The 144,179-nt window shown below is 43.9% G+C and overlaps 5 protein-coding genes across 9 annotated transcripts; 3 read left to right on the plus strand and 2 right to left on the minus strand.

Moving 5' to 3' along the window:
• The first annotated feature begins 4,408 nt into the window (after window positions 1-4,408).
• Window positions 4,409-7,620, plus strand: LOC135875229 (C-C chemokine receptor type 9-like). The gene is made up of 2 exons (XM_065400220.1): window positions 4,409-4,426; window positions 6,409-7,620. The coding sequence occupies exons 1-2, from the start codon at window positions 4,409-4,411 to the stop codon at window positions 7,618-7,620; spliced, it is 1,230 nt and encodes a 409-aa protein (XP_065256292.1).
• A 5,651-nt stretch (window positions 7,621-13,271) lies between these two features.
• On the minus strand, window positions 13,272-103,639 carry FYCO1 (FYVE and coiled-coil domain autophagy adaptor 1). Of its 5 annotated transcripts, none has more exons than XM_065398674.1 (17): window positions 103,536-103,639; window positions 99,008-99,133; window positions 95,534-95,640; window positions 93,252-93,395; window positions 92,512-92,605; window positions 88,544-91,132; window positions 86,868-86,960; window positions 85,962-86,080; window positions 83,489-83,656; window positions 80,349-80,498; window positions 78,800-79,005; window positions 78,273-78,417; window positions 48,519-48,614; window positions 46,352-46,562; window positions 42,545-42,654; window positions 20,788-20,883; window positions 13,272-13,311 (listed from the first exon to the last, which is right to left on the minus strand). In XM_065398674.1, exons 3-17 carry the CDS (start codon window positions 95,551-95,553, stop codon window positions 13,272-13,274), a joined length of 4,281 nt encoding a protein of 1,426 aa, XP_065254746.1. In that variant the 5' UTR covers window positions 95,554-95,640; window positions 99,008-99,133; window positions 103,536-103,639. The 5 variants fall into 5 exon arrangements, with proteins under 5 accessions (XP_065254746.1, XP_065254750.1, XP_065254751.1 ...); XM_065398678.1 differs by lacking the exons at window positions 13,272-13,311; window positions 20,788-20,883 and adding exons at window positions 41,878-42,127; window positions 78,661-78,669; XM_065398679.1 differs by lacking the exons at window positions 13,272-13,311; window positions 20,788-20,883; window positions 93,252-93,395 and adding exons at window positions 41,878-42,127; window positions 78,661-78,669.
• On the plus strand, window positions 25,982-31,072 carry LOC135875201 (C-C chemokine receptor type 9-like). The gene is made up of 3 exons (XM_065400195.1): window positions 25,982-26,063; window positions 29,112-29,172; window positions 29,876-31,072. The coding sequence occupies exons 2-3, from the start codon at window positions 29,155-29,157 to the stop codon at window positions 31,070-31,072; spliced, it is 1,215 nt and encodes a 404-aa protein (XP_065256267.1). The 5' UTR covers window positions 25,982-26,063; window positions 29,112-29,154.
• CXCR6 (C-X-C motif chemokine receptor 6) lies at window positions 63,488-70,530 on the plus strand. Its single transcript, XM_065398680.1, has 2 exons — window positions 63,488-63,532; window positions 69,476-70,530. Exon 2 carries the CDS (start codon window positions 69,499-69,501, stop codon window positions 70,528-70,530), a length of 1,032 nt encoding a protein of 343 aa, XP_065254752.1. The 5' UTR covers window positions 63,488-63,532; window positions 69,476-69,498.
• A 29,309-nt stretch (window positions 103,640-132,948) lies between the features above and the next one.
• On the minus strand, window positions 132,949-133,992 carry XCR1 (X-C motif chemokine receptor 1). The gene has a single exon (XM_065397646.1). The coding sequence runs from the start codon at window positions 133,990-133,992 to the stop codon at window positions 132,949-132,951; it is 1,044 nt and encodes a 347-aa protein (XP_065253718.1).
• Window positions 133,993-144,179: the final 10,187 nt, after the last annotated feature.

Raw genomic sequence — 144,179 nt, forward strand, 5'->3', positions numbered from 1 at the left:
ATGCTCGGGCAATCATCTGGGGTGGAGTGACAGGGTGGCCGGAGGCCCCCCCACTGTGTTCTTGGGCGTCTGGGTGAGGAGGCTATGGAACTTGGGGAGGAGGGCTGTTGGTTACACAGGGGCTGTAGCGGTGGTCTCTGCTCCTGCTGCCTTTCCTGCAGCTCAACCATACGCTGGAGCCATATCAGTTTGATGCTCCAGCAGCCGGAGCATCGACTCTTGCCTTCTGTCTGCAAGCTGATGCCACCTATCATCTTCAGCCCGCCACTTGCTCTGTTCATCCCGCGATTCAGCCCGCCACCTCTCCTCTCGTTCATACTGTGCTTTTCTGTAGTCTGACATTGACTGCCTCCCTGCATTCTGCTGTGCTCTCTCAGCGTGGGAGGACATCTGGAGCTCCATGAACATATCATCCTGCGTCCTCCGTTTTCTCCTTCTAATCTTCACTAGCCTCTGTGAAGGAGAAACATTTGCAGCTGGTGGAGGAGAAGGGAGAGGTGGTTAAAAAAAGACACATTTTAGAGAACAATGGGTACACTCTTTCACGTTAAATTTTGCTGTTCACATTACACAGCACATGTGCTTTCGTTACAAGGACGCATTTTTCCTCTTATATTGAGGGCCTGCCGGTTTGGTGTGAGAGATCACTCACGCAGTGCCAGGCAACAGATTTCGGCTTGCAGGCAGCCATGGTAAGACACAGTCTTTTGGCTTTTTTAACCTTCTTAACATGTGGGAATGGTTTCAAACAGTAGCGCTCTCATTTCCCATACCAAGCACCCGTTGGGTTGGCCATTTAAAATGGGTTTGCAATGTAAAATGTTCCAATTCTCTGGGATGATCACTTCACCCCTCCCCCCCACCGCGTGGCTAACAGTGGGGAATATTTCTGTTCAGCAGAGCAGGAAGGGGCACCTCTGAATGTCCCCTTAATAAAATCGCCCCATTTCAACCAGGTGACCATGAATGATATCACTCTCCTGAGGATAACAAAGAGCGATAAGGAATGGATGTTGTCTGCATGCCAGCAAACACCGGGACCATACGCTGCCATGCTTTGTTATGCAATGATTCCAGACTACGTGCTTCTGGCCTGGCGTGGTAAAGTGTCCTACCATGGCGGACGGGATAAGGCAGCCCTCCCCAGAAACCTTTTGCAAAGGCTTTGGGAGTACATGAAGGAGAGTTTTCTGGAGATGTCCCTGGAGGATTTCCGCTCCATCCCCATACACGTTAACAGACTTTTCCAGTAGCTGTACTGGCCGCGATTGCCAGGGCAAATTAATCATTAATCATTAAACACGCTTGCTTTTAAACCATGTGTAATATTTACAAAGGTACACTCACCAGAGGTCCCCTGTGTGCCCTCAGGGTCTGGGAGCATGCCTTGGGTGAGTTCGGGGGTTACTGGTTCCAGGTCCTGGGTGATAAACATATCCTGGCTGTTGGGGAAACCGGTTTCTCCGCTTCCTTGCTGCTGTAAGCTATCTACATTATCTCCATCCTCATCTTCCTCGTACCCCGAACCCGCTTCCCTGTGTGTTTCTCCAGTGAGGGACTCATAGCACACGGTTGGGGTAGTGGTGGCTGCACCCCCTAGAATGGCATGCAGCTCCGCGTAGAAGTGGCATGTTTGCGGCTCAGCCCCGGACCTTCCGTTTGCTTGTCTGGCTTTGTGGTAGGCTTGCCTTAGCTCCTTAATTTTCACGCGGCACTGCTGTGCGTCCCTGTTATGGCCTCTGTCCTTCATGGCCTTGGAGACCTTTTCTAATATTTTGCCATTTCGTTTACTGCTACGGAGTTCAGCTAGCACTGATTCATCTCCCCATATGGCGAGCAGATCCCGTACCTCCCGTTCGGTCCATGCTGGAGCTCTTTTGCGATCCTGGGACTCCATCACGGTTACCTGTGCTGATGAGCTCTGCGTGGTCACCTGTGCTCTCCACGCTGAGCAAACAGGAAATGAAATTCAAACGTTCGCGGGGCTTTTCCTGTCTACCTGGTCAGTGCATCTGAGTTGAGAGTGCTGTCCAGAGAGGTCACAATGAAGCACTGTGGGATAGCTCCCGGAGGCCAATAACGTCGAATTCCATCCACACTACCCCAATTCCGACCCGCTAAGGCCAATTTTATCGCTAATCCCCTCGTCGGAGGTGGAGTAAAGAAACCGGTTTAAAGGGCCCTTTAAGTCGAAAGAAAGGGCTTCGTCGTGTGAACGTGTCCAGGCTTAATTCGATTTAACGCGGCTAAAGTCGACCTAAACTCGTAGTGTAGACCAGGCCTTAGTCTCTGGGTTTGCTGTAGGAAAATGAGTCAGTATCTTCAACATCTAAAATATCTCTGAACATCTGAAATTAAGCTACGTGAAATAACAATAACTCCACCCCCAGGAGAGCAACGCTGTGGCTAACATGTTACACACACCCAACGCAGGATGCTTTTGTGACACCGTTTTTTGCTCCTCAGATACGCCAGCATAAATCCAGATAACTTCATCGGCTCCAGTGGAATTATCTGAATTTACAATGATGCATCTCAGAACTGTAAAATAGCATCCCGTTTACATGTACTATTTTTATATGACACTCTCTGGTGTTACTATTTACGCCTTAGCATTTTGGTGTAGTATGACTAATTTATTATTTCCATGGCGAGGGGGACTTTCAATCTGCCTCCTTTAACTACTGTAAAATTCCCATCTGTATTGTGACATTAATATAGTTTTAAGCATTTAATTTCCTTCTTTGTTTTTTTAAAAAGAGGAAATCTGAATCTACGGATGTGAGCCTCAACTAAGCATGGGGTTACAAATTCAACTAAATGCACCACAGCATAGATATAATCATAAAAAGTAATCTACTGAAGGTATTTCAATGCATAGAACTCCAGGGAGCTACATAATTCTGCATGTCTCTGTTGCTCTATATGATTAAAATTACTACAGCATATATTTTTCATTACTTTAAATTTTGTTATTTTGTAATCTATTTTTTCACCTGATCTTGTCAAAGCTCATATCCTGTAGTGATATACATACAAAGACTCCATTTTGCAAACCTTACTTGGAAGTTACAAATATTCACAGAAGTAGCCCCCCTCATGATGACAAAAGGTGGCCAGATCAGTTCCAAATTTAGTACTTTTAGAACAAAATTATTTTGAGTTGGGTGAAAAAAAGTATCCAAATAATGCATGAAAGAAGTGTTGTTTTTTGACCCTTGGCTAATGACAAAAAGGCTGAGTGGATTTTCTTCAAACCTTCACTTTTGGGCTGAGGGCAAGCATAAAAGATTTTAGACCTAAAATAATGGTAATTTTGTATGTATACACACACACACACACACAAACACACACTGAATGAGATTGTCATCTCAATAAAAATTGATAGCATAGTTAGTGATAATACAGTGAAGGACTGGATGATGTATTACCACCCACCAGTAATAAGATCAGGAGTGATTTTATGAGTCAGCACAGATGAGAAACACAGTTGGACAGAGCCAATGAGTGTGTGGTCACCTGCTGAGTTGGCTAATAGTATTTAAGGGGAAAATGCTAGGTCTTCTCAGTGTTTGGGATTCACTCCTTGGTGCATAGCTGCACTGGTGCAAATCTCAGCTATAGACAAGGAAAGCCATGATTTGCACTAGCTTAGTTTATCCCTGCTTGAATGTAGGATTGTCAATTGGTGCAAATCACAGGTTTCCTTGGGCCCATTCCTGTCCATCCTTGGGTTTTACATGGTTCCTGGCCATCAATGACTAAAATTGAAATAATCCGAAGGAGAGATCACAGCCTATAGAAAAAGACATTTTCCAGAGGGAACAAAAAAGATTAGATAACCAGTCATTGCAGAAAATGGAGGTGTTTTTAAACTAGAGGCTGTTAATGAAGACAGGTGGATTTCCTTATGACACATAATTTGAGAGAATTTTTTTTCACTCCCAGGAGCTTTTGGAAAGTTATGTTAGTTTCATTTAACAGTTTTTAAGAAAAATGTGAACCCAGGGACTGTACAGCTTATTAAAAACGAAACGGAAGTAATCCTAGCCATTAAAAATGTTTAACCTGCACAGAGCACTTGAAAAGCTGTAGCCAGTATGCATTTAAAAGCAAATGTAAATGCCTTAGCATATTTAGAGAGGTTTGTTTTTGGAAAACTTGCATTATGAAAACAAACCTTACTGACCCACACAGCCCCCTGAATTTCAAAGGGACAACTCATGTGAGGAAGGAGAGTAGGATCTAGCCTGCAGGCTCATATGAGAAGTCTTTCTGTGAATATTTCTGGGTTTTACACTCATCTCAGTCCTGGCTGAAGGTCTGTATTTTATATGTCACTTACCCACCTTATTCCCTCTCAAGTTCATAGTGTTGTTTTCAAGACGGAATAAAGATCTGACTGCAGATGGCATTTACGAGCACGGTGAGTCTAAATCTACTTCTGCCAAATAATCTCTCTCTCTTCCCCCCTTTCAGTTTGTGACCTAGGCTATGACATCATTCCCTAAGGCACTATAACACATTCCCCTGAACATATTCTAGAACTGTGTTGTCCTGTCCAAGCTAGCAATGAACATCTGTTCAGTGATGGATCCTCCCGCCATATCAAACAACTTGGCTCATGCAAACCTGTAGTATGGTTCAGACAAAAGATGCTGGACATGAATTTGCCTGCTGAGCTGAGAGTATAACTGTACTTTGTACTCCTATTGGATCTTCCAACTGAGGATCTTAAATCACTTTACCATGAAACACCTCTGTGAGCTAAGTATTATTGTCTGTAGTTTATAGCTGGGGAGCCAGATCCTCAGCTGATGTAAATGGGCAGCTATGTTAACTTCCACTTGCTGCGGTTCTCGCCTAGGGAATGAGAAGCAGAGAACGTCATTGATTTGCTTAAATTCACACAGCAAGAGCATAGGTTGTACCTATGATTTAACAGCAGGATCATACCTATGCCCCACAGATGGGGAAGCATCAGAAGATTCAGGTGCTCACTCTGGAAATAACCTGTTCTTGCAAGACTTCTAGATGCCCCAATTAGAAATGTTGCATTAAAAGGGCACTATCATTTACTTATTTTATATATATAAAATCAGATATATAATATGTAAGAAAGAGATGGCCTGATTCTGATGACACACCCATTTTACACAGGTCTTACTCCACTGGGCCAGAGTCTGATCTCTGTCACGCTGGTGTAAATCTGCAGTAGCTCCACTGATGCAACACCAGTCCAAGTCAAGTCAGAAAATGGCTGATAGATTCCCAGAGGATTCTTTTTGGAATAAAAGTTCAAATAGAGCAAAAAGGTCACAAGAGTGATGTGTCTGCTATGAAATTTTAGCCTTGTGCCTGTTTTCTATAGACTCTGTTGGCTAGGTTCCTTGTTACTCTCACTTTTCTCTGGGCACAGCAGAGAGAGGGAAGCCAGAACGTTGCCTGTTCTAAGTCCCTGATTATGAGTCTGGTTCTACCCTGACCCCATCCCTGTCTGAGGTAAACTGCACTGGCTGGCTATGGGACCATCTGTATTGCCAACTTGCAAGCCACATCAGCTATAGCCCTTCTTGCACCTCTGCACCGCGGCACAACAGCTATGCTGGGTGGTGCAGAGTTGTGGGGAGACGGCATATTGGCTTTACATCCATAGGGAGCTGCCTGCACTGGGGGAATCCCCATAGGTCAGAGCTGATTTAGAGCTTTCTGACTATCACAAACATCCTGAGTTGAAGGAGAAAACATTTCTTGTGGGTGAAGGAGAGATGTCAGAATCTCACTTCCAAGCAATGAGTTATGGAACTATGACAGTCCAAGACATTCACTGATCCAATACCCACTGACATCAATGGAAAGGCTACTCTTGACTCCCATAGGTGCTGGTTCAAGCCCTAGCTGAGAGTACCCCAAAGGTAACAAAAGGGCACCAGACTTATCTAATTTGTTGTATTAATGGCATTATACCTCCAAATCCTCTGTGGGCCAAATCCACTGCTGGAGTAAATGACCACAATTCTGTTGAAGTCAATGGAGCTGTACCCATTTACACCAGAAGGAAATTGGCTCTATTTTTTCCCCAGAGATAGACCAAGATTGGGCTTCTGTTTCCATGGGGCTTCCTGACGGTCAAATGTTTAGACTTTGGGTGTAGGCACATTTCAATAGTTTAGATACTAAAGATGCCACAGTTTCATAGGTGGCCTTTGCTCTGCACTATCTGCACTCAAATGTATTGGGGTTATCGGGCATTACTCTGATCGACAGCCAATGGAGGGTATGAAATTTCCAATTTCTGGTGGTAGAAAATTTCCCCAGGTTATTGCAAAAATAATTAAAAATTCCACCTTCACTGTTTCTTATTTAATGATTTTGTCAGCATAAAACTAACCTGATGTTCCCCTGCAGGCCACCCAGAACTACTCGGCTAACCTGGATTATTATACGGGTTCTAGTTCTGTGTTGCTTCCGTACGACAACCCGTTTAACCACACAGACATCATTTGTGAAAAAAGTCACGTCCGGCAGTTTGCTCAAACTTTCCTGCCAGCATTTTTCTGGATTGTATTCTGCATCGGCACAGTGGGTTATGCCTTAGCCATCCTCGTCTACTGCAAATACAGATACAGGAAGAGCATCACTGACAGATACCTGCTGCACCTGGCCATTGCTGATCTGCTCCTCATTTTCACTCTCCCTTTCTGGGCAAAAACAGCTTCAGATGGCTGGATCTTTAAGAATGTCATGTGTAAAATTGTCAATAGCATGTACAAGATCAACTTCTACAGTTGTATGTTATTTCTAACATGCATTAGTTTTGACAGGTACATTACAATTGTCCAGGCCATGAAAGCTAAGAACTCTAAGCGAAAAAGGCTTCTGCGCAGTAAACTAGTTTGCTTTGGTGTTTGGCTGATTGCAATAGGCTTATGCATCCCAGAAATAGTATACAGTGAATCTAAGCAAGTTAGTAATACAACTACATGCAAGATGGTATACCCTACCACAGTGACCCGAACCATCAAAGTTACTGTCCTAGCTTTGAAAATCACAATAGGATTCCTCCTTCCTCTCTTCGTCATGGTTACTTGTTATGCTTTTATAATTCATACCCTCCTTCAAGCCAAAAGATCCCAAAAGCACAAATCATTACAGATCATCATCATTATTATCACAGCTTTCCTCCTCTCCCAGTTTTCCTACAACAGCATTTTGCTGGTCAAAACCATCAACGCCTACACCTTGGTCATATCTGACTGCAAAACCTCTGACAACATTGACCTCGGATTCCAGATAACGCAGAGCATCGCCTTCCTTCACAGCTGCCTGAACCCCTTCCTCTATGTGTTTGTTGGGGAGAGACTCCGTAAAGCCTTCTTTAAAATTCTGGAGAACATGACTCATTGCACTGATAAGAGCCGAGAGCAGAGCTCTTCCATATACGATAGCCAAGAAGGGAGCTCAAAATGGTCTGGATTGCTGGGGAAATCAAAAACCAGGAGCTCTCTCACTTTGAGTATGCACCGAAATTCCTCACTCACACCCAATTTCTGCCAAGATCCTTTCGAAGTTAATGGGAGTCTGGCCGGAGCAAGGAGTACTGAATGCAGTGCTCTGTAAGTGATTCTTACCCTATGAAAGAAAAAGAAAGATCCCGCTCAACAAAGTGAATTAGCCTCTTCATGAGGGGGTTGATCCAATGATGCTTCAAAGTATTGAGCACTCTCAACTTCTGCTGAAGTCAGCAGGAGTTGAGGGCGCTCAGTGCCTCCCCCTGGAGAGAGATCAAGCCCTAGACTTGTGAGCAGAGTGCTGCTTGCCCTGCCTTTTTAGCTCAGCTGTGAGAACCACAGTGAGTTCAGGCTTTGGCTAAAGCAGTGGAATCTTGACGTATGATAGACAGTGCACACACTTCTCAAACAGCAAGAAAACCATATTAATATCTGCCAATCGAAAAAATCTGTACCAGCAGAGCAAACTATGTAGATAATTACCCATGAGGCACTGATTAGCTCTTCACCACTGTTCTTCCCATATCCCCCAATGTGGGGAAAAAGTGAAAGACTGCACTTCAAAATACACCTCTACCCCGATATAACGCGACCCGATATAACACGAATTCGGATATAACGTGATAAAGCAGTGCTCCGGGGGGGGGGGTGGGGGGGGGAGAGCTGCGCACTCCGGGGAATCAAAGCAAGTTCGATATAATGCGGTTTCACCTATAATGCGGTAAGATTTTTTGGCTCCCGAGGACAGCGTTATATTGAGGTAGAGGTGTACCCCAACTTTGTTGCATGTCACTTTTTTGTCAGCCCTTTGAATTTTCAAGTCTCCCTAATAGAAATAATGGCTTCTTTACTGTGTGGTATTTGGTGAACCATGTTCCTGGGTTAATTGACACATGAAGCTTTTGAGTGTTCTGAAACCTAATCTGTATTTTCTCATACAGAAAGGTTGCGACCTGGTCATGCTACTTTGCCTATGAATCACTTCTTGAATCTCTTTGTATTGTCATCAGAAGGTTTTTGAAGCAATGATAGAAATAGATCAATTAGATTCCAGGGTATGTGACTTTGCCATAATTTGGACAGAAAGGCTTAGAAAAACTGCCCCATTTGGATCCTGTCCAGCACATTGTATAATAACTGTGCCATATCTGCAAGTCTTAGTCAGCCCAAATTCTTAATTGATTTCACTGGGACTTTTACCTGAAAAAAGACTGGTAAGAACTATGATCTAGATTCTGCTCTCAGTTACAGCAAAAGAAAGCTGGTGTAACTTTGCTGGATTTACACTAGTATAACAGAGCAGAACATTACTCTGAGTAGGATTTTGTGCACAGAATGTTGAGGAGACAGAATAGGAAAGAGAGAGAATAATTTCAAAATCCTGTACGCTCTGAGCTGCTTAAAAATTGGTGTTACAGAAAGAAACATTTCCATGGGTCAAATGCAGCACCATTCACAGGGGGCCCAGTGAGTTGTGCGCACATGAGGGCAGACTTTGACCAATATCATGTATATGCTTGGTGGTGTAGTTTCAGCTCTCTGCATCATGACTGTTGTTTGCTTCTCTCACAGGCTACACCCTGCAGCCAGGCTACATCCTGTGTAGAGTTTTAACACATGCTCGATGTGACGGTGCCCCCCACAGGGGAGGCGCTAGCTTTTTTGCTACCCCAAGCACGGCAGGGAGGTCCCTGGTCCTGCGGATTCGGCAGCATGCCTGCGGGAGGTCCGCCGGTCCCGCGGCTTCGGCATACCTGCCACTGAATTGCCGCCGAATCTGCGGGACCGGCGGACCTCCCGCAGGCATGCCGCTGAAGACAGCCTGACTGCCACCCTTGCAGGGACCGGCAGGCCGCCCCCCGCGGCTTGCCGCCCCAGGCACGCGCTTGGAGCGCTGGTGCCTGGAGCCGCTGCTGGCCCTCCATAAGGCTTTATGGAATATGCTTATGAATGTACATATGACATAATGAGAATATGTTTTATACTACATATGCCATGAAACATATCTCTGTAAAGGTTATGGTCTACTGAATCTATTAATCCTATTTGTATGCATGTATTATTTTTGTACTTGAAGTTAGGAATATTGGCTGTATACTTGCTTGATTTTAACTAGCCTAGTCAGGGCCGCCCAGAGGATTCAGGGGGCTTGGGGTCTTCGGCGGCGGGGGGCTCCCACCACCGAATTGCCGCCAAAGACCCGGCACTTCGGCAGCGGGTCCCGGGGCAGAAGGACCCCCCGCCGCGGGTCTTCGGGGCACTTCGGCGGCGGGTCCCGGAGTGGAAGAAGCTCCGGGGGCCCGGACCCCGCGCGAGTTTTCTGGGGCCCCCGGAGCGAGTAAAGGACCCTGCTCCAGGGGCCCCAAAAAACTCTCGTCGGGGCCCCTGTGGGGCCCGGGGCCTGGGGCAAATTGCCCCACTTGCCCCCCCCCCGGGCGGCCCTGAGCCTACTAGAGCATTATGGTCAGCTTCTTGAGAAAAGCACAAATTCAGTGCCCAATCAAAAACCACTTAAGCCAACAATGAACTTGCCAATCCACATCCGAGCTTTCACAGGAATGTGGCTTGGTTGGTAAAAACTGAGCCATGCATGGACATGTGGCTTGCCCATGTGACTCTAAAACTCCATCTTGGAGCTGGACTTTGCATAGGAGAGAGGAGGGGGGTCTCCATCTACAAGAGAAAGTCTATTTAAACCCCCAGGAGACCCCTCCATTTTGTCTTCAGCTGGCTAAAGAGAAAACCTATCCACCCCCAAGGATACCTGAAAGGAACTGGAACAAAGGACAGTAACTACAGGGGGTGTGAGTGATTGCTGGACCCAGACTAGAAGGAGACTAGTCTGTAAAAGGAAGCTTACTGGGTGAGGTTTTTATCTGTATTCAGTTTCTTAGACATAGACTTCCGTGTTCTATTTTATTTTGCTTGGTAATTCACTTTGTTCTGTCTGTTACTACTTGGAACCACTTAAATCCTACTTTCTGTATTGAATAAAATCACTTTTACTTATTAATTAACCCAGAGTATGTATTAATACCTGGGGGGTGGGAGGGAAACAGCTGTGCATATCTCTCTATCAGTGCTATAGAGGGCGAACAATTTATAAGTTTACCCAGTATAAGCTTTATACCGGGTAAAACCGATTTATTTGGGGTTTGGACCCCATTGGGAGTTGGACCTCTGAGTGTTAAAGACAGGAACACTTCTGTAAGTTGCTTTCAGTTAAGCCTACAGCTGTTAGGGGACGTGGTTCAGACCTGGGTCTGGGTTTGCAGCAGGCTAGCGGATCTGGCTCAAACCAGGCAGGGCACTGAAGTCCTAAGCTGCCAGGGCAGGAAAGCAGGAGAAGAAGTAGTTTTGGCACATCAGGTGGCAACCCCAGGGGGGTTCTGTGATCCAACCCGTCACACTCGATTCATAAGAACATACACAGAATAGACAAAATTAAACAAACACGTGACCTCATTTGGCACAGACTCACCTGTCACAGCCAGGTTTGCTGGCTCACTTGCCTGTTACATCAGTCTGACAAGATTCCTTTGAGGAAGTGGGAAAATCTCTGAGGCACACCCCAGTTGTTTTCCATCCCATGTATGGTCCTTCAGCGATGCATTGCTATCTGTGGCGATGTTGTTCATTCTCACCCACTTGAACACAGACTTGTGCCATGCAAATTGATGTCCCTGCCCCTCCTGCATACCATAGTCATCCTTACTCTAAATTATATAATATTTAATAAGTAAATTCCTGAGTAAAAATAAAAAACATCAAGAAATATTCCAGGACAAAGCCGTCTACATCCCCATAAATGTACAGACTTCAATATTCAAAAAAACTTTATTTCTCTGTGAAAGTTAGTTGAACTTGGTGCAAATCCATTGTGCAATTCTTTGGCAGTTATGACCAAAAGATATTTCTGAAGACGTTACAGTAAATTTCATTGAGCATTATTAAAACTATAGTGCAAGTTCAATTTTAAAACAAAACTGAGCAAAGTCACGTATTGCAGCTTTACAACTTCAGCAGTTTACAAAGCTGTAAACTCTTTTTATGCAATACATGTCAGTAAGTTTTCATGAACCAATTTTCAGTAACACTTATACAAATGTAAAGGAACACTGTCAAGCAATGAAAAAAACAAAAAGACAAAAAAACAATTATATTCTACCCTATGCAGAGTAAACTGTGGTGGGAGAGAATCATCTGAAGAAGTGAGGTTTTTTTACCCACGAAAGCTTATGCCCAAATAAATGTGTTGGTCTTTAAGGTGCCACCGGACTCCTTGTTATTTAAAAAAAAAAAAAAACCACCTGCATTTCTGATGTCGTACAACTGCTACATTTCTTACCTCGTTTGTGTCCCAGCTTTATTGATAACATAACTGACAACCTCAGCACAGCTCTGATAACAGAGTTCTGTTAATAAATGTGTGATTTTGATGCTGGATGGCTGTTTTTCAGTGTTGCCAACAGTTTTTAGTGTTTTTCACTAAGCCCCAGCTGCTGGAGTCATGGTGTTGCAGGAGTATCTCAGTGTTCCTTTTTCAATAAGTAAGTTTCTACCCCTGATGCTTGCAGAGAAAAGTGTGAAAATGTGATACAAATGCACCCTAAAGACTCAAAAGCAAAAAAGGGAAATAAAAAGCCCAACATTTATAATTTAAAAAAAATCTCATGATCGCCTTATAAATCTCTAGATTTTGGGGTGGTGGGGCGGATTCATGTTTTTGAATATTTGAGGTTGCAATACCGTTTTTTGCAGAAGCAGAGCCACTCTGGGCCCTACATGAACAGCGCATTTTTTAAAAAAATCTTTGCAACAGAGTGATAGATTTAAAAAAGAGACAGAGAAAAAGTAAATCCAGAGGCCACCCTTCACCAGATTATTTATAATATATTATAGATCGCAGTTTGGCCTACCACTTGACAGTGTCCCTTTAACTTATGTTTGGCATTTTAAGAAAAAATATCTTAGTGAAATTAGTATTCAGCTAAACAGTAGCAAAATGCTTTTAAAATTACACCTAAAAGTTTAAGGAAAATTGCAGTTAGACTTCAGTTAAACATCCATTATATTGCATAGTGTAGTGTTCCACTTTTAAATATGAAATAAATTCTCATTGCCTCAATAAGAATAAAACATAAGCTCAGCAATAATAATAATAAAATAATACGCTGGTAAGTAATGAAATTGCTAGTGCATAATTTGTTTATTGCTTATGTGCAGGGCCGGCTCCAGGCACCAGCGCACCAAGCACGTGCCTGCGGCGGCAAGCCGCAGGGGGCGGCCTGCCGGTCGCTGTGAGGGCAGCAGTCAGGCTGCCTTCAGCAGCATGCCTGCGGGAGCTCCGCCGGTCCTGTGGTTTTGGTGGCAATTCGGCGGCGGGTACGCCGAAGGCGCGGGACCAGCGGACCTCCCGCAGGCATGCTGCCGAATCCGTGTTACCAGCGGATCCCCCGCAGGCATGCCGCCGAAGGCTGCCTGACTGCCGTGCTTGGGGTGGCAAAATACATAGAGCCGTCCCTGCTTATGTGCTACTCGTTTTAATTTCATTTCTATCTTAATTAGAATCTTTTAAATTTAATCATATTTTCAGCAGCATAGAGCTCAGTTGTGACCGTCTCTGACCTCTCTGTTCCTACAAAGGAAAGGACTCTGCATCTTTCTTTGACACATCTTCCCATGGCACTTTACACGTAGTACTGATATAATAAGAAAGATGAACTGGATTGTCAACTAAATGGAATATCTTGAGATGAGTCAGGGTCCTGGCAGATTAACATAGGGCCTGATCCAAAGCCTGTTGAAATCAATGAGAGGATTAGATTAATGGAGATATCCCATCTCCTAGAACTGGAAGGGACCTTGAAAGGTCATCAAGTCCAGTCCCCTGCCTTCACTAGCAGGACCAAGTACTGATTTTGCCCCAGATCCCTAAGTGGCCCCCTCAAGGATTGAACTCACAACCCTGGGATAACAGGCCAATGCTCAAACCACTGAGCTATCCCTCCCCCCAAGAGGACTTCCATTTAATTCAGTGGGCTTTGGATTGGGGGCATAGCGAGGGCATTTATGGTCTAAAAATACTATGTATTGACCAATTAAAAAGTACATCACCCATAAACAACATCCATCCCCTTTCACTGCCGTTTACAATAACAATAATGACCTCAGCAATAGGGATTACAGACCTCAGTGCTTACAATCAGCATGAACAATCTGTGCCATCACAGCAACAGTGCTATTCCCATCAAACAGAATCCATTAGGGCTGAGGAACGGCACCAGAAAAATACACACACCCATTTGAACCTCAATCCTTCTCCCAAACTGAACTGAACCTTTGATAAAGAGTCCTCCCACCCCCATCCAATGCTCTTTTGTACCCAAATTTATCTCCCCCTTCCAAGTTCTCTATAGTCAACCAGCCAGATCCTTCAGCCTAGACTTGGAAACTCCCACTGTTTTCTGTTCCCACCCCCAGGTTTCTTTTCCCTCCTCTAACTCCTCACAGGGCCCCCTACATCAGCTGCTATTCCCATCAGGGAGCTGTCAGATTCCTGGCAGGCTCTGCTGCGCTTCCACCAGTTGCTGCCTTGAAATCTCTCATGGTCCTAGGCCTCCTTTGGTGAGCGATATTCAGTCCTTTCTGAGATGCCTCTGACCCATGAGGAGATCTGATTGGAAAATGTCCATCTGCCCTCAAATTTTTTCCCCAACTTTCTTTTGATAAACTGAAAACTTTTCAACTGAAACCCAAAAATCTTTTGATTTTTCAGTTTGTTTAAAAAAAAATATCCTCAAATTTTGTGTAGAAAGCAGACACTTTCTATGGAGACGATTTTTGTTAAATCAAAAAACCTATTTTCCACCAAAAAAGGCTTTTTGATTGAAAACTTTTAACCAGCCCTGCCCATAAATGCACAAGATTTGAATACAGGAGCCACCCTGGGCCCAGCAGAGACTGCAAACCACTGGTTTGTACTGGGGAAATAAACATGGGGGAGAGGAGATGGAGAAAGTGCCAAGCATGAGGGCTGGATGGACAATGGAGAATGGTAATAGGAGTCACCGGATTTAGCCAGGAAATGGGGAGGAAATCATTTGTACTTGGAGGGAAGGAGCAGAGGAGCACGTAGGCTGGGGTAGAGGAAGCAGAGATTCGGGGAAGGACAAAGGAAAGTGACCTGACTGGGTTGGTACCAGGAGAGAGAAGGATAGGAGGACAGGGGAGAAGGAGGAGGACCTCACTAGGTTTGGATATGCATCCAGTTTTGGGTGGACTTATCTAGACTGGATCAAACCTGATGAGGTGTGGTGTTTAGATGTTGCTTGTAATTATTAGACCTGGGAGCACTGGCTGTTGGGCGTCTGGAAGGACAGGAAACAGGAAGGAGGGGGAGGAGTTGAGGAGGCTGAGTGAGAGCTACCGAGGGTGCAGCAGCAGCAGCAGCTTGGTAAAGAGGTTTCCACTTTAAAAATAAAGTCCTGTTGAAGTTTGTCAGTACCTTGCTTGGTCACTACAACATGAGGCTCAACAATTGCTACCTTCCACTCAGTCTATAAAAAGGAATCATTCTCGTCATTTGTATCCTTCGAGTTTTTATTTTTGTGTGATTACTGTGGTTTAAAAGAGCCAAAGCAGAAAAAAGAAACATGCCTGTTTCCCTTTCTTTAGTGTCACACACGAGAACTGCTGACTTTTTCTGCCAATTATAAACCAGATTCTGCCATTGTAAGTTGCATTGAGAGAAACCTGATTCTGCAAGAGCTTCCATTGATTTCAGTGGATCTACTTACAGAGTAGACTGATCAAGACTAATTTTGCATCTGTAACAGCATTTTTTGTAACAGGTATTACAAGTCAGACCATTTTTTAAAACCCACTTTAACATTTTAAACCTAAACTGAATATCAAAAAAGTATATTTGTTGCTTATAAGTCTGAAATAAGATAAGAATGATCCCTTAGTGATACCTATCTATAAAGTCTGAAGAATTGCATAGGTGCATTTTCTTATAATTTTGAGTTGACCAGAAAATGTGTTTTTTCCCCATTGAAAATTTTGATTTTCTTTTTCATATTTATCAAATATTTTCAGGGGGGAAAATCCAAACTTTTCAACAACAAGAAAATGGTTTTTTAGTTTTCAGCCAATTAAATTTTGTTTTTTTGACAAAAACATCAAAATTTTTAATTTTGTAAAAAAACCCAAATTTTATTGAACATTTTTTGATGGAAAGATTTTGACCACACCTATAGAACAAGCTGGCTTTTGAGTAGTCTCTGCACAGTATTGAAACATAGAAACCTTCATAGGAACACGTTTCTTGTGTTTAGAAAGTACTGTACATACTTTGTTTTATAACTATTGCATAGCTTTAACAGGTGTTCAAGCAGTGGTAATATAGGTGCTTTCATACACATATGAATAATAGCGTTTCTTAAAAATATAATTAAAAATAACAGCATATTTTCAAAGCTATTGAAAATCACTACCATCATAGATCACAGGTCGTTCAACAGTCAAGAGATAAAATACTCTTTTTGAGATAAAGCTGTACAAATCAAAACAAACAAACAAACAAACAAAACCCCACAACAGCAGATTGTGTTAGTTTATCTCAGGTAAAAGTCAGATCATGATAGCTGGTCAAATCCTGCAATCCTTACTTAAGCAAACATCCATTGGACTTGGAGATGTTTTGCGTGAGATAGGACTGCAGGATTGGATGCAGTAGGGGCATTAACTACAAGAAGACAATCTGGACTCAATTGGCTGAACATAATCTTGCAGTAAATTCTGTTGTTTACCATCTCAGAGTTTAAGAGGATCGAAGGATGGAACAATGTTACAGAATCACGGGAAACTATCATTAACAAAATCTGAAACTCAGGCCACTGAACCAATTTTTAACCCCTTTTTCTTAATAGCCAGTCTAACAACGTCTACAAGCGATGAAAAACTCCATATTTCAATCTCTACACTCAAACTCTACCTAACTAGAGAAGGTGTTAGCAAATATCAGTACATAGATACCACAGTTTCTCACTTTCACCTGCCCTCTGATAGTTTCCTTATGAGAGTTGCATCGGGTCATAGGAATAAGTACTTGGAATTGAAAAATCAAAACAGAACTTGGTTTCAAAGCTCTACCTCTACTGCAGGTTTAGAAGAGATATTTAGACGTATACCTTCCTGGGAGCAACAAGAGGGCATGTTTGTGTACAATAAAATATATTTAAAATGGAAGTTATTCCTGAAATACAGTTGGCATTTCTGAGCCTTTTGCTGGTGGTTGCCACCCTATTGAAAAGGGAGAACATTTGTACAAGTGTTACAATGGAAGCCTAATATCTCAAACTAGTTACTGTCAGGGCTGGTCCACACTAACCCCCCAGTTTGAACTAAGATACGCAACTTCAGCTACGTGAATAACGTAGCTGAAGTCAAAGTACCTTAGTTCGAACTACAAGGTACTTACCGCGGGTCCACACGCGGTAGGCAGGCTCCCCCGTTGACTCCGCGTACTCCTCTCGCGGAGCAGGAGTACCGGCGTCGACGGCGAGCACTTCCGGGATCGATTTATCGCGTCTAGACAAGACGCGATAAATCGATCCCAGAAGATCGATTGCTTACCGCCGAACCCGGAGGTAAGTATAGACGTACCCTCAGACTTCTATCAATCACTGGAGAACTTTAACTCTCCAAGCAGGAAACTGCTGAGATATTCTATTTATCCCTGTCACATGTAATGGAAGATGGACTTGTACTTATAATTGATTTTTAAAAATTCTGGTACTTGGTGTGAGAGCATTTAATGTGCAGGCAGAATGTATTGTTTAAACATGTAGATTTCTTACTTCACAGTTAGTGGGATTAACATCTGGTAACAAGCTTTATGGCCCAAGTCAGGAGTGCACTTAAGCACATGTTGAACTTCTGTGACATTAACCATGTGCTTCAGTGCTTTGCTGAAGGGTGCATAAATTCTTTCATTACTGACACATCCTTATCCCCAGCTGTGTATTAAACAAAAAGAATGACACAAACAAAATGTAAGAAAAGCAAGTTTACTGGCTGCCCCTCAGATACCACAGAATATGCTCCAAGCAGAAAGTCTGGGATATACACCTTAACACGCCTTCACCAAACATGGACACTCCACCTGAGAAGCAGATCACATCAGGGAACAGGCCACCCAAATACCCTGAGCGAATTTGCTTCAATACAGATATAAAATCCACTCCAACCGCACACCCCTAGTTGTCACCCACCACCACATCGTGGAACCCATAGGGGGTAACATCAAATATCTACAACCCATACTGAAGGGGAACTCCATCCTTAAAGAAATCTTTCCTGAACCTCCTCTTTGGGCCTTCAAACAAACCCCTTACATCTCCAAGCTCATCATGAGAGCAGCTCCCCACATACCAGGACACACCAACCCCTGCCAGAACAACAGGTTCAAAACCTGAAGACATATTCCACTGCTACACTGATCAACACCCCCACAACAACACACCTTTCAGGATCCATGGATCCTACTCATGCCTATCACAACATGCGGTATATCTCACTCAGGGCACTAAAATCCCCAACAAAACCTATGTGGGTGAAACCAGACAATCACTAAACTCTTTTATGAACTCAGACAGGAAAATGATAAAAGACAAAACACCCTTTTCACAAAGTGATTACTCCATATCTGATCTATCAGTCCTCAAAGGAAACCTGCACAACACCTTCCAAAGACGAGCGGGGATCTTAAATTTGTAACTTTGCCTGACACTGAAAATCACGATCTTAATAAAGAATCTGGATTTTATGGTTTATTACAACAATTGTAACCCATTTAACCCCTCTTTTTGGTCATTGACTACAGGGGGGTTAATGGGCCACGTCATCTTGAATGGACCCTTAGAATATGCGCTAACCCTTATGCTAAACACTCTGTTTGATCTTGTATTTAGCTGTGATAATCTGAGTACCTTTCCCAGACCTGAAGAAGAGCTCAGTGTAACTTGAAAGCTTGTCTCTCATCAACAGAAGTTGGTCCAGTAAAAGATATTACCTCACCCACCTTATTATTTAAGTTACTTACCATGCTAACGTCATTCATACTGAGAAATGGATTTTTTAGGGAAAAAAGGATGTATAGAGCAAGTGAAAATGAGCAGCCGTTCTACTAAATGTCACATGGTGCTCTGTCCTGGGGATTTTGGGGGTAATTAACCCTAAAGCTCACATTGTCAGTGAACAAGCAAACTACATATGTGCCAACGTTGGGAACCGAAGGCTATATCTACACTACAGACCTCACATTGGCACAGTTGTACCACTACAGCTGCGCTGCTGTAAGGTCTCCTGTGTAGCCGCTCGATGCTGGTGGGAGAGAGCTGTCCTACCGGCATAATTACACCACCCCCAACGAGTGGTGGTAGCTATGTTGGCAGGAGAGCCTCTCCTGCCAACATAGCACTTGTCCACACCGGCGCTTTTGCCAGGGAAACTTATGTCGGTCAGGGGTGTATTTTTTCACACTTTGACACACTGTCAGACTGCCTCACTACAGTGATATATTTCACATCTATATACTTAGATCCTCAGCTCATTGTCTTGTCCACAGTATCTCCACTGGAGTTGGTCTGATATATCACTGTTTAGAATCAAGAGAAATCATCTAAGCAAAGAGCAAACCGTGATCTGTGGTATGTTATACTGTAATGAATTCATTGTTTGCCATCAAAAAGCAACATTTGCACCAGATATCACACCATTCCCATGGTTATTTCCTACTCTAAGTATAGGGATGACTGTGGTATCTCAGAGATTACTGTTAGATAACAAATGGCAAACGCTGAATTTTAATGATAACTACTGAACCCAGGCCAAAGAGAAATGTTTAGCTTTATTCACAACGTTAGTTCTTACCGTAGATGAAACAACTACCAAACTCACTCAGATGACCCTCAATTTTAAGAAGCTGATGACATTTTTAACCCTCCCCCTCAATCAAAACAATAGTTTGCTTGTTTTCAATTACTGCTGCCTTTGCTTGGGCTCTCAACAAAATCCCAGCACAGGCCAAATCACCTTCTTGTAGTCAAAGTATAAACCTTTTTCACAACTGAGCCAAATTTTCAAAAAGGGGCATCTACGGGTGGGGATAAGAATGATGGGTTTTGTGCATATCAATTCTATTAGCTGCTGTGCAAGTGACACACTCTATTGCCATTGTGTGTAAATGTTAGCACTCGAGTCGTGTGTGTGCAGGGGGTTGTGGGCACACAAGTGCAGGCTGGGTTGGGGCTCTTTTGAAGATTTACTCCTATTGTGGCATATACGTATTCATCAGGACAGAAGCCACGGACAGCAGTAGCTATGCCAGATTCATTTTGGGTAGAGGTGGCTGATGGGAAATAAGCCCCTCCCCCAAAGGCTCACCAAATACCGGTGATTAATTGAGCATTTCCCCCTGCCTCTAATGCAATGTCTTCCTCCAGGTACTGAAGCGCTAAAGGCCTCTCTCCAGAATTTCTGTTCACATGGTCAGAGCCCCCCTGAATTCTAGCAATAGTGGGAGGGAAGGTTTCCTGGCCCCAAACGGATGGGCAGGTAGGAGGGAAGCTGATTCTCTCCTTATCATGGCTTAAATTCTCATAGATTATTTCCTGAGCCCCCCATGGTCTCCCCTCTAACATGCTTTAAAAACTCGAGAGCACATGAGGGGTGGGGGGAGCCCTCAGGGCTCCAGGCTTCAGCCGTTGGGCTGGGGGAGGTGGGGAGCCTGGGGCTTCTGCGCTGCGGTGGGGTGGTGGGACTAGGGGCTTCTGCCCTGCGGAGCAGCAGGGCTCCGGGCTTCAGCTGCAGGGAGGGGGATCTCGGGGCTTGAGCCCCGTGGGAGGCGGGGTTCTGGGACTTGGGGTTTAAGCCCCAAGTGGGGGCAATGCAGGGACTCAGGGCTATAGCCCCACAAGGGGCACCGGGGCTCGGAGCTTCTGCCCTATGGGGCGTGCCGGGGCTCAGGACTTCTGCCCCCCGAGGGAAACTGGGGCTCCCACAGGTTTGGAAATGTTTACCGGAGCTCCGCTCTGGACAGCTCTGGCTGAATTTAAGCCCTGCTCCTTATCATCTCTCACAGCTACCATGTAACCCAGGTATATTCCCATTATTCTCCCACTGAGGTCAATGAGAGTTGTGCGCACATAGCCAAGATGCAAATTTGAGGTTTATTCTTTAAACCAGGCAGTAATGAAAGTATTCTGCTTACATCAGTTCTCCTGACTTCAGCAAACATATCTCAGCGTCTTGGGCCACTTGCAATTCTTCGGAGTCATCAAAGGTCAACGAATTACATGTGCTGTTTCTATGGCAAAAGGGAAGAAAACTGTTATTAAATAATCTCTGAAACAGCACAACACAGACAAATAATCACCATAGTACCCTTTGCACACTTGCCTCCTATGGTAGATTATTTTCAGTTACTGAGGGACAAACTTGATCATCTTTACTATTTGCTATACAGCAGCACCTAGAGGCCCAGACCCAGACTGCAGCGCCAGTGTGCTAGTCACTGTACATACATACAGTAAGGGACAGTTCCTACCCCAAAGAGCCTGCAGTGCAAATAGAGAAGATAGACAAAGAGTAGGAGAAAGGAATCATTGCTATCTCTATTTTTACAAATGGGAAACTGAGGCACAGAGAAATTTAAGTGACTTACCAGGAAGTCTGGACACTTCCAGGAATCAAGCTCAAACCTTGTCCCATGTCCAATGCCTTACTTCCAAGACCTGTTTCCCCTGAGTAAGAGTGAGGAAACTCAGAGTGAGAGTAAAATAATGAACTGTGTTGTACAGGTCAGATTCCTCTCTGAATGATGGTAATGTGAACCATCAAGTTCACTCATCAAGAGATGAGTCCATCGAAATCAATCAAGTTACAGTTGGGTGACAGGAGAACCCCTAGACAAGACTGAGCACAACAACAAAGTGGACAAGGGCTGCAAGATATTTAGATATTTAATGGAAGACACGGCATTTACCAGCAGACAGTTAAGTCTATACTGATACCAGCTTCACTCGTCTTGATGTTCCTGTACCACAGCTCTCCTCTCCCTACTACGCACATGGTCATGAAAAGATTCTAATGTCCAGTTTCTTAGCGAACATTTTTACTGTGCTTTGAAGATGTAGGATAAAAACCTGTGCAAGCAAGAAGTGAACTTGTCACCATGACTAAAGACTCTGAGATAGAAAGTCTGCTCCGGTGGGGGTGGGGAGAGGGAGGGAGAAGATTGTGGTGACAACAACCTCCCCACTTCAGGGGGCCAGCACAGTATCAAAAGTGGTTGCCACTGTCCAGAGAGTATGTGAGACCAGGGTAGTTGGGGAATACACAGATTCAGTACATCTCCTTAGCAGTCTTTGTGCATGGGTTTCCTGTGGAGCTGCAGGCAGATTTCAAAGCTGCCCTCCTACCCTGATAGAGGGAAGTGAAATTGATACTGGATCTGTACTGCAAAGTGTTCTATAAATGTGTCATTATTCTGACAATATCACTCAAAATGCTGGTCCATGACAGAATACTTTTACAAGAAATATCTTCATGATAAAACAGCAAAACTTCTGCACCTATTGGAAATTGTGAATGAACCAGGAACAGGAATATATTGAACATCAAATTATCATAGACTCAACCCTCCCACCCCTATATGCTTCTCTCCATTACATGCTACAGTCAGTGGAGTGGAAGACCTCATAGTTTGTGCAAAAAGTGGTGCATGTAAGGGAAGTATTGCCTCTGCATCAATTTCACATATCGGAGTAGCCTGTGAAATACTGGGCTGGGGGCTGTAGAGAGCAGTGCCGGCTTTAGGAAGTGCGGGGCCCGATTCGAACAGTTTCAACGGGGCCCCGGCTGGGATGACTAAAAAAAAAAAAACACGTAAAAAAACACGTGGGGCTTGTACTCACCGGGTGGCGTTCCTAGTCTTCAGCGGTGGGTCCTTCACTCGCTCCGGGTCTTCGGCGGCACTGAAGGACCTGCTGCCGAAGTGCTGCCGAAGACCCGGAGTGAGTGAAGGACCCACCGCCAAAGTGCCGCCGAAGACCCGGAGCGCCGCCGGGTGAGTAAAAATTAAAAAAGAGCCTCTAGCCAGGGAAGGGATTCTCAGCCACCTGTCCCCACCCCGGCAGCCCTGCCACTGGGCGCGGGGCCCTCTTAGGCGCGGGGCCCGATTCGGGGGAATTGGTGGAATTGGCCTAAAGCCGGCCCTGGTAGAGAGGCAGAGGAAAAGGAGTCTGAAAGCAGCCTGTCTGCACCATGTTCCTCATTGAAAGTCATGGAACACACATGGACAGTTCCCATGTAAGTTAATGCTACTCTAAGATGTATTAACTTTGCCTACTTACTCCATTGCCTCCATCAGAGGTGTTACAGGAGCCAACAGTAACGTGCCAACTGAGCCAGTTATGCTGCCATTTTTATGGGAAAGTCCTGTAGATTTTAATATGTAAGAAATTAACAGGGTATTATAGACATTTCTGCAAAAACTTAAAAAATGTAATATTAGTTACATTATAACATGATCTCTCTTTATGGTTTTCTGAACCATGCTACAGAACTGTATAGCAACGATTTCATTCTCTCAAACACTCTATAGGCCAGTTCCAAACAGCTATAGAAAAGTTCATTTTTTATGAAATTCTATAGAACTTTACGATAAGGGGGATGATGGGGTTAAGGCTAGCAGCAGTGCAGAGAAAGCAGCTAAGTGCAACAAACCCCACCACAGGTCATCAGCGGGTATGAATGTGTCAACTTCACCAGTGCACAGACATCCACCACTTTAAAGAAGGAACTCCATTAGCGAGAAGTGGTAGTAGGCTTTTATCTTCACGATGGATTAAACACTAGAGGGGCAACACTGTCAGGAACTCAGGTGGCTCCTTGGGTTGCTAGGTGACCATGCAATGAGCTTAGCTTGGCCCAGGGAGTAATCGTACTTCCTGATTAGACAGAAGAGCCAACAGATCTCTATTAACAGGGCCGGCTCTAGGGTTTTTGCCGCCCAAAGCAAAAACAATTTTGCCCCCCCCCCCCGTTTTTTAATTACCCCACGCCTGGCCCCGCCTCAACTCCGCCCCTTCCCCAAATCCCCAGCCCTGCCTCCTCCCCCCAGGCTCTCAAGCCTAGGAGGGAGTGAGGGAGGGGGAGAAGCGGCGCCCGCGCCGCGGCCACTCGGAGTCTCCCCCTCCCTCCCAGGTTTGAGAGCCTGGGAGGGAGGTGGAGACCCCGAGCGGCCGCGGCGTGCAAAACAGCTGATTCGCGCGCCGCTGCTCCCCCTCCCTCCCGTGGCAGCAGCAGCGGAGGTGAGCTAGGGCGGCCGGGGCACATTTTTAGGGGCGGCATTCTGGCGCTGGCCATGCCGCCCCTAAAAATTTGGCGCCCCAAGCACCAGCTTGTTTTGCTGGTGCCTAGAGCCGGCCCTGTCTATTAAAGTCTGATAGCAGCAGCAGCACAGTGTCTGTTCAATGCGTTCCATGCCTGCAGCTGCACCAGACCTGGTTCTTGTACCAGCCCTTGTTCTAACCAGCGCCTCTCCCTGCTCCTGCCCTAGTCCCTGCCTTCCTCAGAACTCCTGATTCCTGACTCCAAGCACTGGATAGTCTCTTGACTACGACACCTGCTCTGCACTTTGGTTCTGTTCTGGCACCCAACTCCTGTCTCTGACCATTGGCTTGTCCCCTGAACACACCTCCTGATCTGCTCTCGGATTCTGCTCTGACCACTAGGCCAGACTCCTGTTCCGACCACTAGCTTGCAACGCCTACACCTGGGAGTGTAGCAGTTTGAGCAGCCCAGTAGACTGTAGGAGGGGCTTTCGCCCCATAGCCTGGAGCTCTCCTACAGAAGGGCAACAGCAGGAGTCCAATCCGCCTTTTTGGACATTGTTGGGGAACTGCGGGCTCAGGTCACAGAATTCAGTGAGCAGAATGCAGCCCTCCAGGCTCAGTACAGTACCAGGCATTGTCTTCTGTCCCTGCAATTCTCACATCCACTTTCTAAATGACCAAGCTGCTTCTACCCGACAAGTTCAACAGCTATTATGCCAAGTTTCATAGGTTCCTTAACCAATGTCATCTCCAGTTCATGTTACAGCCACATTTGTACCCCACGGATCAGTAGGATTGGTTCTAATTTGCTCACCACAAAGGCCCTGATGTGGGCATCCCCACTCCTGGAGGGGTCCAGCCCTCACTTTGAACACTTGGACTACTTTGTACAGGCAATGGCAGGTGTCTTTGATAGCCCTAATTGAGAACGTACTGCAGAAGCTGCTCTCTAGGCCCTCTGGTCTGTCTCCAAATATGCAGTGGGACGCTGATGTCTGGCTGCAGATCCCCACTGGAATGAGGCTGCCCAGGAACACCACTTCAGGCAGGGGCTCAACAACTCTATCAAAGATGAATTAGCACAGGTGGAACCTCCGCCTCACCTGGGATCCTTAATTGGTCTGTGCATTAGGACTCATGATTGGCTAACGAAGCGAGCCCAAGAAAAATGACACCCACAGGGCAGAATTCTTCTGTCTCCTGGGGCCCCAGTTGTCCTGCCAGACCCTGAACCGATGCAAGTCGAACTGCCTAGCCCCACCTCTCTGCCGATGAAAAGAATCATAGTCGGGCATTGGGGCTATGCTGGTACTGAGGCACATTGCAGCCAAAGACCAGCCCACCTCCGGGTGAGGAAATGCCTGAGCCGAGCCCTAGTAAGGGGCGAGAGTTGGGTCTGCGCTCCACTCCTCTCCTCAGCAAATCACACTGCTGCCTGGCCACCAGAATTTGGCAGCCCCTAGCACACATGTCAAGTGGGCTGGAAGAAAGCAGACATTACAACAGCTTGGACTAGCCTCCCTGCCTGGCCTTTACTCCGTACAGCAGAGCCCCTGTGGAAGGACAAAACAGGGCCTCCCACAGCGGGTGCAGGGTATGCTCCCATGCGCTCCAAGCCAGATGAACTGGCCAGTGTAGAGAGGTCAGGACTATGGCTGCAACTCATTCGTTCTCACCCTTCCCTCGGGCTCAGTTGTTCTCACCAGTGCCTGTGGAGGGGGCAGCCACGGCACTGGACATTTCTGGTTTGTCCTGCATTAGCTGCTGTATGAGCAGACAGATACTAACAGGCAGAGAAACGTTCAGGCATCAGGGATCTAACTACTACCCCAAAGAGGGGGGAGGGGAAAGACTAAAAACATCCTTTGTGCAGCATGAAGAAAACATCTGGGTGTGGCTTACTGGAACTCCAGGTGAGGAGAGGGGTTGGTTTGCCTCATTTATGAGGCTGCAACCGACTCAAGCCACAGATAAATAAAGGCAGCCACAGATTCACCCAACCCAGAGTCCTGGAGCCATATGCCCTCTTAGACCCGCACTGAATGACAAACACTTCCCAGGAGTTGCTGAAGTCCTAGGAGCACACGTTCACCTGGGGCCACCAGTGCAGTGACTGACATACGGACTCAATAAGGAGCTACAGCCACTGGTAAGTGCCCAGTTCTCTCCCATCCTGTCCCTGGCATGAGGGTTAAGAGTTTTCTGTTTATTTTCCACATGCTGCTGCAGTGGAGATGAGACTCTGTGACACACCACCTCTCTTGGCGAGCAGTAAATTCAATTTTTAAGTCATCCTTTTGTAACGACTTTTTACTGTTTTCTTTAAAATATTTACTGTTAAAAGTAATTGTTGGGGTGCCCAAGGCTGCTGCAGTCAGCCCAGCCAAGCTACCCCTGTGCATCCCAAAAGGATTTACAGTGACATTTTGGAAATGGATACTAAGAGCAAACAAGGCAATCGCTAGCTAAATGACTCCCCTGGGATGGCCACATTTTTCTCGCAATTATCCCCGGTGCACATCAGTTTCAGTGGGATTACTACGAATCACCACCAGTGTGACTGAGATTCGAACCTGGCCCTCCGAAAATAATTTTGTCAATTACAGCTCACTTGGGAGATTCCCACTTGCTTAGAAGCTTTTGAACAAACAAAATGCAGCAGAGAGAGGACACATTGTTACATTTTGGATTGGGTAATGACAGATAGTAATTGGAAAGGGTCACATCACACTTCTAGTTGTTTAATTGACAGGATTCTCACTGCTGTATTTTCTTTCAAACTGCAGAATTGCAGACAAGCATCCAAAAGGGGATAAAATTGATTATGATGAAGTAGTTGGCTCTGATTGACTTAACAGCCATTCTGCTGCTTGTCACCTCTCAGTGTCGGGGTTTGCTATAGAAAAATGAGTCAGTATCTTCAACATCTAAAATATCTCTGAACATTTGAAATTAAGCTACGTGAAATAACAATAACTCCCCCGCACATGATAGCAAAGCTGTGGATAACATGTTACACACACCCAAGGCAGGATTTTTTTGTGACACCGTTTTTTGCTCCTCAGTTACGCCAGCATAAATCCAGATAACTCCATCGGCTCCAGTGTAATTATCTGAATTTACAATGATGCATCTCAGAACTGTAAAATAGCATCCCGTTTACATGTACTATTTTTATATGACACTCTCTGGTGTTACTATTTATGCCTTAGCATTTCGGTATAGTATGACTAATTTATGATTTCTGTAGGGGTGGGGACTTTCAATCTGCCTCCTTTTACTACTGTAAAATTCCCATCTGCATTGTGACATTAATATAGTTTTAGGCATTTAATTTCCTTCTTTGTTTTTTAAAAAGAGGAAATCTGAATCTACGGATGTGAGCCTCAACTAAGCATGGGGTCACAAATTCAACTAAATGCCCCACAGCATAGATATAATCATAAAAAGTAATCTACTGAACATATTTCAATGCATAGAACGCCCGGGAGCTACAGAATTCTGCATGTCTCTGTTGCTCTATATGATTAAAATTACTAGAGCATATATTTTTCATGACTTTAAATTCTTTTATTTTGTAATCTATTTTTTCACCTGATCTTGTCAAAGCTATAGTGATATACATGCAAAGACTCCATTTTGTAAACCTTACTTGGAAGTTACAAATATTCACATAAGTAGCACCCCCATGATGACAAAAGGTGGCCAGATTAGTTCCAAAGTTAGTACTTTTATAACAAAATTATTTTGAGTTGGGTGAAAAAAAGTATCCAAATAATGCATGAAAGAAGTGTTGTTTTTTGACCCTTGTCTAATGACAAAAACACTGAGTGGATTTTCTTCAAACCTTCACTTTTGGACTGAGGGCAAGCATAAAAGATTTTAGACCTAAGGATAATGGTAATGTTTAATATATATATATATGTATATACACACACACACACACACACAAATGGAATGAGATTGTTGTCTCAATAAAAATTAATAGCACAGCTAGTGATAATATAGTGAGGGATTGGATGATGGATTACCACCCACCAGTAATGAGATCAGGAGGGATTTTATGAGTCAGCACAGATGAGAAACACAGAGTTTTTTTCTTTATTTTCATGGGTCACGGCCTCTTGGAACAAGCACTATTTAATGTAACTTCGCTGTTGTGGGCATCGGTTTTACGTGTCAGCTCCGGCTACACAATGAAACCTGTTTGTAGTGTGACCTATTTTCAAAGATGCGGGAACAAGTGACACTCTGAACGTCCTGAGTGATTTCCACTGAGATCCAGTGAGTGTGTGGTCACCTGCTTAGTGGCTAATAGTATTTAAGGGGAAAACTCTAGGTCTTCTCAGTGTTTGGGATTCCCTCATTGGTGCATAGCTGCACTAGTGCAAACCTCAACTGTAGTCAAGGAAAGCCATGATTTGCACTAGCTTAGTTTATCCCTGCTTGAATATAGGATTGCCAATTGGTGCAAATCACAGGTTTTCTTGGGCCCATTCCTGTCCACCCTTGGGTTTTACATAGTTCCTGGCCACCAATGACTAAAATTGAAATAATCCCAAGTAGAGATCACAGCCTATAGAAAAAGACATTTCCCAGAGGGAACGAAAAAGATTAGATAACCAGTCATTGCAGAAAATGGAGGTGTTTTTAAACTAGAGGCTGTTAATGAAGACAGGTGGATTTCCTTGTTAGCTGTGAAAGATAATTTGAGAGAATTTTTTTCCACTCCCAGGAGCTTTTGGAAAGTTATGTTAGTTTCATTTAACAGTTTTTTAAGAAAAGTGTGAACCCAGGGACTGTACAGCTTATTAAAAATGAAACAGAAGTAATCCTAGCCATTAAAAATGTTTAACCTGCCCAGAGCACTTGAAAAGCTGCAGCCAGTATGCTGTTAAAAGCAAATGTAAATGCCTGAGCATATTTAGAGAGCTTTGTTTTTGGAAAACTTGCGTTACGAAAACAAAGTTGCAAATTTATAACTGAAAACGGCAGGGTAAAATCCTGCTCATCTTACTCACCCACACAGTCCCCTGGATTTCAAAGGGACAACTCATGTGAGGTAGGAGAGTAGAATCTGGCCCCCAGGCTCATTTGAGAAGGCTTTCTGTGAATATTCCTGGGTTTTACACTCATCTCAGTCCTATCCGAAGGTCTGTATTTTATATGTCACTTACCCACCTTATTCCCTCTCAAGTTCATAGTGTTGTTTTCAAGACAGAATAAAGATCTGACTGCAGATGGCATTTACGAGCACGGTGAGTCTAAATCTACTACTGCCGAATAATCTCTCTCTCTTCCCCCCTTTCGGTTTGTGACCTAGGCTATGACATCATTCCCTAAGGCGCTATAACACATTCCCTGAACATATTCTAGAACTGTGTTGTCCTGTCCAAGCTAGCAATGAACATCTGTTCAGTCATGGATGCTCCCGTCATATCAAACCACTCGGCTCACACAAACTTGTAGTATGGTTCAGCCAAAAGATGCTGGACATGAATTTGCCTGCTAAGCTGAGAGTATAACTGTACTTTGCTCTCCTATTGGATCTTCCAACTGAGGATCTTAAAGCACTTTATCATGAAATACCTCAGGGAGCGAAGTATTATTGTCTGTAGTTTATAGCTGGGGAGCCAGATCCTCAGCTGATGTAAATGGGCAGCTATGTTAATTTCCTCCTGCTGTGGTTCTCGCCTCGGGAATGAGAAGCAGAGAACTTCACTGATTTGCCTAAATTCACACAGCAAGAGCATAGATTGTACCTCTGCACTATCTGCACTCAAATGTATTTGGGTCATTGGACATTACTCTGATCGACAGCCAACGGACGGTATGAAATTTCCAGGCTCTGGTGGTGGAAAATTTCCCCAGGTTATTGCAAAACTAATTAAAAATTCCACCTTCACTGTTTCTTATTTAATGATTTTGTCAGCATAAAACTAACCTGATGTTCCCCTGCAGGCCACCCAGAACTACTCAGCCAACCTGGATTATTATACGGGTTCTAGTTCTGTGTTGCCTCCGTACGACAACCCGTTTAACCACACAGACATCATTTGTGAAAAAAGTCACGTCCGGCAGTTTGCTCAAACTTTCCTGCCAGCATTTTTCTGGATTGTATTCTCCATCGGCACAGTGGGTAATGCCTTAGTCATCCTCGTCTACTGCAAATACAGATACAGGAAGAGCATCACTGACAGATACCTGCTGCACCTGGCCATTGCTGATCTGCTCTTCGTTTTCACTCTCCCTTTCTGGGCAATAGCAGCTTCACATGGCTGGATCTTTAAGAATGTCATGTGTAAAATTTTCAATAGCATGTACAAGATCAACTTCTACAGTTGTATGTTATTTCTAACATGCATTAGTTTTGACAGGTACATTACAATTGTCCAGGCCATGAAAGCTAAGAACTCTAAGCGAAAAAGGCTTCTGCGCAGTAAACTAGTTTGCTTTGGTGTTTGGCTGATTGCAATAGGCTTATGCATCCCAGAAATAGTATACAGTGAATCTAAGCAAGTTAGTAATACAACTACATGCAAGATGGTATACCCTACCACAGTGACCCGAACCATCAAAGTTACTGTCCTAGCTTTGAAAATCACAATAGGATTCCTCCTTCCTCTCTTTGTCATGGTTACTTGTTATGCTTTTATAATTCATACCCTCCTTCAAGCCAAAAGATCCCAAAAGCACAAATCATTAAAGATCATCATCATTATTATCACAGTTTTCCTCCTCTCCCAGTTGCCCTACAACAGCATTTTGCTGGTCAAAACCATCGATGCCTACTCCATGGTCATATCTGACTGCAAAACCTCTGACAACATTGACCTCGGATTCCAGATAACTCAGAGCATCGCCTTCCTTCACAGCTGCTTGAACCCCTTCCTCTATGTGTTTGTTGGGGAAAGATTCCGTAAAGCCCTCTTTACGGAATTCTGCACTGATAAGAGCCGAGAACAGAGCTCTTCCATATATGATAGCCAAGAAGGGAGCTCAAAATGGTCTGCTTTGCTGGGGCTATCAAAAAACAGGAGCTCTCTCACTTTGATTATGCCCCAAAATACCTCACTCTCACCCAACTTCTGCCAAGCTCCTTTCAAAGTTAATGGGAGTCTGGCCGGAGCAAGGAGTACTGAATGCAGTGCTCTGTAAGTGATTCTTACCCTATGAAAGAAAAAGGAAAATCCCTCTCAACAAAGTGAATTAGCATCTTCATGAGGGGCTTGATCCAATGATCCTTCAAAGTATTGAGCACTCTGAACTTCTGCTGAAGTCAGCAGGAGTTGAGGGCGCTCAGTGCCTCCCCCTCGAGCGCCAAGCACCTTCAAAGATCAAGCCCTACACTTTTGGCTGAAAGGCAGTGACACCATTGAAAAGAGCCAGAGAAATAGTATAACGCTGAGTGGAAGCAGAACTGCCGAAGGAGGGGATTTAAAAAAAATCTTGTTACAACTGTAAATATCCAACCCAGCTGTGGCAATGAACAATCTGAACCAGCAAGTGATTTAAGGGAATGATCACATGTGGTCATGGAGCTCAGTTACTGTATCCATGGACATAGCTAAGACATGGTGGCTGCTTCACACTATGCCCCATTCCCATCCATGCCGACTGACTGAAGCCAGGGAAGGAGTCAGGCCAGTACTATTTTCAATGGGAATTGCAGGTGCTCAGTACCTGTCAGGATCAGGCCTTAATTGGTTGATGTTTGTATAATGCTTCATAAATGAAAAATGCTACAGATTGTTACGGTCATGTCACTGGCAGCTTTTCAAAGTCCCTTTTCTGTAACAGGTGAAAGTAGGGTTGCCAACTTTCTACTCACGCAAAACCGAACAACCTTGCCCTGCCCCGCCCTTTCTCCGAGGCCCTTCCCCCACTCACTCCATGCCCCCTCCCTCTGTCGCTTGCTCTCCCCACCCTCCCTCACTCATTTTCACCAGGCTGGCTCAGGGGCGGTTGTGGGGGCTCTGTCTGGGAGTACAGACTCTAGGATGGGGCTGGGGGTGAGGCGTTTAGGATGGGGCTCCAGGCTGGGGCTGAGGGCTTCGAAGGATGGGAGGGGGATCAGGGCTGGGGCAGGGGCATGGGAGGGTGTCAGTGGTGCAGGATCCGGGCAGCACTTACTTTAGGCGATTCCCTGAAGCGGCAACATGTCCCCACTCCGGCTCCTATGCGGCGGCGTGGCCAGGCAGCTCTGCGCATGGCCCTATCTGCAGGCGCCACCTCCGCAGCTCCCATTGGCTGCGGTTCCCAGCCAATGGGAGCTGCGGAGCCGGCATTTGGGGCAGAGGCAGTGCGTAAAGCCCCCTGGCTGCCACTACACGTAGGAGCCACACGGGGGACAAGCTGCTGCTTCCAGGCACTGCAGGGAGCCACAGCAGGCAGGGAACCTGCCTTAGCCCTGCTGCACCGCTGACCGGACATATAACGGCCCGATCAGCAGTGCTGACTGGAGCTGCCAGGGTCCCTTTTCGACTGGGCGTTCCTGGCGAAAACCAGACACCTGGCAACCTGAAGTGAAAGCTGTTTTTAGTGAGAGTTTCAACATTTCTCAAGGTCAGCTCCAGAATCATCTAGGGTCTATTTCTGCACTCACTGACATCATTTTAAATTCAGAGTAACTCTGGCCACTTCACCAGAGCTACTCCAGATTTACACCAGTCCCCACTTTGGCTCCCCCATTGCTTTTTTTGTCAGTCTCTGATTTGTAAGTGTAACTTTAGTGAACGCAGATTTAATTTTGTTCCACTTCCAAAGCTGCTACATTGCCAGAATAATGAACATATGATGGTTTCTTGCCTGTCTTTTTATCGCAAACGTGGGCCTTGTGGAACTGGGTTGATTTAGATTTTTTTTGGTAGGTCTTTGACCTTAGGGTGAAACTATGTGTATGGTTTGTATCGTAATGCTTTGATGTTAGACACTTGCACTATATATACACATAAATAAACATTGCATCGTACAGCACAATTTTTAGAGGGTCATATTTGTAATTTTCTAGCAATATGGCATTTGCCTTTTACCCTCTGGTAAAGCTGGACGTAACAAACAAACGGATGCCTGAATGAACCAAGGATTATAAACTGAGCATAGTAAACTGGTTCAGAAAGTGCATCCAGCCTGAGGCCTGTAAAGCAGAGAGAGGGAAGGAGTGGAACCTAAGGTGCAGGAACATTTTGGAGAGACTTTCCCACTCTGGTCACTGGAGATGGGCCAGTCTCACACATTATGCAATTATAATGTCCTGCACATCTATAGCATCTGCTGCTCAGTGGTGTCAAAAGCACCTCACAGGCATGAATGAATTTAGCCTTTCAGTATTACAATTGCACAAGAAGACTGCGGCAGAGTGAGAAACAACCCAGGTCAGGGTCTCCTGTCTCCCTCTTCTGTGCCAGAAACACAAGACCATCCTTCTGACTGACAAGGTCTGGGCATAAGTGGTGCACAGCTTTGCTGTCTTTTCTCTTCTGCTCCCTAACATGCACTAGACTGTACGTCTCTTGGTGGCCATTTTAGTTTCAGTAAGCACTCGTGGAAGGAGCTCTTTCAGTGTTATCATGGCTCCAGGACGAGTGCAACAGGCACACAGGGCTTTGGAATTAAGGACCATATTCCCAGCTAGCCTCCATCCTGAGCACAATTTTCACACTGACCCATCGGCACATACAAAGCCTAAATTGTTGTGCACAAAGGAGGCAACTAGACATACATTGACCTGATTGGCACATGTGCGGGCAAACGGACATACACAGGCAGTTTTGAGACTGCAAGTTTCAAGAATGCTTTGGAAATATGGTCTTGAAAAGGAAAGATAACACTTTAAAGGAAATGGCAAGCAAAAGTCCTAAAGAAAGAGCTAAGACAGGGCTTATGCATAGAAGACAAAGCCCCAAATTGCAAGCAGAAGTAACAAAACTGCTGTTTATCCAAATGATGTAGGATTTATTAACTTATTGAGAATTTGGCCTTACAAGGTGTGGAGCATTCCTAGGCGATTCTGAGTGCCCTCAGCTATCACCGACTTCAGTGAGCATTGATTGTGCTCAGCACCATGCAGGATGGTGCTTCAACACAAGGTGAAACAGCATGAAAAGAACATGAATAGACCAATTACTTTTAGTATACGAGACAGCAAAGCACGTTATGGAAAACAAATCCTCAGTTCGTGTCTGTTTGAGATGCTCGCTGCACTGGAGCATAGAATAAAACCAATGGACACATTTTTGAACCTCACAGCACTTTCTGAGGCTTTATATATTAAAGTTGTGTTCTATAGAATATAATTATCCTGGTAAAACACTCCATTCATCTAGGTTTTTTTTTTAAACACCCACAAACATTTAGAACAGGTGTTACTTAGATCCCCTTTGGAGACTCACCTACCTCAAGGCAGGGACAGAAATGAGCTATGAACATAGCATTGTTCTTCTGCTAATTAAATTCTAGTTAAAGTTTTACTTCCCCTGCAAGCTGCCTTCTTAATCCTTAGCCCTGAACAGTAAACGAGCAAACCTTACGCACTGACTTGATGTCCAGGACAAATGGCCTTCTCTGACACAGGTTCCAGCTCCAACTCCAGTCAGCAGCTCCTAGGACTCACCTTGTGAGCAGAGTGCTGCTTGCCCTGTCTTTTTAGCTCAGCTGTGAAAACCACAGTGAGTTCAGGCTTTGGCTAAAGCAGTGGAATCTTGACGTACGATAGACAGTGCACACACTTCTCAAACAGCAAGAAAACCACATTAACATCTGCCAATCGAAAAAATCTACACCAGCAGACCAAATTACATAGATAATTACCCATGAGGCACTTATTAGCTCTTCACCACTGTTCTTCACGTATCCCCCAGTGTGGGAAAAAAGTGAAAGACTGAACTTCAAAATACCCCAACCTGTTTGCATGTCACTTTCAGTATTACTTTTTTTTGTCAGCCCTTTGAAGTCTTAAGTCTCCTTAATAGAAATAATGGCTTCTTTGCTGTGTGGTATTTGGTGAACCATGTTCCTGGGTTAATTGACACATAAAGCTTTTGAGTGTTCTGAAACCTAATCTGTATTTTCTCATACAGAAAGGTTGCGACCTGGTCATGCTACTTTGCCTATGAATCACTTCTTGAATCTCTTTGTATTGTCATCAGAAGGTTTTTGAAGCAATGATAGAAATAGATCAATTAGATTCCAGGGTATGTGACTTTGGCATAATTTGGACAGAAAGTCTTGGAAAAACTGACCCGTTTTGGAACCTGTCCAACACATTATATAATAACTGTGCCATATCTGCAAGTCTTAGTCAGCCCAAATTCTGAATTGATTTCACTGGGACTTTTGCCTGAATAAAAACTGGTAAGAATTATGAGCTAGTTTCTGCTCTCAGTTACAGCAAAAGAAAGCTGATGTAACTTTTCTGGATTTACACTAGTGTAACAGAGGAGAACATAACTCTGAGTAGGATTTTGTGCACAGAATTTGAGGAGACAGAATAGGAAAGAGAGAGAATAATTTCAAAAACCTGTGGGAAATGAGCTGCTTAAAAATTGGTGTTACAGAAAGAAACATTTCCATCTGATGGGCCAAATGCAGCACCATTCACAGGGGGCCCAGTGAGTTGTGCACACATGAGGGCAGACTTTGGCCAATATCATGTATACGCTTGGTGGTGTAGTTTCAGCTCTCTGCATCATGACTGTTGTTTGCTTCTCTCACAGGCTTCACCCTGCAGCCAGGCTACTTCCTGTGTAGTTTTAGCACTTGCTCGATTCATAAGAACTTACACAGCACAGACAAAATTAAACAAACACGTGACCTCATTTGGCACAGACTCACCTGTCACAGCCAGGTTTGCTGGCTCACTCACCTGAAACACCACTCTGACAAGATTCCTTTCAGGAAGTGGGAAAATCTCTGAGGAGCGCCCCAGTTGTTTTCCATCCCATGTATGGTCCTTCACTGATGCATTGCTATCTGTGGTGATGTTGTTTCTTCTCACCCACTTGAACAGAGACTTGTGCCATGCAAATTGATGTCCCTCCCCATCCCGCGTACCATAGTTATCCCCTCCATTATTTCATTGTAGGATAAAGCCAACATTTTCAAATGTGGGTGCCTAAAGTTAGGTTCCTACTTCCATATATGGGCACCTTCAGTGGAAGCTCCTGGGTGCTCAGCACTTTTTAAAATAAAGCCACTTAATATCGGTGCATAAATGTGCATTTCAGGGTACATCTACAGAGCCACCAGCAGCGAGCCTCTAAGCCTGGGTCAACAGATTTGGAATCACCCTACAGATAGCTGTGTAGCAGCACTTTGAAGTTGTGGCCTTCAGACTAGGAGTTCCAGACCAAACTGCCATGTTTACATAGCTATTGTTAGCAGAGTGGCATGAGCCCTGCAAGCCCAAGTCTGTTGACCCAGGCTCGGGCCAAATTCTGACCTCGATTACACCTATGTGTTTTCCATTGACTCAGTTCGTCTAGGTGTCGATGAATGATGATTATGGCCCAGGGGCATTTAGTCTTCTCATTGAGATAACAAAGAACAGACCCCCCTAATAACAATTTGTTCACTACAAATTTGACTTCTGGGTCCTTACCGTATATACTCTGAATTAAATGCAACTCATTATGGGTTAAATTCACCTCTGTGCAAAGAACCAGCACAAAGTCTATGCACCATGTAAGCATTTGCAGAGGTGTGAATTTCACCCGGTTACTTTATTGGCATGATACATTCAAGCTTCAAGATTTTTCTTAATTTTTTTCTTCCTTAAAAGCTGATTGCGCAGTATTTCAATTTCTCATCTTCAAGACAAAGCTATATCTGTGAGCTAAAAAACCAAGGATGCTCACTCTAAATGATATAGAATTTTATTTATTGAATTCCTGAGTAAAAATAAAAAGCATCAAGAAATATTCCAGTACAAAGCCGTCTACATCCCCATAAATGTACAGACTTCAATATTCAAAAAAGCTTTATTCCTCTGTGAAAGTTAAGTTGAACTTGGTGCAAATCCATTGTGCAATTCTTTGGCAGTTATGACCAAAAGATATTTCTGAAGAAGTTACAGTAAATTTCATTGAGAATTATTAAAACTATAGTGCAAGTTCAATTTTAAAACAAAATCAAGCAAAGTCACGTATTGCAGCTTTACAACTTCAGCATTTTACAAAGCTGTAAACTCTTTTTATGCAATACATGTCAGTAAGTTTTCATGAACCACTTATAGAAATGTAAAGGAACACTGTCAAGCAATGAAAAAACAAAAAGAGAAAAAACAAGTAAATTCTACCCTATGCAGAGAAAACTCTGGTGGGAGAGAATCATTAGCCATATCCTCCGACTCCTAGAAAAAACACACCTGACTGCACATTACTGTTACTGCTACTTAAATATGTGTAAATCCTTGAGCCCAGTAATGGGCATTGTGTTGTTGGGTAAGTGGCTTCTGCTGTGCTATAATTGTGTAACAAAATTACCACTCACTTTTAATTTAATTTAATTACAGATTAAAATGTCTTTTGTCTTATTTCCATTGCTGCTGATCATCAGATCTTAAAAGACTAATTTCAGCAAAGCACATGAGCATGTGCTTCTCTTTAAGTACACGAGCCATCCCAAGAACTACAAAGTTAAGCATGTGCGTAAGTACTTTGTTGAATTGTGGCTTATGACACTTGACTGATGGCTGTTCTTGTACCATCCTTCTGGACTATTTGTTTTCTGTTTGCTGTATAGTCCATTAGGGGCTGCTTTGCCTCCATTTATTAATGTATGAATGGAAAACCAGGTAGGTTAACAGGTTGTCACTATCCTCTTTGCACAGCACCTTGGCCTGATATGTAGCAACACTCCAGTCTTTTGGATTGCATGGTTGGATTCCTGTTCAGTTTAAACCGCACCATAAACATTAATTAGGAATATTTCATCGAACTTTAACAGTATAAATCTCCTGTTTCTAAATACATTATTTGTAAAACCCTCGTATTGGCTTGAAAATAGCGTTGTTGTTTTTTTGCCTCTGCAGCGCTCCAGAGATCAGAGGGGCTCCAAAGCCACCCTACTGGAGCACTGGGGATTGCCCATGTGGCTGTTGTGGAGCTGCCACCCCCTCCTAGCCACATCTCCATTTGATGTGCGGGGTGTGGCCAGAGCACAGGGCATACTCAGCTGCTCCCCGGTCAGCATAACAGCCCATTAGGGTGAAGCTCTGGGATATTGGCTTTTTTCAACTTTTTCAATTGGAAAACGTTTAAAAAAAACAAAACAAAACCCTGCATTTCTGATGTCGTACAACTGCTAAATTTCTTACCTCGTTTGTGTTAACAGCTTTATTGACAACCTCAGCACAGCTCTGATAAGAGAGTTCTGTTAATAAATGTGTGCTTTTGATGCTGGATTGCTGTTTTTCAGTGTTGCCAACACTTACAGTTTTTAGTGTTTTTCACTAAGTCCCAGCTGCTGGAGTCCTGGTGTTGCAGGAGTATCTCAGTGTTCCTTTTTCAATAAGTAAGTTTCTACCCCTGATGCTTGCAGAGAAAAGTTTGAAAATATGATGCAAATGCAACCTAAAGACTCAAAAGCAAAAAAGGTAAATAAAAAGTCCAACATTTATTATTTAAAAAAATCTCATGATTGGCGTATAAATCTCTAGATTTTGGGGTGGCGGGGCAGATTCATGTTTTTGAATATTTGAGGTTGCAATACTTTTTTTTGCAGAAGCAGAGCTACTCTGGGCCCTACATGAACAGTTCATTTAAAAAAAAATCTTTGCAACAGAGTGATAAATTTAAAAAAGAGACAGAGAAAAAGTAAATCCAGAGGCCACCCTTCACCAGATTATTTATAATATATTATAGATCACAGCTTGGCCTAACACTTGACAGTGTCCCTTTAACTTAAGTTTGGCATTTTAAGAAAAATATCTTAGTGAAATTAGTATTCTAGCTAAACAGTAGCAAAATGCTTTTAAAATCACACCTAAAAGTTTAAGGAAAATTGCAGTAGACTTCAGGAAACAGCCATTATATTGCATAGTGTATGGTACATAGTATTCCACTTTTAAACATTAAATAAACTCTCATTGCCTAAATAAGAATAAAACATAACCTCAGCACTAAAATAATATGCTGGTAAATAATGAAATTGCCAGTGCATAATTTGTTTATTGCTTATGTGCTACTCACTTTAATCTCATTTCCATCTTGATTAGAATCTTTTAAATTTAATTGTATTTGCAGCAGTATAGAGCTCAGTTGTGATGGTCTCTGACCTCTCTGTTCCTACAAAGAAAAGGACCCTGCATCTTTCTTTGACACATCTTCCCACGACAGTTTACATGTAGTACTGATATAATAAGAAAGACGAACTGGATTGTCAACTCAATGGAATGTCTCAAGATGAGTCAAAATCCTGCCAGGTTAACATAGGGCTCAATCCAAAGCCTGTTGAACTCAATGAGAGGATTTACATTTATTTCAGTGGGCTTTGGATTGGGGGCATAGCGAGGGCATTTATGGTCTAAAAATACCCTATACTGACCAATTAAAAAGTGCATCACCCATAAACAACATCCATCCCCTTTCATTGCCGTTTACAATAGCAACAATGACCTCAGCAATAGGGATTACTGGCCTTCAGCTGTACCTTGGGACACGGATTCCTCTCCTTTCAGATGATCATTAATCCCCAGGAAATGTCCTGTGCTTTTATCATTATTGGTTAAGTGACCAGAACCTCAGTGCTTACAATCAGCATGAACAATCTGTGCCTTCACAGCAATAGTGCTATCCCCATCAGATAGAATCCATTAGGGCTGAGGTACGGGACCAGAAAAATATACACACCCTTTGAACCTCAATCCTTCTCCCAAACTGAACTGAACCTTTGATAAAGAGCCCTCACACCTCCATCCAATGCTCTTTTGTACCCAAATTTGTCTCCTCCTTCTCTCCCTTCCAAGTCCTCTACAGTCAACCAGCCAGATCCTTCAGCCTAGACTTGGAAACTCCCACTGTTTTCTGTTCCCACCCCCAGGTTTCTTTTCCCTCCTCTAACTCCTCACAGGGCCCCCTACATCAGCTGCTATTCCCATCAGGGAGCTGTCAGATTCCTGGCAGGTTCTGCTGGGCTTTCCCCAATTGCTGCATTGAAATCTCTCATGGTCCCATGCTCCCATGCTCCTTCGGTGAGGGATATCCAGTCCATTCTGAGATATCTCTGACCCATGAGGAGATCTGGTTGGAAAATGTCCATCCCCCGCTTAGAAAAAAAAAGTTCAACTTTCTGTTGATAAACTGAGAACTTTCCAACTGAGACCCCAAAATCTTTTGTTTTTCTAGTTTTTATTTAACCCCCCCCCTCAAAAACACAAATAACCCCTCAAATTTTGTGCAGAAAGCAGACACTTTCTATGGAGATTTTTGTTTAAAATAAAATAAAAAAATTCCTACTAAAACCAGTTTTGATTGAAAATTTTTAACCAGCCTGGCCCATGAGTGCACAAGATTTGAATACAGGAGCCACTTTGGGCCCAGCAGAGACTGCAAACCACTGGTTTATTCTGGGGAGATAAATATGGGGGAGAGGCTATGGAGAAAGTGAAGCATGAGGGCTGGATGGACAATGGAGAATGGTAATAGGAGTCACCAGATTTAGCCAGGAAATGGGGAGGAAATCATTTGTACTTGGAGGGAAGGAGCAGAGGAAGAGGTAGACTGGGGTAGAGGAAGCAGGAATAAGGGGAAGGACAAAGGAAAGTGACCTGGCTGAACTGGTAAGCAGGAGAGAGAAGGATAGGAGGACAGGGGAGAAGGAGGAGGACCTCACTAGGTTTGGATATGCATCCAGTTTTGGGTGGACTTATCGAGACTGGATCAAATCTGATGAGGCTCAACAATTGCTACCTTTCACTCAGTCTATAAAAAGGAATCATTCTCATCATTTGTATCCTTCGAGTTTTTATTTTTGTGCGATTACTGTGGCTTAAAAGAAGCCAAAGCAGAAAAAAGAAACATGCCTGTTTCCCTTTCTTTAGTGTCACACATTAGAACTGCTGATTTTTTCTGCCAATTATACACCAGATTCTGCCACTGTAAGTTACTTAGAGAGCTACCTGACCAGGGGCGGCTCTAGCTTTTTTGCCGCCACAGGCACGGCAGGCAGGCTGCCTTCGGCGGCTTGCCTGCGGGAGGTCTGCCAGTCCCGCGGCTTTGGTGTACCCGCCGCTGAATTGCCGCCGAATCCACAGGACCGGCAGACATCTCGCAGGCATGCCGCCGAAGGCTCCCTGACTGCCGCCCTCGCAGGGACCGGCAGGGCGCCCCCCACGGCTTGCCGCCCCAGGCACGCGCTTGGAGCGCTGGTGCATGGAGCCGCCGCTGTACCTGACTCTGCAAGAACTCCCATTGATTTCAGTGGCTCTACTTACAGAGAAGAGCGATCAAGACTGGAAGAAATAATCCTTAATTTTACAACTGTTGCAGCATTTTTTTTTTTGTAATTGACATTAAATGTCAGAGTGTTTTTTAAAACCCAGTTAGACATTTTAAACCAAAACTAAATATCTAAAAAGTATATTGCTTATAAGTCTGAAAAAGATAATAATGATCCTTTAATGATACGTATCTGTAATGTCTAGAGTTTTGCATAGTTGCATTTTTTTTTTATAGTTTTTTATAATTATGAGCTGGTCAGAAAATGTTTTTTCCCCAACTGAAAATTTCAATTTTTTATTTTTATTTTTATCAAAATTTCCCAAGAAAAAAATATAAGCTTTTCAACAAAATAATATTTTTCAGTTTTCAGCCAACTATTTTTTGTTTTCTTTGACAAAAACATCAAAAATTTTAATTTGGTCAAAAACCAAATTTTCATTGAAAACAGGTTGAAGACATTTTTTTTGACCAGTTCTACAAAACAACATGGCTTTTGAGCAATCTCTACACAGTACCGAGCCATTAGTGTTCCTGTGAAGGGTTTCTTTCTTTTGTGTAAACACACTGTAAGTGCTTTGTTTTGTAACTACTGCATAGCTTAAGGAGGTGTTCAAACAATGATATTTTTAGTGCTTACATACATATAAATAATAGTGTTTCTTAAAAATATAATTAAAAAAGGACACCATATATTCAAGGCTATGGAAAATCACTTCCATCATAGATCACAGGTTGTTCAACAGTCAAGTGATAAAATACTTTTTTCGAGATAAACCTGTACAAAACAAACAGAAGATTATGTTAGTCTAACTCAAGTAAAAGTAAGATCATAATAGCTGGTCAAACCCTGCAATCCTTACTCAGGCAAATCATCCATTGGACTTCAAGAAGTTTTGCGTGAGTTAGGACTGAAGGATTGGATCCAGTAGGAGCATTAACTACAAGAAGACAATCCTGACTCTGAACTGGCTGTAAATAATCATGTGGTAAGTTTCTGTTATTTACCGTCTCAGAGATCAAGAGCATCAAAGGATGGAACAATGTTACAGAATCACGGGAAACGATCTTTAATAAAATCTGAAACTCAGGCCACTGAACCAATTTTTGACCTCTTTTTCTTAATAGCCAGTCTATTAAAGTCTACAAGTGATGAAACACTCCTTATTTCAATCTCTACCCTGACTCTACCTACCTAGAGAAGGTGTTGTCAAATATCAGTATGTAGATACCACAGTTTCTCGCTTTCACCTGTCCTCTGATAGTTTCCTTATGAGAGTTGCAGCGGGTCATAGGAATGAGGACCTGGAATTGAAAAATCAAAACAGAACTTGGTTTCAAAGCTCTACCGCTACTCTAGGTTTGGAAGAGATATTTGGACTTACACCTTCCTAGGGGGCAACAAGAGGGCCTCCTTATGTGTATGTATTTCTCTTGGTTTGCATTATCTGTTCTTGTGAGTGAATGTCAGGTCACATTTAAACTGTCTCCCTGTGACAACCTTCTTCTGACATCTACATGTGGAGTAGATCTACAATGCACACCAATGATGGTGGTGGTTTGAAAGGTACATGTAGTAGCTACACACTGTGGTGAAAAGCAGGCAGTGTCCATGCTGAAGTGTACATACAGCAGTGAAAGGATCTGGCAGTGGGGAGGCAGCAGGACATCTCACTGCTAAAAAATAGTGAGTGTGCAGTGTAGACGTACCCTTGGTTATAAGCTTTCATTGAATATTGAATATTTATAAAACATTTCGAAGATACATAAGTGCTACTCGTTAATATTTCTATAATTAAAAACAAAGCATATAAAAAGAACAGTCAAGCCACATAAACAGCTTTGGCCTGATTCTCCTCTCCCATACAACAGGTTTACACCAGTATAGTCCCTTGACTTCCATGCTCCCAATCTGCACTGGTCAGAGAGGAGAAACAGGCCCATGACATCTGTGGAAAAGGGTTAGACATTTGTTCCCGTTAAGCAAGACACAGCTAGGCCTGATCTGACCTGACCTCCCTCTACTCAATTCAAAGCTCCCATGTGTGGATTTGTGAAACCAACATTGCGGGGGTACTAAATTAGTTCCAATGGTGTCTAGATTAATTTGGCCTTTTAAATTACTGCATGTTTAATGCAGCATCAACTGAATGTTTTATTCATATTTTATCCAAAAAAATGCCCATTGTTTTTGCTCCGTGGAACATACTGAATTAAAAAAACAAAGCCAAAAATTCCCCATCAAAATATATTTAAAATGGAAGGTTTTCCTAAGAAAAGTTGGCATTTCTGAGCCTTTTGCTGGCAGTTGCCACGCTATTGAAAAGGGAGAACATTTCTGTAGGTGATACCATGGGAATCCTAATACAGTATCTCAAACTAGTTACTGTCATACTTCAATCAATCATCAGGAGAACTTTAACTTTCCAAGCAGGAAACTGCTGAGATATTCCATTTATCCCTCTCACCATGTAATGGAAGATGGACTTGTATGTATAACTGATTTGAAAAAATTCTGGTAACTTGGTGTGAGAACATTTCATGTACAAGCAGAATGGATTGTTTAAACCTGTAGATTTCTTACTTCAGAGTTGGTGGGATTAACATCTGGTAACAAGCTTTATGGGCCAATTCAGAAATGCACTTAAGCACATGCTTAACTTCAGTGGAACTTCAATGACATTAAGCACGTGCTTCAGAATTTAGCTGAACGGTGCCTACACTTTTTCACTACTGACGTATCCTTATTCCCAGCTGTATATTAAACAAGAAGAATGATCCAAATAAACTTAAGAGAAAAACAGGCTTCACTGGCTGGCTCAGGGAACTGGTAATAATGTTTTCACCCCTCAGCTCACTACAGCCCCTTTCAGCTGAACAATAGCTCTCTAGGTTAGTTCTGTTATGACTCATGCTAGCAATTCCCAGCGGCTGTCAGTTTGATGGTCTTCATGAAATGGGTTGTGGGTCTCAGATCATTTCCTAATGGCCAGTTCTCCACATCACAAAAGCCGTTGTTAAAACTACCACCCTCTTTCAGCCATCTTAGGCATGGTCTATACCAGTGGTTCTCAAAGCCGGTCCCCCACTTGTTCAGTGAAAGCCCCTGGCGGGCCAGGCTGGTTTGTTTACCTGCCGCGTCCACAGGTTCGGCCGATCGTGGCTCCCAGTAGCTGCGGTTCGCCGCTCCAGGCCAATGGGGGCTGCAGGAAGAGCGGCCAGCACATCCCTCGGCCCGCGCGAACTGCGGCCAGTGGGAGCCGCGATTGGCCGAACCTGCGGACGCGGCAGGTAAACAAACCGGCCCAGTCCACCAGGGGCTTTTCCTGAACAAGCGGCGGACTGGCTTTGAGAACCACTGGTCTATACTACCAACGTATGTCAGTATAATTGTCGCTCAGGGGTGTGGAAAATCCGCACCTCAGAGCGACGCAGTTATACTAACCGAACTTGTGATGTAGACAGCACTAGGTCGATGGGAGGGTTTCTCATGTCAACATAGCTACCGCCTTTAGGGGAGGTGGAGTACCTATGCCGACGCGAGAAGCTTGCCTATTGGCCTAGCTAGCGTCTTCACTAAGCGCTACAGCGGCACAGCTGCCCCGGTGCTGCACAGCTGGAAGTGTAGACAAGCCCTTAGTGGAGAAGCCAGGGACTGGAAGAGCAAGGAGACCAGCTATCTTTCCTATCACCCTCCACAGCAGGGTTGAGGCATACCGGCAGTTTATAAAGTAACAATTTTTTTCTCCTCACTCTTTCTTCTCTTCATGTTTGTGCTCTGTTTATCTGGCGAGGGAGGGTATACAAGTGATGTAAGAAATACAAAATATGGCTTTGGCCATGCAACTTGTGCTAGTGACCCTTTTGAAGGCCATGGGACAATTATTGGACTTGTCTTAGCTAGGAAAAAAAGTGTATTTTTAATCTGTGTTAAAGTCCTCAAGAAAAGTCAGTTATAGTTTTAGGCCATGTCTACACTACAGCCTGTGTCGGCAAAACATATGTCGCTCAGGGGCATGAATAAACCACCCCCCTGTTTGACATAAATCACATCGATATAAGTGGTCATGTGCACAGTGCCACATCGTCAGGAGAGCTTCTCCTGCTGACGTAGCTTATGTTGCTCGTGGAGGTGAAGGGAGCTCTCTCCCATCAGCATAGAATGTCTTCACCAGATGTGCTGCAGTGCTGTACATATAGACATGACCTTAATCAGTGTTAGCTGGTCATGGGGAACCTTAGGTCTTCCCAGCAACATGGGTTAAAACTATAACTGCTTTGTTTTCACTACAATTTTAACACAGGTTTAGTTAACATAAGTTAGCTTAACAAGGGTTAACACCACCCCTTTTTTCCTATAAAAGACACATGCAGTGTGAATCAGGAATGTACTGTGGGGCTTTCTGCACTGATCCTGCAAAATGTTGAGCACTTTGGGTCGTATCCAGCAATGCACTGAAGCACACGCTTAATCTTAAATCTGTGAGTAGCCCCATTGACTACTTCATCTTTCAACGGACGGCATGTGTTTAAGAGTCCTGCCGGATTGAGCCTTATGCTATTTACAAATAATATTTGTCTTTTGCATTAAATGTAAGGAAAAAAACTAAACACTACACAGATTTTGCAGGTTGGAGCTGAAGGAGCCGATTGGTTAGCTTAGTGACAGTGATTTAACTTTAAATACAAACATCAGAAGCTAAAGTGCCAGTCAGTGCAATGTCACCCTATTTCCCCAGGCAACGCTAAATAATTAAAGGTGTACTTCTTCCCACCGCAACAGGGCAATGGACTTTGGACAAGGAACAGTTTTCCTGATGAGACATTTTGACACTTTCATATTTGTTACTACAGCGATGCAACTTCCAGTGACATTTGTTGGGGCCATGGTAAGTAAGCTTGCTGGTTCCTCCAGACAAACTCATTCACCTCATGTGGTGAAATGCAATTCCTGAGGTAGGTCAGTGAGGAAAAAAATCCCATCCTGAAATAACTGCCTTACTTTGCACTGATCCAGCATTGCTTCTTCTGATTCTTGGTAGACAACGCTGAATGCTATGCTCTTTGGGTCTGATGAAAACACCCAGCTGATTGTAAGGCCAGTCTCTGTCACGGTGATAGGGATGGTGCTGTAGGTGCTGGACTTAATGAACAGCTCCCTGTTGTCTTCCCCAAAATTTAAAATCTCTTCAACTGTAAGGGGTAATTTTATCCTGAAAGACAAACATAACCATTGGAGAGGATCAAATTAGATTGTGAAGACATCTGAACAGTGGGCATTGATATTTTATTTTCCTTTGTCTGACCTACTTCCTGCAGACTCCTCGGTGACTTTGGGGCATGTCTAGAAGATGCAGCTATACAACTTTGGATGAAAGCAAGGACCAGATGATCACAGCCTAGTGCTTTCTATTGCTGCTGGCATTCAGCGACTTCACTCATTCATTTATTCCAGTGTAGTTAAAAAGAAGTAATATTGAGTGTGGTGCAGATACGTGACTTCAGTCTCACTTTACACTGTTGTTTCTCTTGATCAGCAAGTATACGACTTAATGTTTGTAATAAAAGATGTCATGAAAAAGACTGCTGCCCTCTGCTGTCTCCTTTATATGTAAGCCAATGTCACTTACCATACTAACATCATTCATACCGAGAAATGGATGTTTAGGGAGATTTACAGAGCAAGTGACTATGAGCAGCCGTTCTACTAAATGTCACATTGTGCTCTGTCCTGGGGCTTTTGGGGTAATTAACCCTGAAGCTCACATCGTCAGTGAACAAGCAAACTACATAAGTACCAACTTTGGAACCTAAGATTAAAACTGAATTCTCTTCAGGACCTTGGGAGGTTTAGCCCTTTAACATTTTGTCAGACTGCCTCTCTATAGTGATATATTTCACATCTATATAATTAGATCCTCAGCTCATGGTCTTCAATGAAGCCTCACCAATTAACCAGCTGAGGAGGATCAAGTCCACAGTATTTCCATTGGAGTTGGTCTGATATATCATTATTTAGAATCAAGAGAAATCATCTAAGCAAAGAGCTAACCGTGATCTCTGGTATTATGATACACTGTAATAAATTCATTGTCCACCATCAAAAATCAGCACTTGCCAGCAGATACCACACAATTCCCATAGTTATTTCCAACTCTCAGTATGGGGATCACTGTGGTATCTTAGCCATCCGTTGGCAAATGCTGAGTTTTAATGATAACTACTGTTCCCAAACCAAGGAGAAATGTTTAGCTTTATTCATAATGTTAGTTCTTACCTAAGGTGAAACAACTACTAAAATTAAGGGTCGTCTGACAGAGTTTAAGTAGCTAATGACATTTCTTTCCCCCACCCCTCAATCTGTTGTTTGGGTGTGTATTTTGTTACAGCTGCCGTTGCTTGGGCTCTCAGAAAGACCACAACAAAATCCCAGCACAGACCAAATCACCTTCTTGTAGTCAAAGTATAAACCTTTCTCACAGCTGAGCCAAATTTTCAAAAAGGGGCATCTACGGGTGGGGATAAGAATGATGGGTTTTGTGCATATCAATTCTATTAGCTGCTGTGCAAGTGACACACTCTATTGCCATTGTGTGTAAATGTTAGCACTCGAGTCATGTGTGTGCAGGGGATTGTGGGCACACAAGTGCAGGCTGGGTTGGGGCTTTTTTGAAGATTTACTCCTATTGTGGCATATACGTATTCATCAGGACAGAAGCCATAGACAGCAGTAGATATGCCAGAATCATTTTGGGTAGAGGTGGCTGATGGGAAATAAGCCGCTCCCCCAAAGGCTCACCAAACACAGAAGATTAATTGAGCATTGAGAAATGTCTTCCTCCAGGTATCGAAGTGCTAAAAGCCTCTCTCCAATTTCTGTTTACAGGTCTCAGTCCCCCCTGAACTCTAGCAGTAGTAGGAGGGAAGATTTTCCTGGCCCCAAACGGATGGGCAGGCAGGAGGGCAAGCTGATTCTCTCCTTATCTCCCCCACACCCACTATTTAACCGAGGTATATCCCCATGATGCTGTTCTTAGGGCCAAGTCCTGCCCTCAGATGCATACGGACTGCTCCCCCTGAGGTCAATGAGAGTTGACCAAGATGATATCCAACATGCCGATTTGGCAGTTATTCTTTAAACCGGACAGTAATGAAGCTGTTCTGCTTACATCAGTTCTCCTGACTTCAGCAAACATATCTCAGCATCTTGGGCCACTTGCAATTCTTCTGAGTCATCCAAGGTCGAAGAATTATATGTGCTGTTTCTGTGGCAAGAAGGAAAAAAACTTATTAAATATTTTCTGAAACAGCACAATGCAGAGAAAAGTAATCACCGTAGTACCCCTTGCACGCATGCCTCCAGCAGTGGGCTCATTTCATTTACTGTGGGCCAAACTTGATTATCTTAACTACTTTAACACAGCACCACCTAGAGGCCTTGATCAAGACTGCAGCCCCATTGTGCTAGCCACTGTACATACATACAGTAAGGGACAGTTCCTGCCCCAAAGAGTAAATAGAGAAGATAGCAATTATGCCTTTCTCCTACCCTTTGCCTAGCTCCATTTTTAGGAATGGGAAACTGAGGCACAGACAGATTGACGTGACTTGCCAGGAAGTCTGGACAGATCCAGGAATCAAGCTCAAACCTTGTCCCAAAACTATCCCTTACTTCCAAGGCCTGCTTCCCCTCAGTAAGAGTGAGAAAATCCACAGTGAGGGGTAAAATGATGAACTATATTGAACAGGCCAGATTCTTCTCTCACTTATGGTAATGTGCACCTAGATATGATTTCACTGAAATCAATCAAGTTACAGTTGGGTGACAGAATCCAGCCCATTGTCTGCACACCCTTAAACAAGACTGAGCACAACAACAAAGCGGACAAGGTCTCCAAGATACTTAGATATTTAGTGGAAGACACGGTTTTTACCAGTATACACATTAGGGTGAGCGGGTGTCCGGTTTTCGACAGGAACACCCAGCTGAAAAGGGACCCTGGCGGCTCCAGTCAGCGCCACCAACCGGGCTGTTAAAAGTTCAATCGGCGGTGCTGCGGATCTAAGGCAGGCTAGTCCCTACCTGTCCTGGCACCACGCTGTGCCCCGGAAGCGACCAGCAGGTCCGGCTCCTAGGCGGGGGGCCCACGGGGCTCTGCGCGCTGCTCCTGCCCCAAGCATCGGCTCCACACTCCCATTGGCCAGTTTCTGGCCAGTGGGAACTGGGGAGGTGGTACCTGCGGGTCAGGTGCAGAGCCTCCTGTCTCCTCTGCCCCACACCCAGCCTGGAGACCCTCTCCTGCACCCCAAGCCCCTCATCCCCAACCCAGAGCCTGCACCCTCAGCCGGAGCCCTCATCCCCTCCCGCATCCCAACTCCCTGCCCCATCCCAGAACCCCCTCCCACACCCTGAAACCCTCATTTCTGGCCCCACCCCGGAGCCCACACCCCCAGATAAGAGCCCTCACCTGCTCCTGCACCCCAACCCCCTGCCCCAGCCCAATGAAAGTGAGTGAGGGTGGGGGAGAGCGAACCATCGAGGGTGGGGGAATGTAGTGAACGGGGGCGGGGCCTCGGGGAAGGCGCAGGACTAGGGTGTTCGGTTTTGAGCGATTAGAAAGTTGGCAACCCTAATATACATAAGTCGATGTGTACTGTGCTTTGAAGGTGCAGGGTTAAATCCTGCTGAGGCCAGAAGTCAGCTTGTTTCCATGAATAAAGCACCTGAGATACAAAGTCTGCAGAAGGGTGAGAACATTGTGGTGACGACAAACTCCCCAATTCAGGGGGCCAGCACAGCCTCAAAAGTGGTTGCCATTGTCCAGAGAGTAGGTGAGTCCAGGGCCGTTGGGGAATACACAGATTCAGTGGATCCCTTCAGCAGCCTTTGTGCATGGGTTTCCTGCAGAGCTGCTGGCAGATTTCAAAGCCGCTCTCTAACCCTGAACCCTTGACGGAGGGCAGACAGCAGCAATGTGGTCTGATTTCCCTCTCCAGCACATGGGTCTAGCCTGGCACAGTGAGGTAAATTTATACTTGATCTAGCCCACAAAGTGTTCTATAAATGGTTCATTATTCTGATGATGTCACTCAAAATGCTGCTCCACCTTGGAATACATTTACAGGACGTATCTTCATGATAAGAAGTTAAATCTTCTGCACCTATTGGAAATAATGGGTGGACCAGGAACAGGAATATATTGAACATCAAATTATCATAGAATCAACCCCCCATATGCGTCTCTCCATTACATGCTACAGTGAGTGGAGTGGAAGACCTCATAGTTTGTTGAAAAAGTGGTGCAGTAAGGGAAGTATTGCCCCCATCAGAGGTGTTACAGGAGCCAACAGTAACGTGCCAACGGAGCCAGTTATGCTGCCATTTTTATGGGACAGTCCTGTAGATTTTAATATGTAGGAAACTAACAGGGTTCGATAGAAATTCCTTCAAAAACCTAAAAATGTAATAGAGCATGATCTCTCTTTATGGTTTTCTGAACCATCCTACAGAACTGTATAGCAAGGATTTCATTCTCTAATACATTCTATAGAGCAGTTCCAAACAGCTATAGAAAAGTTCATTTTCTATGAAATTCTATAGAACTTTACGATAAGGGGGATGATGGGGTTAAGGCTACCAGCAGTGCAGAAAAAGCAGCTAAGTGCAACAAACCCCACCACAGATCATCAGCGGGTATGAATGTGTCACCTTCACCAATGCACAGACATCCACCAATTTAAAGAAGGAACTCCATTAGCGGGAAGTGGTAGTAGGCTTTTAGCTTAACTACGGATTAAAAATTAGAGGGGCAACACTGTCAGGAACTCAGGTGATTCCTTGCACGGTCGCCTAGCAACCCAATGAGTTTAGTTGGGCCCAATGAACCATCACTAAGTGACTGTGCTCCCTGATTGGATAGAAGAGCCAACAGATCCCTATTTAAGCCTGATAGCAACAGCAGCACAGTGTCTGCTCAATGCGTTCCATGCCTGCAGCTGTGCCAGACCTGCTTCTTGTACCAGCCCTTGTTCTAACCAGTGCCTCTCCCTGCTCCTGCCCTAGTCCCTGCCTTCCTCAGATCTCCTGATTCCTGGATCTGATCACTGGCTTGTCCCCTGACCACACCTCTGGTTCTGCTTTCTGATTCTGCTCCAATCACTAGCCCAGACTCCTGTTCCAACCAGTAGGTCACACCGACACCCCAGTGTGTTACAAACAACAAGCATTATACAAGCAAGTTACATTAACTCATAATGGCTTGTCATCTGTAGAATTATGATTCATCTTTCCTGTAGTTCCTTGGCCTACTGCTGCCCCCTCCAAAGCTGTGGCTAAGTAAATTAGAGATGGAAAAGATCTATTAGGTCGGCTAGTCCAGCTCTCAGCCAATGTAACACTTTTCCCTACAATATATTCTATAATACTTTGCCCAGTCTAGTTTTAATGAGATCAAGGAATGTGGCTTCCACCACCTCCTTCTGGGCTATCTTCCATTTTACTCAGCCTAAGTTTTCCTTTGCTCAGGCTCCTCCCGTTACTTCTAGTTATACAGCGTAGACATCCTTAAACAATTTGCCACAGCAAAAATCATTCTTCTGGCTTTGCTATAAGTGGCTCAGACTCTGCTGTCAGGATTTGTGCCATGGGATTAAAGTTCCCTAATGAATCCATTAATCCCACACTCTTTACTGGCCCCTTGGAATACAAATTAAACCACGGGGGCAACATGTGACGGCATGTTCCATCCCCTGACCAAACACACACTTTTTACTATTCCGTTGAGGTCCTTGCTATTTGTGGCTGCTGGCCTTGTACATTGTCTCACTTGGCCCTCTCCTCAACTTGCTATGCAATTTAACTGGTAAGTGCAACTAATTCTGCCCACCCACTGAGCATCAAATCAGTGCCAGGTACACTATGCCATGTTTACTCATTTTCTGACAGCTTACACCTGACTTGACACCTTTCACACTATATTTGTCACTCATTGGTCAACTTCTCACCTCAGTTACTGTGATGCTACTCCACTGAAGTCAATGGTCCAAATTCATCGCTGGTAGCACTCCATTGAGAACACCAGAGTTATACCAGTGAAGAATGTGGCCTATAGAGGTCAGTGGTGTTCCATTAATTTACAGAACATAATTCTGTATATTTATCTAACCTCACTAGGTGGCAGTCCATCGCTCATTGAGCAAGGTTGTTCCTACCGTTTTCATGATGCACATAACTCGTTCTCAGCCATATAAGAGTGTTCAGATTGTTTTGCTTTTCTTTCTTTTAAAAGCAGAATGGATCAAGTGACATGACTAATAAGAATAAAAAACTAAAGAATGGAAAATATTTTTCACAACCGCCCCTGAAATTAAACTAGAAATATTATGATAGCATTTTAGTGCCCCAGTTGAACAAAATAGGAAACAACTGAGTTTTTGCTAACTTCAGAAGCCAAAGTTGAATAAAACTTGCTTGTCTAACTCCCCCCCCCCATCATTTTCCATTTTCACAAACATCTGAGCTTCCATCTGGAAGAAGCAGCTATGAAATACTCCCAGTCGAACTCACAGAATTTCTTGTTGAATTTCTTGTCCAAAGAGAATTTACCTGACATGATTATTATTAGTAAGGCCCTACTTGAATAGTGGTATGATCTTCAAATAATTGCGGCTGAGTTGTGGACAAGACATAGAAAATCATGGGAAAGTAATAATGGACCTTTATTAATAGCGTTAATTTGGAAAAGCCAGAGTAGACCTATTTGTTTAAGAAAAATTTGCTAGCAGAGGTGGCGAAGCCATCCCAAAAGTGGGGGAGTGCAGGGTACCCTGCTCCCTCCATGGCCCCTCCCTTGCCTCTTCTCTTCCCCCTGAGGTCCTGCCCCTGGCCAAGCCAAAAGCCAGAGCCAGGCCAGGGAGCCGCAGACCCTCCACCTTACCAGAGAGTGGGAGGGCCATGGCCCCCCCATTCTGGCATCCCTGGCTGGAACAATATAAACACTCAAGTATTATGTTAATTTTTTTGATAACCAGACATTATGCAGCAACTATATTACACTCATTTAAAAAAAAAAAAACCTGACTGGTACAATATAAAATTCAGAAGACTAAAAGTCTTAACACAATAGGGTGACCAGACAGCAAATGTGAAAAATCAGGACAGGGGGTGGGGGGTAATAGGAGCCTATATAAGAAAAAGACCCAAAAATCAGGACTGTCCCTATAAAATCGGGACATCTGGTCACCCTATAACACAACTGCTGTAGAAATCAAGTCCAGTCACTTAAGCTTTTTACATTTTATAGGCTTTGAATGTTAGTGCAGTACTAATTGCATACTCAAAATATATGCAAAATTGTGGACTGTGCAAAGTAAGCTAATTAAAATAAAAATTTCAGTGGAAGCCTAATATTGCGGGATCCACCATTTCTGCAATATCACGAATGAAGGAGGGCCTCAATTATTAGTTATTATTTGTATGTGGCAGTGCCTGGGAGCTCAAGTCTTGGACCAGGACACCATTGTGCTAGGTGCTGTACAGACACAGAACAAAAAATGGTTCCTGCCCCAAAGAGTTTACAATCAAAGTATAAGACAAGAGGCAACGAGTGGATACAGACAGATGGGGAAGCACAAAGAAACAAAGACACAATCCTAGTCAGCTTGATAGGCAGTAGTCTCAGCATATCAGCTGCGAAAACATTGCCAAGTTTTTTGTAGGCACCATGGCAAAGGAAAGTTTTAAGGAGGGATTTGAAGGAGGAACAAAGCCCGTTCAAGCTTCATTTCCAACCAAATACTGTGTACTGGAGGTTCAGAGAAGCAGTGAAGAGTTTCAAATAAGCAACTTTGGGGTTCTAGTCTGAACTCAGGCTCTGAACTGTGTTTTGAAGGTGCAGGGTTAAATCCTGCCAAGGCCAGAAGTCAGTTTGTTCCCATGAATAAAGCCCCTGAGACAGAACATTTGCTGTGGGGGGGCAGATTGTGTTGATGACAAACCCCCCGCTTCAGGGGGACAGCACAGCCTAAAAAGCATTTGTCACTGGCCAGAGAATGGTGAGGCCAGGGTAGTTGGGGAATACACAGATTCAGAACATCTCCTCAGCAGCCCTTGTGCGTGGGTTTCCTACGGAGATGCTGGCAGATTTCAAAGCTGCCCTCTAACCCTGAAACCCTGATGGAGGGCAGACAGTAGCAACGTCACTAGACTATAGCAGATAACATTGAGCAGTCAGCAATTTCCATGCTGTTTTTGCTGAGATGCTTCTTAGAGTAGATGATCAAAGGTGATTTGTGGAAATGTGATTCACGAGTCAAAGGAGAAAACAGATTACAATCATGATTTAGCTAGACAGTGACTGAAACTGTGCAGAGTGGTGAATTGCCCTTTGTTTTTGATAGAACAGTAGATGTTTTGATATTGTTAATAGTGTGTTTTCCACTAAGCAATCCCAGAGGCATGGTACCTCATACATGAAATAGGGCCAACAGCGGTGTGGGGAAATATTTCCTCCCAGGGGAAGCACACCCCCACACACGCGATCTCAGGGAGAGAGATCTTTGGCTATTAGATAGCAAGCAGGTTTCAGACCTGGTTTGAATAGGGTTAATTGGCCTATTCATGTAGCTAAGTTGATAAATTAGCTTGAACGATCTTTCCGCGGATATCCCATTAAGCAGTTATTGTTTAAAAAAATTTGTTTTCTGCTTTTTTTGCTGTACCTTCAAATATATACACCGTTTTATCTAATCTGAACGAGATCTGACTGTTACACTTGGTATTAATGAAAAGAGTATTTGAGCTTCAAAATGCAACTATTTGTACCAGAAACCTGACTCTAAGATTTATGTGTATTCAATAATCTATTGTTGCCCCTTTTTGTCTGAGTGTTAGTCAATATTTGGGGCCTTGTAAAACTGTTTCCATTAGGAGGAGAAATTGATGAAACAATTTGTGAAGAAGGTGAGAGATACCTGTATTATTTTTATGAATATTACGGGACTCTGTTAGATGGTTAGGGTGTTGCTTGCCAAAGGTTAATGAGGGGTTCAAACAGTCTTAAGTGGTTTTTCCATATTTGCAGACTCAAAGTCGAGTGGTTTAGATAGCCTGATTACTGGTGCTCAACTGACAGTACAGCGGTCAAAGCCTTTGAACTCTGGTCTCTAGAAGAGCATAGCAATCTCTCAGTTTCGGAGAGGGGAAGAAAATCTTAAAGAACTTGAGAACTGTTAAAAGAGCATCCCCAGCAGCCAAGAAAGAGGGGCAGGGTCTGTACATAAGTAGATGGAAACCTGAAGCAGGGGGGTACGTGGGATAAGTGGGACCTACCTACCTCGAGGGAAATGCTAAGCTTTAGGAAAGAAGTTACTCACCTTGTGCAGTAATGATGGTTCTTTTAGATATCTGTCCCTATGAGTGCTCCACTGTAAGTATCCTTATTGGTGCTCCACTGTAAGTCTGTGCGCGCCTCCGTTCTGTCGATCAGAGAATTTCAATAGTAGACCATCCCACCTGCACATGCACGGCTCCCCTCCAGCCAGGAGCCCAGACGGCAGGCGCAGGCATTCCCGCCTCAGTTCCTTCTCTACGGCAGAGTCAATAGTGGAACTCTGAAACAGAGGGGAGGTGGGTGGGTCATGGAGCATACATAGGGACACACATCTTGAAGAACCATCATTACTGCACAAGGTGAGTAACTTCTTTGAGTAGTGTCCCTGTGAGTGCTTCACTGTAGGTGACTCCCGAGCAGCTCCCACTGCTGGAGGCTGGAACTTCAGAGTCGTGTCTGATATAGATGACAGTACTGAGGCCTCGAATTGGGCGTCTGAAGCCGAATCCCCCAGTATGACATAGTGATCTGCAAAGTTATGTGCAGATGCCCACCTAGGTTGGAAAAGGCAATCGACAAGGAAACTGACCTCGTGGAATGCATGTGTATTGAGGATGGGGAGGTTACCCCCCACAATTGATAGCAGAGTTTAATACAGCCAGAGGCCCACTGGGAGAGTCACTGAGCTGAGATCGCTGCACCCTTCGATCTATCCACAATGGAGAGGAAGTGTCTTGGAGATTTTCTAAAGAACTCTGTCCTGTCCGAATAAAAGTCTCTTCTCACATCTAGCATATGGAGGATGACCTCTCAATTATCCATATGAAGTTTTGGATAAAATGTTGGGAGCTGAATAAGTTGATTCATGTGAAATGTAGAAGTCACTTTTGGAGTGAACTCTGGATGTGGTCTGAGTGTGACCTTGCCAGGGAAGAACACAGTAAATGGGGAATGTGCCATCAAGGCAGCTATATCCCCTATCCTTCTGGCAGAGGTAATGGCAATGAGGAATGCCATCTTCATGGAAAAGCAAATTAACAAACAAGTGGCCAAGGTTTCAAATAGTGGTCTAGTTAGGCCCTTTAACAGTAGGTTGAGTTGCGTAGTGGAAGCCCTGGGTTGTGGGAAGAGGTTTTCTTTAAGGAGCCTCTTCATAGTTGGGTGGGAGAAGATTGAATAGCCTTCCACCTGCTGGTGGAAGGTTGTGATTGATGCCAAGTGAACCTTCAGCGAGCTAACAGAGATACCCAACTTCTTTAAGGATAACAGGTAGTCAAGGACCACCAGTAGGTTGGCTGAATCGGGGTGACACCCATGGGCTGGCACCATATCTGGAATCTCTTCCATTTCTGTAGTTATGTGTGACGAGTAGCATCCTTTCTACTGTGCAATAGTACTTCTTGTACCTTCTCAGAACAAGATGCTGCTATGTGCTGGAACACATGAAGAAGCCAGGCTTTGAGATGCAGAACCTGGAGACTCGGGTGGAGGTGTGACCCTCATTCTGTGACAGGAGGTAGGGCGTGATTGGCAGGGTCATCGGTGGACATAAAGCCATCTGTGACTGGGTACCACATCTGTCTGGGCCAGGTGGGGGCACGTCTGTCTGGGTCAGGTGGGGGCAATCAGAATGGTGCTTGCTTTTTCTCTTTTTATCTTCAGCAGGACCTTCAGCAATAGAGGGAACAGGGAAAGGCGTAAGGAAAGCCCTTGTCCCAAGGAAGGAGGAGAACGTCTCCCTTGGAGTGACGTACAATCCCTGCTCTGGAGCAGTACCACAGACATTTCTTTTTCTGGTAAGTAACAAATAAGTCTATTGCCTGTGTCCTCCATTGCCAGAATATGCCATGTAGAGTCGTCAGCTCTATTTCCCATTCGTGGTTGAACGGGAATTTGCGGCTGAGACTGTCGGCTATGGTGTTGTGTACTCCTGGTAGGTAGACTGCTGATATTAGGACATTGTGGGAGATGCACCAGTTCCATAATTTCCATGCTTCTGTGCACAGGAAATGAGACTTGGCGCCTCCCTGCCAGTTTATATAGTACATGCAGGCCACGTTGTCCATCATGACCTTCGTATGTGTGTCTTTGATCAGCAGGAGGAAGTGAGCGCATGCATTTCGTACTGGTCAGAGCTCAAGCAGGTTGATGTGGAGGCATGTCTCTGATGGAGACTATTTGCCCTGCACTGTGCAACCATTGAGATGAGCTCCCCAACCCATGAGGGCTGTGTCAGTGGTCAGGGGAAGGGATGGGGAAGACTAAGCAAATGGGATCCCCGTGCAAACATTCACTGGGTCCTTCCACCAATCTAAGGATTGTTTGACTCTAGAAGGCACTGATAGGAGCTTCTTTTTATTGTCTGTTTGGTCTGTACACTGAACCAAATCATGCTTGGATGCATCTCATGTGTAACCTGGCATAAGCAATGACTGAAGTACCCATGGCCATGTGCCCCAGAAGTTGAAGGCAATGACTAGCCAAGATTTGAGGGCTGGATTGTACTGTCTCTATCAACAATGAGAGACTGAGAAATCCGTAATGTGGCAGGAGTGCCCTTGCCTGAATAGAGTTGAGGTTGGCGCCTATGAACTCTAGCCTTTGAACTGGTGTTGAGGTCCATTTTTGTTCGTTGATCTGTAGGTTCAGACTCAAAAACAGATGATGTGTGGCTTGAGTGTCTCGTTGGGCCTCCATGAAGGATCATGCCCTGAGAAGGCAATCGTCCAGGTAAGGAAAAATCATGATATCTTGAGAGCATAAGTGGGCCACCACTACCAAAAGGACTGTAGAGAATACCGTGGAGGCCAATGAGATGCCAAAATGGAGTATTCTGTACTGGTAGTGGTCCTGGCCCAGTGTGAATCTGAGGTAACACCTGTGCCTCGATATGATGGAGATGTGAAAGCATCTTGCAGGTTGAGGGCTGAGAATCAGGCTTCTTCTTCTAAAGTCGGGATGATCGTTGATAGGGTGACCATCTTTAATTTCTGTGTTTTCACATATCTGTTGAGCTTTCTGAGGTCCAGTGTGGGTCTCCAGCCTCCCATTTTCTTCGGTATCAGGAAGTAACAAGAGTTAAAACCTTTGCCCCTGAAATGTATGGGCACAGGATCTATAGCTCTTAAGAGGTGAATCATCTCCTTGGTGTAACGTAGTAGATTTCCATGAAAAGGGTTCCTGAAGAGGGATGGGGAAAGGTGTTTGGGAGGTGGAAGGGAGGAGAAGTGGATGGCATATCAACTCCAGATGATTTCCAGCACCCACTTGTTGGAGGTTATCTGTTCCCAGGTGCTGTGGAATGGAGAAAGGCGGTCTCCGAAAGGAGGAGTGGGCTTTCCCAGAATGTGGTGACAAGAAGAGTGTTCTACCAGCACCTCAACCAACCCATCAAAACTGTCGCTTTGAAGTTGAGAGTTGAGACGAAGACTGTTGTGGCCCCGATTGTTTATGCTTAGAGAATTTGTATTTCTTTCTCTGCGGCTCATACAATCTCTTCAATGGGTATTGAGATGTTTACTGTGATGACCGGGGCTTGAACTGTGGCTGAGGGCTATATTTCCTCTTGTAGGCCGGTGTGTATATCCCCAGGGACCGAAGAGTCACCCAAGAATCGTTTAACGTGTGAAGAGGCGAACGTCTGTCTTCTCGGCGAACAACTTCATTCCCTCAAAAAGGGAGGTCCTCTACTGTAGGTTGGACCTTCTTAGGGAAGCCAGACAAATGGAGCCAAAAGGCCCTCCTAGAACCACAGCTGTGGAAACTGAGTGTGCTGCTGTGTCCAGTGTGTACTGGAGAGATTTTTTTGCCACCAGCTGTCCATGGCCTCATTAATGATGGCCATGAACTGGTCCTTGTAAGCATCTGGGAGTTGGTCAATAAAGGAATTTAACTTTGCATAGTTCTGATAGTCACACTTGGCCAACAAGGCCTGGTAATTTGCTACCTGGAACTGAAGGGTGGCTGAAGAATAGGCTGTCCTGCCAAACACGTCCAAGCACTTCCCATCATGGTCATAGGGATTTAAGTTGGATTTAAGTTGGCACTGGTGACCCCTAGAATTAACTGCATCCACAATGATGGAATTTGGAGACAGTTGGAAAACAAAAATTCTGTGCCCTTTACTGGCACATAGTACTTTTTGTCCACCCATTTGCATGTTGGCGGGACAGACGCAGGGGTCTGCCATATGACCCTAGCAGGGTCTAGGAGCACCTTGTTAACTGGGAGGGCCAATTTGGTAGAGGTCGAAGAGTGGAGAATGCCCACCAGTTTACAATGGGGTTCAGTTACTTCACGCAGCTGCACTTGCTGGGCTTCAGCGACTCTTTGGGCTAGGTCCTGGAATGATTTAAAGTCATCCGCCAATGGGGGGCGGGGGGGGGGGCATCACCGCCTCAGTAGGTGATGAGCTGGAGAAACATCCCCTTTTTCTGCTTTTGTTTCCATTCCTTCCCCCAATAGCTCAGGAGGGTCCGACACCTTTGAAGGTGCTGGTGAAGGAGGGTGCCTCCTTGCCTGCCGATATACCTCGCCAGGGGGCTGTAAGGCTTGTTGCCACTGGGTTATTCCAGAGGTCCCAGTACGGCCAATGTGGGTAGCGTGCTGGCAGCTGAAACTATGGCTGCCCAAACCATGGAGGTTGAGGGCCGAGCTAGTATGCTTGGTGCCCATGGTGAGATTGCGACCTGTATGGTGGGCAGAACAAGCAGAACCCAAGTCCTCTCATTCCCAGAGTCTGAAGAGGAGAGAGGTGGGGCATGGCATAGAGATGCCATTGTGTCCACTACTCCCGGTGAGCTTGGTTCTGGAGCCCCGGTAACGAGAAGGGGCAAGACCGATGCATCAGAGACTGAGAGATCTGATGCGCACCTGTAGTCTGTCGGTGCAGGTGGTACTGGTATCGGTGCCAATAGCTGTCAGTGCCGAGGGGTCCATTGGTGCCAGGCGCACCGAGGTTGGTGCCGGTGCCGACCACCTAGTCAATGTAGCCTTCCCCGTGGTGGAACATCTATGTTTCTCACGCCCCCACTGTACCGGAACTCCTCGCCCGTGAGCATCAGGTGTTTGGGCGGCTGACTGGCTTTGTTGGCTTGATACCATGCGTGCGCTGGGTACCGACTCTAGGCAGCTTTGGCGCCATCAGTACCAAAGATACTGAAGGAGCCACAAATTGTTTCCGGCTCGATCTGGGCTCGCTAGAGGGACTCACAGACTTTTCGTAGAGGTCTTTAGTGAGTGGCTCATCTCTTTGGGATCACGTGCTTTCAACATAGAAGGTTGCGGTGATAATTCTCACACCGGGACTCCAGGGGTTGCAGGGCTGAGTCCATGAGCCGGAGTTTTTGCCTTAACTCTCTGTCCTTCCTGGACTTTGGTTTTAACTGCTGGCACCAATCACACTTTTGTGGATTGTACTTTCCCTGAGGCAGCGAATACACTGTGCATGTCCATCTCTTACTGGGATGGAATCTTTGCAGCTAAGACACTTTTTGAAGCCTGGGGAGCCAGGCATACCCTTGTCTAGGGGGGTCTCCCCACTAGGTTTGCAGGAGGCAAACCTTTTCTAGTATTTTCTTCTTCCCTTTTTCTCCTCCTTTTTTTTTTTTTTCTCGGCACTGCCAGCTTAAAACAAATAAGTAATAAAAGAAAAGAGGCTTCAAGAGAAGCAAAAATTTGCAAAACTAAAGGAGTTAATGATCCGTGAATGGCCAGTTCTTAGCTCCAGCTCTAGCCTAGGGTGGTTGACAAGGAACTGAGGAGGGAATGCCTGCACACGCTGGCTGGTCTCCTAGATGGAGAGGAGCCATGCAGGTGTAGGCGGGATGGATTGTTATTGAAATTCTCTGATTGACAGTGTGGGGACACACACACACCTACAGCACCCGTAACGGACGCTTACAGTGGAGCACCTATAGGGACACTACTCAAAGAAGAATACAATATGCATGTAGGTCTTTTGTTGTTTTAACCCCTTTTCTCTGGTTGCTATGTTCTTATGGATAAATAAATAATGCTTTGTTTTGAGGCAGCTGTTCTGAGTCACACTGTATTTTCATACTGATCTCATCTCCTGAAGGGAGGTCTCAAACAGGTACCAAACCCAGTTGGTCCTGCTAAGGAAACATAATAGGCAAACAAGGCTGCTGAAAAGTCTGGAAGTGGGTTGAATCATGGGATTCTACCCTGAAAGAAGTGTAGTTGCTGGGACTATCACTTGAAATTGTACCTGGGGGTGGAGAGGGAGGTCAAAGGTATGGCTCACACTGAACTGTGACACAAGTCAGGTATACTCTTGGTAGAACCTTGTTTATTTATGAAGATTGTACACAATATAGCCATCCTTTTCCTGCGCCACACAGTAGGGCCGGGAAACAGCAGCAGCAGCAGCGTGGCCTCTCCTGCCCCATGGCGGGCTATGCTCCCTGCCTGCCCCTGCTGCTGTGGAGGCTGCCGCCACCCTGGGCTCGGGCCGCCCGGCTCCCACCGAGCGGCACCCGGTTCCCGCTGCTGTCGGCCGGCAGGTGCAGGGCCCCAGCCAAGCCTGGCCCCTTGCGTCTCCTCTGCGGCGGCGCCCCCCGCCCGCGTGATCTTGGGCGGCTGCGGCCGGGGAGCCTGAGAGGAGGAGTGGCGCCCGGGCAAGCGGGGGAGACTCCAAGGTAAAGCGGCTGCTGGCGCGGCCCAAGCGCTGGAGACTGGCAGGTACCTGCCCCTAAGCAAAAGTGTAAAAAAAAATTTTGGGCACCGCTTTTTGGCGCCCCCAAATCTTGGTGCCCTAGGCGGCCGCCTTGTTCACCTAGTGGTTACACCGGCCCTGAATGTGCCCCAAGAGGCTCCATTGATCTGCTTCCTCTCAGAGTCCTTCTCATATCTGATTCTCTCAGCCTTCTCCAAGAAAGACTGCAAACTCAAACGTCTAGTTCCTGTCTTTACAGTTAGGTAAACTCCTTAGCCCACATGGCTTATTGCTGTCCTGCCATGTACCTTGGGCAGCTCTTCCACTGTTTTCAGCTGTCTTTATTACATAAAGGAGGCTTAATGGTTCCTTCCACTGGGCCTGAAGGAGGGCTTGGCATACCCATTGACTAACAAGGTCTGTGACTGTTTCAGGATCAAAGACTCATTTGCTGTCATTAGCAACTTCCTGCATAACACTATTGTAGCATTTTCTATAGTGCCCATTAGAAATGGTCAAAAAATGGGATGAAATTATCACAGAAGATTTAATTGAAAATTATGTGTCTTCCCCTCTCCTTCCCCAGCTGAATTTTGATGAAAAATTGGAAAACATTTTTTTAACCAGTTGTAGCGTGCATCAACATAGTATCTAAATGTTCCAACTAAAGAACAAGAACACTCCTATGTGATCTGCATGTCCACTCAAAACTAACCAACACAGTTGAAATTTGGAATATTGCGTACTTATGATTAACTGTCATGAACTATGTACAGATGGTGGAAACTGGTAACTGGAAGAAATGGGAGAAACCGTCCTGCAAATGATTAAAAAAAAAATTCAATATGCAAGAATCCCTGATCTTCAGTGGAACTTGCATTTGTGGCCTGGAAGGTCAGATATTTTCAGCAAGTCTTTTTAGATGTATTGTATAGTCAACTTTAGGCCATATCATTTACCTGAGAAAGATCTACTTGGAGAAAAAAAATGTAATTTCAACAAGAGTGTCATAAACTGCTATTTTTGGTGTAAAAAAAAACCAACACAAAAAACCCCAGAACACCAACAGGAAACATCGCAGACGGATAAAACGATAAATATGTAGAGTCACTGCCGTCTTCAGACTTCCTTTGAAACGTAGGTGACAACACTCTCCACCACCATACAGCGTCTTCCAGTAAGTGACTATTTTCTCTTACTTCAAATTGGAAGAGGAAAATATATGGAGGGTAGAACAAAATATAGGCTATCTTACGTCTCTTAAAAACCCACTGGTTTGAAAGATTCTATTACTTCTGGAGGCATCCCCTAGCTCTAAAATGGAAATTCTATCAGAACAGATAGGTTCTTTCAAATCTGTGTAAAATATTTCAACTTTGTTATCCCTTTTAAATATATTCTAATGTTGTTTTTTTAAATAACACTTTGAATCAAACAAATGTTTTGGATACAGATGTTTGAAGGAGGCATTTTTAATAACATCTTTCTAAACACCTTCATCTGATCATAATGACCACAGTAATAGCTCAGATCTCAAAAGCCCCTGGTAGTAATGACTATGCTTGAGAGAGAGATTTTAAAGCCACAGAAATAACAGGGTACTAGAAAAAGCCCTGTTGAGTCATTTTGGTCTTTATAATGGGGGCAAATAATCATGTTTATTGGAAATATGTATTTAAATCGATCACATAACAGGTGGTGGATTTTTTTGTTTTTGTTTTGTTGGGGTTTTTTTCCATGCTGAATGAGGCACAATTTAGTCTCACTCTGCTGGGAAACATGTAGTGATCAGCACATCTCAGGAAGTGGATGAGAATGACCAACCAGACTGTGTGACCAAGGCACCCAGAAAATATGCCGATGCAGTGATTCACCCCTTAGTTTAAAGCTGCCCTGCCCTAGAATCACAGGGATGGGGGTCAGACCACAGGGGGTATATACTTTAAGGATACAGCTAATTCATCACTGGTATCAGTGGGTGAAAATTACACCCCTATATTCCAAAGGGTCAACTGAGCTTAGAGTATTCCTGACCAGAAAAATCATTGAGCATTTTCTGTTTCAGGGTAAGAACAATTTAAATAGCTGGACGGTGTTATTGTTCCTGGATCCCTGCTAGGGAGGAACTGAGCAACTGGCCAGGTGTATTATGGTTCCCTCCACCCCACTTCTTTTGCTGAGGCAGGATAGCGGACTAGAAAAATAGAAGATAGAGATCAAAAAGACCTATTAGACTTCCCCCTTCATGGATTTTCAAGGGGTCCCAGATGGTGGTGAGAAGTGGAGGTAATGGAGATGACTTACCCTGTTTTCTTGATAGGAGAGGTGAGATCCATGCACAGAAGGTCTATTCCATGCACAGAACAGAGTGATATGATCTGGCCCTGCATATTTTCTTCCCTTTTCCAGTTCAGTAATATGTACCAGATCCCTCCGTTGCTCCCCGAGGACTACACTGCCATTGATCATTACTTAAAGCTTACAGTATTTCAATCATTTTCAGTCCATATCATTTGTTCCTATCCAAGCCAATTTGAATTCAAGTTTTAAGTAAGCTTCCAGACTTTTAAAATCCAAATATATCACATCTGCTTCATGCAGTACTTTTGTAAATCTGTCCCAAAAAACAATCACATTCATTTATAAACCTACAGTGCTCCTGGACAGTTCCATTATCCTCAAGATTTTCAATAACTCCCCACTGCCCCCTTAATATTTCTTTCATTATCTCACTAAGAATAGAGGTTACACTTGCCAGGATGGTTACTGCCAGGATCACTTTTTTTTTTTTTATTGGTACAGCTGGATCAATGGTCTGATGAAAGGTAGCAGTTCCAATATTTGAGACTATGTGCATTGGGGATAACAGCTTAATTGAGTAAAAAGTACTATTTTTTTAAAAGTATGCAACATAAGACCTATTGATTAAAATTATATCATATATATTTGTGAAAATATATCAAGAATAAATCATAACTTTCTTTTCAATAATCAAGTTATTTATCCTTTTTCCTTTTACAAGTTGCCACCACATGGGAAAAGAAAGAACCACTGACTTGTCTGAGTTTTAGTGGGTTGAATGGGCCAGATCGTCAGTTGGTATTAAACATGATAGCTCTTCTGACTTCAGAGGAGTTACGCCAATTTATACCAGTCGAGGATCTGGCCCAGTATTTTTCATTTCAATAACAGCTAGTCTTCATGGTTTATATATACTTCTATCACTTCTTCAATAGAATAGGTTGGAAATATTTTGAAATATTTCAGGAATTGTTCTCTTCTGTAATGATAATGAAGTATTAACTTTTAAAACATCCACCTTTAATAACTTAATATTACATCACCAGCAGGTGGGAAACACATTAGTTAAGATTACAAAGCGGGTTTCTTTTTTTCACCTCCCTTTCTCAGTAGCTCATAAGTTCCTCGGAAAAAGTGATTTGGGCCTGAAATTTTCCATGCTTGATCTCAGCCCCAAGGTGAATGTTTGGTTTTGTCAGATCAGCATATTCTCAGGCCTGGGCTCTTTTTTGTGGTTGCCAGAGGCATTCTGGGTTCTCCCTGGGTAAAAATAAGCAGAAAGAAGAGAGTCTTTTTTCTTTCAGAGAACAAGAGCCAGAAAGGGCAGAGGGGACTTTCGGGTCTTCTTTCGACATTACAAAAGTCAAAATTACCAATTTTTAAAAAATTATTTAAAGGTCACCATTGATTACCTCAGTTAATCCTTTCTTATCTGATTGATGATGTTAATTATCCAATTTATATGCAGAATCATGACTCATACTCCTCAGTAAAACTAACTAACTAGGAAATGCATGAACTTATGGCCCTTCTAAAGGCCAAATGCAATTCTCAGATCTTCTTAAAATCTCTTCTCCAATATTCTGTTCTCCCTATATGTGCAGATTACAGATGTCAATGGGGATCCAGCACATGGAGGGAAGCAAGAATAATCTGAGCCAAGATCTGCCAAGTGTATAGAGAAATTATGCCCTAATTCATATTTTTATTATATTATTAAGACCAGATTTTGAAACACACACTCATATATATGTGTGTGTGTCTGTTTCAAAATTTGGTGCAACTCTTCTTCCTCTTAAATCACTAGTAAAACTCCCATTGACTTAGATGGGAGCAGAACTGTGCCAGTGCTGAGCGCTTTTGACTATCCTATCCAAAAAACACAAAGTCATCAGAATTTAGAAAAACACAGCTTAATTGCAGAAAAGAGTTTTTAGACATTAAATATTTTAGGCTATAAAGAGGATCAATGTTCTATCTTGTGGCATGTATAGAAAGAAATTCTTTAACTTAAAAATAATGCTCTGAGCCTTCGAAAGCAGAGACATTTCACTTGAAAAATACCTTTCAAATGAGAGGGTAGCCGTGTTAGTCTGTATTTACAAAAACAACAACGAGTCTGGCGGCACCTTAAAGACTAACAGATTTATTGGGGCATAAGCTTTCGTGGGTAAAAACCTCACTTCTTCTGAATGATAATCAGCAAAATAAAATCATGGCCAACAAAACCATGACAAATATATATTGAAACAAACTGATAAGCCTTATAAGTGAGGTTTTTACTCACGAAAGCTTATGCCCCAATAAATCTGTTAGTCTTTAAGGTGCCACCAGACTCCTTGTTGTTTTCAGATGAGACACTTTCCTTAGCCACATTAGGGTACTGTAATATTTGTAATGTGGCTACCTACAATACGTTATGTTGTCACATTATATCATTGAATATGTATACATTATTTTGCTTCAGCTCACAGGAAAAAAAAAACTTTCTTCCCTGAGAGAGTATTGAAACATCAACTGGATCATCAACTGTGCCTGAAATAAGGCTTATCAGTTTGTTTCAATATATATTTGTCATGGTTTTGTTGGCCATGATTTTATTTTGCTGATTATCATCCCTCTCCCCATTGTCCCAATATATCTGGATATGTAACAATTCTTTTATGAGGGGGGGTTATTATTAAATTTAAAAAATACATAATTTGAAAGAATAACAGAAATCATTGTATAAAAAGCCAATAACTCTTCAAGAAGTCACACAAGGATTCCCCACACTTCTCTAATGGCTGAAGGCCTTTTTGACTTTGCTTTCTGGCGTCAACACACATCCAAAGCTTATGGGTAGCACCAGTTAATCATATGCTTTGTATGTTATTATTTAAATAATAGATGTCTTTGAACCAATCCAGAAGATCAAATCATTCCAGGTTGAATTCTGCTAATCTTATGTTAACTTATATTTAGAAATACTTTGCTGCATGAGTATTCTCATTGAAATCTGCCATTTGAGTTTCAAGAGAGCATCTGACAATGGCTTTACAATTGACTTGAAAAAGTTTTAGTCATCCACCCAGGAAGAAGAAACAATGTCAAGTGACCAATCACATGGCAGGAATAATTGACCTGCACTGTTTACAAACACCATAGGCTGCAAATTGTTTGGCCAAAACTTTCTAGTGTGAATAATGAATACATTTGCAGAAAATCAGTCACAAATGTTTCATGAACAGAGAAGAGAGCTAAATTCACACTGAATATTACTCTCAGTGGGGGCCAGATTCTTCTATTCTTAGTCATGTGGAGTAGGATCTCACTTCGTGAATAGTTCTACTGTTTGTGCTGTGTGATGGGTCACCAAAACTAGACGTTATTGTTTCTGCTTTCTAAATGGACGCTTAAAACTTTTGAGCAGGGGAAAAACAAATGGCAAATAATGAAAAATGCAGTTCTGGGGTGAAAAAATATTCACGTTAAAACCTCTTAAACGGTAAGAATTTGCAAACATCTGAATATTCACAAATTAATAATATGATCCCATGAAAAATAGCAGCAGAGTTTATTTGGGAATCTGTTGGGATTTATTTGTTATTATTATTTGTGTCCTGGTTGTGGCCACAGCATGCCATGTCCACACACATAGCAAGACAGGCTGCCTGCCTTGTAGAGCTCACAATCTAACCAGCTCTGGAAGAAGTGATTACCAGAGCCCTGCGCGGATACAATATTGTATCCACATCCGACCCACCATCCGCAAAAATCATCTGCGGATATCCGCATCTGCGGATGCAGATACCCACGGATATAAAGCAAATATCCGTGGATTTGCAGGGCTCTAGTGATACCTATAGCATGGGTGTAGCTGGGATTTGATGGACAAGTGGCCATTTATGTGAAAACTGTGGATATGGTTGAAAACTATACATTAAAATCAAGATAAGGAAGAGATGTCCCCCATCAAAGCTCAAATGGTAGATGAAAGGGGTTTTCTTTCCCTGAATTCAAGATGGTACAGTCCGTTGTCACAATCAGTGTTGGGGAGGAAGGGGGATCTGAGTGACACTTTCTAACAGGGGTTGACACTCTTGTGCTGAGGTATGTCATCATCAAACACAGTAGGACTCAAACCCTAATTTTAGAGAAGGGCCTACACCAGGGGTCGGCAACGTTTGGCACGCGGCTCGCCAGGGTAAGCACCCTAGCGGGCTGGGCCAGTTTATTTACCTGCTGACGCGGCAGGTTCGGCCGATCGTGGCCCCCACTGGCCGCGGTTCGTCGTCCTGGGCCAATGGGGGCGGTGGGAAGCCGCGGCCAGCACATCCCTCGCCCGCGCCGCTTCCGGCCGCCCCCATTGGCCTGGGACAGCGAACCGCGGGCAGTGGGGGCCGCGATCGGCTGAACCTGCCACGTCAGCAGGTAAATAAACTGGGACGGCCCGCTAGGGTGCTTACCCTGGCGAGCCGCGTGCCAAACGTTGCCGACCCCTGGCCTACACCAACGTCCTGATCCAAACTACTCTGAAATTTGAGGCATTTGAAATATTAAACCTCTCAGTCCCAGTCAGTGTAAATCTGTGCTAAAAATGATGCATCTACTTTCAGGACATGCAGGTTCAACAGCTGTTCTGTCTGGAGCAAACAGTGTTCAGATTATACCACACCACAAAGATAATGTGATTTCTATCAGACAAATAAATATATGTTGGTTTTCACCACAACAATTATTTCTTTGCTTTTAGATTAACATTGTCCCTGTCCTCTAGATATGTTATAATAATTGTTTTACTTGTTGAGAAAATAATTTCGGATGTGTGTGATTACAGGTAGCCTTTAAAAAGAAGACTACATGGAGCTTCCAGAATGTTATTACCCAGACCTTAACCTCACGTGCAACGATTACAATGAAAATGAACATTTTCTCAAGGCCAGCAAAATCTTTCTGCCCTGTATGTATGCATTAGCTTTTGCCTTTGGGCTGATAGGAAATTCTTTGGTCCTTATCATATACATTTTCTGTGAGAAACTGAAGACATTGACAGATGTATTTTTAGTGAGCTTGGCTACAGCAGACTTGCTTTTCCTTTCCACCTTGCCATTCTGGGCATATTCTGCTGCTCACGAGTGGATTTTTGGCTCCTTGATGTGTAAAATTATACGGGGCCTGTACACTTTGAATCTGTACACTTCAATGTTAACGCTCACTTGTATAACTATTGACAGGTTTATTGCTATTGCCCAAGCCACAAAAGCCCACATGTGTCAAGCCAAAAGAATGGTTTGGGGGAAAGTCATCTGCATTTTAGTTTGGGTGATTTCACTAGCATTTGCAATGCCACAATTTAAATACAGTAGACAATCGAACTACGATAAGTCAGTCTGTCATGCAATATACCCTTCACATCTCATAGAGTTGGTTTTTAAAGTACTCCAAATGACCCTTGGATTCTTTATCCCCATGCTAACCATGATTATCTGCTACTCAATAATTATCAAAACTTTACTTCATGCCAGGAGTTTCCAAAAGCACAAATCCTTAAAAATAATATTTTCTATAGTAGTGGTGTTCATTCTTACTCAGTTACCCTACAATTTATTGATACTCATACGCAATATACATGTGGAATTCAACCTGGACTACAATTTCGACTCTGCGGTGGTCATAACAGAAGCAATTGCTTATCTCCATGGCTGTCTCAACCCCATTCTGTATTTCTTTATTGGGGTGAAGTTCAGGAAGAACTTCCAGAAAATCATTAAGAACATCAGATGTGTTAAGCGCCAAGGTATCGTGAAGCAATGGCAAACCACTGAAGAGGAGGGCTCGAAAACTTGTACTGCCTCACCCAATGTAGAAGCAACAAGCATGTATCCATTATAAAAACTGCAGAGAGGGTCTCAGCTTTGTTAATTGTACTCACATTCCTGAAAGGGCTTATGTAACAGTCACATTAGATTGCTATAGTACAAGCAGGCTCCGTGTAAGCTTCTCAACACATTCAATGCATCTCAGTCCTGACATTGTAGCACTCCTGCTATTCCTGAGCAAAGACTGGTAACTGGGTGAAACTCTGCAATAGTTTTATGATGGGCATACAAAAAGGGTTAAGGATGAGATCATCAAACTCTTTCATGTGTGATCTAAGGCTGGGTTTGAACTCAGGGTTGCAGCGATGGAAAGCTAGTGTATCGGCCCTCTGCACAAGTTAGCCTCCCAGGAGGGATGTTTGTAAGCAGAAAAGACATTTAAGAGCTTTGTTTTAAAGAGGCTAAGAGAAAAGTTGTAGTTTGTTGTGACTTCTAACCTGACTTTTTATATTAAAATGTAATTTGTTTAAATGCTCAATCTTCCCATTGTGGTTTCATGTGATTCTTTTTTTGTTTTTGTCTGTGTTTTCCCTTTCTTTGATCCCTCCGAGTCCCGGTCTGCCTTCAAAGGCAGAGTGAGATGTCTGTGGTCACAGCAGAATAATAATCTGTCTTCAAACAAATATCAAGTCTCTCTAACAAAAAAACTCGAAGCATAAAACACTTGATTTTGTCACACACAACAGTACATATCACCCCATAACAGTGCCAGTGTAGACAGTTTGGCTGGTCCCAGTTCCTACATAGAAATATTGGACTCCACAGACTGGATCAGACCCATGATCCATTTAGTTGAGTATCCTGTCTCCAACAGTGGCGTGGTTCCAGAGGAAGGCCCAATAAACCCTATAGCAGGCAGATGTGGGATAATCTGTCCCCATGAAGGTCTCCTCCTAATATACACCCTGAAGCATGAGGTTTTAAACCCTTCCAGTACTCTTTTAGGGCTGGTCCACACTAACCCCTCACTTCGAACTAAGATACGCAACTCACGTAGCTGAAGTCGAACTATCTTAGTTCGAACTTATCGCGGGTCCACACGCGGCAGGCAGGCTCCCCCGTCGACTCTGCATACTCCTCTCGCGGAGCAGGAGTACCGGCATCGACGGCGAGCACTTCCGGGATCGATCCCAGAAGATCGATTGCTTACCGCCGGACCCGGAGGTAAGTATAGACGTACCCTTAGTGTTACCCGGGGTTCTTTCAGTTTCAAGCAAGAGGTTCCTTCTGATTTTTGATTAACCAGGTGTGGGTTTTTCCAGAGTCTGCAGCTCTGAGACCCCAATAGACATTCCTGCTCTTTTAAAATGCATGTATCAGCAACTTCAACACAATTCTTATCAGGAAGGACGTGGGGTCAAGCTGCCCCTTCCACGGCACCCCAAAACCCCCTCCCCTCCTGCCTTGGTCAAGCTGAGTTTGCTGAATGGCCAATTTACAGCTTGCTGACTAGGTTGCTTTTTAACAAAAAGCCATAGTGGTTTTAGGCACTTTACTGGTTTGCCAAAGTCTCCCCGTACATTACTGTTGTAACTCTAGACAGTCTTGCGATCCATATAAACATCCCGTCCTTCCTCCTAAGTCTCTGTGCATCCCAGAATGCACTTCCCTACCATGCTACCGATGCCCTACTTTGTGCATGTACATAAGGTGCTCTGTTCCCTATGAGACAGCTGCTTAGATTTTCCCAGAATGCAGTGAGAAAACAGTGATACAAACTAAGCTAGGGAGCATGGAGGGTGCAGATATATGGTTGTGTTTTGAATAAAGCAGCTGTGTGAGCACAAGTCAGTCATGGTTGTGTAATCAGGTGAGGAAAAATTGTCATGAATTGGTTAAAAAGAAGTTATAATGGTAGGGTAGACATGGCCTTACAATGATCGCTGTCTTAACCACAAATGCCAGTGTCAAGAAGGTGTTAACAAACAAATAGGTTTCTATGTTTCATAGTCTGTTTCTCAGCCGCTTTTACAGGATGTCTGTTATTTACTTCTTCAGCCCTACTGATAGAAAAGGCCATTCGGCTAACCCTACCAACAACTTTTCTATAAAAAAAAAAAAGAAAATGTTTAAAGTAGAAAAATAAAATCATGAATAAAGATGCACAACAAATTGTTAAATTATAACATATGCCTGGAGTGCTTAAAAAAATATAATCCCTGACTAACTTTTACTTGGCTACACACTCCCTAAACAGAACAATCAACAGTTTATCTTAATAGCCTATAATGTTTTCTCAAACAAAACAATATCTAAAGATACAGGGCCTTACTCTGTTCCCACTTATCCCAGCTTTACATTGATTTAATTCCTGATTCATACCAAGAACAAAATCAGGCCTTTCAAAAGCGTGACTACAGTTCTGTCAGCAATGAAGTCTGCTGTCCTTTTTAATTGAATTACAAACAGACATTTGCTGAAGATAATATTGGGGAAAAAAATGCCTACATGGCTTTGATTACACTATGAAAATTCATAAGCAATTTTTTGCAGTGGTGTAGTTTCCCAGATGCTACCAATGTGAGATGGTGACAAAACGTTTTTAACCACTACATCACCTAACCCTACCTGATCCTATCACTGCAGTACTTTACTTATGATATCTACCATACGCTAAAGGGAAAATCAAACTTAACACAAGATGCTACCCAGTTGACTCGAATATAGTGCTGAACTCCAACCCAGCCTTCACTGTAGACACACTATATAAACTGTCACATATCAAAAATTTTAAAAGTTAGAAAAGAAAACAAAGAAAAACAAATAAACAAAAAGAAAACACAAATGAACAAAACCTGAGCTGCTAGGGGCAGACAGAATATTAAACTTATGATGATTTCTCACTTAAGATTTCAATGGAGTTACTCCAGATTCATAATGAGAGCAGAATATAACACCAAGAGAGTGGTCCTCATTCCTAATTACAACTAGGGAGTTGAATCCTGTTTGCATCAGGCTGTGATGGCACAACAGGTGGTTTATCCTTTGAAATAGTTCTGGAAATCATTACCAAGCACCATTAGTATTAGGTGCTGAATGTGACCTGAACCAACAGCAGGGCCGGCTCCAGGCACCAGCTTAACAAGCAGGTGCTTGGGGCGGCCAAGGGAGAGGGGCGGCACGTGCGGCAATTCAGGGGCGGCAGGTCCCTCACTCCCTCTAGGAGTGAAGGACCTACCACCGAACTGCTGCCGCCGATCGCGGCTTTTTTTTTTTTTTTTTTTGCTTGGGGCGGCAGAAATGCTGGAGCTGGCCCTGACCAACAGGCACAGTGAGAAAGGAGGACTCTCAGTATTATGAAATGACACTGACAATCATTTCAAGGAAAGACCTGCGGAGGCAGGATCAATGTGACTACGAGGGAGAGTGGAAAACAAATAGAAGGCAGGTAGGCAGGCAGAGAAAATAAAGAGGGGCAGACAAAAACAAGTAAGCCACAATTCTTGCCCTATACTGCTGCAAGAGGCAACAGGCTACATTCGCCTCTCTGGGCAAAACTTGCATGTCCAGCACTGAGCAGGGCAGTTACACCGGGAGCGGGGGGGGGTGGAGGGGGGGAAGGGGGGGAGGAAGGGTGGAGGGGAAAGATTCACACCCAGAGTAAGGCTGTGGCAGTATCACCACCTTCCCCCTCCCTAGGTTGCTCTGCTGGAGTAAGGAAGCTTTAAAATCTAGCCTGGTTTGCACACAGCGTTGTCTGCAGAGGCTGCCTAGGAAAGATGCTGAATCAGCATCTCTCACAGCCAACCTGGCTCAACCTTCGGCTGGGTCGGCTTCCCCTCCCCCCACAGCTGCACTGGCTAGTTCCAGGTCACTGGCAGAACAGAGGTGACGGATAGTGTGGATTGTTTCCAGCAGGAACCTAGGGCATGGTTCTGGCCCAATATTGTATTTATTTGGATGTGACTATTGGACCAAAAACCCAAACATGAAGACAAATAAAAACACAGTCCTTAACATTCTGCCTATCCTCATGGGGATTTCCTTTGCTGCAGGATGAATTCTAGTGACATAATTCATCATCATCATCATGATAATAATATATTTGTTTTGCAGTGGCACCTAAAGACCCCATTCAGAGATCAAGCCCCACTGCTCTAGGCACTATGCACACATATCATTAAAAGACAGGCCCTGCCTGAGAATGATTCTGCAACTAGATGCATGTGAGTAGACCCCTGCCCTCTGCAGAACTCCCCTGACTTTGCAAGGGTCTGTCTGCAGTTAGGATTGAGGCCTGAATAGCTGTCTTTCACATGACAAGGGAGATTTTCAGGCATCCATTCATTGTACAAGAGAAAGCTGTCACTCAAGTAAAGACATCTTGCATAATAGCAAAAGGAAATACATAAAGCTACTGGTTAAGCAAATTATTTCTCATCTATATGCTTTGGTATTTCCAGTGTGAAAATTCATTTCTAAAGCTACTTGCAACGCTGCCCAACTCTATCAGGTCCCATACAGCACTACAGAAGAGGCATATACCCATCAGGCCAGTAAAATATTGAGGGTCTGATTTTCCACTGTTACACTGGTTTTACATCACTGTGATTCCCCAGAGGAAAGTGACATCGCACCAGTGTAACACTGTGTAATGAAGTGGAGAATCAGGCCCTTATTTGTCTTTCTATATTAAACTAAATACCTTAAAAGTGAATCCAGCCCTGAGGTGGATTGATTTCAATGGAGTTTCACTAGGGATGAATTTGGCCTTTGTTTCCTTTGGGTGAAATAGTGTGTTCATCTTTTAGGACCTTGCAAACACTTAGGGTTTGCCTGCACCAGGGTTTTTAACCTCAAGATAACTGATTGCCCATAAAGTCTAGGGAGCTAACATATTGGTAAAGGCTAGTGTGGACCCTCCACAAAGAAATGCTTGTACCACGACATAAGATTTTGTGGTCCATTTTAGGCTGAGCTCAGTTCTGGATCAAATATTTGGGGAATGTCCACACTTGCTTTTACAAGCCAGTTAACTAAAGGTATAAACTCTGCTGAGTAGGAACTGTCTTTATTCTTTGTACCGTACAGCACAGTGTGAAACAATTAACAAATGTTGCCACTAAACAAATAATAAATAAAAAATAATGGGGATTGTTCATCTTTATGCATTTGAGGAACAGAGTTTTTAAATGAAGATAAAATAATATATAGATGATATCAGAACTAATTATTTTAGGGGATTGCAACAGAATCTCAGCATAACGAGACAGTGTTTGAAATATATGTACGTTTCCAAGACACTATATGGGACAGTATTTCACTACCTACAGTTTCAATCCATTTTGAAATGTCACTAATGTTTGACCTCCTTGTCACAGTTCTTTTTGATGGTTACCCCAGCGATATAAAATTTGTTAGTGGTTAAAAATGAAAATCTTTGGTATATTATTTCTGCTCTTTTCTATCTGATAGTCTGCTGATAAACAGCTTGGGCCAGATTCCCAGCTGGTATAAATCAACACAACTCTACTGAAGTCAATGAAGCGGTACAGATTTACACCAGCTAAAGATTTGGCCTTTCCTGCCTCAAAACCCCCATATTTATTTGCTCTGTGGGTTTATGTTTGCTGAGCTGTGCTGCAAAGGCTTGACTGTGACACCTATATTTCTGGTGCACGTATCTCACTCACCACAGAGGTAGCTCTGAAATCTCTAGCGCTGTAAAAGGCAGTGCTGTCTGTTCATGTTCTAGTATCTTTTCAGAGCACAAAACCACAGAATAATTAAAAAATTCACATATGACCCACAGGTAGCAAAATGCATTATATCTGACTAACATTTAGTACCCGTCCTTGCAGGCAATACATAGGTGGAGCTGATCAGCAGATCTTATATATATAATTAGAGCTAGTCCTGGGTACCTACAGAACCCACGGCCAAGAAGGACCTCCAGTTTGTAGGAGAACCTCAAATTTCACATGGGACCATGTGGTCTATAAATACTATAGTGTGCTGATCTGTGCTAAAAGCAGGTTGAAGTTCAGCTTGTTTTCTGCTGGTTTACACTGGAAGAAGGCCCATTACCCAGGCTCTTTCTCAATACCCACATGAAGGGAGGAGGAGACAAAGGAGAGATCTCTGTCTCCCTCTCTATCCCAGTTATACATAGGAGGGGAGATCTACCATCCTTGTCTGTTGACCTCATAAGGGGTGACTAAGCAGAGGTAAGGGGCTAGAGTAAACAGAGAGAGGAGAGACTGAAATAGCCCTGAGCTCAAAGGATAACCACCCTGTGGCCCTTTAAGATCATGATACTAAAGAATCAAGGGCAATGCATAAATGGTTCTGACTAGCCTATGGAAAGCGATAAAGTAGAAGACTATTTTCCAGTTTTCTTATCTATAAACTGTGAACGATGGGGATAGAATAACAACACTGCCACAGGGTATGCAGAATTCTAATGATACATCCAGATGCCTTCAATAATGGTCTTACAGTTTTGGTGGCTTCCTCAGCAAGAGGCTGACAGCAAGATGACCAGAGAGCCCGATCCTAACCTTACAGCTCACGTGCTCTCTCTCACTGTTGTGTTCCCAAGGGCTCACATTTTGCATCGCTGGCTTCCCTCGGCCAACAGGGAAAGCTGCTGGGTTCCTAATTCAAGATGCCTTACAATCCTATTTCGCTGAATCATGATGAAGGTCATCATATGACTTTGGGAAAACTTGCATCACCGCACTTTTCCCATCTGTAAAACGATGACAATGCCCACGCACAGGTGAGTTGCAAGGCTTAATTCACGCATATCTGTAAATGCTTCAAGGTCCTTTGAGACATTGCAGGCACATAGATGCTATGGTGGTGGGTAATTAAATAGCATAGTATATTAGCAAAATAGCATAGTATACTAGCTGAGAAACAAAAGCCAGAATTTAAACACAGTTTGTTCCAGATAAGTAAGCATGTATAGTCTACCTTAGACACACGTAGCAAGGAAGTGTGGTTTACAAGGGACTAATCATACAATAGGGGGCAAAACAATCTAGATCTGTTTTTTGAACCACAGACTTGTTACTTTGGGGCTGCTTTTAACCTGGCATTGAGAACATTTGTCACTACAATTTTTCTTCCCTGATAGTAAGGAACAACATGTGGGTAAAGGGTTACAGTAATATACATTTTTTTTTCTTTTGAAATATATAAAAATAAAAATTAGACTTCAAAATTTTGTCAGGAAGAAATATTAGCGAACAGACAGCCTATACCTTTGTATACATTTATTTTTGGGGTAAAATATATTTTACTTTGGATATTGTTCTTAATATTCAAATGACTGAAACAAAATGAAACTTTTAATTGATTTAGAAATAGGCATAAAATATATTAATGCAACATTAAGTTTGTAAATTAAAAGAGACAATCTATCAATTCCTCTCTACTGCTGATTTATGCGGGAGTAGATGGAACAAGTGACTGAAATCTACACTATGATGTGTGTGCTTCCACTTTCTTTTGGGGAAAAAAAAAGGTGTGGGAGATTTACCTATATAACTGTTGTTCCTTTGTTTTCTGGGTATTGTATCTTTATAACTCTACAGACTCTGGTGTCTGCAGAGACAGGCAGCCATTTTATGTTCAGTTCAATAAAGCTTGTCATAAGAGAAACATTGGACTTTGCTATGGGTTTTCCCCTGTATTGTTCTCTTAATCTAAAATGAAGTTCAATATGACTGAGAGTGTCTGTTTTCTCTTTATGGACAGGAAAAACGTAAAATGAGGCTCCAGTTTTAAATTAAACAGTGTTTTACTCACAGATCTGTGTCACTCTGGTCCAGAGACTCTACATCAGCTTGACTTTCGTTATGGACAGAGTCAGATTCCTGCACTTGGCACAGTTCCTCATCTGTGATTATATCAAACACTGCATCATCTGGTGGTTTGGAGGTTTCATTTGTAACTGTGCCATAAAAGTACATCAAAAGAAAGGCAGTCATAACGTAACAGGCAGCATCAGTGTTTTTATTTTTTAAACAGAGCTTATGTATCTGGACCATTATTCTGCCTATACAGTAGTTTTCACATACTGCAAGTGCTAGAGGGACTCTCCAGGGTGACTCACTTGCATTAAAATATACATGGCTATTTGTATCGATCTATCAATATTAACATATACTAACAAGCTCCACAACTACTCTGGGACAAGTTCCGCCTGGACTTACACCCCATTAACATCACTGGGGTTGCACAGAGTGTAAATTGAGCAGGATTTGACCACATGAACCCTGGCAGGAAGCCCAATAATCTCATTTATCTCACATTTGCACATGAAAAGAACTAACCTGTACCTTCCTGGGTCGGAGACACTGGTGAATTTAGCAGAGCTGGTGGTTCTTCTTGGCTGGCACGGGATCCAAAGTCATCCGTGTAATCCACGATCACCCTAGGTTTATTGAAGCAAGCTCTACAGCACCGCTCCTTCTTGCCACTGTGTTTGGTCATCATATAGTTGTTACAGCAGTAATAGCAGAAAATGCGACCACACAGTCTAGAAATTAAAAAGAACAAATGCAAAGGTATGAGAATGTTACACCGATGGCTTAAAAATAGAATTAGGTAAGGTGTGCATTGACAATGCTTGGGGTTCTGGTCATAAAGGTCATGTACCCTGGGAAAGCATGAAGTTTTTTGTAGGTTACATGGCAAAAATCACAATGCAGACAATTCTGCCTTTTAAGGTTCAGAAAAACTTACTGGATCGTGAATGTTCAGAGGGGCACATTTTTCCTTTATAGTCTCAATAAAAATAAATTACACAGGAACAGAAGTTTCCAGAGGGTAAAAACAATTAAAAATACAATTTACAAACAAGACTACAACAAGTAAAGAACACATATTTAGTGATTTTCAATGGGCCTGATCTTGTTCCTATTGAAGTCAATGGCAAAACACCCATTTTAATGGGAGTAAAAACAGGCCACGTATCGATATTCACTCAAACCATCCCTAACCTAAATCCTTCACTGCATAAGCTGCACAGCCTCCAAAAAAGGGAAGCAGCAGCAATATAAAATATTGATTTCTGTGAGTCAGAAAGAGAGCTACCCAAGGATATTCGGTCATTATAAGAATCAGTCAAATAGTTTTTTAATTGATTTGTTAAGAGTTTGTTGATGAAAAGACCTCAGTTCAGTTTGCTGCTATTCATTAGGTTTTAATACTAGCTGTTTTTCATAAGTATTCAAACAACCACTGGGTATTGGTGAAAATGTTTGCAAGTTTCACAAACATTAGTAGAAATCATTCTTCATCTGAAAAATCATACTAGAAGTAAGTTATTAGCTACTAACTAATCACCACCTGATATTCACGACTTTAAAATGTCATTGATTAAGTGACTAATCACACATCATGAATAAAGAGTAAAACAGTGACAGGCCACCCCACTGCCTGAAATTTGTTCATCCAAACATGGAGAAATCATGAACATGTAACTATTAATTCACAAATAGAAAAGGGTTAAAATTTGCAGCAAATAATTCAATCAACTGTCAGATTTTTTGAACAGGCCACATCAAAATCAAATCTTGCTATTTAGAGTCACTGTTTCTCAACATATCTTTTAGTAGTGAAAGTTATGTCTGTACAGAACCTAATTCAATGCGGCATCAATCCTGATTGGGTCAGTACTGTAATAAAATAATAATAGTACCATCGTACTGAATAATTTTTAAAAGCACATATACCAAGTGCGGACAGCATATAATATACATATTATAACAATGTATGTCTGGGAACAGTGTAAAATATTGAAACACTGGATATTTTACATGGAACCTATCATATTTATTTCCACGTTTTTAATAACGTGTCATAGGTCAAGAAACTGACCTGCAGTGGTGTCGGCGCATCATCCAAGTAAACTCTCGCTGACAGCTCAGGCAATGATTTACTTCTGTGTCACCAAGCCATCTTTGCTCTTCACAGAGCTTCTGCTGAAATTCCAGTGCATCTGATTTCTGCCAAAGGGCATCCTTATCCCTGTGGAGACATGTGTAAAGAAGAGCAATCCATTTTAGAAACATCACTGTTTGTTTTTAACTAATCTCAACTCTGCTCCTGGAAGAAAACTCTATACCGTAAAGTGCTGTTATTTAACTCTGAAGTACACAAATCTGAAATAGCTCACTCCCTGCACTTTTAACTAAGTTACACCGGGATTTACAAATGTATATACACCACCAAAAGGTGTGATTGGCCTTTGCAGACAGAACCTCAGAATATAAGAATTGCCATACTGGATCAGTACCATGGCCCCAGTTCAGGAAAGCACTTAAGTGTGCACTTAATTTTAAGTTGCACTCAATGAGCAATGCCTAGAAGGCTTCAGTTGAAGGCACATTATTCTCCGTGCTGCAGCGAGTTCTATCAAAGATATCCCAGAAGCACATCTGGATCAGACTGTAGCTGTAAGCCATGGTTTGCTCTGTGGGAGAGTGAGGAGAGCTGTCCTGCAGCTGACCCACCCAGAATTCTGCCTGGGGATCAGGTTGGGGGGGGGGGGTGCATGTTACTTGAAGTGTTCTGTCATCCTTTGAAAGGATGTGGTCGAGACTCCCTCTCGCATTAGTCCACCCTCAAAGGTTAGGTACAATTGTGTGGAATTTAGGCTTTCTGACGTGGAGGTGCCTCAACAGCAAAAAAAGTTTTGCAGCACTTGAGGTAAACTGTCAAGTGAGACCTCAAACCACAAAGGCTAACAACACAGCGCTAACCATCTCACAACACCCATCACTACCTGACATCTTAGCTCAACTTTTTGCAGCTGGGCATAGAAGCAGAATCTTACACCCTAGTTACAAGGGAGGTTGCACTGTATATTTGCCAAAGGGAAGGACTAGGAGTTAGGAGTTATAGTCTCAGCTCTGGCACTACCTTGCTCTGAGGTCTTGGTCATGTCATTTAATCTCTGTTTCTCAGTTTACCAATCTGTAGAAAAATATGGTAATACTTATGTACATCACAGGGTGTATGAGGATCGATTAGTTAATGGTTAGACACTCTTTGAAAATGTTAAGTGATATCAAGGGCTAAGTATGTGAGCCAAACTTTGCTCTCGATTACATCTTCTTCTGGTTCCTCAGTATATAAGTTACACTAACTTAGACTCTCTTACACACCTGTAAATAGCTGTAATGAGATCGAAGGGATTCTAAATTAGCATAAGGGAGTCTTCATTTATGCATCACCTGTGAATCTGACCTCTGGAAAGAATCAAGAAGTGAGAAAGAAATGCTACCTATCTTGACCCTACTGTATTGTTAGTCACCAACACCATCAGATGCAGGAAAGGTAATAAAGAAAGGACTTCATTTTTTTTCAGTGACTTCATAGATTTATGTCTTCTTGCACTTTAAAAACAGATGTCAGCTGAGATCATAACTCCTTGGAAAGGCCAAGAAAACAGACATTAATACGAAAACCCACATTCTCTTGTATGATTGAACAATACCAAAAGCTTTTGTGCGTCCTGATCAGAAGAATGTGCTAATGCCCTGGCTGTGTACTATGAGCTAATAAACTTTTGAAAGTTGTGACAATATTTGGAAGAGAAATATCTGCTACAGGTTTCTCAGATTAAAAGGAGGCAAGAACTCCAGTATTAGCTCCTACTCCTGAACCAGATTCAGGAAGATAGAGTGGCTCAGGAAAGGAATGACACAGTTAAAGGAACTTCTTTGTAGAAGGATCCTCTGATGAACAGTTTATGTCTAAAGCTGCACTGGGTTTTCACTCTTCATCTAGTAAAGGTGGAGAGGTTTTTGCAGCACGCACAAGCTTTTGCGTGAAGACAAGAATACATAGATCAGAAGTGAGAAAGCACTGTTAGTACTTGGTTGCTATTTAACAAATGGTTTATTTTGTAATGCCAATTTAACACCATTAACCGAAGTAGCTGCACGTCTGCAAGTTATGTCAGCATGTCTGCAGCACTTGGCTTGCTGACAGACAAAACCATCCATTTTTTAACACAAACCACAATCTGTATTTGTCTTGTTCACTCCAGAATTGTTATGATAGACAGAGAGAGCCTACAGGAGTCTTCCTTCGAGAGGAAGGCCGGTCTGTAGTTAAGACACAGGACTGGGACTCAGGAGAACTGGGTTCAGTTTACAGCTCTGCACCAGATCACATGTGTGACCTTGGGCAAGTCACTTGGGGCCAGATTTTCAAAGCTGCTAAGCTTTCCTTTAGTAGTTAAATAAGGGCTAGATTTCCAAAAGGGATGCATCCAGCAGCTCCTGTTGTGACACTTGTCAGCACCCATTAACTTCAATGAATCTGCACCAGTTTAAACCAGCTGAGTGTTTGCCTGTTGGGTTTGCTATTTAAAGGCTGATCACACTGGGCTCAATCGTGGGCCAGACTATGGGCCAGGACAGAGGATTAAGGGGGTGAGATGACTCCTTGCTTCCCTGCGTGGGCTACCCATATTATGGATCAGAATGTAGGTGGGACGGCAGTTGCTGCTGAGCTATTACTCCCGCAACCACGCGAGTGAATGAGGCATGGGTGAGCAATGGGCGGAGCCTTTCTCATATTTTTCACCCTCCATTTCCCCACAATGCACCAGTCAGCATCGTTCTCTGAATAACAATTTGGTCCCAGCCCAGTCCCTTATCCAGGGCAGCCTGCAAGGTGCTCTCTGTAAGTGATGGTTACTGGAGATAAGTATTTGCTAGAAAAAAATATTGAAACATTTTTGGCGAGGGAGGGGGAAAAACATAGGCTATATATAGAATGACATGGACTTTGCAAAACAGATACAAGCAGAGAAAGAGCTAGATCACATTTTGTCTATTTTACGTTTCATAATGTGCCCTAACCATTCAACCTCACTGCCAATGTTGTGTCACAGAATTTGGCCATTACATTTATTTTCTGTTCAGGAATAAAAGATTAATCCCTCCACACAGCACCATTTAAAATCCTCCACAACAGAACCTATACATTATTTTTTTAATACCAACCTGAGAAGTTCTATCAAACGTTCTTCAAGGAATTGCTTTGTTCTAGTTAGATCGTCTAGCTCAGCCAACAACTTCTGATCATTGCTGTCTCTGTCTGCTGTCGCCTTGTTGAGTTTGTCACCGTACTCTTTGACTTGCTCATTCGCTTTGTCAACTTCCTTTTGGGTCCTGTTTAAATGCAAATTAATTGTTCTTAAAGAAGTCCCTTCTGCCATTTATCTTGACGAAATCTGTAGTTTTAGTGAAGTCTTTCTCAGTGTGAACACAATATTATATAGAACAACGTGATTTAGTTTTTTGACACTTTTGAAGCTGTGCATAGATACATTACCTGTGGGCACCTTTGACAATCAGTAACTTCTGGGGATGCGGGTACTATTTCCTGCTCCCTTTTCATAGTTGTGTTTGTGATGGCTACCCTCTTGGCTGCACACCAGGGATTGAACCAGGTAGCAGGAACTGCTACAGCTTAAGCTAAGAGCCAAGGCTTTCTGGGTGAGTCTGTAAAGACCCATATCCCCTGCAGACTGGGCACAGAGAACAATCCAGAGTATAAACATATCAGTGGTTTACATGTTCACAAAAGGTCTACTAAGTATGCTATTAATTTGCAGTACCACAAAACAAAAAAATTTACAAAGGAGCTAAAAACCCTTTACCACTGAGTACAAGAAATATTGACAAGCTCTGCTAATATGACTTCACTTGAGAGTCTCATCCAGACAAATTTGCCTCAGATTTCAAGTGGACAGAGTGAAAGACTTAAGGAGGTTTGATTTGATTTCTGGTGTATTAATTTCAGTCAATAGAGCAATTTAAAACTAGAGAATTACTCACAGTCTCAATGGTAAACTTAACAGACTACAGTCTAATTAACTTAGTCAATAGACTCCCAGTTGGCACAAGGGATGAACTCACCAGATCAGACACTCAGTTTTGAAATCAGTGGACACTGATTTATACATGGAACTACTTCAGTTGACACCAGCTGAGCATCTGGCCCACCAAATAGAAACTAGTGCACACTTAGTTGTAAGAAACTAGAGTGGGTACAAACAGAAATCTGAAAAAGGAATTAAGGGCCCCGATTCTGAAGTCCTCATTCAGGCTCCATATCTCAACTCTCTTTTACATGGGAGCAAGATAAGCATTAGCTCCTTACTTCCAGGTAACAGCTCTGCACAAGGTCAGGCCCAGTGCAGATCTGCTCCATGACCAGAGCTCATCAAGTTGCTGAGGGGCAGATTCTCCATATAAATGAGGACTCTGAGGGCACATCTACAGAGTAAGCAGAAACCCACGGCAGCGCGTCTCAGAGCCCAGGTCTACAGACTCGGGTTTATGGGGCTCAGACTACAGCTCTCAGAATGGCCATGTAGACATTTGGGCTTGGGCTCTGAAACCCACCCCGCTCCCCAGGCTTCAGAGCCCAAGCTCCAATCCAACCCCAAACATCTACACAGCTATTTTTAGTGCCGTCGAGCGAGCCTGAGACTGCAGATCCCGGCTCTGAGACTTGCTGTTTCTATTGCCCCAATGGAGCAACACTGATTGATACCAGCTGAGCATATGGCCCAATATCTGTACTTTTATTGGGGTGTGAAGCATCCTGGGGAGTACTGTGTCCTCCCACCCCTACCTGCAGTCTCCATGGCGAGAACTGCCCTGATGGACACTGTGCACTCTCCAGCTGCCAGCTCCATTCCATAGCTGACTATCCTCTGGACTCATCTAGCTGATTGATAACCAGGGGGACCTGCCCTCCCAGAGCTGCAATCACAGAGCCCAGTGAGACAGAGTCACAGACTCCTGCCTCAAGGCATGGGGCAGAGTTTGGTGGCCATGTAGGTGTTACGCAGCCATCCCTGAAAGGATTCCCCTCATTCTTGATCCAAGCAGCCCTGGAGTCAGGCCAGGCTGGCTTTGTCCTCCCAGCTCTGTGCTGCAAAATCATTTAGTGCCAGTATTTGTCACCAAGTCCTTACTCAGGCAAAATGCCCATTGAACTCAATAGGAGACTTGCCTGAGCAAGAGCTGCAGAGTGTGTTCCCTTCAACAGCAATTCTTACTTTACTCTTGAGACACCACAGAGGGGCAAAAATAAAACACACCCTCCATGTAAAATGCAGTGCAAATGTTCCAGTCCTCTTTTAAACAGCAGTCGACATTGCTGGACTCTGAATGCTGCATCTAACCCATGCTACAAAGCCTAGCAACACGTAGAATAGTTTCACAAAGGAAACAAGAAATGCGATGACTACAGAACATCAGCTACGTGAACAAAGGGAGGCTGTATTCTGTGTAATTTCCATGTTTTTCATCGAAAGGCCACTTAACGTTTCCTACTCAATATTTATGTATTCTCTCCCCTGCCTCATATACTGTACACAACCATATGGTGTACACACTATGATGACTTATCTCCTGTTTGGCTTCTTACAAACAGTACAAGTGAAATAACCAAAGTGCTAACCTCTCCAAGTGTTTTTTCAGAGACATCACCTCCTCGTCTTTTTTTAACCTGGTGGATTCATATTCAGTCAATTGCTCTGTTGTACGCTCCAGTTTGCTAGACAGTTCCGTGTTTAAAGCCTAGCACAATAATAGAAATATTTCTGTTTAACATATAAAAACATCACTGTATCAACTGTAACTTAGTTACTATGTCACCCAAACAATGCTTTGACGGGGAGTTTAAGAAGTCCAACCATTAATTAAAACATTATTATTGAATAATCAGACACTAGTTGTGTACTGGGGATTGATTACTTATGTCACATTGAATAAGGGATCAATTGTAAAGTATTAAACCATGCCAGTAATTCTTATTAGCCACAGCAGAAGGGCTTTGAGTGGCTTTTGTCTCTTTATCAAAGAATAAAGTCCCAAACACAATGATGAAAGAATAAACCACATCAGTATTTAAAACTATTTTACAGTCTGAAATAAGTGCTTCAATAGGAAAACAAAAAGTTTAAAAGAAACTAAATTATCATGAGGGGGAAAATGTCAAGTTTATGGCTTCTTCATTAAAACAGAGTTAAATATAAAAGGAAGCGAAAAAGCACCTTCTATTATCTAAACTTTAGAGGTAACATTTTCAGACTTGGGTACACCCCTATATCTGTATTTAGGCACCTAAGTAAAAGTCATCTGGTTCAGGGGGTGAGAACCTCAGTATTTAACTGCTATTTGTGCCTTTGAAAATCTCCCCCTAGTCTGACAATTTTGACCTGCATGTCTATTATTTGTTCAAGTGCATTCTCAGGCTCCCAGCCAGCTGCCAGACAAGTCCCCTGCCTTGTAAATTCTAACACAAGTGACTATTGATGCAAATACTTTAGCACATTTCTTTATTGTAATCAGATTAAGCACCTACGTGAAGCTCTGCAATCTCTTCCTCTGCAGCACACAGCTGTCGTTTCTGCTCCTCAAGCTGCTCTTTTACTTTCTCGCATTCTTCACTGACAGCCTAGTGTAGTCAATAAAGCACTTGTTAGAGTTCACATAAAAGTCATCACCCAGTTTTAAAGTTTCCTGTTGATGCAGAATGGACAATTAAAATATACTGGGCCAAATTAATCCATTAATTATAATGGAGTTACAACAGGGATAAATTTGGCCCTCTGCGTGGCTGATGGCAGACCAATTCAAATGACCATCCCAGGAAACTTGGGGCCTAATTCATGGAAAAAGTCCCCCGTTGTGGTAGTCAGATGATGTTTTTCAGGCAATTATTATGGGCCATAACAAAAATGGCCCAACTTGCTAAACATGTAAATGTTGTGTTGAAAGTACAAAGGGAGCACAAATCATGCTGGGAATTAGGAGCTGCTCTGTGGGCAAAGAAAGTAAGCGCACACCACTTTTCGACGTTAGAAGAATCTCAGCATACACAGAAGTGTGTACGTCTGATCAACTGGCAGCCTTAGGCTCAGAGCTGCAGTAACAGACACACAGTTCTTTATCTTTCAGGAATTTCTCCCCATATGATCCAGAGTTGAATCGGGGTGGCTCGTGACCACTTCCTGAAACTAGACTTTTATCTCGGTGGCTGTATCTTGTACAGTAAAATTACCACTCAGGCTGGGATTTCTAACTTTGATCTCACTGAAATCAACATTGATTGCAATAGGAGCGGAGCCAGGCCCACACTCAGACTTCTGAAAATCCCACCATGGGCCTCTAGCCCTTATGTTCAAATAGATGTGTGAACTCAGTGTAACTTGTGCTGTACTATATGTCAGAGTCTGCAGACTGCCTGAAACAGTGCCTCTAACAGAGGGGTGAGTTGCTCTTATTCATATCAACAGATGTTGATGCTAAAGCCTAACGACAAAGTAAATGTTACAAATATTAACTATTTCACTGCTGATCATTGCACACAAGGATAGAGAAGAAAGGGTTCATCTGATCAGAGCTGCACAATCTACTGTGAGCATCTTATTTTGGTTTCATGAGTGGGCGGATGTTGGGTTGTAACTGGATTTTGGGAGAGTGCCAGTATGGGTGTTACTGTTATCAGGGAATCGATGGGAACTGAGGGCACTCAGCCCTGTGCAGGAGGTATGCAGCACCTTGCAGTATTGGGCCCATTGTATTACAGGTACTTTTAAATAATGGCAAATCGTAAGCTGAAATATTCATAGTTATTTGATGAGTAATATTCATGAAAGTCGAGCAACCATTGGGTCTGAAAAACACCTTTTCAATATTCTGCAAAGAAAGGAGGTTCACACATCCATAGCCTTGTTCTGCTGACCCAGTGTAGTAAAGAGGATATAACTGGTTCAGTGTTAGACATCAAGGGGAATCAAAGTTGCTTAGCACATTGCAGAGCAAGGCTCAGTGGGCGTTAGGGACTAATCCCCCCTAAATTCATATGTGCTTAGATTAAAGCCAGAAGGGACTGTTGCGATTATCCGACCTCCACAATGCAGGCCATTTCACCCCATAATTCCTGCAGAGGAGGGAATTTCTCCTCCTTACCACGTCAGTGAACACTGTCAAGCATGTAGAATGTAGAATAGCATGTAGAATATGATATTCATTTACCTTGAATTTTGTTTGATAATTTATAATCTCTGTGCTCATTTGAAATTTTATTGCAGACAGCTCTTCTTCGCTGGTCTCTTGGCAGCGTTGGGCCTGTTTCGCTGCCACCTCCAGCTGTGTTTGCAGGCTGGAAACAGCGGCAACGCATACTTGAGTCTCCTTTAGTTTCTCTGTCAGGCCTTGGTTCTCCTGCCTGAGCGTGGAGATGTCAAGTTGCAGCCTCTCCTGCTCCTTTGCTGCTTGCTCACCCAATTCCCCGAGCTTCTTAGTGACCCGGGCCAGCTTCTCTTCTGCATCCCCCTTCTCAGAGGTCAAGGTACAGATCTGAATACCAAGTTCAGCCATGTCAGTGTTGGTTCTGTGGAGCAGGTCATTGGTTTCTACATTTTCCATTTGAACAGTCTCCAAATACTGCTTAACCTTGGACAGCTCTTCCCTGAGACTCAGCACATTCTTCTCCAGCTCAGCCTTTTGATGGGCTTCCCTTTCCCGCTCTTTTTTCAGAGTTTCCTCTCTTTCTTTACACTGTACCAGCTCTTGCACGTGGTTGCTGTTGAGTGACTCACTCTGCTCTTTCAGCTGCTGGACCAGTGTCTTTTGTTCCCCCAAAACTGCCTCCGTGACATCCAGCTTGCCTTGCATCCTCTCTCTCTCATCAGCTGTCTGCTGAAGCTTGGCTCGAAGGTCAATCACTTCTGCCTGCAACCTGGACACTTCACTCTGGTTGATGTGCAGCTGCTTTTCAGACACGGCTAGCCTGGAAGCCAACTCTTGTGCCTCTTTCTCCTGACATGCTGCCTGCTCCAGCTGGGCCTTCTCCACTGAATCCTTCTCTCCAGTAAGGGATTCAATCAATTTTATTTGATGAAGGCATGTTTTTTCCATACTTAGCTTTTCCACTTCAAGAGACTCCGCTTTTTTTCGGTACATCTCAATTTCTGCCTGTAGCTGCTTGCATTGGCTCTCTATGCCTTGCAGTGTCACATCTTTCTCTGTAACCTGTGACCTAAGAGACTCTTCACACTCCTTCAAGGAAAACAGAATCTTTTCCATCCGTAAACCATGCTGTTTGGCACTCTTGTGCTCTGTTTGCAATTCAGCTAAAGACTCCTTGATGGTATCTTCTCTTTGCCTCAGTTCTTGGTATTCAGAATGCAGAGACTGTAGCCTCTCTTCCAGGATCTGATTTTGCCTTGTGACATTCTGCAAGTCTTCATGCAACTGTTTGTTCTGCTCCCGGAGCTTTTTCTCTTTTTCATCCACCGACACCATGGCATCGTCAATCTGACTCTGGAGCTGTTTCTCCGATGCCCTCAGCCTGGCCAACTCAGCTTCCAAAGAGGCTTTAGATGCCTCCAGGTTTTTCTGCTTCTCTTTCATCTTCTCCTTGGTTTGGTGCAGATTTGCATTCTCAGATTTCAGTTTCTTGCTTTCTTCACCAATTTCGTTCAGTGCCAAGCTTTGCTGTCCTGCGAGCTCCTCCATGTCCTTTACCTTCTGGAGGAGGTGATCATTGCTTGAGAGGAGTTTTTGGTTTTGCTCCTCTAGGCTGTGCACGTTCTGACTCAGCTTTGATAAATGATCCTTCCGCAGCTCAAGTTGCTCTGCCAAGGTTCTGGCTTCCTGCTTCAGCACAGCTTCCCTGCAGCTGCACTCTTCCTGAAGGTTCTCTTTTGCTCTTCTGGTCTCTTCAAGATTTTTTTCCAGCGACCCCACACGAGCCAGTGAGCCCTTCAGCTGGATCTGGAGTTCAGCCACCTCCTTTCCTTTCACAGTCAGCGCCTCCTGAACTGTATCCATTTCCTTTGCCATCATTTCCAGGCTCATGAGCAGTTTTTCACTCTCTTTTTTGGAGTCCGTGGTGAGGCAACTAAATCTGGATTCCAGTTCTTTCTGTGCCCCCTCTTTCAGCTGCAGTTCCTCTCTCGCTGTCTTTACCTGAGACAGAAGTTCGTTATTTAGTTTCTGGATGTCAGCCTTTTCCTTTTCTGCCTGGTGAAGTTTCTCCAGCAATACTCCTTTTTCATCCAAGATGGCATCGACTTTTGCAATGAGCTCTAGATTCTTCTGCTCTGTTGAACTTAGCTTGGTCTGGAGCTCACTGATGCAGAGATCCTTCATGCTGACCGAAGCCCTGGTTGTTTCCAGCTCCTGATTCAAGAGCTGCAGTTCTGAGGCATAGTCCTTCTTACTCGACTCCATTTGCTCAAGCCTTGTGTGGTATTCCTTTTGCTGCTCGGCTGCATTCACTTCTAATGCCTGCACACATTTTTGTAGGTCATGAACAGTGCTCTGAGTGGACTGGGAAACCTCACACTGTTTCTGTAACTCCGCTATCGTTTTTGTCAGTCTGGAGTTCTCCTCTCTGAAGTTGCTGCTCTTTTCCTTTTCCACTTGCACTTGTTCTTTCTGAAGGCTGACGGCTGCCTGCAGCTGCTGGTTCTCCTTCTCTAGCTGATTAATCCGGTCCTGCAGCTCCCTCTGCCTCAGCTCTCCCTGGTCAAGTTCCACACGCATCTCTTCAAAGCCCTCCACGTGTTCAGCATTTAGTGAGATATTTGCATCAGGGCTACCTGGAAACTCTTGTGTCTAAGAGGGCGGGAAGGGAAGAACAGAAAAGTTAAATTGGAAACTGTATTTTTATACATGAAAGATTATGAATATTCCAGGACTCAGTGATACCTTAACTGTTTTTGTTGATTAATACCTGGTGGTGGTGGTAACAATAAAATGAATATTTAAGGGATGCTGTCAAGATAAAAATCAATATTAAAAAAATCCTAATCCATGCTACTGTTAGTCCCCTTGATTATTAATTACTTTTATTCATTTATAAGCATTTCTGTAGGGCTCAGCACTCCAGCGTCTGACGTCTCAGAACAAAATAAAGTTCTATTCATTATTTATTTACTCTTTGTATATTATGCATCTTAGCCAGTGATGTTACACCAGTTTGTATTGTGGCCCTGATTCAGCAATGCATTTAAGCACACGCTTACATCCCATTGACTTTAATATATAGTTAAAGTGCTTCGCTGTGTTGGGGGTCTTGGATAATTTCACTTTCTGGTTCTCAGATGCTAGCACAGTGCTGTTGTGGTTGGAATCACAAAACTGCGAAAGGAAAGCAGGCTATTTTCATTGATACTAATGAAAACCTTTCTATTCATGAGATTTTGTAAGCTTTGGGGGTTTGTTTGTTTTTTGGTTTTTTTTTTAAAGACGACTTAAATGTTAGGTTTAATCAACTTGTAAAAAGAGTCCTCTCAGGTTTTTCTCCCAGGTGATGGGAGACCCTGGCCACACCCAGTGGCTTAAACACAGGCCCCAGTTTCCTAGTCCTTGCAAAGAGGGGACCCCACCCTTTGCTGGCCTTCTTAAATCTCTTCTGATGGAGGACATAAAAGGAAAATTAAATGTCTCAGCACCCCAAGAATAACTTCTTCCTTGATCCAACTGAAAGGGAAAAAGGCAAACAGTACCTTCTTGCTTCAGTGCTATCTGTGTAGCAGTTTTCGTGGAGACCTGCTGCCTGGGCTATTGAATCAGGGTCACTCTGTCAGGCCTATACTGGGAGTTCGGTGCACTCCCCACAGGGTCGGGGGTGGAGATCTCCTGGATGGAAGCTCCCTTGCGGTGTCAGGAGTCGCTTCAGCAATTTCCTGCTCAGGGTGATCTCTCCTGCCAGCTGCCTGCAGTTTCCTCATTTTTAAAGGCTTCCTTCCTACCACCCCTGACTGAGAGGGACAGATGGGTGGTACACAGGGCTTCTCTGGCACCTTCTTCATCACTGTACGGTCTATCCATCCCCTCACACAGCTATGGGACAATTCTCCTTTATATTTATTGTAGGTTTTTTGTAGTTTCCCACTAAAGTCACAAGGTGTTATACAGCTCCCAGGCCTAAAGATCTTTGATGTTAAGGAAATGTGGCCTACATTGCATGCACTTCTTTGTCATTCAATTACCTGCAAATAGTTGCTCACTAAACTACTTATGCTTGAACTGCGACTTGGAGGCTTCCACAAATATGCCGAAGAGCCATGTGAGGACAATGTCCTCCTGTAGACCGCAAGAAAAAACAAAAAAGAAATCTTTTAATAATGGCTAAACGCGCGCGCACACATAATTGTCTGCTCTGACTTTATGGATTCTTTTAGTTATAACCAATGGATATGGCAATGTCCTACTGGCTAGCGTGCATGGGGCCTGATCCAACATTCATTGAAATCAATGGGAAGACTCCTACAGACCTCAGTGGAGCTGGATCAACCCCTACATGCAGGATTACCCTCTTTCAAGCAGAAGCAGGCCTGCTGAAACAGGTGTGTGTCATGAGTTCTCTTACTGCTCAAATGAAAGAGATTCATGGTTAGTTCAGCTGGTAGAGGACACAGCTTTTGGAAAAGAGGGACCCAAGTTAATGTCTCATCGTCACTGTGAAGATGTAAACAGACCCCGGGGGGTCTGAGCTGATGCCCGCTGAAGTCAGTGGAAGGACTTTCAGACTTGAATAAGCATCAGATCGGCTGCTGGCATTCAGCCCAGTAATGACCATGAAGTCCAGGTTGGCTGCAGAGATGTTACAAGGTGAAGGCTTATGCCTCCTTTTTACGTTAAATAGAAAAGTTGCAGAAGTTTTTGCAAGTCACAGAATGTGTGTTATGGCTCTAACTGTATCGAAAACAGTAAAGTTTTACTACATTACCTGGCAAATGTTGGCCAAGCAGCATCTAAGTCATGCCCTCTTGATGCCAAGTCAAACTGAACCTCAGTTAACTCATAGAGTTGACCCACAATGTCAGAACTCATTTTAGACTTCAGAAATGGACTTCTTGCATAGTACCAGTCACTAAAAGAAGAATCAAATGGCACGGAGTAATAAATAAAAGAGGAGCGCCTGCAACATTCTCAAGAAAATGAAACATTATTTGTTACTTCCCATAAAAATTATGAGGATCCACTGCAAATGCAATAGACATCAATCAGATCCACTGCACTCCCTCCCCCCCTCCCCCAACAACCTCTTTGTGGGGAGTGAGGGCAGCTCCTGGTGGCAGTAGGAGCTAATGAAGCTTATGGATTCCTCCTATGGAGAAACCCTGCACAAAACATTTTTACTCTGGGCTCGGGCAGGCAACTGGAGAGGGTGAAGGATTTGCCGTATAATGGATACTCACATGGTACTCTGTAAGCTCACATTTATGTTTTGAATGTGAGTAAATTGAATGCTCATGACAACAAGTGACTGGTAGCAGCAGTCAGAATTAGATACATTGAAAAGGAAGATAAAAACTGAAAGCTTTTCTGTGAAAGCTCTACGAATATCCATCCTGACTTGCTAAACTCTTGCTATTCCAGTCTTTGGTTTTTCTTGACCAGAAAGACAACAACAGGTTACATTGTACCACACCGTGTGATACTTAGTGATGTACAGAGTTATCATTTGGGGCTCTGTGCACTACCTCCAAATTCATGTCTACCTATGAATTTAGCCATATCTGAACCCAGATGTCCAGCACTTGTAAAGACTGGAAAATTTAAGGTGTGTAAGTACCATGCACAAAACACCATATAGTTTTTTAATGTTCCAGGCACAAAGTACTCTGCTTTATAATGAACTCGAGGTTCAAAAACCCCTTTTGTAGGGTCCCCCAAGTTATAGATGCTAAACTCTGATGTTTATCATTACTTTGCTCTGACCAACAAGTATGGAAAAGCAGAAAACTTGGACAGAAAAACAAGTCCTAGTGCAAGTGGTTATGTTTTAAATTTCAATGACTTTCTATCTTTTATAAAGGTGCCATATTGACAGCCCTGAAGGCTACATTACTCGACCTTCCGAAATTATAAGAAGGGACAGCAGCAAAGCAAGCTTCCCCACACAACCCCGCTATTTTGCCTCAACCCTCGCTCCTCTAAAAGATGAAAGGATAGTTTAGTTTCAATGCCCATTTGCTCCTTAACCCCTCTACTGAGAATACTAACAAAGGTGCAGACTAGGGCCAGTTGTAATAGCAGTTTGCAATATTGACCCTGGTCTAAGAGGAACTGGACTTGGACCAGTAACTCATTTCATATAGGCCACTGAACAACTGTCAATATTTACTGACCTAAGATAGGTGTGAAACAGTGACCTAGATTACACAGGCTTTATATCAGGGGTGGGCAAACTTTTTTGGCCCGAGGGCCACATTGGGGTTGCAAAGCTGTATGGAGGGCTGGGTAGGGAAGGCTGTGCCTCCCCAAACAGCCTGGCCTCTGCCCCCTATCCAACCCTTCCCACTTCCCGCCCCCTGACTGCCCCACTCAGAACCCACAACCCATCCAACCCCCCACTTCTTGTCCCCTGACTGTCCCTTCCCGGGACTCCCCACCCCTAACCGCCCCAGGGACCCCACCCCCTATCTAACCCCCCTGCTCCCAGTCCCCTGACTGCTCTGACCCCTATCCACACTCCCGCCCCCTGACAGGCCCCCCAGGACTCCCACGCTTATCCAACCCCTCCCCCGTCCCCTGACCACTCCCCAGAACCTCCACCCCATCCAACCGCCCCCCGCTCCCTGTCCACTGACTACCCCCTGGAATCCCCCTGCCCCTTATCCAACCCCCCGGCCCCGGCTCCCTTACCATGCCGCTCAGAGCAGCATGTCTGGCAGCCGCGCTGCCTGGCCAGAGACAGACACCCTGCCACGCTGCTCGGCAGGAGCGCGCAACCCTGCCGCCCAGAGCGCTGCCCGCACGGCAGCGTGACTATGGGGGAGGGGCCAGGGCTAGCCTCCCCAGCAGGGAGCTCAAGTGCCGGGCAGGATGGTCCCGCGGGCCGCTGTAGTTTGCCCACCTCTGCTTTATACCCTATTATCAGTCCTCTGAGCCAACCACATGGAAGGTTTTCCATTTATTTCACACGGCACTGAATCAGTCCCATGTTTCACTGTTTGTTCATCTCCAGATATCTCCCATGCATCACAACAGTACTTTTGCATTTACCTTGTTACTTTGGTATTCATAAAACATTGTTGCAAGGTGTCTGCCAGCCTTTGGTGTACTAAGGAGTAACGTATAAATGCTCTTCCTTTACCAAGAGATGTTCTGAGCTGCGAAAAACAAGCCACAGGAAGATAACCTTTAAGCACCAATTATAAACATATATAAATGGCACATTGACAAGCCAGCTATTAATGTTTCTATGCACATATGCCAAGAACATGTATAGCAATTGGGCTCCAGGAAATGATATTAGGGGTGACCCTGAGGGACACCCTCCCCAAATATCTTAATAGCGGAGTTCACTCCTCTGACTTCTGCGGTTTCATTTCAAGAACACAATCCGACAAACGTGTTACCTGAAACAGCTGACTGATTTTTTTTTTAATCATAAACCGCAAGTAAACAAAATGATTTTAAAAAATCATTCAACCTGCAAATTTCTGTGGCTCCATAGAAAGCGAAACAGGAAATTTCTGACACAGTCAAACCATAACAACTACATGAAGCTGCGTTTATTATGAAATTAAAGAACATAAAACATATTTTTGAATGCTGAAATTTAAGGACATCTGTGATGCTCTGTATCTTGGGGGAGCACCCTACACCCCCATGTTCATCTTTATAAAATGATTGTGTGGTATCCAGTGCAAAGTTTGTCATGTTGGGTGTCTTCGGAAGGCTCATGATGCACTGAGCATGGTTGTTATAGTGATGTTATAGTAATTGTTACAGTAATGTTATAGTAAGGTTATAGGTTATAATTTCATGTATATAGTTATGAGGCTGAAAATGTATTCTCATGGTTAAAATAAGTCCAGGCAAAAACTCTCCAAGAACAGAGGGACAGTTCACACCTCATCACGGCAGGTATGGGACAAACCCAGCCCAGCCTCACAGGAACAAAGGACGCTGGCCTAGGCAGCAACAAAATAATCTGTTAGACTCTCGAGGGAGTCACCCCCCTTCCTTTGGTCAGTTTGGGACTGCAATGAGGTAATGCTCACCTGACTCTGAAGGGGCGGGGGCGGGGGGCAAAGCCAAGAGGGAAGAAAGGACATGATAAAAGGGAGAGACATTTGCCATGCTCTTCCTCTCTCTTCCACCTACATCTACAGACACCACACCAAGCGAGTGAAGTGCTGATCAAAGGGGAGAGCCTGGCTGAAGAGCAACCAGCCAGCTTGTGGTGAGAAGCATCTAAGTTTGTAAGGGCATTGAAAGTGTTAAGATCAGTTAGAATGTGTTTTGCTTTTATTTCATTTGACCAAATCTGACTTGTTATGCTTTGACTTATAATCACTTAAATCTATCTTTATAGTTAATAAATCTGTTTATTCTACCTGAAACAGTGCGTTTGGTTTGAAGTGTGACAGAGACTCCCCTTGGGATAACAAGCCTGGTACATATCAATTTCTTTGTTAAATTGACGAACTCCTATAAGCTTGCAGTGTCCAGCGGGCATAACTGGACACTGCAAGACGGAGGTTCCTAGGGTTGTGTCTGGGACCAGAGATATTGGCTAGTGTCTTTCGGTTGCAAGTAGCTGGGAGCAGTTTATATGCCAGAGGCTGTGCGTGAACAGCCCAGGAGTGGGGGTTCTCACAGCAGAACAGGGTAAAGCTGGTTCCCAGAGTCAAGGATTGGAGTGACCAAGCAGATCACTGGTCCAGATAACACCAGAGGAGAACATCACAACATCTTACATAGTTTTTAAAAAAGGACAGAAATCTTAAGGCAAACAAGGAAGATTTTGGTATCCAGTGGATAGAGAGGAGACAGAATTTATAACTAGTTATGTCTCTGCTGTCAAACCAAAATTCAAGTACAAGTACCATAGGGATGGAAAAAGCAATTCATCAAACGAGCTCATTGGAGGAAGCTCTTGCCTGGCTGTACAAGTGGAGGTGGAAGGTTTCTGGTGTGTCTCTGCCCCTCCAAACATGTGCAGCCAAACAAGATGCATCAGAATCTGGTGTTCATCTAGCTGTACAATATAAATGCACTGGAATTTTCATTTAAAGAACCATGGGAAGAAGATGGATTTGGAGCTGAAAGAGGAGATTGGAGAAAGAAGGGTTGGGGAAATGTTTCATACTCCAAAGCCAAGACAGAAAGCTGGGTGGGGAGAGGAGGTTCCCCTGAAACCAAATGGAAGACTGTAGGAAGGGGATGAGGAGAAAGAAGTGGGACGGGGAACATAGGGGCTGGCTGTGCTAGGGGCAGCCATGCTAGCCTCATGGCTGGTTCTCTGATCATCCTGAAAAGTTGCATGACGACAGCAGTCAAGGCTGCTGTCAGGAAGTTCTGACAGAATAGATGAAAACTTCTTTATCAACAAGTGCAGCCTGGGAATAAAATAACCTAGGAGTCATCAAAACCAGGCATCAGGACAACAATCAGCAGAGCCAACAACAGTGCTCCACTTACCCACGGGGAAAGTCCTTATTCGGGTGATTTAAATTTACTCTAATGACTCAGAAAGGATCAACATTAAATACTTCTTGCAGTGTTTACCTCACTGACTAATAGATGTAGAGATTAAGGTTTGTTACTCTGTTGATATTGGATTTAGGTTTTATTACTGTGTTACTTACTAACATGTACTTTGCTTAGCCCAATAAGAACCATTTCACTTTGAGTCCTTTCATGTCAGCTCACCTCAAGCAATAACAATAATCTTAATCCTCAAGAGTCACATGGCATTTTATATCTCCAACGCACTGTGCAAGCATTAAGTGAGTATAGACATAAAACCAAATTCTCTACTCAGTGACTCCCATTCAACCATATTGATCAACAGGAAAGTGACAAGAATGGCAAAACTTTACTACTTTTTCCTCTTGCATTCGATCAAATCCTGCCCTCAGGGAACCTGTGCACATGAGGGCAGGAACTGCCCCCTTGATTTATTTCTGTTGTATCCCCATTGTTAAATCGTAGGCATTAACCCTAAACAGAGACCTTGCCCACCATTCATCAAATGTTTTCTTTTTCTAGTGTAACTGAAAACACATAAGAACATAAGAACGGCCCTACTGGGTCAGACCAAAGGTCCATCTAGCCCAGTATCCTGTCTTCTGACAGTGGCCAGTGCCAGGTGCCCCAGAGGGAATGAACAGAACAGGTAATCATCAAGTGATCCATCCCCTGTCACTCATTCCCAGCTTCTGGCAAACAAAGGCTAGGGACACCATTCCTGCCCAATGTAATTTAAAATAATTCAGGACTTGACTGAGGTCAATGGGACTACACCTGCAAGGAAGAGCACACCAACATGCATAAGGATTGTGCAATCTAGCCCTAAGAAATTTGATGAACAATAGGCATCACTTATCTTTTGGTTTTACATTCTGCAAAGACAGAAAAAAGTCCCATTCCTTCTCCTACTTTTCTTTTGAGTTCTGTAGCTCTCCCAATGGACATGCAGAAACATGAACTGCCTATTGTGATGATTAATCAGTCTGCTTTACTTACCTCTGAAATAGACTTAACAAAGCGGATCCCATCATTAGCTCCTTTGACTTTAGCCAGACAGTCGCAGAAGTAATCCCAGTAGTCTTTTCTGTTCCCCAGCAGTGTGGTCTTTTCTTTCTGGTCAAACTTCAAAAGGAATAAACATGTAGAAAAATTTAAGACACTGAAACACAGAGTTATTCTATGTTTCTCTCCCATTGATATTCACATTCACAGCTATTAATTTTAATTAGGGTGACCAGACAGCAAATATGAAAAATCAGGACAGAGTGTGGGGGGTAATAGGTACCCATATAAGAAAAAGCCCCGAATATTAGGACTGTCCCTATAAAATTGGGACATCTGGTCACCTTAATTTTAATTAATAGGAGATGCGTGTGCACATAAATGAAAGGAATAGACATCATTCTATATCAATACAATTTGATGGATTTAAATGCTGCTCTACAGTTCGAAAGACAAATTTAAATTAGGGCTGTCAAATCACTAAAAAAATTAATCACGAGATACAAAAATAACTGTGATTAATTGCAGTTATAATTGCACTGTTAAACAATAATAGAATACCATTTATTTAAATATTTTTGGATAGTCTCTACATTTTCAAATATACTGATTTCAATTACAACACAGAATACAAAGTCTACAGTTCTTTGGAATGGTGGTCAAAGCATGAAGGGGCATATGAATGTTTAGCAAAGGGGTAGGCAACCTTTCAGAAGCGGTGTGCCGAGTCTTCATTTATTTACTTTAATTTAAGGTTTCGCATGCCGGCAATAAATTTTAATGTTTTTTAGGTCTCTCTCTATAAGTCTATATATTATATAACTAAACTATTGTTGTATGTAAAGTAAACAAGGTTTTCAAAATATTTAAAAAGCTTCATTTAAAATTAAATTAAAATGCTGATCTTACGCCACCAGCCTGCTCAGCTCGCTGCCAGCCTGGCGTTCTGTTCACCTAGACCAGCAGTGGGCTGAGCATTGGCCTGCTAAACCCAGGGTTGTGAGTTCAATCCTTGAGGGGGCCACTTAGGGATCTGGGGCAAAATCAGTACTTGGTCCTGCTAGTGAAGGCAGGGGGCTGGACTCGATGACCTTTCAAGGTCCCTTCCAGTTCTAGGAGATAGGATATCTCCATTTATAAAAAAAATAGAGTGGGGCCTGACCTCTGAAGCCCCCCACACCCCCAGAAGGGTGGGTGTGGAGGGCTTCAGAGGTCAGGGCAGAGGGCTGGGGGTGTGTGGAGGTGCAGGGCAGAAGGCTGGCGGTGTGGGGGGCTTCAGAGGTCAGGGCAGAGGGCTGGAGGGGTGTGGGGGGGTGCAGGGCAGAAGGCTGGGGGGTGTGGGGGGCTTCAGAGGTCAGGGCAGAGGGCTGGGGGTGTGGGGGGGTGCAGGGCAGAAGGCTGGGGGTGTGGGGGGCTTCAGAGGTCAGAGCAGAGGACTGGAGGGGTGTGGGGGGTGCAGGGCAGAAGGCTGGGGATGTGGGGGGCTTCAGAGGTCAGGGCAGAGGGCTGGGGGAGTGGGGGGGTGCAGGGCAGAAGACTGGGGGTGGGGTGGGTCAGGGCAGAGGGCTGGGTGTTGGGGGGGGAGGGCAGAGGGCTGGGGTGTGTGTGGAGGTGCAGGGCAGAAGGCTGGGTGTGGGGGAGGTTCAGGGCAGACGGCTCGGGTGCTCGGCTCGTGGGGGTGCTCCCAGCCCCCTGCCCTCTGCCCTGAGCGGCTCATGGCAGGGGGCTGGAAGGGATATGTCCTGTTCCACCCCCTGCCCCAAGGCCCGTCCCTACCTCTTCTCTGCCTCCTTTACCCAGGGCCGGCTTTAGCAAGGGGCTGCTGCGCGCCGGCTGGAGCTCCGGCCGGGAGAGCGGGGCCGCGGGGCTTTTGCAGAGCAGCGAGCACTTGCCATTCCTCCCCCATCCCTTTGCAAGGGCCGGCGCAGGGAAGGAGAGGAGGAGGGGCAGGAAAGCAGGCTGCACCACGGCTGGGGGAAGGAGGGGGGGAGCTTGGCTGCTGCAGAATGGAGCTTCTGCCTCCTGCCCCAGCAGGGAAGAGCGGTGGGCGGGGGGGCTGAGTGCGGCTGGGGGTCGGAACCGCGGCAGGCAGCCGCGTGCCATTCAAAATCGGCTCGCGTGCCGTGTTTGGCACGCGTGCCGTAGGTTGCCGACCCCTGGTTTAGCATATCTGACACGTAAATACCTTGCAATGCCAGCTATAAAAATGCCATGCGAATGCCTGTTCTCACTTTCAGGTGACATTGTAAATAAGAAGTGGGCAGCATTCTCTCCTGTAAATGTAAACAAACTTGTTTGTCTTAGCAATTGGCTGAACAAGAAGTAGGACTGAGTGGACTTGTAGGCTCTAAAGGTTTTCATTGTTTTGTTTTTGAGTGCATTTATGTAACAAAAAAATCTACATTTGTAAGTTGCACTTTCATGATAAAGAGATTGCATACAGTACTTGTATGAAGTGAATTGAAAAATACTATTTATTTTGTTTCTTTTTTACAGTGCAAATATTTGCAATAAAAATAATAATATAAAGTTAGCACTGTACACTTTGTATTCTGTGCCATAATTGAAATCAATATATTTGAAAATGTAGAAAAACATCCAAAAATATGTATAATACATTTCTATTGGTATTCTATTATTGATTAACAGTGCAATTAAAACTGCAATTAATTTTTTTAATCAAGTTAATTTGTTTTGAGTTAATCGCTCGAGTTAACTGCGATTGACAGCCCTAATTTAAATAATTAGCTTAATTAAAGAATAGCCATTCAAATCTATTCAGAACTCGTAAATTGATCACTGGGATTTACAGCATTTCCAATACTAATACATTGCACAAATGTAGGTCAATACATTGAAGATAAGGTACTGAAAAATAGGTACATAAATCCATACAGCTTACAATGAACTCAACATAGATCACAAAATGCTTTACAAAAAGTGGGTATCCCCATTTTACAGACCAACTGAGGAACGGACTGATTCAGTGACTTTCCCGAAGACAGAGTGAGCCATTTCCAGAATCATGAAATGAATCCAGATCTCATGGAGTGGAGAACTGTGAGCCAATGACTCACAAAATGACTAAGCAGACTGGAGTATAGTTGTAGCTGTGTCGATACCAGGATATTAGAGAGACAAGGTGGGTGAGGTAGTACCTTTTATTGGACCAACTTCTGTTGGTGAGAGAGACAAGCTTTCAAGCCACACAGAGCTCTTCAGCATGTCTCTCTCACCAACAGAAATTGGTCCAATAAGAGATATTACCTCACCCATCTTGTCTCTCTAACTAGACTGAAGGTATTCACAGCAAAGTAACTTTCCCTTTTTACTTGGTTTTTGATCAAGGATAAAAAAAACCCAGACATTTCAATTAAAAAAGCTTACTCTTTGTATTATATTTTCGATGTTATAAAACTATTTTTCATAGCAAAGTCATGTTTTTGCTGGCAAAATATATATTATACAGGTAATTATATTTATGAAATACTTTTTTCCCCCTTAAAACAAGTCATCATTCTTATTACCAAAGAGTTTCTGTGATAATGTAAAATGGCATATTTCAAAGTCAAGTTATAAAAGCTCCCCATACAATGCAAAATTCCTTGTGTTCTCAAAAGCAACCTACTAGTTATGATACACTGCTTTTTCATATATGCATATTTACTTTCTATTGTAATAGGTGCAATAAGTATTGACACACGGGAGCCCAACAACTAAAAGGAAAGAGGTCTGTACTGTACTTAGTTCTAATACATTCTGATTTTTTTTATTAATAGCTAGATACAATACTGAACCTTAAATGTAAAAGAACAATATAGATAAAGGAAAGTCCAGTTCTCCCATATGATTAGGGCTCTATTAAATTCATGGCCATGAAAAACACGTTACAGACCGGGAAATCTGGTCTTTTGTGTACTTTTACCCTGTACTATACAGATTTCACAGGGGACACCAACATTTCTCAAACTGGAGGTCCCGACCCAAAAGGGGACCACAAGGGGGGGGGGGGGGGTCTGCAATGTTATTATAGGGGGCTTGCAGTATTGCCACCATTACTTCTGCGCTGCCTTTAGAGCTGGGTGGCCAGAGAGCAGTGGCTGCTAGCTGGGCACCCGGCTCTGAAGGCAGCACCTCGCCAGCAGCAGTGCAGAAGTAAGGGTGGCAATACCATACCATGCCACCCTTACTTCTGCTCCACTGCTACTGGCAGCGGCGCTGCCTTCAGAGCTGGGCTTCCGGCCAGCAGCTGACGCTCTGCAGCCAACCAGCTCTGAAGGCAGCGCCACCACCAGCAGCAGCGCAGAAGTAAGGGTGGCAATACCACAACCCCCCCTACAATAATCTAGTGACCCCCCACAACCCATTTTGGGTCAGGACCCCTACAGTTACAACACTGGGAGATTTCAGATTTAAATATCTGAAATAATTAAATGTATGATTTTTTAAATCCTATGATGGTGAAATTAACCAAAATGGACCATGAATTTGGTAGGGTCCTACATGTGATTGTGTCACTTACCTGTAAAAGGTACTCAAGCTTGTAGGAAAACTTTTGCAAGCTGATGCTGTCATCGGTGATTGGTTCCCCTCCTTCTTGAAATTCTTTGCTTAACTCTGTCACAGCATCTTTAAAACAAGACACCAGAATAAGTGAATAAAGATAGATGATGTCTGGGGTTGAATGCACAAACATTTTGAAATAAATAAATGGGCTGTCTCTCTTTACGCTGTGTGTGTGTATTCACTTTTTCAGCCAGAGTGTTTTAGGGGATGTCTACACTACAAACTGAAGTCAACCTATGTTCGGTCATTTACAGCCTGCCGTGGCTGATGTCCACACTACCCTCCTTCGATTGGTGGTGTGTGTCCTCACCAACTGAAGAGGGGCATTGTGGGGGGCTGAGAGCTCTCAGCTCTGCACAGCTCCCCGCTGGGAGCCCACCTGCTCCCCTGGGCTTCTCGCCTTCCCGCCAGGAGCAAGGGATCGCTACCTGCATTTCTCACCTCCCTGCTCTCTGCCAGGAGCAGGGGGCAGCCACCTGGGCTTCTCACCTCCCTGAGCAGGGATCTCCTTCCTTCAGCATATTTACCTCCTGGAAGTTTCAGAGTGCGCTGGCTACAATACACAAATGAAAATAAATAGACTAATCCTGTAATAATTAAGTATGGAACTCTGCTGTCTCCAAGTGGACTCTGCTGTCTCAAAGGGCTATGCTTCCGAGTAGCACCATAGATGGCTGATTTTACAGGTTTCTGCATTCCCTCTCAGTGCCTAATTGGGCTTTCGGTCTCCAGCTCTAGTAATGAAGGAGGGCTGACCAAATACTCGATTTGTCAGTTTGGGGGCCAAACCAAACCAATAATAAAAAAAATTCCATTTGTTTTGGACCAAAACTGATATTTTTGAGATTTTCTTCACCAAAAGTAAAATAAAGAAAAAAAAAGTTTTAGATAAAAATTCCCTGAAATGAAAAACTAGAATTAAACAACATTTTGGGTTTTTTTGTTTCATTTCATTTTTGGGGTGTTTTCTGATCCAAAATTTAATTTATTCAGTTTTTTGTTTTGGGAGTTTTATCCCTTGTTATTGTTTTTTAGATTTTTAAAAAATAAAGATAGCTAAATTTCAAAATGTAATGTTTCAAAACGAAAAGTTAAAATGTTTCTTTTCAAAATGGATTTTCTTTTTGGGAAAAAAATGTTCAATTTTTTTTCTGCTGAAACTATTTGCCAAATTCATAGTTTGTGAATAGTTTCAGTGCCTGGAAAAAAATCATTTTTTGGTAAATTTACTATTCACTGAAAAGTTTTTTGCCCAGCTTTATTCATTACTGCGTGAAATCTAAGGAGGGAACAAAATCCCTTCTTACTGGAACTCCATACTGTGTCAGAGAGAGTCAGAGTCCCAGCTCATGGCTTTGCCTTTTCTTTTATATGAGGCATGAACCAAAAGTCTGGACCATTTATGGTCCTTAAAAATCCCTCACACTTTTCTCAAGTGGAAAGGTCTTAATCATAGAATCATAGAAACGTAGGGCTGGAAGGGACCCTGAGAAGTCATCAAGTCCAACCCTCTGCACTGAGGCAGGACCAAGTAAATCTAGACCATCCCCGACAGGTGTTTGTCCAATCTGTTCTTAAAAACCTCCAGTGATGGGGATTCCACAACCTCCCTTGGAACCCTATTCCAGAGCTTAACTCCCTTTATAGTTAGAAAGTTTTTCCTAATATCTAACCTAAATCTCTCTTGCTACAGATTAAGCCCATTGCTTCTTGTCCCACTGTCACAATATAACTGCCCCCCCCCCATGGGGACCCCTGGGTAAGCAGTTTAGCATTGTATGTTGCTAGCGCTTGTATATGTCCTGAAGTGTATTGTGGGAAGGGTTGAAGGTGAAAGTGTGGAAGAAAAGGTTTCTTTACGGGTTACAAGAGGCCATAGAGGGAGGAAGGGAGAAGGAAATGGGTTAACTCGATGCTCCACATAGGTCTGAAGATAAGACGCTAACTCCAGCCCAAGGCCACGGCACACAACCTACTCTCGGCTGCCTGCCAAGAAAGACAGGGGCCTGGATTCCAACCCCAAACAGCCGTAAAAAAAAAGAATTCAGCTAAACAGAACTGCAGGGGCTGCGAAAACTAGTGCGACAGTGAAGACCAGCGAGGGGGAAAACAACAGTTTCACGTCCCTAAAGCCGGTGTGTTTTGGAAAAGCTAAGAAAGGCACAAAAGGCTGGTTTGAACTGGTATAAAAAGCACGGGGGACAGAGGTCCCTAAACAAAACGCCCCCAAAACCCCCTAGGACATAAAACCCTCCTAAAAGCTAAAGCAAATCGGAGATCAACAGTGGACCCTGGACGGCCTGTGCACAGGACAAAACTCTCGTCTACCCTTCCCCCTCTTCTTCTTACGTTACACCCAGGCTTGGTCAGCCTTGGGTTGTGCGTGTGGAAGTATGAAAGTGGGTTAGGGCGCAGGTGCGAATGCTTTCTTTCTTCCTCTAAGTAATGTGGGAAGCACCCAGCACTCACCGCTGTTATTTTATTAATAAAGCTTTAAAACTTAGTCACTAGGTGTGCTCCTTCATCTCCTCCCCCTAATGATCCCACGGCCTCAGCCTGATCACCTGAAGCCTCAGGCAGATTGGTAACAGAAATCTGTCACACTACCTTCAGTGAACACAGAGAACAATTAATTGATCACCATCCTTATTATAACAGCCTTTAACATATTTGAAGACTGGTATTAGGCTCCCCCAAGCTTCTTTTCTCAAGACTAAACATGCCCAGTTTTTTAACCTTTCCTCATATGGCAGGTTTTCTAAACCTTCTATCATTTTTGTTGCTCTCCTCTAGACTCTCTCCAATTTGTCCACATCTTTTCTAAAATGTGGTGTCCAGAGTTGGACACTCCAGTACTCCAGCTGAGGTCTCATCAGTGACAAGTAGAACAGGACAATTATTTCCTGTGTCTTACATACAGCACGCCTGTTAATACACTCCAGAATGATATTAGGCATTTTTGCAGCTGTATCACATTGCTGACTCTTATTCAGTTTGTGATCCCGTATAACCTCCAGATCCTTTTCAGCAGAACTATCATCCAACCAGGTATTCCTCATTTTGTAGTTGTACATTTGATTTTTCCTTCTTAAGTGAAGTACTTTGTACTTATCTTCATTGAATTTCATCATGTTGAATTCAGACCAAAATTTATCAAGTTAGTTTTGAATACTAACCATATCCTCCAAAGTGCTTGCAATCCCTCAAGATTTGGTGCTCATCTGCAGATTTTATAAGCATACCCTCCACTCCATTAACCAAGTCATTAATGAAAAGATTGACTACTACTGGACCCAGGACTGACCCCTGCAGGACCCCACTAGATACATCCTCCCAGTTTGACAGTGAACCATTGATAACTACTCTTTGAGTATGGTCTTTCAACCAGTTGTGCACCCACCATACAGTAATTTCCTTTAGACCATGGCCTGGTCTACACTAGGAGTTTATGTCGAATTTAGCACCGTTACATCGAATTAACTCTGCACCCGTCCACACCACGAAGCTATTTAGTTCGACATAGAGGTCTCTTAAATTCGACTTCTGTACTCCTCCCCAACGAGGGGAGTAGCGCTAAATTCGACATGGCCATGTCGAATTAGGCTAGGTGTGGATGGAAATCGACGGTAATAGCTCCGGGAGCTATCCCACAGTGCACCACTCTGTTGACGCTCTGGACAGCAGTCCGAGCTCGGATGCTCTGACCAGCCACACAGGAAAAGGCCCAGGAAAATTTGAATTCCTTTTCCTGTCTGGGCAGTTTGAATCTCATTTCCTGTTTGGACATCGTGGCGAGCTCAGCAGCACTGGCAACGATGCAGAGCTCTCCAGCAGAGATGGCCATGCAATCTCTGAATAGAAAGAGGGCCCCAGCATGGACTGATCGGGAAGTCTTGGATCTGATCGCTGTGTGGGGCGATGAGTCCATGCTTTCCGAGCTGCGATCGAAAAGACGGAATGCAAAGATCTACGAGAAGATCTCAAAAGCCATGGCAGAGAGAGGATACAGCCGGGATGCAACGCAGTGCCGCGTGAAAATCAAGGAGCTGAGACAAGGCTACCAGAAGACCAAAGAGGCAAACGGACGCTCCAGATCCCAGCCCCAGACATCCAGTTTCTACGAGGCACTGCATTCCATCCTAGGTGCGGCCGCCACCACTACCCCACCACTGACCGTGGACTCTGAGGATGGGATATTGTCAAGGCCGGTTCCTCGGACATGTTAGCGGTCGGGGAAGATGAGGAAGGAGATGAGGAGGACGAGGCAGTCGACAGCGCTTACAACGCTGATTTCCCCGACAGCCAGGATCTCTTCATCACCCTTACAGAGATCCCCTACCAACCGTCCCCAGGCGTTAACCCGGACACAGAATCAGGGGAAGGATCAGTTGGTAAGTGTTTTAAACATGTAAACATTTATTTTTAACAGAACAGGAATATTAACAATATTAACAATGGGTTTTGCATGATTACTTTGCCCTAGGCGCTTAAGGTTTCAGTCCTTGGCAGTGCAACTACTGAAAAAAAATCTAACAATGTCCAGTTTAGCATGATTGTTTTGCCCTAGGCGCTCTACTGTTTAGTCCCTGCCAGTGCAGCTACAGTAAAATCCGGTCTATATGTCCGGGGATAGAGCAGAAATCCTCCTGGGACATCTCCACGAAGCTCTCCTGGAGGTAATTGGAAAGCCTTTGCATCAGGTTCCTGGGGAGAGCGGCCTTATTGGGTCCTCCGTGGTAGGAAACGTTTCCGCGCCAGGAGACAATCAAGTACTCGGGTATCATTGCCTTGCAGAGCATGGTGGCATACGGCCCTGGTCTTTGCAGGCTTTCCCGAAGCATCCGTTCTTTCTCCGTCTCTGAAATCCTCATCAGAGTGATGTCGCTCATGGTGACCTGCTTTGAATTAGGTAGGGGAATGTTAGTATTGGGACTGCTTGCCTGTTCCTTTACAGAACTGTAACCGGCGGTTTAGAGCCACGCGGTGGAGGCGGGAGAGGAGCAGCATACAGGGATCTTTCCCTGGGATAGCCGCGAGCGGGTGGGACAGGGGCAGAGTTCATGCTTGCCGGATTGCTGGCAGCAGGGACTGGCATTGCTTTGAACGTGAAAGGAGGCCAGTGCTATTATTAAAGTTTTAAGCAGCCACAAGTCTACGGCTTACCATGTCGGCCTGCTACACAAATTCCGGTGTCCTGCCCCGCTTCTCTGATCTGCACTGCAAGACCCCAGGCACTGAATGCGAAGGCCGAAAATTCAACCTTGTCCTGAGTGCGCATGTGATAGGTGCTGTGCATGGTCTTGTTCACAGAGAAAGACTATGTTCTTTGTTCACAACTAAATTTATCTTTCTGAGGAATTCACTCCCTTTTCCCCATCCCACAGCTGCGACTGTCTCCCGACCTAGCCTGGCATCACACTCCCAGAGGCTAGCGCAGATTAGGCGTAGGAAGAAGAGGACACGGGAGGACATGTTCTCGGAACTTATGGGCTGCTCCCGAGCCCAGACAGCCCAGCAGACCCAGTGGAGGGAGAACTTGTCCCAAATGCACCGATCACACATGGAACTGGAGGAGAGGTGGCGGCAGGAAGACCAGCAGGCGACTCAAACGCTGCTTGGACTAATGAGGGAGCAAACGGACACGCTCCGGCGCCTTGTGGATGTTCTGCAGGACTGGAGGCAGGAGGACAAAGCCCCGCTGCAGTCTATCTGTAACCGCCCTCCCCCGCCACCAAGTCCCATACCCCCCTCACCCAAAGTCCCAAGAAGGAGGGGCGGCAGAGTCCGTGAAAACTCTCACTCCACCCCTGCAGACTGCTCAAGTACCAGAAGGCTCTCATTCCCCAAAATTTGATAAGTCCTTTCCTTCCCGCCTCACCCAAGCCCCCGTCCAAGTTTCATCCCCCAGTTTCATGTGTAGTTGCTAATAAAAAATACGTTTCTGTTAATTACTGTTTCCATCATGTTCTTTTAGAGGAGAGTCTGTCTGAAGGGGGGGAAGGGGGTTGGTAATTGGACAGGACAGTCACCTTTACCAGGGTACAGAAGCGGGGGCAGGTTCAGCAGCAGGGCACACACACATTGCAGTCACTAGTTACCCTGGTCAGTCTGGGAGGTGGTTTTCATGTTCTGTGTGTGTGTGGGGGGGCTATGTGACTTTGTGGCGGGGGAGGGCGGTTAGAGATCTTATGCAGCGGTCCTTATCCTGGATCACAGAGCCACGCAGCAGGGGATCTGTAACCATCCTCCCCCTGCCACAAAGTCACATAGCCCCCACACACAGAGTCCCGAACAGGAGGGGTGGCAGGCTCCGTTGAAACAACCAGTCCACCAGCGCGGAGCCTGTCATTCCTGGAGTTTAGAAGCGTCCTTTGCATCACTACACTACACCCGTTCCCCACCACAGTCTGCGTCCCAGGTTCAACACTTTACTGAGAAAACAGTAATAAAGAAAACGGTGTTCATTAACAAAATTCAAGTGATTTTATTTTTAAACATGTATTGGAAGGGGGTGAACGGGGTGAACGGGGTATGTAACTGGAGAGGATAGTGAACATTTACTGGGTAAAGAAACGGGGGCAGGTTCAGCTTCTCTGTAAACAAACTTAATAGTCACAGGTTACCCTGCTCACTCAGGAACCTAGCTTTCAAAGCCTCCCGGATGCACAGCGCGTCCCGCTGGGCTCTTCTAATCGCCCGGCTGTCTGGCTGGGCGTAATCAGATGCCAGGCTATTTGCCTCAACCTCCCACCCCGCCATAAAGGTCTCCCCCTTGCTCTCACACAGATTGTGGAGCACACAGCAAGCTGCAATAACAATGGGGATATTGGTTTCGCTGAGATCACAGCGAGTCAGTAAGCTTCTCCATCTCCCCTTGAGACATCCAAAAGCACACTCCACCACCATTCTGCACTTGCTCAGCCGGTAGTTGAAGAGTTCTTTTTCAGTGTCCAGGGCGCCAGTATAGGGCTTCATGAGCCAGGGCATTAGCGGGTAGGCTGGGTCCCCGAGGATGACTATAGGCATCTCCACATCCCCAAGAGTTATTTTGTGGTCCGGGAAGTAAATACCTTCCTGCAGCCGTCTAAACAGACCAGAGTTCCTGAAAACACGAGCGTCATGAACCTTGCCCGGCCATCCGACGTTGATGTTTGTAAAACGTCCCCTATGGTCCACCAGTGCTTGCAGCACCATTGAAAAGTAGCCCTTTCGGTTAATGTACTGGCTGGCCTGGTGGTCCGGTCCCAGGATAGGGATGTGAGTTCCATCTATAGCCCCACCGCAGTTTGGGAATCCCATCGCGGCGAAGCCATCTATGATGACCTGCGCGTTTCCCAGGGTCACTACCTTTGAGAGCAGTAGCTCAACGATTGCGTTGGCTACTTGCATCACAACAACCCCCACGGTAGATTTGCCCACGCCAAAGTGGTTCGCGACTGACCGGTAGCTGTCCGGCGTTGCAAGCTTCCAGAGGGCTATGGCCACTCGCTTCTGGACACTCAGGGCTGCTCGCATCCGGGTGTCATTGCGCTTCAGGGCAGGGGACAGCAACTCACAAAGTTCCAGGAAAGTCCCCTTCCGCATGCGAAAGTTTCGCAGCCACTGTGATTCATCCCAGACCTGCAGCACTATGCGGTCCCACCAGTCCGTGCTTGTTTCCCGGGCCCAGAATCGCCGTTCCACAACATCAACATGACCCATTGCCACCATGATGTCCTCGGCGCGGGGTCCTGTGCTTTGTGACAGGTCTGTGCCACTCTCAGACTTCAGGTCCTCACCGCGCTGCCGTAGCCTCCTCGCCCGATTTCTCAGCATCTGCCTCTGGGAAAGGTGGATGATAAGGTGCGAGGTGTTGACAACGGCCATAACTGCAGCAATGGTCGCAGCGGGCTCCATGCTCGCAGTGCTGTGGCGTCCGCGCTGTCACTGACCAGAAAAGTGCGCGAACTGATTTCCCGCCGGCGCTTTCAGGGAGGGAGGGCGGGAGTGATGGTTGGATGACGACAGTTATCCAAAAGCACCCTCGACACATTTTTTTACCCAGAAGGCATTGGCGGCTCGACCCAGAATTCCAATGGGCAGCGGGGACTGCGGGAACTGTGGGATAGCTGCCCACAGTGCACCGCTTCCAATGTCGACGCTTGCCCCGTTAGTGTGGACTCACAAAGTCGAATTACTGTCCTTAGTGTGGACACACACGTTCGACTTTGTAATATCGATTCCACATATTCGATTTAAGTAAAATCGAACTACTCTCGTAGTGTAGACATACCCCATATTTCCCTAGTTTGTTTATGAGAATGACATGTGGGACTGTGTCAAAAGCCTTACGAAAATCAAGATATATGACATCTACTGCTTCCTCCCTATCCACTAGGCCAGTAACCCTGTCAAAGAAGAAAATTAGGTTGATTTGGAATGTTGGCTATTCCTTATAACCCTATTATCCTCCAAGTGCTTACAAATTGATTGTTTAATAATTTGTTCCAGTATTTTTCCAGGTATTGAATTTCCACTGACTGGTCTATAATTCCCCGGGTCCTCTGTTTCCCTGTTTAATGATAGATACTGTGGTTGCCATTCTCCAGTCTTCTGGGAACTTACTAGTCCTCCAGGATTTCTTGAAGATAATGGTTAACAGTTCCAATATTGCTTCAGCTAGTTCCTTAAGTACCCTAGGATGAATGTCATCAGGCCCTGCCAACTTGAATACATTTAACTTATTTAAACATTCTTGAATCTGTTCTTCCCCTATTTTGGCTTGCATTCCTTCCCCCTTGTTAATATTAATTGTATTTAGTATCACCATTAACCTTTCTAGTGAAGGCTGAAGGAAAATAGGCCTTAAACACTTCAGCTTTCTTGATGTCATCAGTTAGTGGCTCTCCTTCCACACTAAGTAGAGGATCTACACTTGCTTTTGTCTTTCTCTTGCTCCTAATGTATTTATAGAACCTCATCTTATTGCCTTTTCTGTCCCTTGTTAGGTGTAAATCATTTTGCGCCTTAGCTTTTCTGGTTTTGTTCCTACACGAGTGCTGCTCTTTTGTACTCCTCCTTAGCAACTGGTTCATGTTTCCATTTTTTGTAGGATTCCGTTTTGATTTTCAGGTCATTAAAGACCTCCTGATGGAGCTATATTGGCCTCTTACCATTCTTCCTATCTTTCCTTCGCATCAGGACAGTTTCCAGCTGTGCCTTGAATATTGTCTCCTTGAGAAATTACAAGCTCATTTGAACTTCTTTTTCCCTTAGATTTTCTTCCCATAGGACCCTACCTATTAGTTCCCTCCGTTTGTTAAAGTCTGCTTTTTTGAACTCCATTGTCTTTATTCTGCTGTTCTCACGCCTTCTTTTCCTAAGAATCATGAAATTGATCATTTCATGATCACTTTCACCCAAATTGCCTTCGACCTTCAGATTCGCTACCAATTTCCTCCCAGTAGGTCAGAATCAATTTAAAATGGCTGTTCCCCGGGTTACTTCCTCCACTTTCTGGAACAAAAAGTTGTCTCCAATACATTTCAAGAACTCTAATCACCAGATTGCGTAATGCCATCTTCCCTACCTAAATCTCCTCCTGTAGCTTATTAAATCTGTGAAAAGACTGCCTTTCCCCCCTCACCAATTTATATTTTTAATCTGAAAAAGAAAGGGGGAGGGGAAAAGGATTATTTGGAGAAGGAAGCAATGACAGGTTTAAGGAACGGCTCTAATATATCATGTTCTATTCCCCTTGAGTTGTCAAAAACAACAGTGGTTGAAGATGCTCATTTTAATTATATAAATAAATAAAACAAAGATTAAATTTCATCTCCGTTGCAGCTGTTGACCATTTGAACAGTCACATACAGAGAAAAAGCAATACAGTTCTTTGCCCTTATATCGCACTTTCTATTTTAGGAGCCAATCTGCTAGATCAGGGGTTCGCAAACTGTGGGTCAGGACCCCAAAGTGGGTCGTGACCTCATTTTAATGGAATCGCCAAGGCTGGTATTAGATTTGCTGGGGCCTGGGGCCAAAGCCCAGTGGCGTCATATCTGGGTGGCGGGGCTCAGGTTACAGGCCCCCCTCCTAGGGCTGAAGCCCTTGGGCTTTGGCTGTGGCCCCCCATCCAGGGTGATGGAGCTCAGGCTTCGGCTTTGGCTCTCCCTGCCAAGGCAGCGGGGCTTGGATTTTGGCCTCCCCCAGCCCGAGGCAGTGGGGCTCAGGTGGGCTCAGGCTTTTGGTCCCCTCTTCTGGGGTTGTGTAGTAATTTTTGTTGTCAAAAGGGGGTCACGGTGCAATGAAGTTTGAGAACCCCTGTGCTAGATGAACATTAATGAATTAAGGCTTGACAACTAAGGCGAGCGACTGTCCTCATATTTCAGATGAGGAAACCGAGGCACAGGAATACTGGCCACTGATTTAAGGTGCTTCAGTTTTTGAAAGCCAAACTTGGGCTTGTTGTGGGTCCTTGGTACTTATGAAAAATAGGCCTAGAGATGGGCATCCAAAACCATTGATCAGTTTTGAACATTTTGGCCTACGTCCCTTCCTCAAGGCTACACAAGAAATCTGTGACAAAACAGGAAAAAGAACAACAGTCTCCTAACTAATCTGTGCCTTAACCGTAAGACCATCCTTCCTGGATCTTCTTCCTCATGCCCATATTTGATTACCAAGGAAAAATCCCCACTCATCCTCCTTCCCGTTCTTTCCCTCCCATGGAGGCCTGTCATCACTGTTTGCAGCACGGTATTGTGAACAAGGTATTTGTCTTAGTGAACAATGAATGACCCATTGTGGGCATTAAAAAAAAAGGGGGGGGGGAAAGAAATCAGAGCTGATCCTCCCCATTCTCAAACTGTGCTTATTTACAGCCGTTTAGTTCTGTTGACTTCAGTGGCGTTTCTCCTGACTTGTGAGTGAGAGAAGAATCCAACGCACTGTTTACAGAAAGAGTAGATCCTAACCAGAGAGAATTTTTTCTTCTTTGTAAAACAGACATAATTTAAGATCCTACAAAAAGGCTTAGTAAACTTTATGTAACATTTGAAATCAGAGTCACATCTATACAGAACAATACAATTTCCTGTTACAGTGTCATACACAAATATCAGACAAACACTCCCCCCCTTCAATTAAAACATGAGGAATGCAGCCCAGCCTACAGAATTAATCTGCCAACAGGCACCATACCTTGCAAATCTCTGATAATCCTCTGTAGCTGGCTTTCTCCACTAGTTGCTGCCATCATGAAAACCAAAGGAGGTGCAAGCCCACGCTGTTAAACTTTTCACCCAGCTAGAAAAAAAGAGCAGAGTTCACATCCTTGACGACCATTCAGTTAGTGGAGATTAGTTTCCTTTGTGGCATCTGCAATTCTGAAAGAAGAATATCTATTTATATATAATCTGGTACAAACAGCACATGCAGACATGCACACACATACACACACTTACCTGCGGTGCTTTGGATTTTTAAAGCCCATTTAATAATGTTTCCATAGTGAGGTTTTTTTCTAGTAACCCTGTACTACTATTTTCTTTCTAATTTAACCTTCCCTGTCCCCCCTTTTCAAATGTAGCTCAGTGGTTTGAGCATTGGCCTGCTAAACCCAGGGTTGTGAGTTCAATGCTTGAGGGGGCCTCTTAGGGATCTGGGGCAAAATCAGTACTTGGTCCTGCTAGTGAAGGCAGGGGGCTGAACATGATGACCTTTCGAGGTCCCTTCTAGTTCTAGGAGATAGGATATCTCCATTATTAAAAAAAAAAAAAAGATTGTGATAAATTTTCATTCCCCCATTGGAGCTGACACAAGCTAGTTTCACTGTCCAGTCCAAGATAGGATTCTATATAGCTAATCCTCTGATCCTGAGTGAAGGTCTGATAACATGAGAACGTCCCTACAGGAGCTCTATGCCATACCTTTTCTATATGGAACACAGAACACTGTTACAAGCACATTTCCTTCACTCCAGAAAGCAGCAGCCTTACTAGCCAGAGTACCAAGAACGAACCTTAGTGTCCTAGAATGAGTATGGTCTGATTGTCTCCTCTGGGATCGGTGGATATTCCCATTCTGATATGGTCAATTCACTGTTTTACTTGAGTCCCAAACCTCCAGATTATTTTCAAAATTGCCTGGTCTCCTCCCTCTTCTTACTACTCAGTTTCCGGTGCCACATTATTTTAAGTTATGTTACAGCATCCCTGGCTAGGACACTATAGTTGGGGCCTTTTGGGGGTTCCTATTCAGTTTTCTGCTCCAGTCACAATGGCAAGTTAATTTACAATAAATAATAATAATTGACAACCTTGAGTAGCACGTCTCATCCACAGATTTCAAAATATTTTACAAAGATGGATAAACATTAAGAGCCAAATTTTCAAGTGCTCGGTGCTCCCAATTGGGGGCAAATTTTCCAAAGAGCTCAGCTCCCACTGAGGCACCTAATAAGGGGCAGATTTTCAAAAGCTCTGGGCACCCAGCAGCTCCCATTGTGACACTTTTGGACAGATTTTGAAACGAGCTCAACACCCAAAATGTTGAGTCTGTTGAAAATCTGGCCCCACTTGTATATGTTTTAATGCATATATAACTGTTGGGTTATTTTATGTAACTGCGATGATCACCGTCTTTTTAAGCACTGGTGTGAGAAGATTAAATAGCTGCATACATCTCTTCCATTCTTTATATAACTATATAGACATACTCCAGTGGGTTTTTGGGAGAGACCAGATAAGTCATAGAGGTGTCACTTTAAATCTTATGTGCCCACGTGCTGCTTGGCTGTGTACCTGTCACAACCAAGTCCTTGGCCTTTTTGACACAAGGTAAAGATATTTAAAGTAAACCTTAGCAAAGAGACTGACAGACAAATAAATAAAAGGCTAAAATTGTTCTCTCAAGTGCACTACTCCTAATACCCAAATTTAGTCAATGTACTGTTTTCCACTGCCATGCTTTGATGTCTATTGGTCGTGTTATTAGGCTGGGCTAGATCTCCCTGTCCTACGGAGCACACTTGTTTCTGTGAAGTCCCCAGCATGCACATCCTGCTATATAAAAATTCAATAATAATAATATTCAGAGTACACATATACCTTTGCAATTTAAAAGCAGCCCTTGTTCTCAAGGCAACACACTGGATGCAATACCAACAATCAAAAAACGGAGCCAGCTCTTCAGTGGGTGTGGATTGGAACAGTTGCACTGATGGAACTATACCAATTGACACCTGTTGAGATTCTGGAACACCAGGTCTAATTCTGATGTCACACTGGTGATAACCAGGAGTAACTCCATTGAATTCACTGGAGTTACACCAGCAAAAATCAATGCAAGATGGATCAGAACCAACTCCCCCATTTTCTTTTGATACTCTTATCTTTAGCCTCATGACGTAATGATTCCTACCCTAATTCTGACTAGGGGTTGCATACAATAACATCTCCATGTTTTTTTGGTCACTGGTTGAGTTTGGTTATGGTCAACAAGATGATAAAGCATCCTGCATTAGAGAAGTTATCCCATATCATATAACAAACACAGGGCCCTCCCCCCTTCATCAGGCCACTTTACAGTTGTGGTGCTGAGGCGGAAGGTGCTGCTGTAGGTGGTCAGTATGCCCCTTCAGCAGGTTAGTATAGGGCACCCATTGAATTGGGAGGCTACATCCAGCCTTGGCACTGAGCACCCTTACCGACTTCCCAGGACAGCCACCTGGGAAAAAAAGGGATGATCCTGGGAAAACCTGGACAGGTGGTGACCCTAATCCCCTCTTCTGCCCCTATGCAGGGGCCAGGCATAATCACAATCTCTGAGCTTGGGAAGCACAAAGGCCGCATGAGACCATCATCTACAGCAGCACAAACCTCTCCAAAAAAGGTGCAGAGCGGAGGGTTTACATCAGGGGTGGGCAAACTACGGCCCGTAGGCCGGATCCGGCCCACGAGCCGTTTTAAGCCGGCCCGCGAGCTCCCACTGGGGAGTGGGGTCTGGGGCTTGCCCCGCTCCAGCGCTCCAGTTGGGGCGCTGGGTCAGGGGCCGCACCACGTGGCTCCCGAAGCAGCCGCATGGCCCCGCTCCAGCATTAGCAGGTCTGGCGCCAGCATGGCCCCGCTCCAGCGCTAGCAGGAACCGGAGAAGGGAAATGCCACTGCTTCTGGGAGCCGCCTGAGGTAAGCGCCGTACAAAGCCTGCACCCCTGAGCCTCTCCCCATGCTCCAACCCCCTCTCCCAGCCCTGATCCCCCTCCCACTCTCCAAACCTCTCAATCCCAGCCCGAAGCACCGTCCTGCACCCCAAACTCCTCATCCCCAGCCCCACCCGAGAGCCCACACCCCCAGCCGGAACCTGCACCCCTGCCCCAGCCCTGATCCTCCTCCCGCTCTCCAAACCCCTCAATCCCAGCCTGAAGCACCGTCCTGCACCCCAAACTCCTCAACCCCAGTCCACCCCAGAGCCTGCACCCCCAACCACAGCCCTCATCCCATCTAGCACCCCAACCCCAATTTTGTGAGCATTTATGGCCCGCCATATAATTTCTATTCCCTGATGTGGCCCTCAGGCCAAAAAGTTTGCCCACCCCTGGTTTACATTATGACCCAGCACCCTCTACTGTGCAACAGCCCAGCAGGGGGCAGCATACAGTGCAATCTTTAATAGCATAGCACTGTGGCTGCACTCACTTGGGCTGAGTGGCAGTCCAGGAGGCATTGTACCTATTATAGTCCTGGCTCCCCACCTCTCAGAGTCCGATCTGCACCAAGAGGCCTCTGCGGGGTTGGAGGAAGATGTTGTGGAGATATGTCTGGGGTCTGGGTCTCTGCTGCTCACAGAAGCAGAGGGGATGATTCAACCCTGGCAGATTTTGCAAGGAAAGATTGTACATAAATTGCTTCTGCCTCATTCCGCATCTATAACATGGGGATAAATGGCATTTCCCTACCACAATGGGGTGTTGTGAGAATAAATACACTAAAGATTGATGGCCCCGTGGGTGCTTCACAAAACATCTATGAGAGATTTAAAGGCCAGAAGGACCTTTCTGATCGTCTAGACTGGTCTTCTGCATTACACAGGCTATAGTATTTCATCCAGATTCTCACATCCTGTTGTTTAGGATACACCCCACCACACCGCTGTCTTGTTGCAGAAGTGTAAAATTATCTGAAATGGGCAGCAATTGTGGGATCGGTGAAATATTAATAGATCATAACTTAAGTATACAAAAGACCTACACAACCTGCTTTGGTCATTTCAACATTTATGCAAAACTCTGAGCTAGCTCCTCTCTAATGACACTGACATTAATAGAAATTAATGGAACGACCCCCATTTACACTAGCTGGAAATCTGGCACGTGATTTCAAAGAAGGGGGGGGAGGGATAGCTCAGGGGGGAGGGATAGCTCAGTGGTTTGAGCATTGGCCTGCTAAACCCAGGGTTGTGAGTTCAATCCTTGAGGGGGCCACTTAGGGATCTGGGGCAAAAATCAGTACTTGGTCCTGCTAGTGAAGGCAGGGGGCTGGACTCGATGACCTTTCAAGGTCCCTTCCAGTTCTAGGAGATGGGATATCTCCATTAATTATTATTATTATAATTATTATATTATAGAAGGAGGTAAAGAACCTCATTGCTCTCTCTATACACTCACGCGGCAGTGCCCAGTGAGTCTGGGAGGAGGCCACATTTCTTGTCATCCCTTTTTAAATACAAGTGTGTGGGTGATTAAATCTGCTTTGTAGAGGAGAAGAGCCGTGAGATTAAACTGGGAAACAGATGGGCATCAGCCCAGACTCATCCACTGGAGAGAAGAAAGATTTACCCCAAAGGGGAATTAAACAAAATAACAAAGAAGAGCAATGATTATAGGTCACTTAGAGTTTAGTTGCACAGTAGCTATGGAAATTCACAGTATATTTTTGAATGGAAAAACCATGCTCTGAAGACATCTCCTTTATTCTCCTCCCCAAATACCTCCTGCAAAAGATCAATGACATGATAGATAGTTAACTACATAAATTATACAGAATGGGCTGCTTTCATTACATAATACTGTTAACCCCCTTGGACAAAATTTATTGCTAGAGTATCCACTGAAGTATCTTAAGCTAATGTTATTACATAGTCTATGCTTTGGCCATAGAGCAGCATAGGAGCAGGTACCTCAAGACACAGGTACCTCACCACACATTCTTTGCCAATATTATACGACCTTTAAGTATTCAACACCTGGTTATGATAGCACCTGTATGGAAACAGCGGGTAACTGAAGATACTCCAGGGCCCAATCCTACTCCCCTTACTGCTGTAGTCCCATTGATTTTAAAGGTACTGCTCCCTTGAATAAAGTGAGCAAGATTTGTCCCATAATAGAAGACAGGGACCACTAATTGCAAAGCGCACTTTTGGAGGGTGACACAAGAAATCTAGCGACTGTTGCATAAATACACTAACAGCAGGCACGCAGGAGTGAGCTACTAGAAGTGCAGAAGAGTCACTGAGCAGAAATCTCACTGCAATGCTGAAGAATTAAAAAAAACACTTTTGCCATTTCTATAACCTTCAGGAAGACTTTAATACTTTTTTAAAAAGTTAAATATTTACACTGACACTACAAGAAGCATACAGTTCCAATGTATATTTCTGATATCCTGCCTCAGTCTGTATAGTATCATGACTGGTACGTTACTGGCTCATTTAGCTGCTATACTCACAAAAACTAATGACCGCTGTTTGCTGTGATTAAGAATTTGAGTAATATAGAAAGAGTAACATGACCCCTTTCACATAAACATTTAAAAGGCCATTATGCTTTATCATCAGATCTTCTTCAACAAGGTTATAAATATATGTGAGAAAATACCTACGCTCAATAGGGCACGTTCCGAATGGAGAGGCAGCCTTAAGTCTGAATGTCAATGAAGAATTCCCAGAGCCTTAAAGTGTGATTCCACTCTGAGAAGTGAAATCTACCTTCGTACTGAACAAATCTTCTCCCTCCATATTTCAATCACTTGTATCTGCTAATCACAGTTATAAAAATAAGTTTTCAGTACTTTTCACGCCTGTTTAATATTGCATAGGCAAACCTGCTATGAGAGGGTGAGCTGAAAACCATTCTGGATTTTGCATATATCCTCCCCCTCCTGCCCTCTCATTCTAAGGCAGTATAGTAGGGCAGGTAGTATCACTTATTTTATTTAAAAAAAAAAAAGATTTTGTAGAAAAACTGAACACACAAAAATCATGGCAAGCGAAATACCATAGCATATCAACGCATGGTAACCAGATGAAGTATGCAAAAGTATAATTGTTATACAAAATCTTGGTAGAGGAATAGTATGGTAATACCTTAGAACACTTTACATCTATTCTATTGGCCAGGATCTTGCATTCCAGGGAGAGCAGACACTTTGCAGAATAAGAACACCACACAGTGACATGATATAGTATTGTCACTTACATCCGGGCCTGATAACACATGAATGGATCTACTACAGCATGAGTGCTGTGTCTCAGCAAGATCAATGAGATTTTGCAGAATATCTAACCACGCATCCATCCAGGGGTATACATTTTCCATTTTAAATGTTTCAAATATAAAAATGTATGTAAACTAGCTAACGTGCCTGCTAGGGTGACCAGACAGCAAGTGTGAAAAATCGGGACGGGGGGGTAATAGGAGCCTATATAAGACAAAGCCCCAAATATCGGGACTGTCCCTATAAAATCGGGACATCTGGTCACCCTAGTGCCTGCACAGAAGACTGGTTTTTTTTTCCACATAACTTGAGCATTTTTTGTTTTTAAACAAAAGGCACAGGTGTACAACTGATTCAATAAGAATTAGGTGGGATGTATGCTGTTATAAGCCAAATTTTTTACACTCAGTGGGGGAGTGAAGTGGCAGGAAGGGCATTTGAAACGTAGAAAAAAAAAAAGAACCCATTTTTACTCTGCAACACTGGAACAAACAGGCCTGACACTCAAACTAAGATGCAAGTTAAAAGCTCTCAAAACAAAAAACAAACAGAACAGAGTTGATGCACTATAAGGATGCTGCCATGATTTGGGGGTGCAGTGTTTTGCCCGTAATGCTCTTCGCACCAACAATGCTGAGGTGTAATGACCATTTCATGCAAACGTAGAGGCAGAGGTGGACATGTGCTTATCTCACAAAGAGACCACTGTTTCATAGGAGATTTCACTATGAGAGAGACTGCACACTTGAGGAAGCAGTCAGTTAAAAGAGAAGAAGGCTCTTTTGCTGAAAGAAAATACAGTGATATCACTCTTAGCATACTTATCTGACCTTGTTTCTTCTGACATGCCATCCCCTGCTACTCTGCCAGTGATGTAACCTCAACACCTTATTCATCCACTTCTCAAACCACCATCTCTACACCTTTTTCTACACCGCCCCCTTTGCATGGAAGCCTTCCAGAGCTGCTGTGCAAGGCCTTTTCCTTCTCCTCATCCCTCCTTCAGACCCACCTCTACCATGACGCCTGCATGTCAAGTCAAAGACATTTACCTACAAAAAATTGAATGATTTTTTCTTTATACTGCCATGATGAGCGCAAACCTTTGCTGAGTAACTATGCAATCCCATTGCCAGAAAACTTGCTCTTCCTCCCTTTTCTCCCAGCACGTGTTCTGATACCTCCTTCATTGAGTCATGTCTGAAATCAGCTTGCAAGCTCCCAAAGGATGTGCGATTCCCAGCACAAGTGGATGTGCACATGCTAGCTCTGCTCGAGTTAGCACCTAAAAATAGCAGTGTGGCCACAGCAACACAGATGGAGGCTCAGGCTAGTCACCCGAGTATATATCCAGAGGGTCAAGCAGGCAGCCCGAGCCACTGCCCATGCCACTGCAGCCACATGGCTATTTTTAGCACACTAGCTTGAGCAGAGCTAGCATGTGTCTATCTGCCTGTGCTGGGAATCACACGTCCCAGCTGCTGTGTAGATATACCCCAAGGCAGGAACCATGTCCCTGGAGCTATTCTAGTGATGGAGGCCATCAAGATACCTAGCTAGAAAGATAAAATATATGGCCTACATTTTTAAAGTGCCTAGTGATTTGTGGTGCCCAACCTGAAACATATTAAAGAGGACTGATTTCCAGAGGGCAGGTCCTCATCACTTTCCGAAAAATCAGGCCCCTTTCAGGTGTGTAAAGTTGGGCTTCAAAAAAACTGAGGCACCCAAAATCATTAGTCATTTTTGAGATTTTGGGCCTATTCCCTTGTGTGAGGAACCTCATGTACTTTTGGATACTTTAATACAACATAATAGGTGCTAATAAATATCAATAACCATTGCCTCTATTTAGGAGAGCTGTCCTTATTATGATTTTTACCCAAACATTTCCTCTTTCCACATGCTGTCCCTCTGAAAATCTCTTGTGATCCAGTGAATTTCAGTGGTGCTAAAAGGGGTGGGGGTGTCCTTATTTATAGTTTTCAAATATTGGCAGATGGGCATGCAGCCTTACATCACCTATACCACCAGGATGATGGCAGCGGGCAGGACATTATGGGCCCTCGCCCTTACTCCTTATGCTATACTGAACTCCCAGTGGAATCAGTACTAAATTATAGTGAAAAGATTAGGTTTGGGCCCTGCATGTGGAAACCATCGCAGAGTATGAGTGGGGCAGGTAGAAGGCAGTTGAATTAAATCAAGAACGGACAGATATGCAGAGAAAACCTGAATTGTTCCCACTGAGTGAGTCATGCCATCACAAGGGCTAGGCCGCTAGGGGATGAGCACGCCTCATGTTCTACTTTCACATCTCCACAGCTCCATCGGTTTGTGGTGATGCCCCAGGAAGTACTGACCGAGTGCTCCCATGGTACCATTTTACAGTAGAGAGCCTGTTTTGGCCCTCCATTTTGTTTGTTTGGGTTGCAAAATGAAGAACTTTAAAAAGTAATTTGGCTATGGGATATCTACAAGCACGATCCTTTCTGAACAGACAGACACATAGATAACAGAAGCCTGTATTAAGCAAGCCTGATCCTGTTGTTCAATGTGATACTGATCCAGGTTGTCAGCTGTCAAAAAGGAAGTTGCTTTTGGTAAACTAAGCAGGCTCGGTTGCTGCCGCTGCAGCATGGCATTGCATATCCCTTGCACTTTGCAGCAATAAGTGACGTTACCCTGGTGCTTATACACTGCGGTGACTGGCATTCAATAAGTACCTTAGATTAGACAGATAGATGGCAACCACAGCATATAGCAATGGCTGAAAAAGATTAAATCAAAGAATAGAAGACACAAGATAAGATTGTGGGTGTAACAAAAGTTTGCAAACATTGTTGCAGCTGAACAAATCATATTAGAAACCCTCATTTAGCAACCAAATTTTAGATTGTGTAAACACCTCCTCCGCCCTGCCCTGAGTTTTGCGATTCCTTTTTTTGGTTATATTTTGAAAAAAAATTATGATTTAAAATTATTCATCTGCAGGTGTTGCAGCCTAAAAACAGCTGAGTTAGTGCACATGACCCTAAAAATAAAAATGACTAGTAACAAAAGTAGATCTGGAAGAATTAGTCTATTTTCATTGTACAAGAAAGGAGAAACGTAAAAAGTAAATAATAGTGAAAATTACATTGGATTTGAAAAATTCTCTCCATTTTAATCAACTAAGGAGTATTAGTTGATAAAGGCTAGGAGGTTCATAAAATTTTACCCAACCATGTCCCTTTAAAAGGATGCTGTCAGCTTAAAAATCTAATAAAAAAATTACTCGAGTTAAAAGTAGTTTTAGGTACTACCTTGCCCTGGAGTCCACCTAGCAAATTCTGTAGTTTTAAAATCACATTTGCTTGCATTTTTAATGGACTACTCTCCTGAGTTTCTGTGTTAGGCCCTGATCCTGAAAATACTTCTGTATGCGAGTAAGACTTTACACTATGGGTCAGATTCCCATTTACATTAAGGCCCCTTTCTACACCTCTTAGGCAATATAAATGTATTACACCCACTTTAAGGCCACTTTACACTGTCAGAATGGTGTATAAAGGGGCTTCTGTATAAATAAGATTCAGGTTTCATGGCTAACTGACTAGAGGAAAATGTGAAATCAACTATACACTCAGTGCTGTCAAATGCATAAAGTAAACAAACTGAAACATTTGAAAATATATTTTTCTCTAATCTTTTTTTCAGTCATAGTAATCTTACTTTTTAACAACAGTAAGCAATTTTTTTTCATAACAGAACTATGATTTTTTTTAAGTGAAGGTGCCCCTTTAAGGATCTCTGGAAAACTGCAAGAAGGACATCTTGTACACAGTAATACAATTTGTGTAATTAAACATTGTTCTTAAATCTGTTAAAATATAAATGCCCCCTTCAAGAGAGTTTATCTTCCCTACTGCATATTCCATTTATGTACATTCAGAACTAAAGAACATTCCTACATAGAGTGACCAGATAGAAAGTGTGAAAAATCGGGACAGGAGGTGGGGGGTAATAGGCACCTATATAAGAAAAAGCCTCAAATATCGGGACTGTCCCTATAAAATCGGGACATCTGGTCACCCTACTCCTACAGTAGAAACAACGAGGAGTCCTTGTGGCACCTTAGAGACTAACAAATTTATTTGGGCATAAACTTGCGTGGGCTAGAACCCACTTCATCGGATGCATGAAGTGAAAAATACAGGAGCAGATATAAATACATGAAAGGATGGGGGTTGCTTTACCAAGTGTGAGGTCAGTCTAACGAGATAAATCCACCTACAGTAGAATTCACCAGGACCTATGATGTTATACGGACAACATAAATTCAATTTTTGTGCACTGAAAGTTAATCACAATCTGTGGTGGTGAAGTGACAGGTGGGATCAGAGTTGAAGAACTCAAGTATCCACTCTTTGTGCTCTAGAATCAGAAATGTAGGGCCTGATACTTCAGATTTATACCAGTATGAAAGGAGTAACTCCAAGATAATCAATGGAGTTACATGGCTGTTAAAACAGTGTGAGAGGAGAATCAGGCACTAAATTCCATATATGTTATTAAAAGTGCAATGAATTCACCAGCCCTTTCTCCTTTTCTTATATGCAGCATAACTCCACCACATGCCAGCTGGCCAGAACAGGGTCTCTCTAGTAAGAATGCAAAGTGCATGCCAATAAAAACAGATCATAATTTCATAAAGCTATCACTTTTTTTTATACCTGTCTAACAGGTATGTGCAACAGGGTAAACAATAGCAGGAGTGCTGCAGCTAAATCCTCAGACATTCTGGAGCGAGACCAGGCTGGCTTTGTGCAGACAAAATCCTCACTGTCATCAGTAAATTTGCCTACATAAGGACTGCAGTGAATGTTTACGTCAGAATTTCATAAGTGGGGGGGGGGGGGGGGATTGGTGTGCACATTTTCTACAAAATGTCCAAATAAGTTGCTCCTCCAGAAAATTTGCCGAACTCTCCTCTAATGAGAAGATTATGAACAATCAAAGACAAGTTTACACTTTGGAGAAACACAGAACTTTTTCACAATTCTATTTGGGAGAAAGATAGACATTGTTATTATTTCTGATGTCAATAGCATTTCACAGGCATGTAAAAACACTTCCCTGCCGTAAAGATCTTCCAATCCAAATATCGGTTACAGTATTGGACTACTACAGAGAGCGCCTCACACAGGGACAGAAAGAGAACAAGACTGCTCAGTGTTTTGTAGGTGACCAGACAGCAAATGTGAAAAATCGGGAGGGGGGGGGGGTAATAGGAGCCTATATACGAAAAAGACCCCAAAATCGGGACTGTCCCTATAAAATCGTGACATCTGGTCACCCTAGAACAAGGGGACAGAGAGGGAGGCAGAAGCGGCAGCAAAGGAGAGTTGGTAGTGACAGAAGAATGAGGACGGGAGGAAGGCAGGGGAAAGCATGAGAGCTTTGACATAGCATCCGGCTATTGCATGCTAATGGACTGGGTGGCACATCTTCATGTCGTTTTTCTGCTTCCTGACAAGGTTTAAACTAGGCATGAAAAACGACTGTCAGCTGCTCCGCCAGAAGCTGTTTATTGTTAGCTGGCTATGAAAAAAAAATCTACCTGTTACACAACACGCTGGAAACTTGCTGGGAAACAATATCACACCCCTGCCAAGTGCCAACTTGTGAGAGTCACAAATAGGAACGGGGGGGGGGGGGTGAGAAAAAGCAGGGCGCTGAAGTGAGCACTGAGACTGACAGGGCCGGGAGAGACAGAGTTTGGGAAGTTGCAGAGGGGCAAAGTTTAGCGGAATTGAAGGCATGCCCGCCACACACAGGGGCTCGGGCATGTGCAGTCCGGGGGGGGTGGGTGTCTGCCTGCAAAAGACAACAGCAACCCCCCCACAGCACGTCGGCAAGACACCACCAGCAGCCAAGTGACAAAGTCAAAACAAAACTAAGTGACTTCTCCTGTCCCACAGAACTGAACCTGCCTGGCCCGGCCCGGCCAGCCCCTCTCCTGCCAGGCCCTGCCTCGCGCCCCTCAGCCAGGCCACTCCTCGGGGGGCGGGGGGGGGCTGTATTTACACAGGGGGAAATAAGTATATTCCACAGAGGGGAGAAAGTACATTACCTCCGCCTAGGCAGCCATTACATAGGAATACATTGAGGCGGTTTTACTACAACTCCCATGATTCCCCTGGCCTACATCTCCCGTGAGTCCCTTGTCCCTGCCTCTCTTTAACCCTTTAGGTGCAGGGAGTAACTGATCATACCTAGTTCTTACCTGATACTTTTTATCTGCAGCTCTCGAAGCACTTTGCTAAGTTGGGTGAACACCATTCCTCCCCCCTCTCCCACCCATTTTACAGATGGGGAATCTCCGGCATAAAGAGGCAAAGTGACTTGTCACACAGCAGGTCTGTGGCAAAGTTGGTCCTACAATCAAGGCAATACTGATGCTGAATGTGTTACTTCAGAATCATTGTCAGAATAGATGGTGAATAGAGCTGGTCGAAAAATTACTGTTGAAACTTTTTTGGTAGAAAATGGCACTTAGACGACGTAGACATTTGTGCAGAAAAATATATCAACCCTCTTGTTTTAAAACAAAAGTTTTTAAATTTAAAAAAAATTTTTTTTAAATGAAAACACCTAGCTAGCAAAGGCCTAGGGAAACTTTCCAATGGCCCCAGCATGGGAGTGAGCATTTCCAAAGGGGCATTTTTCCTCTGTAGATTTATATGGCATTTGCCTTAAGACCTGCCTTCACCTATTTTCTCATACAACCAATGAAGATCCTTTTTACCCTCATGCTACTCTCCAGATTGCTTGAGTATCAGCAGCAGAACTCTCAGGTATCACTACATCCATGTGAGCCATTGCTCACACAAACAAATGAACGGAGGGGAATGGAAGTGTGGTTCCAAGGTCTTTGGCCCTCTGTAGATTTATATGGCATTTGCCTTAAGACCTGCCTTCACCTATTTTCACATACAACCAATGAAGATCCTTTTTACCCTCATGCTACTCTCCAGATTGCTTGAGTATCAGCAGCAGAACTCTCAGGTATCACTACATCCATGTGAGCCATTGCTCACACAAACAAATGAACGGAGGGGAATGGAAGTGTGGTTCCAAGGTCTTTGGCCCTGCCCATTATTTGAAAGAGTTTTCCTTTTACTTTTCTGATGTATAAACTACTGGAGAACACTAATAATGTAATTTAGCCAGTTATATGCAAATTACCAATGGAAATACAGCTGCAGTACTCACATCACTCAAACCTAGAGTCAGCAGTGCATACCTTTGCTCAGATAGGTAGCACTTTGATCTACCCAGAATTCATGCTTCCTTGTAGTGGTGTATATCGAAACACAGGATATGAAACAATCTAAGGTTTCTTGCACAGCATCCACGCTCATCGTCCCTAAACACTGCTGTTTTATTTGGTGCCTGGATTGTCTATGTTTCAAGTTTGAAAACTGACCCCTGAACATATACAATGGGCCCAATCTTGCTCCCACTGAAGTCAGTAGCAAAACTGCCACTGACTGCAAATAGAGAATGAGCAGGCCCCAAACCTCAGCACTGTACTATATTTTGCAAAATGAAGATTAAGAGCATTAGGAAGCTACACCAGGTACAGTGGTTTATAGTCCATATTCTTGTCTTGAATAATACATTTAGGTATAGAAAGATAGTGTAGCCTAGTAGATGGCACACGGACTGAGACTCAGGAGAGCTGGGTTCTAATCCTGGGTCTGTCATTAACCCATGGGTGACCTTGGGCAAATCACTACTCTTCTCTGTACCTTGGTTTTTCCATCCCTAAAATAGGGGTAACGGTGGGGGCGAAAGACCTCTCTGGCTTCAAGATTAGGCTTGATAAGTTTATGGAGGGAATGGTTTGATGGGATAATGTGATTTTAGTCAATTAGGCATTAACGTGCCATCGCGGGTAAAATGAGGGTCCGGCTGTAGAATCTTGCCTGTATGCTCGGGGTTCTACTGATCGCCATATTTGGGGTCGGGAAGGAATTTTCCTCCAGGGTAGATTGGCAGAGGCCCTGGAGGTTTTTCGCCTTCCTCCGCAGCATAGGGCAGGGGTCACAGGCTGGAAGATTCTGTTGTGGGTGGGTCAGCTTTTGTGGCCTGCATCATGCGGGAGGTCAGACTAGATGACCATGTTGGTCCCTTCTGACCTTAAAGTCTATGAGTCTATATTAACCTCCTCGTAAAGCACTTTGAGATCTGTGGGTGTAAAAACTGTTATATAAGAGCTAGATATTTTATATTATAGTATAAGATATAAGATATAAGAACCCCAGTTACAGACCGGGGCCCCAGTGAGGTAGGCACTGTACAGACAAGTAACAAAGAAGACATTTCCTTCCCAAGAGCGCTCACAATCACATGACAAACTGCAAATACTTCAGGTACAGTTTTAATAGGAATTAATCGAAGACAGAAAATACCAAATGTTACATGTTATTCTGCATTAGTAAAATTCAATTTTCTTTACATACTCCATTTTCAGAAATACAGATATCCTAACCAAAATACACACAAGTTAAAAATCAAACAAATTTAACTAAACTGTTTAAAGCTAAAAAACAAAAACAAAAAAAACAAATAAAAAAACAATCCACATGGTTAATCTTATCCCTTTATTATATTGTCCGGTCTTATATAGGGTATGAAATAAAACCAAAACAAGAATTATAAAGGGTGCCTCATAGCACCTGTCATAGTTAAGTTTTCAGAATCTTTTGAATAATGCAGACACACAGGGCCTTATTTTACTCTTGTTTACACTGGTGTAGCTTTGTTGAAGTCAATGGAATGATTCCTGGAGGTACTCCTGAATCAGATCCATTTTCCTTTGGGTAATCTTCATCTGCATAGCTGAAGGCATTTTTGCCCTGATTTAAAGTCCATTGAAGTCAGTGGAAAGAATCTCCTTGATTTCAGTGGTCTTTTGATGAGTCCCTTTGGCTGGAATCCTCCATCCCAAGCCAAGATACCTCAGCTAAAGACAATGGAAAGGCTTATCATCCCAAAAGTGTTAGCTGTACTGAAAGGGTAAACTCACTCATGTTTAATGGGATGGATGGATTTCCCCAGAGTAACTCAAATGCGTGGTGGGAAGATTGAGAATTTAGTTCTGGTAGCTGAATTCAGGCACAGACTAAAAAGGTACAGTGAAACTTTTCTTAAAACAACTACCCCCGAATCTGTTGCCTACTAAAGGTCAACTTTAACTACAGATCAGACTAAACTGTAGTGGGGACTACATGGGAACACTGTAAAGTGGTTGCTTAGGAAAGGGGGTTACCTAATGAAATCAAGAACTAGTTCAGGGTCCATTGCAATTCATACGTTATGTTTGAGATAAACATAAATTCAACGTTATGTTTGAGATTTCTACACCAAGGTTAAGAAATTGCAATCACTGGTTTCCAGAGCATCTGTAATGCAGTTATGTTGTGAGTAGGCAACAAATGTAACACTCATGGCTTGGAGGAAAAATACAGGTTGAAAACGTGGCAGAGTGTCAGTTCTCGTGAAAATCTTCAGTTAATACTTCTTGACTTATGTGTTTAACATCTCAATAATCCCATTGCAATAATATATAATTTTGTATTGAAAATACATAATAAAAACAAGCCAATGGAATTAACAACAATTTAAAAATATATTTGCATTTAAAATGATTGTTGCAGGAGGTCAGACTAGATGATCACGATGGTGCCTTCTGGCCTTAAAGTCTATGAGTCTCACACCTTAAGAGCTAGATTGTCAAAGTTGTGTGCATGCAAGTGTTTGCATATGCCTAAATGTAAATATCAAAAAGCTCACACACCAATCGGGTAATTGCACACATAGGTAGGTGCCTAACTCGGCGAGACGAAGATGCAAATACCCGAGTTGCATAGGCACATCTCGTATTTGTATGCATAAGCTGGTATACTCAAAGATATGTGACAGGTTTCAGAGTGGTAGCCGTGTTAGTCTGTATCAGCAAAAAGAATGAGTACTTGTGGCACCTTAGAGACTAACAGATTTATTTGAGCATAAGCTTTCGTGGGCTAAAACCCACTTCATCGGATGCATGCAGTGAAAATACAGTAGGAAGATACATATACACAGAGAACATGTGTATATACACAGGACAGGCCCAACAAAGAAAGTAACAGAACGCCACTAGCCGTCAACTTCAGCCCCCAACTAAAACCTCTCCAGCGCATCATCAAAGATCTACAACCTATCCTGAAGGACGATCCCTCACTCTCACAGATCTTGGGAGACAGGCCAGTCCTCGCTTACAGACAGCTCCCCAACCTGAAGCAAATACTCACCAGCAACCACACACCACACAACAAAAACACTAACTCAGGAACCTATCCTTGCAACAAAGCCTATTGCCAACTCTGTCCACATATCTATTCAGGGAACACCATCATAGGACCTAATCACATCAGCCACACTATCAGAGGCTTGTTCACCTGCACATCTACCAATGTGATATATGCCAGCAATGCCCCTCTGCCATGTATATTGGCCAAACCAGACAGTCTCTACGCAAAAGAATAAATGGACAGAAATCAGACATCAAGAATTATAACATTCAAAAACCAGTTGGAGAACACTTCAACCTCCCTGGTCACTCAATTACAGACCTCAAAGTCGCAATACTCCAACAAAAAAACTTCAAACACAGACTCCAACGAGAAACTGCAGAATTGGAATTAATTTGCAAACTGGACACCAGTAAATTAGGCTTGAATAAAGACTGGGAGTGGATGGGTCGTTACACAAAGTAAAACCTATTTCCCCATGCTAATTCCCCCCCCCCCCCACTGTTACTCACACCTTCTTGTCAACTATTGGAAATGTGCCATCCTGATTATCACAACAAAAGTTTTTTTTTCTCCTGCTGATAATAGCTCACCTTAATTACTCTCGTTACAGTTGGTATGGCAACACCCATTTTTTCATGTTCTCTGTGTATATATATCTTCCTACTGTATTTTCCACTGCATGCATCCAATGAAGTGGGTTTTAGCCCACGAAAGCTTATGCTCAAATAAATTTGTTAGTCTCTAAGGTGCCACAAGTACTCCTCGTTCTTTTTTCAAAGATATGTGCATGCCTAACTTTGACTAGGCCTGCTTTTCAGGGATTCAAACACTTCTGTACATAGATGAAGTATTTTAAAAACTAGCTGGAACTGCAAAACAAGCATTTACATTAAGACCTACTGTTCTAGCTTTCTAAAGAAAAAACATTTCTTTTACAAATAAAGGAAAATATCTATTGAGATATCACTATCAAAACAAGAAATGAAGCAGACCGATTCTTCATTCTGTACTATGACTTTACAAGAATTAAGAAAGTATTAACATGCTCATTAACTTAATTCCTTCTACCACGCATCAACCACCAAAACTTCCTATTGAGGATCAGAAAATGGGTTTGTGTTAAGCTTACAATATTAGTAGCTTTGTACACGGCAACAGTGAAAAGTTTACCTTGAAAACATCAGGTATTCTAACTTATGTAGCTACTGTCAAACGAATAAAACCTGGCTTAATCCCAGGTAGAGAGAGTGGGTGAGTTCTGCTCTCATTTACTCTGCTTCAATGGTATTGGATACAATGGAATTGCAGGAATGTAAGAGAGAGCAGAAACTGGCCCCTTAACTAGAAAAGCCTAGAGGTGATATTTGCAAATAAAATAGATGGTTACCCCTACCCATGGAAATACATTTTCTATTATTTTTCCCACATCTCAAATATTCACAAAGAATAAATTTGTGTGTCTTTCAGGTGATTGCCTCTAAAAATCAACTGTTGTTAATGGCTTTAAAATCTGAATATTTCACTCATGCTTAGCACAGCAGAGCAGCCTTCAGTAAATGGAAGCATCTTCATAGTGGAATTTGCCATGAGAATAAATCCTGGGGCTGGAGATTTTCCCATTGTTGCATGGCCAGAGGTAATTGCACAGGTGCATCAAATGCCTTCTGAATTTGACTCCAACAAATACATAGAGCACAGGGTTGAGGCAGCAGTGGGAAAAGGCAATTTTGCGGCTGATGTAGAAGGCATATGCAATGTTCTTTTGAATCTCACAGTTCAGAAAGATGTAATGAGCTGGCAAAGTTTGCAGGAAACAGAATATATTGTAAGGTGCCCAACTCAGGAAAAAAGCTACCACAATGGTAAAGATGAGTCTCACAGTTCTGTGCTTCCTATGAGATCTTGTTCTGAGCAGAATTTTCAGTATCTTGACGTAACAAAATACAATAACAGCAAAGGAAAAGAGAAAGAAGACATTTCGCTGATAAATTTCTACCCTTTTCCAATGTAAGTCAATGTAATCGCAGGTACTGAAACCATCCAGATCAGTCTGCACTTGGGTGAAAATCATCTCAGGAACCACGACTAATATGCTAGCAGCCCAAATGGCCAAGCTCACCTGAATGCCACACTGGCGTGTCTGAGTACTCAAGGTCGACAAGGGGTTCACCACTGCCAGGTACCGGAGAATAGTCATTATGGTCAAAAAGATAATACCACTGTAGTAGCTGATGGAGAAAACAGTATTCACAGCCTTGCAGAGGAAATCACCAAAAATCCATCCATGCAAATGATACACAATCCAGAAGGGCAGCATGCAAGAGAAGACCAGGTCAGAGATGCAAAGGTTCATGATGAAGATGTTTGTTAAAGACACAAGGCTTTCATACTTCATTAGGATCCATAACACCAAACTATTTCCCAGCAGGCTAAGAACAAAAGCAAGAGAGTACAGGATGGTGGTGAGATGGGCACCAAATGCATGGAGGTCATCCATTTCACACACATTGCCAGAGCCATTATAATTAGTGAAGTTCTCATACTCATCATAGTAGTCTGGAAATGAGTTTAAGTCAAAGTTGGATTCACCCATTTGGATGTATGAACCTAAATGACACAAATGGAACTGTCAAGAAGATCCTAATGGTCACAGAAAAATCATAAACAATCTGGTTGCTTTGGGGGGGTTAAATAAATATATGGAGATATATCTCTCATATAGAACTGGAAGGGACCTTGAAAGGTCATCGAGATCAGTCCCCTGCCTTCACTAGCAGGCTTCTAGCTCTTCTGGCTCGCAATGAAACTTAAATACGGCAGTGAAACTGTGGGGGTGGTAGTTTTACATCTTGACCTTGAGGAACTGGAATATGATCACAAATGGAATTTTACATTAATAGAACATTAAGCACTGACTTTAATTCTTGCACTTTTTAATTAGTTAAAATTCAAAGTCTCAAAAGCAAGTTAATCAGTTTGCACATTATAGCTGCCAACAATTGAATATTTTACCTGGGATAATTCCAGCTAGAATTGTGTTTATATTAAAGAACAGTTATCAGGACTTCAGAACCCATCCACTTTTTCTACTGTTCTGAAAAGATATTTAAATTCCATTTAAAATTCTCTGAATTCTACACTTTTTACCCAACACGTGATCCTGTTTCAAGATTCAATTCTGCAGAAACTTATAAAACCAGGCAAATTTCCAATGCCAGTATAGAAATAGATAAAAAATACAAATAGATTAACATTAGTAATGAGAGGATTTTCAAATTGGTATTCTAAAAGAGAACAACTTGTAGCAACTGCAAACACTTTCGCATGATATTGGGTTGGAAGTGAACACGTCGAAGACAACGTGGATGCAGAATGAGCATTGTGCAGAAGGAATCATCACTGTAAATGGGAAAGAAATTGAGGAGGTCAACAAATATATTTATCTGGGTCAGCAGCTGAGCAGAGACAACTCATTCAAAGGGGAATGCAGTAGGAGGAGAAAGACGGGGTGGGCAAGTTTCAACAAAATAAAGACGTCTTTAATGGATGGTGAACTGCCCATGAAGAAAAGGAAAGAACTGTTTAACTCCACTGTTCTGCCAGCAATGATATACAGAGCAGAAAGCTGGTCAACAATGAAAGCAGAGAAAGAAAAATTTGCTGTCACCCAGAGAGCAATGGAAAGCCAAATGTGTAAGATATTGCTCCGTGATCACATGAGGAGATCAGAAGGTGTACAGAGGTGAATGATGTAGTGCAGACGATGTACAACGCAAAGTGAAGATGGGCAGGTCATGTAGTCTGCAGGCAAGACAATAGGTGGACAATCTGCATCAGTGACTGGATCCCCAGAGACCACAAGCGATCACTGGGCAGACCGAAAACGCGCTGGGCCGATCCCATGACAAAACTCTTTGGCTAGAAATGGAAAGAACATGCTCACAACAAAATAGAATGGTGTGGTGTTGACTTATGTTTGTGGAGGTATGGACGAGGACAAGCCAGACAAAGGTGATTCTAAAAGATACAATGGTGTTGATCCAGCTCCTACTGAAGTCAACAGAAATTTAGTCACTGATTTCAATAGGAGCAGAAGCAGACTCATGATGTTTCTGCATTTCCCTCTTCTCTACCTTCCTTTCCTGAACTTTTCCCCTTGAGTCCTTCTGTGTGTTGTTCCCTTTGACTCACTATCTGCCACTTTTACTAATGCAAATCTGAAGGAAAAATCTCATGGATCATTTACGGGCTTTCCTTATTTACACAAGTAGTTCTATTTGTTGCAGGAGTGCTCTATGGCTGTGTATATGTAAATAGTTAATAGACAAAGTGCTAGTGGATGGCGCTCAAGAACATGGAGCATAGTTCCTAGGTTCTGTAGGACCAGTAAAACTTGTGTACTGCCAATGACTTCCTCTGTTCCTATGTTTAAAAGAAGCTCTTATGACCATTGACTTCAGAAGGCAACCTGTAGGAACTGGCCCAGAGTTTATCGCTTTAAGACCAACTTCTCAAAAGTGGCCTCTGATTTTGTATGCTTCAGTTCTGGTGAGCCCAACTTAGGATACCTATAGCCTGATTCTTCCAGAAGTGTTAAATACCCAGATCCTTAATTGAGTCAACGGGAACAGCAGGTGATCAGCACTTCTGAATATCAAGTCTATGACATTTCAAGTGGGGCATCCAAAAATTGAGACATCTGTTATAAATGACCACTTTTACTACTGATAGCTTCTGTGAGTGATGCCACCATTCCTTTTTCTGCTACACATTGATTTATAGGAAGGGCAAGGTGATTTTTCTTTTTAAATGATTATGAAACTGGGATCTTTTACTGGTGTCATTCAGATGAAATGGAAGTCAATAAATACGTGACAGATGAATGTTTGAACCTTACAACTCCTGATTTTGCTTAAGACCTAAAATTAAAGGGCAAAATTCTGCCCTGATGCACACCTCAGACACTGACCTATTTGCTGGTGTTGGGAGGTCACAGTTCTGAGAGGAATTTGTACCAGTAACTCTCAGGGTGTGCCCTAAACAATAATACCATCAATCATTGGCATATTCCCTGTTGGCAGCAATGGCCTCCCCACTCAGGGGGCCCATGGCTCAGTAACCCACCGTAAGAACCTGCAGGACTAGAAGTGGGAGTCCTAGGGGGTGTTAGACCACTGACCCCTCCACATCACCCCAGAAATGTTATGCTACACTCCTACTAGAGGACCTTGTGAAGCTGGGACTAGCAGGAAGTACCGCACAGCAGGACCTGAGTAGCAGCTCCTCGCAGCCCACTGATTGGCTGTCACTAGTACTTAAGCCAGGAAGCCATGACAGGGAGTTGTATGAGCAACAATTCAGACTGCCTTGCTTCAGACCCTGAGTGTGAGAGATCCCAGACTCCAGCTTCTGACCCTGCGGCCCTGCCCAAACCTGATTCTTGATTTACCCTCTGGCCTGTCTTGGACTCTGACTTCCCAGTACCTGGCCCTGCCTGCCTGCTGATGCCTGACTCCTGGCTTGCCCTCTTGCCTGTCTCAGACTCTGATCTTCTGGTACTGACTCGGCCTGACTCCCACTCTGACCACTAGGTCTGATTGACCACCCAAGACCTGGTTGTGACACCCACTTGGTTATGGTAGCCACTCACTCAAACTTGATCAGACAGGCCTCTGTACCTAGACAGGGTGGAGCTGGAACTGCTGCTTGAAGTAGCCAACTAGTCCATGGTGACGTGCCCCTGAAATAATAGCTTATGAAACTGCTCTTGCTGTTGTTGTGCTGTTATCTGGGCCTGCTGAAACTGCTGTTGGCCTGCTTTCTGGGCCCGCTGCTGACATACTAGCCATTTCAGAAGGGTCTGAAATCCAAATTGACACAAGGTTGGCAATAGTCTCTAGCCGTTCTCCTGCTATGCTGTTTTACAAGCAATAAACTAAAATATACAAACTCAAAAAGTATCAGCTCTCCAGAGTAGCTCCTAAGTTTCCTCAGAGCTCCCTACCTTGGATTCTGGTTAGCAGTTCTGGAGGAGAGAACTGCTTCACCCTCATTAACCCTCCTTAGGATATCAGCAAGGCTTCTAGGCAGGCCCGGCTCTAACTTTTTTGCTGCCCCAATCAGCAAAAAAAAGTGCCCCCCCAACCCCCCCGAGCGCCGTGCCCCGCGCCGCCCCCCCCCCGCCGAGCACCGCGCCGCCGGAGCCCGCTGAGCGCCGCGCCCCGCCGCGCCGATGGACCCCCCCCCCCGAACGCCGCGGCCCGCGCCGCCCCCCTGCCGAGCGCCGCGCCGCCGGAGCGCCCCCCGCCGAGCGCCGCGCCGCCGGAGCGCCCCTGCCCCCCCGCGGAATGCCGCGCCGCGCTGCCCCATCCCCCGCCACCCCAAGATTGGCTGCCCCTTACCAGGTGCCGCCCCAAGCATGTGCTTGGTTGCCTGGTGCCTGGAGCCGGCCCTGCTTCTAGGCTCCCTCCAAGAGACACCCAAAGACTTGTGCACCCCCAGCATATACAGAAATAGAAATTGGAAAATAACTAGGTGATGACTGGGATGGGCCTGTGGACTTCAGAGAGAAGACAGACATGCAGAGTCATTGTAAAAACATTTTAAAATAGCCTTACAGCAGGTCATAACCCTGTGACCAAATAATTCACAAGAAATAGTGCTTGATGAAAACTAACTTGTTCCTGCTCTATCCTCACAAACATCAAGCAAGGAGCACTGAAAACCCAAGACATCACAAACCAGCTTCTCACTTTCCTTCTGAAAGGCAATCTTTGGTTAGAGGCACAGGTACTTGCTACTTAATAAAATGGTAGTTAGGCACCTAGGCACTTCTGAAAATCCCACAAGGCGCCTATCTGCAGCCTTAGGCACCTAAATACCTGTAAGGGCCAGATTGTCAGTCCTCCTTGCTTTACATTCAATGTGAGACTCCCAGGATCAAACCCCAGGTCTTCCTTCACTTTGCTCTTTCTTCATAAGAACACACTACTGTGCATGGGAGTATCAATTAAAATGCATATAGGGCAGGCAAACACTGGGGGTGATTAACACACATTTGGCCCTGATGTTTCAGTTACCAGCTAAATGCAGATAACACCACTATTGGCAGTGAAATTACTCAGGATTTATACTCATATAACCAAACTGAATTTGGCTCTGAAGGCAGAAATTTCCCTAATTTTTGCCATTAGGACACATATGAAGAGAACAAAATACATTGTTCTAGTTAGAATAATTCTTACCATTGTTGCACATTTAGGAATATTGTTTTAATTGTACACAGGCGGTAACATTAGCTTCAGCTATTAATTAAAAACAAAAACAAAAAAACTTCTGCTTTTTCCTACATTTGCTGTTCTCAGTGGTTATATTGTTTTGCTCCAAACTTCTTTTTTCCCCTTCAAAATACCTTCTGGTAATGTCACAAATGAGGAAATATTACTTTCACTAATATAGGAAGTTGTTTTAAAATAAACCCCACATTTTCTTCTAGCTGTTTCATTCATAATTTCAAAACCACATGAACTATGTGTTAAAGATGGTGATTAATTTAAGTGTAAAGATTTGCAGTACAATGCACAATAATATGTAATAATAATGTGGTTGTATAATAAGCACCATCCACTTACAAGACACAATTATAGGCATTTTTAGGCTTTAAACAGCCTTTAGACTGCCTGCTGTGTGGGTTTTTGTTTGTTTTAAAACCTTCAGGAGCAAATGGGCAGCTGCTGTAAGCTCATTTAAGCCAGTGGAGTTACAAGGATATGCAGGGACACACATTAGTTTGCCAACTCAATCCTAAATAAAGATGAACAGGGACTGAAAGTGAACACTTATGTGGCTGAAAAGTTTCTGTCAAAACCCAAATTTAGTTTTTGATTACATTAACATTTTCACAGAAAGTGTCTGCTTTCCTTTTAAACTTTTCATTTGGGGAGCCAGGGGGAGGAGACAGGACTTTTCAGTTTTTTTGGCCGAAAACCAGAAAGGGGTTTTGGTCAAAAAGTCAAAATTTTCAGCAAAGAAACCATTTTCCACCCATATATAGTGCTCAGAAAAGAAGCTAACAATCCCACCCAGTCTAATAGTTTTATACCTAGGAGATGCAGTCTACTATTTAAGGCAGAGGGATGAGCATCAGGACTCCTGGGTTCTTTTCTCATCTCTACCAGTGACAGTGTATATGTATTACACAAGTTGTTTCACGCTTCTGTGCCTCATGTTCTCCATCTGTAACACTCACCTCAGAGATTCTGGGAGGCTTAGTCTACACTAGCACTTATGTTGGCAAAACTTTTGTCACTCTGGGGTGTGGGAAAAAAACCCCACACCCCTGAGCGACATAAGTTTTGCCAGCATAAGTGCTTGTGTGCATGGTGCTATGTCAGCGGGAGACGTTTTCCTGCCAACATAGCTCCACCGCTCGTTGGACTGGTTTTATTATGTCGACAGGAGAGCTCTCTCCCATCAGCATAACGTGGCTACATGAGCCATCTTACAGCGACACAGCTGAATCGGTACAGCTGTGCTGCTGTAAGCTTGAAAGTGTAGACATTAATTTGTAAAGCATTTTGAGATCCCCTGACATAAAGGTGTTAACTGCTTTTGTTTTGTGGCTTGTCCTCCTTTCCCCATTCTCTACTGGGCCCACCTCTTGCCTGCAGACATATATGTGCTGCTTTATGTTGGATTTTTGTTTAAAACACATGTAGCAAAAATAAGTGACCAAATAAGTTATTAGTAATGAAAGGAAGATTTGCTTGGATGTACAAATGAAATACATTTGTACATTTTCTTTATCTAGTACGGGGTAGGCAACCTGCAGCACGTGTGCTGAAGGCAGCATGCAAGCTGATTTTCAGTGGCACTCACACTGCCTGGGTCCTGGCCACTGGTCCAGGGGGCTCTGCATTTTAATTTAATTTTAAATGAAGCTTCTTAAACATTTTAAAAACCTTATTTACTTTACATACAACAATAGTTTAGTTCTAACTTACAGACTTATAGAAAGAGACCTTCTAAAAATGTTCAAATGTATTACTGGCATGCAAAACCTTAAATTAGAGTGAATAAATGAAGACTCGGCACACCACTTGTGAAAGGTTGCCAACCCCTGATCTAGTACAAGAGATGCATACAGTGTACAGTCTAGTGGTATCTTTTCATACCTTTAATTTGATTGTTTATCTTCATCAACCTGTAACTGCTCTTGCAGTTTGATAAATGTTTTAATCTCTTCTCATCCATGTTACCTTACCATAGATAGATGGTCTAGACTGGAGGCAACATGCACCGTAAATAATCATCTACACATAAAACTGCACTCACTTAAAAGCGGTGGTTGTTTTGGTTTTTTAAAATGATTTGGTTACAGCAATGCAAGTGTGGATGTAGACAAGGCCTAAGAAAATTCATATTCAGCTCTCCAAGAGGTAGGCCAAGTCTGCACATAGATTTTGTGTCAGTACAGCTATATTGGGTAGGGTGTTATTTTTTTTAAACCCAAAAGAGTTATACCAGTACAAGCCACTGGTGTGAACACAGTTATATTGGTAGAAAGATTCCTTACAGATTTATAGCTGCTTATACATCAAGGGGGCTGTGCTTCTTTCACTATACAGGAATAGCTAAAATGGTACAACTTTTGTCTTTAGACAAGCCCTTAGCATCAGCCACTCATTCGGCTGAGAGGGCTGTGCATAGGGGACACTTCAAATGCAATGCTTAGAATTATTTTCATGAGAGTAATTTTACCTAGCTAAAAGAACTAAGAATAATTCTAACTGTGCACATGCAGTTTTGCATGCCTTAGTTAAGCATGCAACTGAAGGCTAACATCTTCTGAAAAAAATGAACTCCAAAAATAAAGTTGTGGGCCTAATTCTCCTCTTAACTACACTACTGTAAATCAGGAGTCACGCCCTTGAGGTCAACTGAGTTATTTGCGTGGTAAAGCTGGTATGAGATCAACTTGAGTACTTAGATGTGTGCTCCAGTCTTTATTTTAAGATTATGCATTAGAACCTTAGCCTCTCAGCAGAAACATACATATGTATTAGATAGTATTATCTCAGGTTAGGAAGAGAATAAATATAAAACTTCATGTAATTAAATGCCAAGGAAGCCTGTGTCTTTGTGCAAACCAAACCAAGGCACTTTGACCTAGCAAGAGAATAAATATAAAACTTCATGTAATTAAATGCCAAGGAAGCCTGTGTCTTTGTGCAAACCAAACCTAGGCACAGGGGAAGGAGCTTCAGAAGGCATCCAGAGGACTGAGAACAGCCTCAAGGCTGATGCTGCTCCCAGGACCATCCCCATTACAAACAGCTCTGTGTCATACTGAGACAGGACCATAACTTCCTGACAAGCACAGTGGGCACTCCCGCTTGAAATGGCAACCGAAGAGGAGATGACTGATAGCAGGGACACGGACTCTGCCAGACTGACTAACAGACCCACAGATCCTGCCAGACAGACCGAGCTGGACCCCCAAAGCCAATTCATCACTAAGGAAGGGGATTCAGATAGATGTCACTTAGTAGGACTGGCCCATTAATGCAGGCCATTTTGTTTGTTTACCCTAGGGCCTCTGAAACATCACCCACTTCTCAAAATGGCAGTCGACTGCTTCCAGGGACTAGCCCTTTTATTTTAATAAGCATCAAACGGCAGTACCCCAAAAAGTTGGAAACCAGCTAAAAAGCATTCCTAAATACATAGTTCTGCGAAACAGAAGCTAAGCACTTGCACGGATTCCAACCAGCATTCCCAATACGTTCTTCTACAGCACATGTGTTGTGAATGATTTCATGCAGCTCTTTGAGACCCAAAGAGTAAGAATACATTACATGCAAACTGGGGTTAGAGTCAGGAAAGAAGAAGCCATATGTGGTAGACTCATGACTCAGCTCGCATCCCTAACTGTCAGATATCGAAACCCTCAGCTGCTCGCAGAGAAGGCCTTAGCACGCACAGCTTTGTACTCTTGTGGCACCGTTTCACAGGCCTTTCCCAGCAAATAGCATTTAATCTTTGCCCAAACATTTCTAGGCAGAGCTGCCTTGTTTTTCCCACCACAGTAGGGCACCTTCCCACGCCACTTTGTACAAACTGATTGGTGGATCATCCCTGTGAAGAATCTGGCAGTGTAGGGCTCTGGTTGACCACCCATCCTCTCCAGCAGCACCCTGCTGTGGCCCTTTGAGACCCTCAAAAAGGGAAATATCCTCAAGGATCATGGCTGCCTGGAATTTAACAATCTCTACTATACCACCCTGAACGTTACCCCCGCCGTCCACTGCCAACCCCCACCCTTATGGCTAAAGGGGTTAAACATCCACTGTATACTCACCATGCTGCATGCTGCACCATGAAACAATGGTCACTGTGAGCCTTTAAAATAAAAAAGGACCAAGATGGGAAAAAAGAATTATAGCAGTTATTCCCCACACAAACACCTAACAATGACTCTGTCTATCCTTGATCTTGGTTGGGGTATCCTGGAGGCACATCCCTTCTACACGGGCTGACCAACTCAGCATGGTAAGAAGGGAAAACGTGTTTTCTAAACTGGTCCAGACTGTTCACCCAGAGCCCACAAGACTCAGGAATGGCAGGAATCAGTGCTGTCCCTAGGGGAGTGCGGGGCCTGTGACAAATCAGCCTGTATGGGGCCCCCAGGGCAGAAGGGCAATGGATGGGGTCAGCCTGGCACTGGCGTGTTCCAGCGGTGCTAGGACGCTGGCAGCCGGGGCAGCAGCGGGTGAGCAAGAAAAAGAAACAATGCGCGCTTCCTGCCGGTGAGTGCGGGCCTGACCCCCGCTGCTGGCACCAGCCCCCTCGTTAACCCCCCAGGCTGGCCTGGCCCCCCTAACCCCTAACCCCACCCCCTGGGCTGGCCTGGCCCCCCAGGCACCCCTAACCTCACCCTCCTGGGCCGACCTAGTGCCCCCTGCATGACACACGCACACTGATGCTTGGGTCCCCCAAAGCATGGGGCCCAGAGCGGTCACCCCAATTCGCCATACCAAAGGGACAGTTCTGGCAGGAGTGAAAATCCAGAGGTGGATAAAGAACTGGTAAAAGAGGAGACTGCAGTGGGTCGTACTGAAAGGTGAACTGTCAGGTTGGAGGGAGGTCACCAGTGGGGTTCCTCAAGGTTCGGTGTTGGGTCCGATTTTATTTAATCTATTTATTACTGACCTCGGAACCGAATGTAGGAGTGGGCTGATAAAGTTTGCGGATGACACAAAGTTGGGAGGTATTGCCAATTCGGAGAAGGATCGGGATATTCTGCAGGGAGACTTGGATGACCTTGTAAATTGGAGTAATAATAATAGGATGAGATTTAATAGTGAGAAGTGTAAGGTGATGCATTTAGGGATGACTAACAAGAATTTTAGTTATAAGCTGGGGACGCATCGGTTGGAAGTGACGGAGGAGGAGAAGGACCTCGGAGTCCTGGTTGATCGCAGGATGACTATGAGTCGGCAATGTGACGTGGCTGTGAAAAAAGCTAATGCGGTCTTGGGATGCATTAGGCGAGGTATTTCTAGTAGGGACAAGGAGGTGCTGCTTCCGTTATACAAGGCGCTGGTGAGACCTCATTTGGAGTACTGTGTGCAGTTCTGGTCTCCTATGTTTAAAAAGGATGAACTCAAACTGGAACGGGTACAGAGAAGGGCCACTAGGATGATCCGAGGAATGGAAAACCTTTCCTATGAAAGGAGACTCGAGGAGCTCGGTTTGTTTAGCCTAACCAAAAGAAGGCTG

This window comes from Emys orbicularis, chromosome 2, assembly GCF_028017835.1.
Source record: "Emys orbicularis isolate rEmyOrb1 chromosome 2, rEmyOrb1.hap1, whole genome shotgun sequence".
NCBI lineage: Eukaryota > Metazoa > Chordata > Testudines > Emydidae > Emys > Emys orbicularis.

Excerpts from the sequence above, each read along its gene's own strand:
- FYCO1 (XM_065398674.1), bottom strand. The coding sequence starts at position 95,553 with ATGAATACCAAAGTAACAAG. Across the intron at positions 91,133-92,511 it reads TAGTGAGCAACTATTTGCAG|ACACAAGAGTTTCCAGGTAG; the intron begins GTAATTGAATGA and ends CCGCCCTCTTAG. Across the intron at positions 78,418-78,799 it reads TCCGACCCAGGAAGGTACAG|TTACAAATGAAACCTCCAAA; the intron begins GTTAGTTCTTTT and ends TTTATGGCACAG.
- XCR1 (XM_065397646.1), bottom strand. The coding sequence starts at position 133,992 with ATGGGTGAATCCAACTTTGACTTAAACTCATTTCCAGACTACTATGAT.
- CXCR6 (XM_065398680.1), top strand. The coding sequence starts at position 69,499 with ATGGAGCTTCCAGAATGTTATTACCCAGACCTTAACCTCACGTGCAAC.